Source organism: Scyliorhinus canicula, chromosome 16 (assembly GCF_902713615.1).
Source record: "Scyliorhinus canicula chromosome 16, sScyCan1.1, whole genome shotgun sequence".
NCBI lineage: Eukaryota > Metazoa > Chordata > Chondrichthyes > Carcharhiniformes > Scyliorhinidae > Scyliorhinus > Scyliorhinus canicula.
This window is the reverse complement of record NC_052161.1, coordinates 131,645,340-131,781,335: the sequence shown is the minus strand read 5'-3', so window position 1 is coordinate 131,781,335 and position 135,996 is coordinate 131,645,340. Positions and strand designations below refer to the sequence as shown.

At 47.1% G+C, this 135,996-nt stretch overlaps 1 protein-coding gene across 4 annotated transcripts; it reads left to right on the top strand.

Annotated features, from left to right (window-relative positions):
- Positions 1-14,805: 14,805 nt before the first annotated feature.
- Positions 14,806-119,224, top strand: LOC119979698 (probable G-protein coupled receptor 153). 4 transcript variants are annotated; one of them, XM_038822249.1, is made up of 7 exons: positions 14,806-15,283; positions 65,813-65,856; positions 67,353-67,891; positions 81,058-81,487; positions 99,561-99,750; positions 102,271-102,455; positions 117,617-119,224. In XM_038822249.1, the coding sequence occupies exons 3-7, from the start codon at positions 67,506-67,508 to the stop codon at positions 118,385-118,387; spliced, it is 1,962 nt and encodes a 653-aa protein (XP_038678177.1). In that variant the 5' UTR covers positions 14,806-15,283; positions 65,813-65,856; positions 67,353-67,505; the 3' UTR covers positions 118,388-119,224. The 4 variants fall into 4 exon arrangements, with proteins under 4 accessions (XP_038678177.1, XP_038678174.1, XP_038678173.1 ...); XM_038822246.1 differs by having other exon boundaries at positions 14,806-15,068; positions 117,617-118,387; XM_038822245.1 differs by having other exon boundaries at positions 14,806-15,257; positions 117,617-118,387.
- The last annotated feature ends 16,772 nt before the right edge of the window (positions 119,225-135,996 follow it).

Sequence of the window (135,996 nt, the reverse complement as noted above, 5' to 3'; positions counted from 1 at the left end):
CCAAAGCCAGCACCCGCGACAGCACTGCCCAGCCCGATCCGCGACCTGCAGCAGCTGCGGGCGAAAAGGACACTATGCCAGAGTGCGTCTGGCGAAGAAAGCCCCAGCCTCTAACCCTCCCACGGCTCAAAGCACTCGTTCCCCTGAATTCACAGGCCCGCAGGCCCCGAAATGCTGCAGCCTGTATGCCGACTCCGCCCCACCCGACATGTGCGACTCATGGGGGCGGCCATCTTGGCAATCCTCCTCCATGCGGCCGGCCATGTGCGACTCATGGGGGCGGCCATCTTGGCAATCCTCCTCCATGCGGCCGGCCATGTGCGACTCATGGGGGCGGCCATCTTGGGATCCATCCCCTTCAAACTCTGAAACTCACCTCGACGACTACGAACTCAGAGGGCAGTCATCACGGGGCCACTCCAGCACAGCTGATCGAGCCGCCGACTACCCGCAACTCAGCGCAGTCACCCTGGATCAATCCCGCCCCAAGCACCTACGAAGTTCGATGGCGGAGGTCCAGATCAACGGGTACAGCACGCCATGCCTCTTTGACTCCGGGAGCACTGAGAGCTTTATACATCCAGAGCTGGTAAGACGCTGTTCGCTTTCTATTTTTCCGGTGAGCCAAACTATCGCCCTCCCTTCGGGCTCCCACTCAGTCCAAATCCAAGGACGCACCGTTGCTACGCTCACAATTCGAGGCGCTAGTTATTCAAAATTTAAACTTGATGTCCTGCCCGACCTCTGCGCGCCACTCTTATTAGACCTGGATTTCCAGTGCAACCTCAAGAGCCTCACCCTCAGCTTCGGCGGGCCCCTGCCCCCACTCACTATCTGCAGCCTAACCACGCTGCGCATCTCCCCCCCTCCGCTCTTCGCCAATCTCACTCCAGATTGCAAGCCAGTAGCTACTCGCAGCAGGCGATACCGCCTACAGGATAGGGTCTTTATCCGATCGGAGGTCCGACGGCTGCTCAGTGAGGGGATCATAGAGGCCAGTAATAGTCCCTGGAGAGCTCAGGTGGTGGTCGTCAAGACCGGGGAAAAATTTTGCATGATCGTCGACTATAGCTAGACCATAAATCGCTTTACGCTCCTAGACGCGTATCCCCTCCCCAGAATTGCAGACATGGTTAATCAGATCGCCCAATATCGGCTATTTTCCACAGTGGATCTGAAGTCTGCATACCACCAGCTCCCAATCCGCCCGGAGGACCGCCACTACATGGCATTCGAGTCCGATGGCCGCCTCTTCCATTTCCTCCGGGTCCCTTTCGGCGTCACTAACGGGATTTCGGTGTTCCAACGAGCAATGGACCGAATGGTAGACCAGTACGGGCTGCGGGCCACGTTTCCGTATCTGGACAATGTTACCATCTGCGGCTATGACCAGCAGGACCACGACGCCAACCTCCACCATTTTCTCCTAACGGCACAGAAATTAAATCTCACTTATAACAAGGAGAAATGCGTTTTCCGCACAAACAGACTGGCCATCCTCGGCTACGTCGTGGAGAACGGAGTCCTGGGCCCAGACCTGGACCGCATGCGCCCCCTCTTAGAACTCCCCCTCCCTCATTGCCCCAAGGCCCTCATACTACGACCAGTGGGTCCCTCAATATGCGGACAAAGCCCGCCCACTCTTTAAGGCCACACGATTTCCCCTGTCAGCCGAGGCACGCCAGGCCTTCGATGTCATCAAGGAGGACATCGCCAAAGCAGCCATGCGGGCGGTGGATGAATCCACTCCCTTTCAGGTTGAGGGCGACGCCTCAGAGGTAGCTCTAGCAGCCACTTTAAATCAGGCAGGGAGGCCCATTGCATTTTTCTCCCGTACCCTATCCGCTTCAGAACTCCGACACTCCTCAGTCGAGAAGGAAGCACAAGCCATCGTGAGGCTGTTCGTCACTGGAGGCACTACCTCGCAGGTAGGAGGTTCACCCTCATCACCGACCAACGATCGGTTGCCTTTATGTTTGACAACTCGCAAAGGGACAAAATAAAAAATGATAAAATCCTTCGGTGGAGGATCGAACTCTCCACCTATAGTTATGATATTAAATATCGACCGGGGAAGCTCAACGAGCCCTCGGATGCCCTATCCTGCGGGACATGCGCCAGCGTGCAGATCAACCGTCTGAAAGCCATCCACGTGGACCTCTGCCATCCAGGGGTCACCCGGCTCGCCCACTACATCAGAGCCTGAAACCTGCCTTTCTCCAACGAGGAGGTAAAAGCGGTCACCAGGGACTGCCCGATCTGTGCAGAGTGCAAACCGCACTTCTATAGACCAGACAGGGCCCACCTGGTCAAGGCTTCTAGGCCCTTTGAACGTCTTGCGATCGATTTCAAAGGGCCACTCCCATCCACTAACAAGAACATTTATTTCCTCAACATCATCGACGAGTTTTCCCGATTCCCTTTTGCCATTCCATGCCCTGATATGATCTCCCACACAGTCATTAGGGCCCTGCATAGTGTCTTCACCCTGTTCGGTTTCCCCAGCTACGTGCACAGCGACCGGACTTCGTCCTTTATGAGCGACGAGCTGCGTCAGTACCTGCTCGACAAGGGCATCGCCTCGAGCAGGACTACCAGCTACAACCCCAGGGGCAACGGACAGGTGGAGAGGGAGAACGCGACGGTCTGGAAGACCGTCCTACTGACCCTCCGGTCTAGAAAACTCCAAGTCTCCCAATGGCAAGAAGTCCTCCCAGACGCGCTCCACGCAATCAGATCCCTCCTCTGCACAGCTACAAATCAAACCCCTCACGAGCAACTCTTCAATTTTTCTAGGGGCACTACCACGGGAGTCTCACTTCCGGCGTGGCTGAGGACACCAGGCCCGGTCCTCCTGAGGAAGCATGTCAGGGGGCACAAAACTGACCCCCTTGTTGAAAAGGTGCGCCTCCTCCATTCCAACCCCCAGTACGCATTCATGGAGTTCCCGGACGGTCGCCAGGACACAGTATCCCTTCGGGACCTGGCACCTGCTGGATCCAGCCAACCCCCTACCCCCACTGAGGAACCCCTTACCCCGTTCCCTATGCTGCCGCCCCCTCGCGCCCCCGATTCCGCAAGCTCACCCTACCGATTCCACGCGCCAGAACCAGCCCGCCCCCAGCGCCCCCAGTCTCCGGTCGAGCCAGAGGTGTATAAATTTCGGACGAGACCCGCCCCAGAGTCTGCCATCGTACCCCAGCTCTCAACGCGCACCCAGCCACCGCAAGAGGCTGCAACCCCGGTGCTCCGCAGATCGAAACGAACAATTCGTCCACCAGACAGACTAACTCTGTGAGCCACCACTCCCGCTGGACTCGATTTTTTTCACAGGGGGTGAATGTGGTGAATGTGATTCAGACCGGATTATAATCTGTATATCCATGTGCCTATATTGTAAGTGCAGTTGCACTACCTGACCATCAGGGGAGTAGCTCTGGGAATGCTCTAGAATTGTACTGGGCTTCTCCCTTGGTTCCGCCCAGGACTCCTCCCCCTGGATCTGCTGTATAAAGATCAGTGCCACATGGTCAGCTGGCCAGTTCACCGAAAGCTCAATGGCTAACCGGCTGGCTCTGTTGTGAGTATATTAAAACCGCTATTCTAATCCTACAAGCACGTGTCCGTAGAATTGTTGGTTCCAACAGACCCCTTGCCTGACTTCTGCTTTGTGATACTTTTGCCAGACATTACTCAAATGAGGAGGTCTTATTCCATCAAACAGTGCCAATTATGTCCAGGAAATTGCCCATAAACTGTGCAGAAAGGTCCAAAAACCAAGTACCCTGGCGGGAGCCTCCGGGTGTGTGAGCGCTCACCACATAACCACCATCGGAAGTCACTCCCGGACCATATGTTGATCAAATACATGTGCCTTCACTCTCACTTTCTGTCCATTCATTAATCTCCAGTAAAATTCCTTTGGATGTTGTATTTCAGAGGAAGCTTGGTAAGTGCCTCAAGGGGAATGGACTAGAGGAATATGTGGAATGAGTAAATAAGCAGAGTGGAGCATAGACACTGGTCTGACTGGCCGTTACTGTGATGTAAATTCCATGTATCTGTAATTATTTAAGAATTAAACGTTGTCAACTTAAGCAACTTAAGCAAGGCCTTTTCAAAGTGTAGCTCAATTCAGGCCCAGGCTTTCAGGCCTGCTCATCGATGACAGGCCAGCTTGTGCCTGCATTCTATGGTGCTGCTCCGGCGATGTTTAATCCAAGTCTCCAACTATGATGAAAACAGGCCAGTTGGATGAGTTTTCTGTGGAGCAGCTGTTGCCTAGGGAACCATTCCCTGAGCATCAATCATATCAAAACAATTTTAAATATTGTTTGAATAAATCAAATACGCCCAACAGTCTGCAACGACGTTCCACGTCTCAAATTGTTAATGTGAGGGAATGATGGGCTATTTTGAGTTGGCATGAATTTAACTGGAAGAATCCATGCCAGATTTGACATGTGAGGTTAATGGTCCATTTGTTCTACCGATGCAGTGGAACTCCAAGGGCCGGAAACTCCGACCCCACGCCGGGTCGGAGAATCATCGGGGGGTGCGATTCACGTGATGCCGGTCTGCCGATTCTCCGGTCACCAGAGAATCAGCGTCATTGACGCTGGCGTGGTCTGTGCAGCGCTGGTCAGGGGCTGTCGAAAGCGCCCCCCCCCCCCCCCCCCCCCACTCCCCGGTGATTCTCCCCGTGCGATGGGCTGAGTGCCCGCCGAGTTAGGCCGAGTCCCGCCGGTGCCGTTCTCGTATGGTCCTACCTGGCGCGAGCTCGGCGTTCATGTTGCGGGGGGCGGCCTGGTGGGGTGGAGGGTTTCCAATCCCAGGGTGGGGGGCCTGGCCTGCGATCAGGGCATACCAACCAGCGGGCGGGCTTATCCTGGTGGGGGCCTATGTTCCTCCGTGCTGGATCCCTGTAGCTCTCCGCCATGTTGCGTCGGGGCCGGCGCAGAGAAGGCAACCCACACGCATGCACGAACTCGCGCCGGCCTTAGCGCGCATGCACCGGTCAGCGGCGCCCGTTCTGATGCCAGTATCGGCAGCTGGAGCAGCGTGAGTCTCTCCAGTGCTCACTGGCTCCCTGTGCGGCGCAGGATTCGCTGATCCTTGGGGCTTGTTGACACTATCGTAAAACACTCCAGCGTTTACGAAGGCATCAATACTTAGCCCCAGGATCAGAGGATCATTTTCACTTGGTGATGGAAAAATCTTTAGTGCGCAGCATGGTAGCACAGTGGTTAGCACAGTTGCTTCATAGCTCCAGGGCCCCAGGTTCGATTCCCGGCTTGGGTCACTGTCTGTGCAGAGTCTGCACCTTCTCCCCGTTTCTGCGTGGGTTTCCTCCGGGTGCTCCGGTTTCCTCCCACAGTCCAAAGATGTGCAGGTTAGGTGGATTGGCCATGATAAATTGCCCTTGGTGTCCAAAAAAGGTTAGGCGGGGTTCCTGGGTTACGGGGATAGGGTGGAGGAGTGGGCTTAAGTGGGGTGCTCTTTCCAAGGTCCGGTGCAGACTTGATGGGCTGAATGGCCTTCTTCTGCACTGTAAATTCGATGATTCTATGAAGGCAAAGTGACAAGAGTGGTATTTCTGTCTGTTGGCAGAGAGGGGGGAATCTTTCAGGGGCTTCAGTCTTGTTGAACTGATAGTAAATAAAAACTGCATTATAGATTTTAATCCTACAGAATTTTAAAAATATTTAATATAATATTGACTATAACACAGCAAACATGGGTGGACCATTATTTCTGATCCAGCTGTCTTCGATGCTCCTAACAAAGCTATTTGCAGAAGCTAGGGGAACACTGAGGAGAGAGCTCGTATCATTTTCGACACGAACAAAACATTTCAAACTAAACAATATTGATGCCATCCTTGAGTAAAGGTCATTGCTTGAAAAGGATGGTTCAGGAACTCTCTTGAATAAATCGCTGATATTGGATTTCCTCAGAATGAAATGATGGATTCTGCCATTTATTCCCCGTGGAGTCTCCGGATCCCACGATGTCCCCAAGCTGTTGATCCGTGGGTGGAATGACATCAGACAATTGAAAGGATTTCCTGAGGAGCGTTTAACTGTAACAATTAGTAATTTTGTTTTATATTTTGCTCGCAATTTGAATATTTTTTTCTTGAAAAACAAAGAAAATATTCAGGTTATTGCCGATATGAGCAATTTTAAAAATCTCTTTCATACATCATCATTTATCTCTTAATTTTTCCATATCAATGTATGTATGAATTTATTGATCAATTTTCTACTTATTTGTCGATGAATCTCCTTTTCTATCTACCTAGCTACTTATTCTCAACTTATACCCCATTCTTTTAATTTAATATTTCATGGAATGTGGGCATCATTGGCAGGGCCAGCATTTGTTGCCCATCTCTAATTGCCCAGGAACAGAGTGGCTTACTCGGCCACTGCAGTTAAGAGTCAACCACCATGCTGTGGGTCTGGAGTCACGTGTAGGCCAGACCAGGCAAAGATGGCAGATTTCCTTTCCTTCGGGGGACATTAGCGAAACAGATGGGATTGTACAATTGTGATCAAATCATTTGTTTTTGTGACGTTGATTGAGGGACAAATTGACTGGGGCAGTGTTCTTCAAACTTTGTTTCCGGAGACCCATTTTTACCAACTGGCCGACCTTTGGGACCCAACCCGACCGACCTTCCCGACCCACGCCGGCTGAACTGCGCGACCTACGCCAGCTGACCTGCGCGAACCACCATTTTCTCTAACCTTGTTTGCTGCTGACAAAAATGGAGGAAATGGTTTTGGGTCCCTTTGGCCCTCGTACACGATCCTCCAATGGAACCTGTTGGATGAAGGTGAAGCCTTCCGGTGTCGGAAAGTATGGAGTCTCCATCTGTCCAAAGTTCTGCATTTTTTCCTGTAAAATTTTATCAAATAAACCCCCCCCGAACTTGTAAAAAAAAAATGAAATTCATAAAATAAATGAAAAAAAGAAAAATGAATCAAATAAATGAATAAAATGAATAAACCCCCGAATATGTCTCCTGTTGCTGTCAAGTGGAAAGTGCGGCGAGAATCAAACCTAGGAGTTACTCTTACCATAAAATGTCCATATGACATTGCCCTGACCTTTCAAAAGTCACTCCAGAAATAGACTGTGCTCTTCCTGGTTTTGCTATCTCTGGGTTAAGGTGAGAAAATGAGTCAGACAGAATTCTTACTTCTGACAACGGGTCATTGACCTAAAATGACCTGATCTTTTCTCCACAGATGCTGCCTGATTTGCTCTGTTCTTATTTTGGATTCTCGGCATCTGCATGATTGTATTTTTGCTCGAGGGGTTTATATTACCGATTGCTGTCCAGTGATCTCTGCAGGAAAGTCTACGTGTGGCCATTGACCTCAGATTACCCTCCCACAATTGAAGAGTTTACTGTCGAACCTCACAAATGAAGGAGAAACCCTTGAGATAGTGATAAACTGAGGGAAAAGATCACTGATCGCCCACCTCTTGTGAAATTCTTTTGACTCAATCTTCACCTTTCATCTATTTAAGAGTAGATTTCCAAAGTTCCTGCGTGTGGTAAAATAATTTGCACACAACACATTAGTAATCACAGTCCCATCGCCTTTGATTTTCCACCCATTGATTTACACCCTGCAAGCCAGCAGCATCATTCTGCCTGTCTGAGAGGACGATTGTGCTTCCATCCCCTCCCCATCTGACACGTCTCGAACACTGGAGCTGTAAGCCATCATCCTGCACCTTCCCTCAGTCACCTTTGCCCTTCCCTCCATCATCCTCAACTCTCCCTCCATCGCCCAGCACTGCCTTCCGTGACCCTCAAACCACCCACCATCGCATTTGACGATATGTCAACATAGAACTGGCTCTCCATCACCGCTGGAGGCCCCCCCCCCCCCCCCCCCCCCACCTCCCACCTCAGCACCATGGTCCAATCAACCATCATCTTTGCCCCTCCCTCTATCACCCTGAACTTGCCCTTGGTTACCCTGAGCTCTTCCAGTCTCACCATCGACTTGCCTTCAGTCATCCTTGATCATCCCTCTATCATGCTCTTTGGCAGAGCTTGTCCAGCTCCTTCCCTCTGTCCCTCATGATCCTTTTTTAGACGTCACATCCTGACCTTCCTCCTTTGGACAGCCGCGATCCTCACTTTGACTGTCAGCCTTCTCCAAACTCCCTGAACAACTGCCACCTGAGCTCAATACAATAGCTCCTCCTCCTCTCTCCCTGGTCCAGCAACACTCCCACAAAGGAAAAGCAGCCCATCTTCACTCCAAACCGACCAGGAGAGCTATCTTGATTGCTGTACTCTACCTTCAACAAATCATGAAACTTAAAGCATGTGTTCCTCGTCTACAACCGATTTAATCACAAAGGTACAATTTATCCTGGTGACCATGAGTGTGTATGAGATGCTAATACGTTAAAAATAGATTCCCGGGTGGCACAGTGGTTAGCACTGCTGCCTCACATTGCCTAGGATCCGGGTTCGATCCCGGCCCCATGTCACTGTCCATGTGAAGTTTGCAAATTCTCCCTGTGAATGTGTGGGTCTCACTCCCACAGCCGAAAGAAGTGCAGAGTAGGTGGATTGGCCACGCTAAATTGCCCCTTAATTGTAAAAGAAATATAGGTTCTTGTTTCTTGCTGTCATGAATCACAATCCACCTTTACTCCTCCTCCAATTTACTTTGCAACTTCCATCCCATTGCTGGGAAGCTGACATTTCATCTCCTGCATATTTAAGTAATCCCTCCCTCCTCATTGTCCATTCCCAGAGGTTTCATTAATTCCAAATCATATCCTGAGAATTGCGTTCAGTTCTGTTCACTGAGGCATTTGGGAAACATTGGAACCATGGAGATGATGCAGAGAAGGGTCAAAAGCTTGGTTCTTGCCATGAAAAATTAGAAGGCAACTGATGAACCTGAATTTACGGGTCATGAAAGGAGTTGACTGAGAGAGGGCCTTTCAGAATTATAAAATATACTCAACAGCATTGATATTTAAGATCGGGAGTACTACTTCAACATAAGTAAAGACACCAGGGGGTAAAAGTTCCATATTAGTCCAGCTGCAGATCAATGGAAAATCTGCCAAAGTTACAGTGGGAGCATAAGATTACACCTGCACAGCTTCCAGATGTGAAAAAGGGGGCGGAATCCAAACTGTTCAAAGGGTAATTTAGGAAAGATATCAGAGTGAATTGTTGGAATTTTGTGGGAAGGGTTTTGGAGGCAAACATCTTAGATTGGATCTGTCAGGAGACAGACGTGAATGTTTTTATGTATTCACATGTGATTTTCAAAACGTCATTCTTGGAGTATGGCATCTCTATTGCCCATCCATAGTTGTCCCTTTGAAGGGCTGATGGGCCTTACTCTTGACATACTGTAGCGCATTTGGTGAATGGGCTTCCAAAGTGCTGTTAGGTAAGTATTTCCAGGATTTTGACCCAGCAATGATGACAAAATGGCAATGATTCCAAATCAGGATAGTCCATGACTTGGAGGGAAACAAGCAGGTGGGGGGGTGTTCATTTGATGTCCTTACCCTTCAAGATTGTGGATGGCGTGGGATTGGGAAGTGCTTTATGAAGAAGAAAAAATGAGCTGAGAGGGACTAAGCTCCCCCATCTATGCATATCTTGTGGTCTCATATTCTCTCCAGGCTATAGGACAGAACCTGCCAATTACAGTACTAAACACCTAGGGGTTGGAAGACAATCTGCGTAACATCAGGCATATAAATAAAGCTAATATGAGGTTCCAGGTTTGATCAGACTAGACAGTTTTAAAGAATCAAGTTAATGCAATCCCAATGGGACTTTCATTTAATTATGATATGAACAATAGCAGTATTAATCATTGGCTAAATTTAATTACATTACATTAATAAGTTAGTATTCTATTGATTTTCGTGAATGATAAATTTACCGTAGAGGTCATACCTAACCAAGCACCATGTGCTCCAGATACTCTAGGAACATAATAACATAATAGGAGCAGGAGTCAGCCCATCAGCCCATTGAGTTTGCTCTGTCATTCTGTCCGACTATGGCTGATCTTCCACCTCAATTCCACCATCCACCACTATGTCCATACCTCTTAGTTCCTTTCGTGTGCAGAAATGTATCGATCTATCACTAGGGACAAAGTATCAGGGCAATCCCCCTCCACCTGACTGCCTGCACCCTATGGTCTCAAAAGAATTGGTTGCAGAGATAGTGGGTGCATTTGTTTTCGTCTTCCAAAATTCCCTAGATTCTGGAATGTTTCCAGCGGATTGGAAAACCAAAACTAGACCCTTATTCAAGAAAGGAGGGAGACAGGAGACAGGAAACGGTAGGCCAGTTAGCCTGGCATCTGCCATTGGAAAAATGCTGGACAAAGATTTAAAATAATTGGAATAACATTTAGAGGAAGGTGAAAATTACTTTTTGATGCAGCAAGTTATTATGATGTGGAACGAATGCAATGAGTGGTGGTAACAGATTCAGTATTAGCATTCAAAAAAGGATTGGACATATACCTAAAAAGGAAAAATGTGCATACAGGGTGATAGGGATAGGAACTAATTGGTAGGTCTATCAGAAAGCTAGCACAAACACGATGGGCTGCATGGCCTCATTCTGTGCTTCATGATTGAATGATAACTTTACCATGATGTATTTACAAGTATCTGTACACTCATGCACACACATATGTAAGACCATAAGACAGAGGAGCAGAATTAGGCCATTTGGCCCATTGAGTCTGCTCCGCCATTCAATCATGGCTGATATGTTCCTCATCCCCATTCTCCTGCCTTCTCCCCATTACCCCTGATCCCCTTATGAATCAAGAACCTATCCAGCTCTGTCTCGAAGACACTCAGTGACCATATGTATGTGTGATATTAGCTGATTTGTGGTAGCAATGTTCAGAAAGGATACGCTGTTCGCTACTAATTGGAAGTTGGACGCGAGGCACAAGGTCCACTTTCAGCCACTTTCCTTAGTTTTGTTCTCCGTCACATCAATTCTGATATGCTACCATTTTACACTGAGTCAGTCGCGGTGACGATGGTGACTGATGATGTGCTACACTTACAGGAAGGATTGGTGCTCAAAACTGGAGATCATAAATACCGAGACAGTAATCAATAAGTCAGGAGAAACGTCTTTACCCGAAGAGTGTGCATGGAACTCGCTACCATAAGGAACTATTCTGGCAAGCAGCCCAGAGCTACATCATTGTCTAGCTCACTTCAAAGCTGTCCATTCCCACTCACTCACAAGCACCCTGAATTTTTGTGAAACTACTGCTGAAAGAACAGAAGAAGGAATTCCGAGTAAAAAAACACATTTTAAAGTTTAAAGAAAATGAATTCTGGAAATCTAAAATACTGAAGCTACAACATGTGAGGATGGCAAATTCGCATTTGGCAGATTTTGTTTCTATTTTGGAAACTTTTCTTTCTGCTATATTCTCACTGAAATACAGGAAAACGAGGCTGGTGTTTCTACCTAACACCTTATCACAATGTCACAATGTCAAAATATCTCAAGGTGCTTTGTCAAAAATGATTTATTTTTGAAGAGAATTGTTTCCCAGAAGGAAATCCTCAGAGGTGTATTGGTATGTGTAAGATGTCCCGAGCAGTGTACTTGTGTACAAAAGAGGTCCTGGGAATCTGTTGGTATATCCAAGAGCTCCCCACGAATGTGTTAATGTGTACAGAAGCTGCACAGGATCATGATAGTATATGCAGTCCCTGGGAGTATTTTATTGTTCACAGAGAGTCCCTGGGACTTTGCAAGAGATCTGGGGATTACAGCTGTTCCCCACACAGGACATTTTGAAATCCCTGTTTTCTAACTCCCTCTGCATTTTCTAGGAGACAGCAAAGAGTCTATTCATTGTTCATGTTTTTCTCCAAATATACATGCCCTTTGAACTAACAACATCAGTTCTCTTCAAAAATAGATCTGCAAGCCTTTGTTTTACAAAAGGGCCCATATGGTAAAATGAATTTTATAGAAAGACTGGGTGGCAGATTAGATGCTGATTTTTCACCGCAGAAACATGTGTTTAAATCCATACAAATCCATATTGTCTGTTGCTTTCTGACTGTGAGATTTCTCTGTGTAATGAGTTTGCGTTTTCTTAATTCAGCTCTTTAGTTGACAATCTTGCTCAGACCCTTGTTTATAATAAGGAGCTGAGTCGCGGGGCAGATATTTGTGGAGGTGGGGTGAAGGGGAGAGGGTCTTTCTCAGCACGTTGAGTGGGCAGGCTGGTAAACACCCTAGAAAGTTAATCGGCCATGTTATTTTGGTAAATTGGAACATTAATCTGCAAAATAAAAGGTGGAACTCTGGAATGAAGGAGAGTAAATGTTCTGATGAAGGATGCAAACCTGAAATGCTATGATCTATCTTTTCTCTTTGCAGATGCTGACCGACGGTCTATGACTCCAGCTTTTCCATCTCCACTCTGCAGCTGACTGTGCCATCCCTCGGCATGGGGGTGCTTGCTCTTGGCACTGGATATCACAATATGCTCTACTTTCCAGCAATGACATCTTTTCTCCCCTCAGAAGTACGTTTTTTGTAAAAATTACATGTTTTCCAACAGTTTGCAGGCAACATGGCCCTTTGGAATACATGAGTGTGCATAATATCAGACACAGACTGCCCTTTTAAACAGTGTGGATGGTGCAGCGATGTCTCCCTGAGGAGGTATGATTCTAGCTAATTACTATAATGTAGGTTATCAGGGTTAGGAGCAGTTTCATTGTCTATTTTTGCTGACCCTGTATAATGGCTCGAAAGGGTAAATTCTCAAGTGCGTAAATTACAGATAATCCGCCCCTTTTCACCTACTGCTGGGAAGTCACATAATGCCTTTGAACATCCAATATCTATTACAGACCATAATATGATACATGGTCCATTTAGCAAGTACCTGTCAGCCAACAAGACGCAATAACTCATCTGAAATGAGTCAGCAATGGAATGCGACCAGAACCTTGAGCTAAAATAGAAATTGTCTAACTAAACTCAAAAGGACGCTTTCTGCTAAAAGAAGAAGCTAAATACCAGTGACAAAATATTTCTTCTGTTATTGTACTCAACTTTCCATTTGACATGGATTTTGTGGATGTTCCAAAGCGTTTTACAGCCAATGAAGTATTTTTAAAGTGTGGTCACTGTTGGAATGTAGGAAATACGACAGTCAATTGACACATGGAAAGATTCCATGAACAGCAATGTAACAGGGACCAGATTTTCTGCTTTCGTAATGTCGATTGAAAGCGACATTTTGGTCAGGGCAGCAGAGACAACTGCCCAGCTCTTCTTCAAAATTGTGCAGGGATTTGTTCAAATCCATTTAAGGGAATAAATAAACCCTTGGTTTGACATTTTATCTGAAAGACAAAGGGTGGATTTATCGGCCTTGCCGTGCCACACTTGGTGTCACAGCGAGGTCATCGAATCTCGCGAGAGGCCTCTCGCGATCTGGATCTCGCCCTCACTAGACTCGTCACCGTCAGTGCAGGAAAGGATGTAAGTGCAGCCACGATGGGGCATTCCCAGCGAGGCCAAAAGAAGCGGCAAAGAGCCGTTGAATAGCTGGGTGTTCTTGGCACTGCAGCTGCTGTGAAACTAGACATGTTCGAAAGTGGACTCTGATTATTTTTTTCCCCGTTAAAAAATCGCGCCAACACTTCTGAGTGCACAACACTTTCTCAATGCGGCACTGGTGTGACAGCCAGGTTGTGTGATCGCCGTTGGAATGGGACTTCAATCGATGGCTTTCTGACTGCGAGGCAGGATTGCTACCCTCTGAGGCACAGCTGATATCATGAGGCAAAGATGAATCTGCATTTCAGTAGTCTGGGCAGGATAGGGTCTTAGAGGCAAGAGATTTAGATTCATTCAGGGGAAAGTAAGGTGGTATGATTGGGAGGATAATAAAAACAGCAAGTGTTGGAAAAACTCAACAGATCTGGCATCATCTATGGAGAGAGAAACAGAGTGAACAGTTTGAGTCCAATATAAGTCTACTTTGGAACTGGAGAGTGATTGAAATGGGCTTGACACTGTTGAAATAAGAGAGTCAGGCGGAGGAAAAGATCAGGGATAGGAGGATCGGGGTCATGGTTGCTGATTTCCAGTTGTTTGCCATTTCAGTTCACCATCTTACTCTCATGTTCACATTGCTGTTCCTGGCCCGCGACAATGCTCCAGTGAAGCCCAACACAAGGCAGGGGAACAGCGCCACATCTTTTAATTAAGCATTTTACAGCCTTCTGGACTCAACATTGAACTCTCTCCCCCATTTTGAACTTATTTTCTCTCCTACCTGCCAGTCTGTATCTTGTTTTCATGTTTTTTTTGAGACACCAGTGAGCTTAATTCTGCTATTAACGCCTACTCTGGATCAATACTTTGTTTCTTGGCTGCAGTTGTTGATCTGTGCGCAGTTGGATTTTTAGTTAAAATAAAAAGATAGGTGCTTGATGGGCAGACATGATGGGCCGAATGGCCTCTTTTTGTGCTGTAAAACTCTGTGACTCAGGTGATACATTGCCACGGGTGGAAAGAGTGGGCAGGGGGGGGGGGGGGGGTGAAGCCTCACTCGCTGCTTCTTTGTGTCAAATGCCTCTCCCTATGTTGGAACACCCGTGAGAAATACCGGCTCTGATTGTAATCAGCTTTCTGAGGACCAATTTCCACTGTAAGGTTAGCAGGGAAATCCCTGTGTGTGTGTGTGAGAGAGCCTATCCTGAGCATGCGCTTAGTAAAGGGGGAATAACTCTATTCCAGCCCTCTATTCCAGCCTCCCGCTATATCACCAGTAAACCTTGTCCATCTCCTGGCTGCAAACGTTCACTCAGTGCAACCGAAATAGAACTTGTGCAGAGAGAGAGAGAGAGACAGAGGGGGAACCACGCTGGACCCAGGCGCTTTTATATTTGGATACATGTGGATGAAATGAATGACTTGAGAGGCCACTCGAGTGAAGCCACGGAGCTGCTCTCCCTCTCGCCTGCTGCTCAGTAACGCGGTGCGTGTTAGATTGATTTGGAAGGGGGGTTAAGAGGTAGCACGTTGTTGCTCTCTGTCAGATGGGGTGACTGCTCATATCTGTCCGCCTTGATCCCCGTGCGCCGCGCTACCGAGTTGGGGGAAATATTTGGCTCTGCGATCGGTGACCTGGAGAAGAGGCGGCGGACCGTGGGGGCAGAAGCTGGAGGTCTGTGCAAGCTGAACTCTCTGGAGGTAGATTGCTGATGTGCTGTTTTCCCTTTTACATTTAAAACGTCTTAACATTGCCCCTTGTCCCCTCTCCCTCATTTAGGAATCGCTGCTGTGCAGAACTATTTTTGCAGAAAAATTCCTATCTGAAGTTCTAGAAATTAAATATTTAAATAGGGTGGTAGTGGGGGGGGGGGGGGGGGATTGACCGCAATTTTTTTTTGCACATTTCAGATTGGCAGAAACTATTTTGAGAGCTGGCCGGCCTTTCCAAACATGCATCCAAATGCAGAGTTGATAGTGAATGGCATTAAATGAAAGGATCAGATAAATATGTCTGTAATGTCTTGAATAATAGACAATAGAGCTGGGAGAGAGAACTGGACCATGTGCAGAAATAGCAGATATTGCATATTAATGCTCACCTCTGGCAACATTTGCAATTACAAGATAGCAATATTTATTGAATGGAAAATAATTTGGAATTTATTGAACCTTCACAGTGTTTTAATATGTTTTGTTTTTCAAACTGAAGCCGGTCTTTCTCCTGTGTCCTGGTTATTTACAGTTCATTATTTTTTTGGTTGCTTTCCTTATCCATTTGGTTGGACACCCTGCAGAAATCACACGAAATTCACTCGATCTGTTACTCGCCCCCTGGGCGGGTGTCCGAGCGCGCGCGCGCGCTAAAATGGGGAGTCGCGCCCCCTCCACAGCCTGGTTTTTTTCACGAGCTGTTGGTGCTGGAGATTCGTGCCCGCGGGTGCTGAGCACGAGTACGCGCTCTGTTAATTTATGAGAATGCGCACGCACCAGCCAGACCCCGTCTACCCTTCCAGGACCCACTCCCATATAATCTTCCAGGACCCACTCCCATATACCCTTCCAAGACTCACTCCCATATACCCTTCCAGGACCCACTCCCATATCCCTTTCCAAGTCTCACTCCCATATTACCTTCCATGACCCACTCTCATATACCCTTCCATGACCCACTCTCATGTACCCTTCCATAACCCACTCCCATGTACCCTTCCATAACCCACTCCCATATACCCTTCCATAACCCACTCCCATATACCCTTCCATAACCCACTCCCATATACTCTTCCATGACCCAGTCCCATATACCCTTCCATAACCCACTCCCATATACTCTTCCATGACCCACTCCCATATACCCTTCCACGACCCACTCCCATAAACCCTTCCATGACCCACTCCCATATACCCTTCCACGACCCACTCCCATATACCCTTCCATGACCCACTCCCATATACCCTTCCACGACCCACTCCCATGTACCCTTCCACGACCCACTCTCATGTACCTTCTACGACCCACTCTCATGTACCTTCTACGACCCACTCTATTATACTCTTGCAGGACCCACTCCCACAAACCCTTCCATGACCCACTCTCATATACCCTTCCATGACCCACTCTCATGTACCCTTCCATAACCCACTCCCATGTACCCTTCCATAACCCACTCCCATATACCCTTCCATAACCCACTCCCATATACCCTTCCATAACCCACTCCCATATACTCTTCCATGACCCAGTCCCATATACCCTTCCATAACCCACTCCCATATACTCTTCCATGACCCACTCCCATATACCCTTCCACGACCCACTCCCATAAACCCTTCCATGACCCACTCCCATATACCCTTCCACGACCCACTCCCATATACCCTTCCATGACCCACTCCCATATACCCTTCCACGACCCACTCCCATGTACCCTTCCACGACCCACTCTCATGTACCTTCTACGACCCACTCTCATGTACCTTCTACGACCCACTCTATTATACTCTTGCAGGACCCACTCCCACAAACCCTTCCATGACCCACTCTCATATACCCTTCCCCGACCCACTCCCATATACCCTTCCACGACCCACTCTCATATAACCTTCCACAACCCACTCTCATATACCCTTCCACGACCCACTCCCATATACCCTTCCATGACCCACTCCCATATACCCTTACACGACCCACTCCCATATACCCTTCCATGACCCACTCCCATATACCTTTCCACGACCCAGTCCAATATCCCCTTCCATAACCCACTCCCATATACCCTTCCACGACCCTCTCTCATATATCCTTCCATAACCCACTCCCATATACCCGTTGCACGACCGACTCCCACATACCCTTCCCCGACCCACTCCCATATACCGTTCCATGATCCACTCCCATGTACCCTTCCACGACTCATTCCCGTATACCCTTCCACGACCCACTCCATTATACCCTTCCATGACCCACTCCCATATACCCTTCCACGACCCACTCCCATATCCCCTTCCACGACCCACTCCCATGTACCCTTCCATGACCCACTCTCATTTACCCTTCCATGACCCACTCCCATATACCCTTCCACGACCCACTCCCATCTACCCTTCCACGACCCACTCCCATCTACCCTTCCGTAACCCACTCCCATATACCCTTCCACGACCCACTCCCATCTACCCTTCCACGACCCACTCCCATATACCCTTCCACGACTCACTCCCATATACCCTTCCATGACCGACTCCTATATACCCTTCCACGACCCACTCCCATATACCCTTCCACGACCCTGCCAATACCCTTACATTACCCACTCCCATATACCTTTCTATGACCCCCCCCATATACCTTCCACAAACCCCCCTCCCTCCCATATACCCTTCCACAATCCACTCCCATATACCCTTCCACGACCCACTCCCATATACCCTTCCACGATCCTGCCAATACCCTTCCATGACCCACTCCCATATACCCTTCCACGACCCTGCCAATACCCTTACATTACCCACTCCCATATACCCTTCCATGACCCACTCCCACATACCCTTCCCCGACCCACTCCCATGTACCCATCCAATACCCACTCCCATATACCCGTCCACGATCCTGCCAGTACCCTTACATTACCCACTCCCATATACCTTTCTATGACCCCCCCATATACCTTCCACAAACCCCCCTCCCTCCCATATACCCTTCCACAATCCACTCCCATATACCCTTCCACGACCCACTCCCATATACCCTTCCACGATCCTGCCAATACCCTTACATGACCCACTCCCATATACCTTTCTATGCCCCCCCCCCATATACCTTCCACAACCCCCCCTCTCTCCCATATACCCTTCCACGCCAAGACCCATCCTGGGCAGGTAAGGAGCTGGGTACAGGAGTCCCTCCCTCTCCCCCTCTCCTCTCTCCCCCTTTCAGAATGGCGTGACTCGCTGACACATGGTGAATGTCCTTTCATTCTGAAATCTATAACCAGATATATTGATTGCTTAATTATAACATGTACTGCCACAACAGACGCTGAGGTTAATACCTCCCGGTGTGAATTCTCCTCATCTAATTTAGCCCTGGAGTTCTCATTTCTGCTTTCGGAGATTCACTACTCCAGTTCCAAAGTCCTTCCCCACCCCGACTCCCCATCACCCAGCTGTCACACTTTTCCAATCTCGAGTTCCACTTTACCCAGCAGGCTTCAAGTCATCCTGTAGTCACACTTCCTTGCCTGGACTAAGTCCTGCTTACTCACCATGCCAGATATCGCTGCCTGCTGCAGCAGCTCATTCCCTCCCTCAGTGCTTTGATTTTAAAATCCTTGTCTGTGGATATACATCCATCCATTGTCTCACCCTACCTTAATCTGTAACCTCCACATCCCTGCCTGCACCTGTCTCAATTAGGAGTAAGGACTCCTCTGCAGCTACCCTTCCCAAATTGCACTATAGTATGAAAGACGCATGCACAATATGCCCCTGATTTCCTGAATTCTCTCCCTATATTCTTCTGCCTTCATAATAATGATCTTTATTATTGTCACAAGTAGGCTTACATTAACACTGCAGTTAAGTTACTGTGAAAATCCCCTTGCCGCCATACTCCGGCACCTGTTCGGGTACACAGAGGGAGAATTCAGAATGTCCAAATTACTGAACAAGCACGTCTTTCGGGACTTGTGGGAGGAAACCGGAGCACCCGGAGGAAACCTACGCAGACACGGGGAGAACGTGCAGACTCTGCACAGACAGTGACCCAAGCCAGGTCCCTGGCGCTTTGAAGCAACAATGCTAACCACTGTGCTAGCATGCCACCCAGAATCACTACCTGCTTTTAAAAATTGCCCTCAAAGTCTATCTCTTCAAACATACGTTTGGCCATCTCCCATTGCATCTAATTCCTGTTTTGTGTGTAATCAGCACCCTTGTGGATCAGCTTTGGATGCTTTGCTCTATTAAAGGTATATGTATTGGGATTGGAATTACTGTTCTCCTTCCCAGTACATCTAGCACTGAAGTTAATACGGTCAAGCACATCCGACACTGAATCAACAGCTCCCAGGCTTTGTGACATTGAATTAGTGCCTTCCAGAGCATCAAGCATTAACGTTAATATCTCCCAACACGAGGCAGTGGGCTTAATACATCCCCGTGTATCAGACTGAAGTTATCATTAATTTCCATCGTACAAGGAGGAGTTAAAAGCCAGTCGCTGAAGTCAATATCTTTCTGTGTATTAGGGCCAAAGTTAATTCCTCATAATGCAGTAGGTATTGTGGTTAATGTCTTCCTGTGAATCAAGGCTGTGTGTGTTGGATCTATCATTTGGGCACAAGCTTCCTGGCAGCCAGCATGTTTGAAACTCTCATCTGGGTTGTGCAATTTTGTATTGAGATCTTTGGGCAATGGGTCAAGTATGCAATAAAGATCAGCACTCCAGGTGAGAAGAATAAAAGAGAAGGAAAGAAAAGTCGCAATGGAGTAACACCAGATTTGGGCTTTCATTTTAGAAGGAATGAAAGATTGAAGCAGGTAAAAAAAAATGAGTAGAAGATGTCACAAGTCTTTGCTGAAATACATTGAGCACTCAAGGGCGATTGGGAGATGACGTATTGGGAGGGTAGAAGGTGTGATTGGTCCAGCTCCTTTCTATACCTCGGGGATTAACATTCTGGTTGGAAGATTTCTTACTCAATCTTTTGAGGTCTGTATGAGGAAGGAGGCTTCAATGGAGTTGCGATTTGAGGCAAAAACAGAAAGAGAAGATGAAATCAATGCTCATCAAGCCTTTGCTTGACGTCAGCGCACTGATGTTGTGATGACGAAACTCCGAGTTATGATGTGTTATTGTGTGAACAGCTGTTTCCCGACATGGAACTCCCAGCGAGGAAACACCTGCGTAGTTGACTGGTAGGAGACATTTGACGGGTTGGATTAGTCACTGAGACAATGTTGGCTTTGCCTGCAGAGTATATTATGTAAAAACTGAGTGAATATTTACTGATGTAAAAGGCAGTCAGTAAACTGCTGTGGACATCCACTGAGATTTACGTGGTGGGGATACTATACAAATTGTCAAAGGTAAATCAATGAGGAATTACTAGCAAAAGCTCCAGAATGATCCATCTTCGATAAGAATCATTACAATATAGGATATAAATTATTCAGGGTAGCCCTCTCTCTACGTATTACCATTAGCTATGTAAATGGCTTGGGTGCTCCTCATTATAAAATATTTATTGCTCGTCTGCTAGTCTTGTTCCTCACACACTGTGTATTGATTTTATTGTCAACAGCTCGGCTGAGATTAGCATTTCAGAGTGTGTCCCTGGAGGCAAGTTTACAACGTCTTCAGTGCTTGACTCTGGGGACCATTGGTTATCGTTGGAAGAGTGTTTCTGGCTGAATTGCAGAGGAAAGACTGCATTGAATGGGCGGCAGTGCAGAGTTGGCTGATTGATCAGCTACTGCAGTTATTTCCCGTTTCTTCAAGGTTTCATCATGGAACGAGGGAGTTAATCAAGTGATCTTTTGTGGGTCGATAATATGTGTTATGGGAATGGAAAAAGTAAATCCAGAATTTTACTTTGCACTAAATTGCAGGAGTAGAATGACGGAGAACAGACTCAAATTAGAAAACATTTAATATGAATTGATATCATTGAGAAACTATTTTTCACACCAAGTGTAACCAACATGTTGAAATGAACCTCCAGATAAAGCAGTGGATTCATTGAAGAGACACTTGAGTGCTGTACTGGGAACATTAGGATTCTGCTGGATAGATGAACAAAGGTGTCTGAATGGCCTTCCCCATCATAATGACCTTGCGAGAAGCAGTTGTTCTGAACTGTGCTGCCATCGTTAGACACATTTTGGATGTGAGACATGAAGTTATAAGTAATATACCATTGACAATGCCTGAGTTAGAAGAGACAAAGTGAGTGCACAATTTGGATCCCTGGGAAAAGCTGTGTCACTATATCTGTGGGTACATCAGCACTGATTTAATCTTGGTAGAGGACGTTTAACTGGGCACTGCTCTTTGGGAATGCCCAACCATCATTGCACTCTTAATTGCTTAGAATAAATACCAGCCTAGATAATTCAGGCCCTCGATTCAGAGGAGATAGTGATCCTATGTAGATGGGCTGGAGATGAAAACAGTCTGTAAGAGGGAGTGCTTATAGAGTCATAGAATTTACAGTCCAGAAGGAGGCCATTCAGCCCATCGAGTCTACATTGGCCCTTGGAACGAGCACACATAGCCTTACTTTTAATTTCTGCTTAAAATAAGACCAATACAAGATCTGCAGTTAGGGATTTCTTTTTAAATAAAATGCCTCTTAAAAGAACATCCGCAATACTTGAAAAGGAATTTGGAAACATTCTGCCATTATAGTAGGATTCTGACTACTTGGAAGGTTCAAATCCTGTCTGTGCTGGATCTTTTCAGTGTGCTAAGGACTGAGAACACAAACTCACCTCCTGCTGAAATTCTCATTCATGATTTTGTTGCCTCTAGATTTGACTATTCCAACGATTCCTGGCTACCCATGACTTTACTTGCACCATGTCCCATTAAAGCAGTACCCCTGTGCTCATTGATCTAATGTGGCACATTGACACAGCGGTTAGCACTGCTGCCTCACCGTGCCAGAGGCCCTGGTTCAATTCCAGCCTTAGGTGACTGTGTGGAGTTGGCACGTTCTGCCCGTGTGTGCGTGTGTTTCCTCCGGGTGCTCCGGTTTCCTCCCACAGTCCAAAGACGTGCAGGTTAGTTGGATTGGCCATGATAATTTGCCCTTAGTGACCATAAAAGGTTAGGAGGGATTATTGGGTTACGGGGATAGGGTGGAAGTGAGGGCTTAAATGGGTCGGTGCAGACTCGATGGGCCAAATGGCCTTGTTCTGCACTGTATGTTCTATATTCTATGTTAGGTGGGTTGGCCACACTAAATTGTCCCCTAGTGTCCAAAGATGTGTAGGTTAGGGTGAGGAGTGCGGCTAGGAAGGGTCCTCTTTCAGAGGGTCGGTGTAGACACGATGGGCCAAATGGCCTCCTCCTGCACTGTAGGAATTCTACATTGTCACCCGGCAAAGCAGTATCTCATCTTCAAATCTCTGCACTACCTCCCTATCCCTACTTGTCTTCAGCCCTATTACCCTCCCAGGAGATTTAAGCTTCTACAATTCTGTGCTTTTGCGTATCTCTTATTATAATTGTCCCACCACAGGCCACTGGACCTTCAGCCTCCAGGGCCCCAAGCTCTGCAATTATCTCCGCAAAACTCTCCATCTCACTTTCCTCCTTTAAGACACTCCCTAAAACCCACTCCTTCAACAGCGCTGACGTCTTCCTTTTGTGATTGAGTCACGTTTTGTTAGTTCGCATTCCTGTGACGTGCTTTGCAATGTTTTAATGTTGAAGGCACTGAGTTTGTTATAAAAAGGGAGGCTGGCTTCATACTGGGATACTGATTCATGCTCCACAGGAAGAGCTGTCAGATTCAAAGGTGGCGTCCAGCAGAGAAGAGGAACTAAAAAGCGTCCCCTGAGGGGTGGCCTTACATCAAGGATTGTCAGCACCAGCCCTCTCAAGCACTCCCAGCTGGTCAGTTATAGAATAATAGCCCAGGAAGGGTGAAGGCCAGATGTTTCTCTTGAATGATTCCAAATCTTCAAACACAACCATTAACCAGAACTATATCTTTATTTCTCAACTATTGCCATAATTCTTCACTATGCACACACTGAGGAATAATAAGGGTAAAAAAGGAAAGATTTGCAATTATTTAGCACTTTCTGCAAACTCAGGACTTTTCAAAAGTGCTTTGCATCCGTTTAAATATCTTTTGAAGTGTAATCACTGCTGTAACATAGACAACATTGCAGCTAATTTGCACCCAACAAGGTCCCACAAACAGCACTGTGACAATGATCAGATAATCGATTTAAGGATATGTGAAGATTTCAGTGATGAACCTGTCACTGTATGAAAAGGAGTGGCCACTGCTGACGTTTCACGAACAAGTTGCATTTTGTTTTTCCTTCACTTGCTCTGTGCGTTATTCTTAGCGGAGGAGGTGGGCAGAATGACCTTTTCTCAGCCCTGCCAGCTAGTGCCAGCTGCAGTGTTAGGTGCTTCGAGGTGTACAATAATAACTATGGCTATCGAGAGACAGCAAATTTTACAGCACAGCAGCATACAATTTGGCTTTGAAAGAGCTTCATTCATTTCGCCTCATTCATTGACCTGACCCATGTAAAAGTAAAAGAAAAGTGTACTTTTCAAATATTTATTCATTTAACTTTTAAAAAACAATTTGAATGCTGCTTCCATTGTTGTTTACTATAGGGTTGATTACATAACCCAGTGCAAAAGAACTCTCTTAATCTCACACCTCATTATTTTGGTTGTTCTTTAATCGATACCCTGCAGGTATTAGCTTGTTAATCAGGGGAGAGAGTTTCTTTTGATTTACCCTATCTTAATGAATTATACCCTCAATGATTCTGAACACTTTCATCAGATCACTTCGAACTTTCTCTGTTCTAATGTAAAGCTGCTCAGATTTTTAGCTCTCTCTTTGTATTAAACCCTCTCTTCGAGGAACATCGGAACAGGAGGGGAGACCATTCAGCCCATCGTGCCTGTTCCGTCATGCAATTAGACTGTGGCTGATCCGAATCCCAACCCTATCTACTGCCTTGGTTCCACATTCGTTAATAATAATCTTTATTATTGTCACAAGTAGACTTACATTACCACTGCAATGAAGTGACTGTGAAAATCTCCCAGTCGCCACACTAAGGCGCCTATTTGGGTACACTGAGGAGAATTCAGAATGTCCAATTCACCTAACAGCACGTCTTTCAGGACTTGTGGGAGGAAACCGGATCCCCGCCCCGAGGGAACCCACCCAGATACGGGAAGAACGTGCAGACTCCGCACAGACAGTGACCCAAGCCGGGAATCAAACCAGGGTCCCTGGCCCTGTGAGGCAACAGTGCTAACCACTGTGCTACCGTGCCACTCTCAATACCCTTGCTTAACAAAAAATTATCAATCTCCGTTTTAAAGTTTTTCATTGACCGAGCCTCAGCAGCTTTTGTGGGGCGAATGTTTCCACTGAACTTTGTATGACGAAGATGTTCCATATATCACCCTTGTATGGCCTTGAAGGTTTTGCTCCTGGAAAGATCAGCAGATGAAATTATTTTTCTCTGTCCATTCCAATCGTCATGAATACATTAAATAGAATGCCCATTAATCTTCTATATTCATGGGAATAAAATCCTACCATAAAACTCTACTTTGCGCAATCACAAATTAAGCCTTTTGGCCCAAGTATCACCTGGGATAAAAAATCTTTTTTTATTTCAAGGCAAGGCCAGCATTTGTTGCCCATTCCTAATTGCCCCGGAAGACAATGAAATCTCATTTATTGCCCTTGACATCCTTTCTGCAGTGGGACACTCAATTGGCTCATTCACCTTTGCCTGGTTAATAGCTTGACCTCCATTTTTCGACATAAGCATGTGTGGAAGGAAATGAGAAACTCCGATCAGAACTCCTGCACACCATCCCTTGGAACTGTGCGTTAGAACTCTGCTCCTGTGCTTCACTACCTGATGTGGAGATGCCGGCGTTGGACTGGGGTGAGCACAGTAAGAAGTCTTACAACACCAGGTTAAAGTCCAACAGGTTTGTTTCAAACACGAGCTTTCGGAGCACAGCTCCTTCCTCAGGTGAATGGAGAGGTATGATCCAGAAACATTTATATAGACAAAGTCAGAGATGCCGGACAATGCTTGGAATGCGAGCATTTGCAGGTAATCAAATCATTACAGATCCAGAGAGAGGGATAATCACAAGTTAAAGAGGTGTGAATTGTCTCAAGCTAGAACAGTTGGTGGAATTTTGCAAGTCCAGGCCAGATGGTGGGGGGTGGATGTAATGCGACATGAATCCAAGATCCCGGTTGAGGCCGCACTCATGCGTGCGGAACTTAGCTATACGTGTTTGCTCGGCAATTCTGCGTTGTCGCGTACCCTGAAAGCCGCCTTGAAGAACGCTTACCCGGAGATCAGAGGCTGAATGCCCTTGACTGCTGAAATGTTCCCCGACTGGAAGGGAACATTCCTGCCTGGTGATTGTCGCATGGTGCCCGTTCATTTGTTGTTGCAGCGTCTGCATGATCTCGCCAATGTACCACGTTGTACATTGCGTGGTACATTGGCGAGACCATACAGTCGCTGCGACAACGAATGAACGGGCATCGTGCGACAATCACCAGGCAGAAATGTTCCCTTCCAGTCGGGGAACACTTCAGCAGTCAAAGGCATTCAGCTTCTGATCTCCGGGTGGGGGGGGGGGGGGGGGGGGGGGGGTTCGTTGGGGGGGTGTTGTGCCCACAGTGGGAAACCCAATTGGCCAGCTGTCGGGATGGAGAATTCCGCTGCCGGCAGGGGGAGCGCCGCACCAGAAAACGGGTGTTGTAGGACAGAGAATCCCGCCCTATACCTTGAAGCCCTCTATCATCCTCCAAAGCTACCGCTTTAACATGGCAAGGAGAATCCCGGGGGAACTTGCCACTGAATGTTTAACCCGATTGCGGAAACTGGCAGAGCATTGTGAATTCGGACCACCCCTGACCGAGATGTTGTGAGACAGATTGGTGTGCGGAATTAACAATATGACAACTCAAAAGATGCTACTGGCATAACCCAATCTGGATCTAAAAACCATCATTGAGATAGTCCTACCCCTGGAGAACCCTGAAAAAGGAACTACAAGGGAGATCAGACAGCAAAGTCCACCAGTTAGTTTGAGGGGCCTCATGCAAAAGTGACCATTTCCTAACTGAAGGTACCTGTGTAAATATTCCATCACCAAACCGAAGCTCAGGCCACGTCCTCGGGCAGTCAAGGACATATTATGACACAGGGGCTACCATCTCTGTCATTGGAAGGCAGACATTTGACCACCTCCAAACGGGAATCTAACAATTGAGTTTAGAAGTCACTGGGGTCAGACGAGCCACCGACATGGGAACCTTTGCGGATTAAGGGCCCGGTGACCTTACAGGCATCAATCAGCCCGACTTCCACTCATCATTGTGTAGGGGCAGGGACCAAGTCTTATGGGGGGGAGATTGGCTCCAGCAGATCAGGCTGAACTGGCTGGAGATCTGACTGGGCATGGGAGGACTGGACAAAGTCATCAGCAAATACCCTGAAGTTTTCTAGGAGGGCCTTCGAAAAATAAAAAGAGTCTGAGCCAAAATTTATGTCGACCCCGACATTACGCCTAAATATTTTAGAGCAAGACCAGTTCCATATTGGAGAAGGCCCTCAGGTCCTGGATAATCTAGGTATAATAAGACCCATGGCATTCGCAGAGTGGGCAGCGCTCGCCAGCCCCATCCTTAATCCAGATAATCGGTCTGCCTCTGCGGGGATTATAAACTGATCAGTGGAGTTCCAATTTGGATAGGTACCCCATGCTGTGAATAGAAGATCTGTGTGCAAACCTAGCAGGTGGTCGGACAATCACAAAGTTAGATATGAGCCACGTGTTTTTCAACACTAATTCGACGAACCTTCCCGCAAATACTTCACGATCAATGCTCATAAGGACCGATATGAGTATACTCGCTTGCCCTTTGGTGTCTTGTCATATTCCAACCAGTCATGGGGAACTCCAAGGGTTACCTAAACTGGTGGAGTATTTGGATGATGCTCTGATAATGGGGAATTCCAACGCGGACTTCGGAATCAGAGCACCTGGCAAACAGCGATTTTCAAAAACTGGGGTACAACTAAAAAGGGAAAAATGCATTTTCCAAATGTGCAAAGTGGGTTATTGGATGGATAAAAAAATGTTTATATTCCAGTGGAAGACAAAGTGAGGGCCATCAGGGAAGCACCAATTCCAAGAAACACAACAGAATTGAAATCCTTTCGAGGACTAATCAGTTATCATGGGAAGTCCTTGCTGTTCCCACTACACTGCGAAAGTGCCAAAAATGGTCTTGGGAGGCGCCAGAGGTGGAGGCTTCGAGAAAGTAAAACAACAGCTGCTGTCGTCCAATTTATTGGCCCATTTTGACCACAAAAATGAACTCATACTGATATGCGATGCTTCCCCTTACGGGATTGGGGCAGTACTCATACCGCTGGAAAGGTGGAACAGAAAGATCCATCGCCTATGCATCCAGGACTCTCTCGGATGCTGAACAGAGGTATTCTTAAATTCTGAAGGAGGGCTTTGCGACGGTGTTTGGTGTAAATCTGGTGTAGTTTCACCAGTACGTCTCAGACAGGCGTTTTATATTAGTGACCACTCACAAGCTTTTATTGGGACTTTTTAAGGTGGATAGGGCAATCCCTCCTATTGTCTCCGCCCAGAATGGCATTGGGTCCTGTTAGTTTCAGCTTATGAATATCTCCTAGAGCACCACCTTGGAAGACGAATAGCTCATGCTGATGCCTCGAGTCTCCTCCCCCTGCCCACAAGCCCGGCTTCCTTGCAAGAGTTGGACGAGGTCAAGCTGACCCTAATTTTTTTTACAGGCATTACTAATGTCTGCAAAGCAAATCTGGACTACAAGACTTGGACACACAAGACCTGGACACACAAGCGCCCAACATTGTCAAAATTGAAGCATATGATCCTGAAAGGTGGAGTCCAATGACAACCCTTGGATGACATGAAACCTTATCTGACCAAGAAAGACTAACTCAGTTTCGAGGACGATATCATTCTTTGGGAGTCTCCACTCCGACATCACGGACTTGGTGAAGCAGTGCTATTGATGTCAGGAGAATTACAACCTCCCTCCTTCAGCCGCCCTACACCCATGGGAGTGGCCAGGCAGGCCATGGGTGCTAGTGCATGTAGACTTTACTGGGATTTTTATGGGTACCATGTTTTTTATACTGGTGGATGCACACTTGAAATGGTTGGAGATACACTGCATTGCGCTCCAGGACCTCCCATGCTCTGATTGAGAAACTGCGACAACCAGTAAGACGTTTTGTACACGTGGCCGGACCTCCTCGTTTCCCACAATGGCACTGCCTTCACTACTGGTGAGTTCCAAAGCTTCATGCAACCAATGGCATCAGACACATTATAACAGCACCATATGACCCATTATCAAATGGGTGGGCAGAATGGGGATTGCAGACCTTTACAATTGGCAAGAAAAAGCAACTGTAGTGTCCATAGAGATCAAATTGACATGGTTTTCATTCGATTATAGGACCACTCCTCATACTAAAACAGGTACAGTCTCAGCGCAACTGTTAATGGGGCCGCGATTAGGTACAAATTAAACCAACAATTCCCAAACCTGGCAGAGAGAGTGGAGTCCCAACAAGAGAACCAGAAAATAAATTAAAGCTCTGCGAAATCCAAAAGAACATTCAAGACAGGTGACCTGGTCTCTGTGAGGAATTTCGGAGATGGCTCCTGCTGGGCCTCTGGTGTCATATTGGAGAAAATGGGACCCGTATCCTACAAAGTGAGAGTCCAGGATTAGGTCTTGAGGAAACACTTGAATCACCTCAGAAGTACAAAATTTATGATTGGCAATTGAGGTGGCCAGAGGTGCTGGGCAACAGCCCGAAGAGAACCCTGTGTCCATCTCCCAATATAACGAGGACCCTGGTTCCGAGATGGAAGCAGGTGTTCCGGCTGTAGCAGACACCGAGGAGGAATCCGCGTTGACGCTTCAGCGCTCCCTCTGGAAGCGAAGGTCTCCAATTTGATTCACACCTCCCGATCCAGTTCCACCATCACCAGACCTCAGACCGATCGCGGAGGTGGAAGAGACCTCCTAGCCGAAAGAGTACCAAGGGACAAACAAATTTGAGGGGGTACAAATGCTATGGTGGCCACGAAGGATACGGGGGTGTAAAGGTGGGGGGTGGGCGGGGTCGTCAACAGATTTCCCTGTGGGCTTTGTGGAATATGAATTCTCCTATTAGGTAGGTGGTAGTTTAGCCGTGAGCTATGATGGGAGCTTATAACAAGCTGTTTCAAGCTTATAACAAGCTGTTTCACCCTGGACTGGCATCTCTGTAGATCCCGTGCTTGGACGCATGTGTTGTAAGCTGCAGCTGCGACCTTTGCAATAAAGTAGTTTGTTTTTGGGAGACTGACCTTGGCAAAGTTATTACAACCACATAATCTGTTCTACAAGTGTTGGCGAAGGAATAAACCTTGGCCAAGACATCAAGGGGAGCTCTTCTCAGAAATAGTGCCATGGGATCTTTTACATCCATGCAGGAGGAAAGGTAGTTGTGAAAGGTGCATCTTCGGGCAGTGTAGCACTACTGTGCCAGCCCAGGTTTGGTGATAAAACAGCATTATCATGTTTAAATTCCTGAAACAGACGATTTTAAACTCAATCAGTTCTGTTTTTTGGTTTTTAATCCCTGCTGCCCACCCAGCTGCCATCCCTTCTCTCGAGATGACTTTTGTTGGGGCTAGATCTCCAAGTCATTCTTCACATGTGAGCCAAAGATTTGCCAGCTTTGATCTTTAGCTTGTATTCATTGATTTTTAGCAGAAGTTTTAAATCGCTCCATGACCTTACCTATCCCAATCTCTGTAATATCTTCCAGCCCTACAAGCTTTTGGGGTTTTGGCACAGCCCCTCCAATCCTGGCTAATCAAGGATCTCGGGGATTAGTTGCTCTGCCATTGGCAGCCGGGACCTCAGCCGCCAAGGCCCTAAGGTCAAGAACTCCCTCCCCAAACCTGTCTGCTTTTCTACTGCCCTTTCCTCCTTGAACACCTTTCTTAAAACCCAGTTCTTTAACCAAATGTTTTTCATCTGTCCTGCCTTATGTGGCTAAGTATAAAATCTTTCTTTGATAACGCCCCTATGAAGCACCCTTGGGACAATTTATTATGTTAAATACAAGTTGTCGTTGTTGTGATGGTAGTTAATGTGGTCCATTTGGCTGCTTGACTGTGAATGGTGGGAATTGGAGCTCTTATTTATCAAGTCAGGTTATTCCACAAGAAAATAGAGTTGAAGGGAATTTATTTGCTTTTGTAGGAATTGAACATTCAATAAGAACAAGCATTAATGAAATGAAATGAAAATCGCTTATTGTCACGAGTAGGCTTCAGTGAAGTTACTGTGAAAAGCCCCTAGTCGCCACATTCCGGCGCCTGTTCGGGGAGGCTGGTACGGGAATTGAACCGTGCTGCTGGCCTGCTTGGTCTGCTTTAAAAGCCAGCGATTTAGCCCAGTGTTTAGCTCAGTTAGCTGGATAGCTGGTTTGTGATGCAAAGAAAAGCCAACAGCGTGGGTTCAATTTCCGCATCATGAAGGTTATTCATGAAGGCCCAACCTTCTCAACCTTGCCCTTTGCCTGAGGTGTGGTGATCCTCAGGTTAAACCAGTCAGCTCTCCCCCTCAAAGGGGAAAGCAGCCTATGCGTGCTTACTTACTTTTACATAATATATATATTTTTTAGAAATTTAAGGTACCCAATTTTTTTTTCCAATTAAGGGGCAATTTAGCGTGGCCAATCGACCTACCCTGCACATCTTTGGGTTGAGGGGGTGAGACGCATGCAGACACGGGGAGAATGTGCAAACTCCACATGGGCAGTGGCCGGGAACCCGGGTCCTCGGTGCCGTGAGGCACCAGTGCTAACCACTGTGATACCCTACTTTATATAATATACCTAAAAATTATTCAGATACTTGAGACATTTACAATAAAACACATTATTGGAAAATTCACCACGTCACAGGTTTCAAGCTCAAGGTGGTTAGCTAGACTGCCCTCTGAATGGAATTCTGAAGTATCTATTCTCATTTTACACTCTGGCTATGTTGGAATGCACATGTTTGAGGTATTAATTCATCCAATTAGTTGGATGTCAATTTTGATAAGAACTTCCCAAACTTTCAGCTTGACTGAATAGTCATTAAAGTTTTTCAATGAAAGACTCTCTTTACAGGGAATATTTTGCTGCTTACATAAGGTCGCTCTCAAAAGATGAGTGAACTAAGGCAGTTTGTGGCCTTATCAGCTATAATCCTGCCTGGCTGGAATCTCTTTCATCAACTGAAGGTAGGGATGAGAAACAGTGCAATCATCCGAGGGATATGAGGGGGATCGAACGTGATGATTAGTTTTTACTTGACTTTTACTTGACTGGAATTTGATGATGGTGTTTGATTAGCTCCCCCAAGTATCAGATGCAGTATTCAAGTTGGGAACATACAAATTAAGAATGGGCCATTCGGCCCCTCCAGCCTGCTCCATCATTCAAGGCTTTCCTTCCAAGAGGAAAACTCCAGCAACATTTTGCTCCTAACCACCAACCAGTGGTTGAAAGTATACGTGAGGACGTTGGGTGAGGCTTGCCGAAAAAGCCCAGCTACATTCCACAGAGGCCTTCCATTAAGAAATTGGTCAAGGCTAAAGACATTTTTACCAATCTGTTTGCAAGTGAGCAAGCAGCTTCATAATAATCTCATAGAAACATTGGGATGTACAGACAAGGAGCAGAAACAACAAATAAATTACAGCGATTCATTTGGGTATACTTAAAGAAAGTGATGATTGATGTAAAATGATCACAGAAAGACATGGCCTAATTCTGATCAATAACAGCAGGATTATGCCCTGGCCATTTCTTTCATTGGGTTTAACTAAATAGCTTCACTGTTTATGCTTTCATCAGGCAAAGTGTCGAATCGTACAGGAGGTCATTCAGTCAGCGGAGCCTGTGCCAGTTGTGTAAAAGGTTTATCAATTTAGTGCTACGCTGCTGCTCTTTCCCAATTATCCTGCAGATTTTGCCTTTTTTAGTGTTTAATCAAATTTATTTTACTGCCTCCACAACCACAATTCCGGATCATAACAATTCACTCAAAAAATCTTCTCCTCTGTTGCCCCTGGCTCCTTTGCCAATTACCTTACATCTATATCCTCTGGTCACCAATCTTCCAGTCAGTGGAAATGATTTCTGCTTATTTACCCTGATCCAAACCCTTTCATAATCTGGAACAACTTCTGTTAAATCGGCCCTTAACCTTCTCTGTCACTCGCGGGCGGCCCGGGTGGCACAGTGGTTAGCACTGCTGCGTCACGCTGCCGAGGACCTGGGTTCGATCCCGGCCCCGGGTCCCTGTCCGTGTGGAGTTTGCGCATTCTCCCCGTGTCTGCGTGGGTCTCGCCCCCACAACCTAAAGATGTGCAGGGTAGGTGGATTGGCCACGCTAAATTGCCCCTTAAAATTAAAAAAATCATTCCCTGTCATTCCCTGTTGGTGGTTCTGATAGCTTGCATTGATACGTGCGCCTTTAATAAAACATCCCAGGGTGTGAGAGTTAGAGGGTACAATTTGACACTGAGCTTCGTCAAAAATTGTATGTTTTGAGGGCATTTGTCTGGAGGGGCAATTCAGGCTGGCAGTTTTCCATTTGAAAGGCAGTATTGGAGCTTTGAATGTACATGCGCATATTCAGTCGCTCCACTGAACCGTGAGCGATTGAAAGTGTCTCGTGCACCAGAGCACGGATCTCTGAACAATAAGCAACACCGGATTAAAGGAATGACCAGAGCACAATCCTGCTGATACTAATTACAGTGAATCTGTACCTCACTGTAATCATGTCACATCAATCATCGCTTTGCTTCAAGGTATCCCGATGAAATCCACTTTAATTTACTTGTTTCTATTTTCCTTGTCTTTTTGCCCCAATATTCTTCTGTGGTTAATTAATACTGCGGCCTGATTTTGTTTTTTTACAGTCAGGAAAATCTCTTCAGAAGTTGTGCATTTCTTAATGTGGAGCTTTTGAGGAGTGTAGCAGGGTTTTTTGCAACATGCCTGGAGCATCCTTTAATACAAGAGAAAATTAGCCTCCTTCTCAGTTGACTAAAAATAGATCTTCTGCCTTCTGCTTTTCATGTTCTGTTTCCATTGTCTAAGAAAGTATTCAGCTTCATGGTTTTGCAAAAAAAAAAGCACGACAGCCATGTGATGAAAATATTTCTAAGTTGTTTTGCTTTTGAAATGAACAATGCTGCTGGTGTTATCAGAGATGCTGTTCAGTATTTTAGCATTGAGGGCCTTTGTTCAATGGAGATGTTGTTATGAATGAGATAGACCGCAGTATCTGAATACTATGGTACCTATCTTACAGGCATTACTATTGATGAGCTGCTTTTCAGGATTCTGGTACAGTGGGGCCTCGCCATGTGTTGGCCTGTTGTTTATCGATGAGGTGTCCTTCAGTATTTTAACGCTGACCTCACATAGTTGTGACAAATCGAAGGAGGTGCTACTTCATAATTGTAGAAGTGCCAGGGTGTGGAGATGAATAGCGTAATATTTTCCTGCTAAGGGGAGCTGTTCCTATTTGTCCTCCGCCATTAATCCCCAAAAGCTCCTAATTGCTACAAATAGATACATTCGTAGGTCCACTTCAGTTTAATAGCTTTCTGTGAAAGAAGTGTGGAGGTTGGTAAGTGCTTTTTCTTTTCCACTTTGAGGTCGGGAGAAGGCGCTAAATTACTGGCTTTCTATTTTCTTCACACTTTTGCCACATGGGCCTGGATTTTACAGTGCGGGTGAAGTCACACGGCACTCCCGGGTGGCAGGGTAGCACAGTGGTTAGCACTGTTGTTTCACCGTGCCAGGGTCCCAGGTTCGATTCCCGGCTTGGGTCACTGTCTGTGTGGAGTCTACACGTTCTCCCCGTGTGTGCGTGGGTTTCCACACAACTTCGTTGCAGCGTTAATGTAAGCCTACTTGTGACGATGAAGATTATTATTATTAGTGATGACACAGGAGGGGTTCCTGACGCCATCACGCCACATTGCAATCATTTGGTGAGTGGAAGTGCCCGAATATTGGTAGCCCACCGACATCACTTAAAGGGTCAATTCGGGCAATTTAAGAGGCTATGCATGGTTATTTTAAGAGGCCGTCGACACAGAAGCTGAGCAGGTGTGTGGGGAATGCTCAATTTTCACTTTCTCAATCCAGGGCTGAGTATAAGGGCTGAGGAAGGAGCAAAGAGTGTGCAGTTAGGAGTAAACATTTTTTGTTATCGCCCTGCGAACAATAAAGCTCATATTTCCTGGAGGTAAGAAGGCTCTTGTCTTAAAGGAAACATCAGCTCAGTTGGCTGGACAGCTGGTTCGTGATGCAGAGCGAGGCCAAAAGCACGGGTTCAATACCCGTATTGGCTGAGGTTATTCATGAGGGCCCCGCCTTCTCAACCTTGCCCCTTGTTTGAGCTGTGGTGATTCTCAGGTTAAACCACCATCAGTCAGCTCTCCCTCAAAGGGGAAAGCAGCCTATAGTCATCTGGGACTATGACAACTTTACTGTACTAACAGGCTGCCCAGAGCATCATTAAGTCAGCATCTCAGCAATCCCGAAGGATAAAAATGGGGAATGTCGTGTCAGGTGGAGGCTCTTTCTCAGATGAGGAGGAGAGGAGGAAAAGGGGGAGGAGGCCAGCCATCCAGAGACCTCTTCAGCGCTTTGTCCACAAGACCAAGTCACACACCCTGAAGGGGTTAAAGGCCAAAATGGCTTGAAAGAGAGAAAGGACCAGCGGAGGCCCCTGCTGGACGTGTACTTAGTGTCAGTTCCAGTTATCTGGACATGACCAAGGTACAGTACAGAAGAAGGATCTGACTCATAAGGGAGACAGTGGGCGGGATTTCTCCATCCCGCCCCACCCCCGCCGGCAGCGGGATCCTCTGTCCCAGCAGCCGGCCAATGGGGTTTCCCGTTGTGGCCACCCCCACACCAACAGGAAATCCCCTGCATGAGTGCACTGCTGGCAAAGCGGAGGGTCCCTCCTGTGGAGAATCCAGCCTGGTGACTTCCATCTGTGAGATGATTGGGCCTGAGATCGCATCCGACTGAGTTGGGGGGGTGCCCAAAGCCTGTGTCGCTGAAAGATGCAAGAGGGCTTCCTGACTCATCCTTACAGAGCAGAGAAAGTCATTCACCCCCTTCCGACTCTGCACCCAGGCGGTGTGGATGACCACACAGCTGTTCACTGTAGCTGTCATCGCTGTCCAAACTGTCCTGCTGACGTATGGAGTCTTCCTTTTGCTACTACGTGGTAACAATATCTCCCAGTGACCACTTACTGCCTGCAGGTGGGTTTGCAAGTCACTCCCTTGGCTTGGTCCTCAGGACGATGTTCCTCAAATCCTGGGACACATTGGCCCTGTCTTTTGAATCTGGACACACAGAATTGGAGCAAACTCCCAAAGCACCTCACCATGACCTTCACTGCGTCCTTCCTGGTGGCCTTTTAACCCCCATCCCCAGCCACAGCTGACTTCATGGAGGTGCCTGGCCTGTTCTGGCCCCTGGCAACACTGGCCCCTCAACAAACAAGCTTCAAGCTGGCTGGCTGTTAATTGCCAGCTGGCACACGATTGTGGTGGCTCCCAATCCCTGGCAGGAGCAGAGTGAATATCCGCGATCATGCCCATGCGAGCTGGCTGAGAAATTCAGGCCATGGATGTGTGTCACTTAGAGTGAGGTGCAGAGTAGATAAAAGACTACATCAACAAAGAGAGGGATGGATGGATGCATGATCACCAGTCTAGGAACTGTTATCACTGGATAATTTTCAATGTTTATGGGGCCCATTCAAAACAAATGCTATCATCACTGGATAAAATAAAGTGTGCTTCTAGTTGCATTTTATTACTATCAAGAGGATATTGTGAATGCATTCTGAAATGAGTTTGTCTAACCGACACCCGTACATGTGGCATTTGCAATATTCTTGGTGGTACGTGGGTTCCTCATGAGTGGTGATTGGGCTTTGTTCTTCCCACTTCAATCCTGTTATTCCATCCTTTCCAGCCTCCATTAATAGGTTAGGAAGCCGAAACCGACATGGAAAATCAACTTTTCCTTGGGGCTGTGATTAACATAAGAAAAATCCAGTGCTCTTTATTCTATGGGGTTAGGTGGAGTTGAGGCCACAATCAGATCAGCTATGATCTTATTGAATGACAGGGCAGGCTCGAGGGGTTATATGGCCCACACCTGCTCGAGGGGCTGAATGGCGTACACCTGCTCCTAATTCATATATTCCAAATGTAAAGACTGTATCTGCACTTGGGGAGGTAAATCAAACACCTCCCACACATTCCTGGATGGGGGGGAAAGAGAAAGCTCATCATTGACCTCTCTCTTAACTCTGACTATCGCATTGTTTCTTGTCTCTATATCTTAGCCATGCTACTATAGACATTGCCGCTCCAATTCTTACCTTCCACTCCCCTCCCAAGGCTACAAACTGTTCAGTCGTGATTACAGCTGTCAGGAAATATTGAACAAGTTTAGGCTTTTTTCTTGGAAAAGGGAGGACTTCAAGGTGGCCTGAATTTAAAAAAAAATTATGAGCAGAAAAAGTTTCCATTTGTGGGAGAATCCAAACAAGGGCAGTGAAGACAGGATGGTTACTATTCGCTCCCCTCAGGAAAGTAGGAGAACTTTCTTTTGTCTGCGAGTGGTTTGAACAATGCGCTCACTACTGCAGGAAGTGGTTGAAGCAAATAGCTTAGATGCTTTTAAAAGGAAACAAGGCAAGTGTATGAGAGAAAGGATAGGAAGGAATCCTGAAAGGCTGAGGTAAGGAAACCGATTGTGTTTGAGGAAAAACAGAATTCCACAGGTTCATCACCCTCGGAGTGAAGATCTTTCTCCTCATCGCCGTCCGAAATGACCTACCCTGTATCCTGAAACTGACCCCTTGTTCTAGATCCCCAACCAGTGGAAACAACGTCCCTACACCCGTCTGTCCGGCCGTGTCAGACTTTTATACGTTTCAATGAGACCCCCCTCTCACTCTTCTAAACTCCAGTGAATACAGGCCCAGTCGACCCAATCCTACCACCCCAGGAATCTGTATCCTTTTAAAGTTTTTGCTATTCATTTAACCTTTAATTTCCTCTTGGTTGCGTTATCTAGGCTGACACTCCAGAACACCACCGGGGGAGTGGTGGTGATGAGGCAGTAAACCAAAGTTTGAAGTTGGGAGGTAAAAGCACCCCCCTGAAGAGGAAACGGGAGTTCTCGCCTGTGTCCAGGCCAAATATTTATCCCTCAGCGAACATCGCTGAAACATGAGCTGGTCATTATCACATTTCTATGTGTAAGTTAGCTATTCTGTTTCTCACCGTACAACATTAACCATACTCCAAAAAGGACTTAATTGACTGTAAATGCACGTCCTGAGGTTATGAAAGGTGCTGTATAAGCCTCTACAAGGTTTTTATTTAGCTCAAAGCCTATAGCATTTATAACCCAAGCTCAGATTCCCCTTATTGCTATTGGCCAATCCACAAGAATGTGCAAACCTTTAAGTGGAATTAAAAACAGAGCAAAGTTGCCCACAAGAATTAGCAGATATAGAAAACAGAAATTTACCAAATTCTGGACCCTTTGACCTTCTAAAGAAAACTAAAAGGCAGAACACCAAAACATCCAATTGAAAAAGATAATAAATAAACGGGAATTGGGATTCAAACTTGATTTCATTTGTTACATGTGCCATGATTAATTTAGAAAATCGAAATGATATATTTTTGACAAGCAGGAGATATAGCCATTGAAGAGTGCATGAAGTGTAGATCGAGATAGTTTGGTGGGGAGGATTTGGCGATGAACAGTTGGAAGTGGGTCTGGTGGCTTGAGGGGGGTTCATAATGTGGATGGTCAAGAGAAGCTCCTGGCTGTTTGTGAATTCTGCCTCTGTGAGGTTATCCACATTCAGTTGAAAAAAATGGACTGCTTGTTAAAAGCACTATGAAATAGAACATAGAACAGTACAGCACAGAACAGGCCCTTCGGCCCTCAATGTTGTGCCGAGCCATGATCACCCTACTCAAACCCACGTATCCACCCTATACCCGTAAACCAACAACCCCCCCCCCCCTTAACCTTACTTTTTATTAGGACACTACGGGCAATTTAACATGGCCAATCCACCTAACCTTCTAATGCCAAATCTAATGCCAAAAAGACAATAATGAACCCAGGAGAGTTTGCACACTTCCTCAGAATGGAAGCCAGCAACAAAAATAACAATTTTTAAAAAAGCGGTGAGTCCCCCCCCTAAAAACCTGGGATTTGGCTCCAACGGCCATCGCTCTCCTTCCTGCCTCTCTTCTCTGTCCAAGCAGCGGCCATTATCGAGCTCGAGTGGTGTGAGGGGTGCGAGAGCTGCTGTCCAAACAGATTGATCGAGGGTGGGATGTCCCTGGTGGATTTCGACAATCTGGATGTTTCTAAAATGGCACCTGGACACTAATGGATTAAAATTGCTCAAACCCATTATGATCAAGGCCCACTCTCCTCCAATTCAGCCAAGTCATTAACATTCTTGATGTGTATCAAACAATCATTTGGCTAAAACAAAAAGGATTGTGTTTTATGGTGATTTACCTATTTTAATACTTACCGGTAGTCTTGTGCAGCAGGCCTGCATTTAAACAGTGTCACAGTCATATGATCCTGAACAACAGGTGACTAGCTGGACTTGGATGATGACTGCTTTTGTGGTTCTCACGAAGTGTGAGGCAGACCACTGGGAATGCCTGCAGACTTTCCAATGTGTGCTCCCCCTGGGAAGTGCATGTTGTTAAATGTGGTTTACGTTCTTGGGTCATTAACGGGCTCAAAAACCAGACCACTTTATCCAGAGTAATAGATGGGAGTCCCAGAGCCCATTTTCTGTTGGGTATCAAATGATACGGAGAGAACGGTGAGTAACCTGGAATTGAGCTGCAGAACAACCTTGACCCCACTTGAATGGCACAATATACAGGAGGGGATTAATAGCCCTCTCCATTTTGCTTTGCTTCTGGAGAGGCAGCCAGCAGGAGGCATGTAGGAGGGAGCAGCTGATGACTCGTACTCTTTTTTTTTGAGACTGGCATCTCCTTCTAGCAGTGAATTGGCAACTGGTCAGAATGAAACATTTGAGCCTGTACCCACTCAGATACACCATCTGCTCGTATGTTAAAACTCTGTGCCAATGTCCCACCAAGTGTACAGGCAGCCATAAAGCAGAAACAGGTTATTTTAAAAATACCAACCAATGGAGTGAATATGATGCTCCTTTATGACTGAATCTTTGCTCCATCTGGTTATCTTAACTGGAGATAGTGGGTAGCTATTTGTATCTTCAATATGCATGTCGCTTAAATATTTTAACATATGCTGAAAGAATGTGTGTGTATTTAGTGCATTATCACATCTCCTGAATATTCCAAAGTGCTTTATAACCCGGTAATTCCTTTTGAAGTTGAACCATTTGGTGCTGCTTGGGCTAAATTTGCTGATGGTACAAAGGTGAATAGGAAAGCAAGTTGTGAGGACGATACAAAGAGTGCGCAAAGAGATACAGATAGAGTTAGAGAGTGTTCAGGAAATTGACAGATGGATCACACACGGGGCAGATTTCTCCCATTTTGAGACTGCCATGACAGGGAGGGAATGTGGAATGTTTCCCACTGCGGGGGCTTGCAGCAAAACACACCAAATCCTCCAGGCCTGACTTAATTAATTATGCACCCAGCTGTTTTACACCGTATTCTGTGGTGGGACAGGCCGCCATCGTGCCCGGGTGCCATATTGAATAGGCGGCCAACATCACTGACCCACTATCGAAGAAAGAAGGTGGACCTCCTGAAAATGGTGGATCTCCTGGAACATTCTGAGGTTGGAAGATAGATCCCTCCAGGACAACGAATCTGGAAGGTCCACCTTCAGATACTCCCCTGACCCACTGTCCAGGTTTCCGGGCAGCCTCCATTCTGAACTCCAGAGGCAGCTCGAGCCATTGTTCAGGTGAGTCCTGACATCTGAACGCCACGTTGTTCCAAACATGTATCACGCTGGCATTGCAGAGGATCTGACATGGGGGAGGGGTCAGGCCTTCATCTACATCCCATTGATGGGATTCAAATGAGGCTCACGCTGGCCTCTGGTGGGCACCAGTGGAAGTTCCAGCTGCAAATTCATGCCAGCATGAAACTGATTACTGGGCCCCCTACTGTATTCTTGTACCCCCCCCCCCCCCCCCCCCCCCCCCATATGCCCGCTATTGAACCCTCCAGCCGGGACTTGGGAGAATTCCACCCACAAAAATGATAGAGTGGAGAAAGAGGCCCATCATGTCTGCACTGGCTTTCTGCGCTGGCATTTCACCTAGTGCCACTACTCTGCCATCTCCCTGTAACCCTGCAGATTGCTTTGTTTCAATAATCATCTAAATCCCTCTTGAACTCTTTGATTGAACTTGCCTCCACCACAACCTCGGGCAGTGCATTCCACAGCCCAACCACTCACCGTGTGGGCATGCATTCCCTCCTGTAGCTTTTGCTTCTTTTACCAATTACCGTAAATCTGTGCCCTCTGGTGCTTGACCCTTCTGCCAATGGGAGCAGTTTCTCCAAAGTACCCTGTCCAGGCCCCTCTTGACTTTTGAATACTTATATCAAATTTCAACAGCCTTCTTTCTTCTGGGGGAGAATATCCCAGCTTTTCCAATCTATCTTCATAACTGAAGTTTCTCATCTCTGGAATCATTCTCGTAAACCTCTTCTGTCTCCAATGCATGCATGTCCTTCCTAAAATGAGGTGCCCAGAACCGTACACAGTACCCCAGTTGAGATTTAACCTGGAGTTTTGTGTACAGTTTTGCTCTCCTCAATTAAGGACGGGTATATTTGCAATGGAAGCAACTTGGAGAAGATTCAATGAGGCAATAAGAACGTTACAAATGGATATTGATAGTTTAGGTGAGTTGGCCAAAATGTGGCAAATGGAGTTTAACATGGATAAGTGTGATGTCTTGTATTTTGGTCGTAAAAATGGGAAGGCAACTTATTATCTAATTGGGGAGAGACTTCAGAGTGCTTAATTGCAGAGGGATCTGGGGATCCTTGTTCATGAATCATACGAGAAAACTAGGATGCAGGCACAGTAGATAATAAATAAAGCAAATGGGATGTTGACATTTATAGCTAAGGGAATAGAGTATAAAGGTAAGGAAGTGTTGTTGCAACTATACAACACAAAGTGTTGTGAACAGTTTTGGTCCCCTTATTTGAGGAACCATGTAGTGGCATTGGAGGCAGTTCAGAGGTTGATTCCAGAGGTGAGGGTTTTGTCGTATGAAGAGAGATTGAACCATTTAGGTCTAAACTCTAGAGTTTAGAAGAACGAGGGAAGATCAAATTTTAAAAAATATAAATTTAGAGTATCCAATTCATTTTTCCAATTAAGGGGCAGTTTAGTGTGGCCAATCGACCTACCCTGCACATCATTGGGTTATGGGGGTGAAACCCACGCAGACATGGGGAGAATGTGCAAACTCCACAAGGACAGTGACCCAGGGCCGGGATTCGAACCCGGGTCCTCAGCGCCGCAGTCAGAGTGCTAACCACTGCGCCGCATGCTGCCCCAGGGAAGATCAAATTGAGGTATACCAGATGATAAAATGTATGGAACAGTGGAGCTTGGGTCATTGAATAGATTCAAGGACGAGGTGGGGATATCTTTGATTGACAAGGCAGTTGAGGGTTATGGGGGACGGGCGGGAAAATGAAGTTAAGGCCACAATCAGATCACTGAATACTGAATCATGGGGTAAACTCAATAGGCTGAATGGCTAATCCTCCTATTTCTTGTGATCTTGTGCTTCGACAAAATAGTGACTACCTTTCACACAGCTCGCTCCTACAAGCAGAAATCAATGGCCAGATGACAGGGTTGGATATTTGTCCTGGGAGGTAACATAAAATGGGCTATAACCAATCGTCCACCCACTGTACAGTCACCTGATGTTCCATTCCATGGACTACAATGGGACGGAATATTGGGCAGTGTGCAAAACAGGTGGATCTAGTGAGAAGACAAATTTCTGCCCAAATATGTTGGAGGACCAGGAGATCATCCAACTTCCTTTTGCACAAGGAGAGGCCAAAAGTGTAGGAGAAGCGCCTTATGAAGTGACTTATGAATCGTATCCTAGGATCTTTAACACTCACAGCAGTTTCGTGTCTCTTTTGAAAGGCAGCCTTTGTAACAAGTCAATGCTCCCTCAATGCTGCTCCAAAGTGTCAACTGAGGTGATTGGCTGCAATCTATCAGGGGCTTGTGTTCCCAACTTTGTAATTCGGAGGCAATAGTGTCACCAACTCAGTCAAACTGGCCTCAAACTGGCCTGCTTAAGGTAAAAGTAGGTTTTAAACATTTGTTGTCTGTTTAATGCATGGTGCAAAAATAATTTAATGGCCGGCAATGAGTTACATTAAAATATTCACTTGTGAATTCAGAGGCGATGCTTATTGTATTTTTCTACATGTACCATAGAAGCACCACAGGATTCCTACAGTGCAAAAGGAGGCCATTTGGCCCATTGAGTCTGCACTGACCCTCCGAGAGAGCACCCTACCTAGGCCCACTCCCCCGCCCTATCCCTACAACCCCACCTAATCTGTACATCTTCGGACAGTGGGAGGAAATGGAGCACCCGGAGGAAAACCACGCAGCCACAGGGAGAAAGTCCACACAGACAGTAACCCAAGGCCTGAATCGAACCCGGGTCCCTGGCGCTATGAGGCAGCAGTGCTAAACACGGTACCACTGTTCCGGCCCATCATTTATATATCTGAAATAGTGTGTGCATGTAATTTTCCCCTTTCTTTCCTCCTCCTCTTTCTGGGTCTGATCCCCTGAAAGTGGGAAGCTCTCCAGTAAACCCAGCTCAGGGATTGGAAAGGATCACAGCCACAATCGACCCTGACCTCTCCTGACGTCCCCAGCCATCACTTCCCCGCAGGAGTCAGGACGGCGGAAGCCGGAGACCAGCAACAAATTCCTTGTCAAATGGTCTTTTTTTTTTTGAAACAACATATCAGCAAACCTACAAGGCATCAATGCAAAAGCAAAATTCTGCAGATCTTGGGAGATCTGAAATAAAACGGCAAATGCTAAAAACATTCAGCAGGTCAGGCGGCATTTGTGGAGACAGAAACAGAGTTAATGTCCTTATCTGTTCGATGACCTTTCATCGGAATGATCTGAATCTGTTTCTCTCTCCGCTGGCTGCCCTGCTGACTATTTCCAGCAACTTCTGATCTCAAAGTGTCAAGTCTGCTTTGTGCAGGAAAGTCCTCCCTAGCAGTTATCTTTCTGAAATAACTTTCAAATTAACTTTGTAAGAAGGAGCAGTGAATGAACAGCCACAGCAAAGATATTTAATCCAACTTCACAGTATTCCACTTAAAGTGATCCACGTATAGAATTACTCCTGGCTTCTTCAGTTTGCACCTGTGGCCCGTGTATAACTGCCCCATGAGAAACTGCACCTCCTTGGAGAATAATAAGAACGTTCTGTCTGGAATGTTTTCTGTCGCTACACTGATATTTTATGCAGATCTCTGAGAGTGGGAAATTGGGAGCTGGGGAGAAAAGTATTTACTATTTCCAAGTCAGAGTGGTGTGTGTCACGAAGGTGGTGACGTTGCCTCTTGCCTTTTTAGGTGGGAGAAGTCGTACGTTTAGGAGGTGTTAGCATATCTTCCAAATTTTAGTTGCAAATTATGTCTGATGGTTTTCAGTGTCAGGTTCTGTCCAAATAACCTTCTGGGAAGCACCTTGTTTTACAATGCTAAAGACGCTATATAAATGCAAGTTGTTGTTGTTGTTGAGGGGGCCCACATTTGAAATGTCAACAGAGCTCTTTACAGTTGCTGAAACACTCGCTATGTGTTCTTCTCGTGTTTTCTAATTCAACTTTGGGTTTCCAGCATTTGCAATTTTCTTTGCGCACTTGCTGGAGTTTGAGTTTCTATTCCCCCAACGCGTTTACTCGTGTTTGAACCCGGTTGAGACTTTATGTAAGCAGATGGAGTCCCTTATGACTGAAAACTTACAACTTCATTCTCTGCCTCGGTATAAGTTTGTGCACTGCCACTTTTACACTTGGTCTTGAAATGTAATAAATTACCTAATAAAGAATATATGCAACAACTGGTTATGGCCAACAAAATACAACCATAACCAGGCAAATGCTTGCAGGCTAAACTATCATATTAGATTTATTTGCAATTGATATAACATACAGAAGCAGAAATGATAGAAAACATCACAAAACCTCACTGTATCAACTAGATCAGTTCACAAGGACTTAACAGTCGATTTTCAGTTGGGCGCATCCAACAATCTATTGGCAACCAAAGGATTTGTTGAATAGAATACGGACAGTGGTTAGCACTGCTGCCACACAGCGCCAGGGACCCAGGCTCGATAGCGGCCTTGGGTGACCGCCTGCGTGGAGTTTGCACGTTCTCCTCGACTCTGCGTGGGTTTCCTCTGGGTGCTCCAGCCTCCTTTCTTGGTCACGAGCTTTGCAGGTTAGGTGGATTGGCCATACTACATTGCCCCTTAGTATCCAAAGATATGCAGGTTAGGTGGGGTTATGGGGTAGGGTGCTCTTTGGAGGGTCGGAGCAGACTGGATGGGCTGAATAGCCTGCTTCTGCACCGTAGGGATTCTAATGGGTCTATGTAGAGCCACAATGACGTGCCTCCATTTTGCTCATGGAGATTCTGGCTCTGATTTCCGAACTAAAATCTTGCAGCCAGGAATGTGTTTTGAGCTGTGAGCCTTCTTTCGTGTGAAGCCATTCCTATCGAAGTAAACAGAGCTGTTTGCCGTCTTTGCACTTTGGTAGGTGAGATGGTACTGCTTTGAAACTATAGCATCCTTTGAATAGGACCCCAGACTGAGTTTCACACTTGATCAAAAAATCGCAATTCCATCTGTCAAACCGCATACATTAGCATTTTAACCGAGCTGTTCCAACAACCAAATTTAAGTAACAAATTCCCACTGAGTCTGGGGCTGAAATCTACCATGAAAAGGAGAGGGTAAGGGCGGTATAGTGGCGCAGTGGTTAGCACTGGTGCTAATGGTGCTGAGGACCCGGGTTTGATTCTGGCCCCGGGTCACTGTCCGTGAGGAGTTTGCACATTCTCCCCGTGTCTGCATGCGTTTCACCCCCACAACCCAAAGATGTGCAGATTAGGTGGATTGGACACACTAAATTGTTCCTTAATTGGAAAAAAATATTTTGGTACTCTAAATTTTTTTTAAATTAATTAAAAAATAAATAGAAAAGGAGAGGATAGGACAGATAGAGGAAAGAATTGGCCGAGGCAGACAGACAGGAAAGCACAGACCAAAGCAGGCAGACAGACAGACACAGGAAAGGACACACCAAGATAGACGGACGGACACAGGAATGGAAAGACCGAGACAGGAGACAGCCACAGGAAAGGACGGGCCGAGACAGACGGACACAGGAAAGGACGGACCGAGACAGGAGACAGCCACAGGAAAGGACAGGCCGAGACAGACGGACACAGGAAAGGACGGGCCGAGACAGACGGACACAGGAAAGGACAGGCCGAGACAGACTGACAGGCCGAGACAGACAGACACAGGAAAGGACGGGCCGAGACAGGAGACAGCCACAGGAAAGGACGGGCCGAGACAGGCGGACACAGGAAAGGACAGACCGAGACAGGAGACAGCCACAGGAAAGGACAGACCGAGACAGACAGGCACAGGAAAGGGCGACCGAGACAGACTGACAGGCCGAGACAGACAGACACAGGAAAGGACAGACCGAGACAGACAGGCACAGGAAAGGGCGACCGAGACAGACTGACAGGCCGAGACAGACAGACACAGGAAAGGACAGGCCGAGACAGACGGACACAGGAAAGGACAGGCCGAGACAGACTGACAGGCCGAGACAGTCGGACAAGGAAAGGACGGGCCGAGACAGACAGACACAGGAAAGGACGACCGAAACAGACTGACGGGCCGAGACAGACGGACACAGGAAAGGACAGGCCGAGACAGACTGACAGGCGAGACAGTCGGACAAGGAAAGGACAGGCCGAGACAGACAGACACAGGAAAGGACGGGCCGAGACAGACGGACACAGGAAAGGACAGGCCGAGACAGACTGACAGGCGAGACAGTCGGACAAGGAAAGGACAGGCCGAGACAGACAGACACAGGAAAGGACGACCTAGACAGACTGATTGGCCGAGACAGACAGACACAGGAAAGGACGGGCCGAGACAGACGGAAGCAGGAAAGGACAACCGAGACAGACTGACAGGCCGAGACAGACAGACACAGGAAAGGACGACCGAGACAGACTGACAGGCCGAGACAGACAGACACAGGAAACGACGACCGAGACAGACAGACACAGGAAAGGACGACCGAGACAGACAGACGGACACAGGAAAGGACAGACCGAGACAGACTGACGGGCCGAGACAGACAGACAGACACAGGAAACGACGATCGAGACAGACGGACACAGGAAAGGACGACCGAGACAGACAGACGGACACAGGAAAGGACGGGTCGAGACAGGCAGACACAGGAAAGGACGACCGAGACAGACAGACGGACACAGGAAAGGACGACCGAGAGAGACTGACAGGCCGAGACAGACGGACACAGGAAAGGACGGGCTGAGACAGACGGACACAGGAAAGGACGACCGAGACAGACTGACAGGCCGAGACAGACGGACACAGGAAAGGACAGGCCGAGACAGACGGACACAGGAAAGGACGACCGAGACAGACAGACGGACACAGGAAAGGACGGGTCGAGACAGGCAGACACAGGAAAGGACGACCGAGACATTCAGACGGACACAGGAAAGGACGACCGAGACAGACTGACAGGCCGAGACAGATGGACACAGGAAAGGACAGGCCGAGACAGACGGACACAGGAAAGGACAGGCCGAGACAGACGGACGGACACAGGAAAGGACAGGCCGAGACAGACAGACGGACACAGGAAAGGACAGACCGAGACAGACGGACACAGGAAAGGACGGGCCGAGACAGACGGACACAGGAAAGGACAGGCCGAGACAGACGGACACAGGAAAGGACGACCGAGACAGACAGATGGACACAGGAAAGGACGGGTCGAGACAGGCAGACACAGGAAAGGACGGGCCGAGACAGACGGACACAGGAAAGGACAGGCCGAGACAGACGGACACAGGAAAGGACGACCGAGACAGACAGACGGACACAGGAAAGGACGGGTCGAGACAGGCAGACACAGGAAAGGACGACCGAGACATTCAGACGGACACAGGAAAGGACGACCGAGACAGACTGACAGGCCGAGACAGATGGACACAGGAAAGGACAGGCCGAGACAGACGGACACAGGAAAGGACAGGCCGAGACAGACGGACGGACACAGGAAAGGACAGGCCGAGACAGACAGACGGACACAGGAAAGGACAGGCCGAGACAGACAGACGGACACAGGAAAGGACAGACCGAGACAGACGGACACAGGAAAGGACAGGCCGAGACAGGCGGACGTAGGAAAGGACAGACCGAGACAGACAGACACAGGAAGGACAGACGGATGACACAGGAAAGGACAGACTAAGGCAGACAGACGGACAAGGAAAGGACAGATCGAGACAGACGGATGACACAGGAAAGGACAGACCGAGGCAGACAGACGGACACAGGAAAGGACAGACCGAGACAGACAGACACAGGAAAGGACAGACTAAGGCAGACAGACGGACAAGGAAAGGACAGACCGAGACAGACAGACACAGGAAAGGACAGACCGAGACAGGCAGACACAGGAAAGGACAGACTAAGGCAGACAGACGGACAAGGAAAGGACAGACCGAGACAGACAGACACAGGAAAGGACAGACCGAGACAGGCAGACACAGGAAAGGACAGACCGAGACAGGCAGACACAGGAAAGGACGGGCCGAGACAGACGGACACAGGAAAGGACAGACCGAGACAGGCAGACACAGGAAAGGACAGACCGAGACAGACAGACACAGGAAAGGACAGACCGAGACAGGCAGACACAGGAAAGGACAGACCGAGACAGGCAGACACAGGAAAGGACAGACCGAGACAGGCAGACACAGGAAAGGACGGGCCGAGACAGACGGACACAGGAAAGGACAGACCGAGACAGGCAGACACAGGAAAGGACAGACCGAGACAGGCAGACACAGGAAAGGACGGGCCAAGACAGACGGACACAGGAAAGGACGACCGAGACAGACGGACACAGGAAAGGACAGACCGAGACAGGCAGACACAGGAAAGGACAGACCGAGACAGGCAGACACAGGAAAGGACAGACCGAGACAGGCAGACACAGGAAAGGACAGACCGAGGCAGACGGACACAGGAAAGGACAGGCCGAGACAGACGGACACAGGAATGGACAGGCCGACATGTGGACGGACAAGGAAAGGACAGACCGAGACACACAAACACAGGAAGGACAGACGGATGACACAGGAAAGGACAGACCGAGGCAGACAGGCAGACACAGGAAAGGGCAGACAGGCAGACACAGGAAAGGACAGACCGAGGCAGACAGACACAGGAAAGGACAGACCGAGACAGACTGACAGGCCGAGACAGACGGACACAGGAAAGGACAGATGGAGACAGGCGGTCACAGGAAAGGACAGACCGAGACAGACAGACACAGGAAAGGACAGGTCGAGACAGACGGACACAGGAAAGGTCAGACCGAGACAGACTGACAGGCCGAGAGAGACGGACACAGGAAAGGACAGACCGAGGCAGACAGACGGATAAGGAAAGGACAGTCCGAGACAGACGGACAGACCGCGATACACAGACACAGGAAAAGACAGACCGAGACAGATGGACAAGGAAAGGACAGAACAAGGCTGACAGACGACACAGGAAAGGACAGATGGACACAGGAAAGGACAGACTGAGACCGACGGACACAGGAAACGACAGACCGAGACAGGCGGATGGACAAGGAAAGGACAGACCGAGACAGACCGAGACAGGTGGATGGACAAGGAAAGGACAGACCGAGACAGACGGACACAGGAAACGACAGACCGAGACAGGCGGATGGACAAGGAAAGGACCGACCGAGACAGACGGACGTAGGAAAGGACAGACCGAGACAGACGGACGTAGGAAAGGACAGACCGAGACAGACGGACAGACCGAGACAGGTGGATGGACAAGGAAAGGACAGACCGAGACAGACGGACAAGGAAAGGACAGACCGAGACAGACGGATGACACAGGAAAGGACAGACCGAGACAGACGGACAAGGAAAGGACAGTCCGAGACAGACGGATGACACAGGAAAGGACAGACTGAGACAGACGGACAGACCGCGATACACAGACATAGGAAAGGACAGACCGAGACATATGGACAAGGAAAGGACAGAACGAGGCTGATGGACGACACTGGAAAGGACAGACGGACACAGGAAAGGACAGATTGAGACAGACAGACAGACGCTGGAAAGGACAGACCAAGGCAGGCGGACACAGGAAAGGACAGACCGAGACAGACAGACGGACACAGGAAAGGACAGACCGAGACAGACGGACACAGGAAAGGACGGGTCGAGACAGACGGACACAGGAAAGGACAGATTGAGACAGACAGACAGACGCTGGAAAGGACAGACCAAGGCAGGCGGACACAGGAAAGGACAGACCGAGACAGACAGACAGACGCTGGAAAGGACAGATCGAGACAGGCGGACACAGGAATTGACAGATCGAGACAGACGGACACAGGAAAGGACGACCGAGACAGTCAGACAGACGCTGGAAAGGACAGATCGAGACAGGCGGACACAGGAAAGGACAGATCGAGACAGACAGACGGACACAGGAAAGGACTGACCAAGACAGGCGGACACAGGAAAGGACAGATCGAGACAGACAGGCGGACACAGGAAAGGACAGATCGAGACAGGCGGACACAGGAAAGGACAGACCGAGACAGGCGGATACAGGAAGGACAGACCGAGACAGGCGGATACAGGAAAGGACGGGCCGAGACAGACGGACACAGGAAAGGACAGATCGAGACAGACGGACACAGGAAAGGACGGGCCGAGACAGACGGACACAGGAAAGGACAGATCGAGACAGACGGACACAGGAAAGGACGACTGAGACAGACAGACGGACACAGGAAAGGTCGGGCCGAGACAGACAGACGGACACAGGAAAGGACGGGCCGAGACAGACGGACACAGGAAAGGACAGATCGAGACAGACAGACAGACACAGGAAGGACAGACCGAAGCAGGCGGACACAGGAAAGGACAGATCGAGACAGACAGACGGACACAGGAAAGGACAGATCGAGACAGACAGACGGACACAGGAAAGGACAGATCGAGACAGACAGGCGGACACAGGAAGGACAGATCGAGACAGACAGGCGGACACAGGAAGGACAGATCGAGACAGATGGACACAAGAAAGGACAGACCGAAGCAGACGGACACAGGAAAGGACAGATCGAGACAGACAGACGGACACAGGAAAGGACAGATCGAGACAGACAGACGGACACAGGAAAGGACAGACCAAGGCAGGCGGACACAGGAAAGGACAGATCGAGACAGACAGACGGACACAGGAAAGGACAGACCAAGGCAGGCGGACACAGGAAAGGACAGATCGAGACAGACAGACGGACACAGGAAAGGACGGGTCGAGACAGACAGATGGACACAGGAAGGACAGATCGAGACAGGCGGACACAGGAAAGGACAGACCGAGACAGGCGGACACAGGAAAGGACAGACCGAGACAGGCGGACACAGGAAAGGACAGATCGAGACAGGCAGACGGACACAGGAAAGGACAGATCGAGACAGACAGACGGACACAGGAAAGGACAGATCGAGACAGACAGACGGACACAGGAAAGGACAGATCGAGACAGGCGGACACAGGAAAGGACGGGCCGAGACAGACGGACACAGGAAAGGACAGATCGAGACAGACAGACGGACACAGGAAAGGACAGATCGAGACAGGCGGACACAGGAAAGGACGGGCCGAGACAGACGGACACAGGAAAGGACAGATCGAGACAGACGGACACAGGAAAGGACGACTGAGACAGACAGACGGACACAGGAAAGGTCGGGCCGAGACAGACAGACGGACACAGGAAAGGACGGGCCGAGACAGACGGACACAGGAAAGGACAGATCGAGACAGACAGACAGACACAGGAAGGACAGACCGAAGCAGGCGGACACAGGAAAGGACAGATCGAGACAGACAGACGGACACAGGAAAGGACAGATCGAGACAGACAGGCGGACACAGGAAGGACAGATCGAGACAGATGGACACAAGAAAGGACAGACCGAGACAGGCGGACACAGGAAAGGACAGACCGAGACAGGCGGACACAGGAAAGGACAGATCGAGACAGACAGACGGACACAGGAAAGGACAGATCGAGACAGACAGACGGACACAGGAAAGGACAGACCAAGGCAGGCGGACACAGGAAAGGACAGATCGAGACAGACAGACGGACACAGGAAAGGACAGACCAAGACAGGCGGACACAGGAAAGGACAGATCGAGACAGACAGATGGACACAGGAAGGACAGATCGAGACAGGCGGACACAGGAAAGGACAGACCGAGACAGGCGGACACAGGAAAGGACAGACCGAGACAGGCGGACACAGGAAAGGACAGATCGAGACAGGCGGATACAGGAAGGACAGATCGAGACAGGCGGATACAGGAAGGACAGATCGAGACAGGCGGATACAGGAAAGGACAGAACGAGACAAACAGACAGATGCTGGAAAGGACAGATCGAGACAGACGGACACAGGAAAGGACGGGCCGAGACAGACAGACAGACGCTGGAAAGGACAGATCGAGACAGGCGGACACAGGAAGGACAGATCGAGACAGGCGGACACAGGAAAGGACAGAACGAGACAAACAGACAGATGCTGGAAAGGACAGATCGAGACAGACGGACACAGGAAAGGACTGGCCGAGACAGACAGACAGACGCTGGAAAGGACAGATCGAGACAGGCGGACACAGGAAGGACAGATCGAGACAGGCGGACACAGGAAAGGACAGACCGAGACAGACAGACACAGGAAAGGACAGACCGAGACAGGCAGACAGACGCTGGAAAGGACAGATCGAGACAGGCGGACACAGGAAAGGACAGACAGAGACAGGCGGACACAGGAAAGGACAGACCGAGACAGGCAGACAGACGCTGGAAAGGACAGATCGAGACAGGCGGACACAGGAAAGGACAGACAGAGACAGGCGGACACAGGAAAGGACAGACCGAGACAGACAGACAGACACAGGAAAGGACAGACCGAGACAGGCAGACAGACGCTGGAAAGGACAGATCGAGACAGGCAGACAGACGCTGGAAAGGACAGATCAAGACAGGCGGACACAGGAAAGGACAGACAGAGACAGGCGGACACAGGAAAGGACAGACCGAGACAGACAGACGGACACAGGAAAGGACAGATCGAGACAGGCGGACACAGGAAGGACAGATCGAGACAGGCGGACACAGGAAGGACAGATCGAGACAGACAGACACAGGAAAGGACAGACCGAAGCAGGCGGATACAGGAAGGACAGACCGAGACAGGCGGACACAGGAAAGGACAGACCGAGACAGACAGACAGACGCTGGAAAGGACAGACCGGGACAGGCGGGCACAGGAAAGGACAGACCGAGACAGACAGACAGACGCTGGAAAGGACAGACCGAGACAGGCGGACACAGGAAAGGACAGACCGAAGCAGGCGGACACAGGAAGGACAGATCGAGACAGGCGGACACAGGAAGGACAGATCGAGACAGGCGGACACAGGAAAGGACAGACCGAAGCAGGCGGACACAGGAAGGACAGATCGAGACAGGCGGACACAGGAAGGACAGACCGAAGCAGGCGGACACAGGAAGGACAGATCGAGACAGGCGGACACAGGAAGGACAGAGCGAGACAGGCGGACACAGGAAGGACAGATCGAGACAGGCGGACACAGGAAAGGACAGACCGAGACAGGCGGACGGACGCTGGAAAGGACAAACCAATTCAGACGGACGGACAGAGGCTTGTTGCACCTCTTGATTTTCTTTCTCAATGACATTTTCACTGCAGTTCAGAATAAATATCACCATCACTGGGCCTCCATTCGGAAGATGATATACTGAGAATTCCTGCTGGGCAGATGGATAGGTACAGGGGGTCATTCTGTCTGCCACATAGAAAGTCTGATGTGAAGGATCAGTGTTGGTGAGATCGTGTCAGCCTCTGGATTTCCCACTGCTCCGTTCTCCTTTATCCTGAGTAATCCGGACACTTGGAAGGTACCAGTGTCCCAAGTCAAAGGAGCAGCGAAAGTACGTCCCCAGGATCCCGCAAAACCCGAGACGATTACAGGCTGCTGCGTTGGAATAGGCCCCTTTTTATCAAGGATGCTACTTTTCAGAGATTTGAAGCCCGTCTGTGGCTTGAGCACCCACCAGTGATCATTTAGTTGACTCTTTGTCAATGTGCTGGTGTAAGTTCAGTTGCAACAGAATCGTATGACCATGGTATTGTGGCATGTCTAGTTGTAATGGGGTGGAGAATGGAGCGCCATCTCTGGAGGAAATAAGAACAGCAGGCCGCCTGATATTGTTTTAAGGTGCTGTAGTGTCATCCTGTGGAGCCAGTAAGAATAGCAAGCATTGTTGTTACAGTGTTACAAACTGAAAGATAATGGGCGGGATTTTCACATCATGCCCTTGCTGGGTGCGATCCAGATTAGGCTCATTTATTCCCCAGCTCCTGGGAGTCACCAGCAACACTGACGAGACCTCATCTGGGTGCTAATTAGAACTGGTCTCTACAAGCGGAGACCAGGTGTGATGGCCACTCCGGGGTTCTTGGAGGCCATTTGAGCCCCCACTTTGGAGTGGTTGAGGATTAGACAGGCCAGTATCCTGGCACTCCCCCAGGCACTCTGGCAGCGCCAGGAGGCAGTGCCAGGGTACCTGGTTGGTACTGCCATGGGTCAGGGTCTGAGTGGAGCCATGCCCATGAAAAGGGGGGTGGGTGGGTGAAGGGGGTGTGTGAAGGATGGGGTGTGTGTGAAGGGGGTAATGAAGGGTGGAGGGAGAGGGGGGTATGAAGGGGCTTCGTAAAGGTTTGGGGGTTTAGGAGGGTTTCCTGAAAGAGGGGGTGGGTCCTCAGCGACCACAATCTGGGATATGCTCACTTGGGGGTGGAAATGGGAAATGCCCATGTCTGCAGGGGTGTGGCATTGTCTGTGGGTGGGTGATGTGGGGATTCTCAAGCTCACTTCGAGATCGGGGCACCCTTTCAAAATGGTGCCCTGAGCTCTGAGTAGCCGGTCTCGCCAGTGGGTTCAGCTCTGCCCTGATGAAAACATTTCTAAGTGTGGCTAGACCAGGGAGAAACTATCCGAGGCCCCAAAAGAATGACAAAGTGTGGGTGAATCCAGGTCTGGATCCTGCCAAAACACCCTGCCAAACTTGCCCAAAATGACACTTCGGCATTTTTTGGGTGAATCATGCCCATAGAATCATAGAATCCCTACAGTGCAGAAGGAGGCCATTCAGCCCATCGAGTCATCACTGAACTCTGAAAGGGTACCCTACCTGGTCCCACTCCCCCATCCTATCCCTATGAATACTAAGGGGCAACTGATCATGGCCGACCCACCTAACCGGCACGTCTTTGGGCTGTGGAAGGAAACCAGAGCACCCGGAGGAAAGCCACGCAGATGCGTGGGGCAGCACGGTGGCATGGTGGTTAGCATAAATGCTTCACAGCTCCAGGGTCCCAGGTTCGGTTCCCGGCTGGGTCACTGTCTGTGCGGAGTCTGCACGTCCTCCCCGTGTGTGCGTGGGTTTCCTCCGGGTGCTCCGGTTTCCTCCCACAGTCCAAAGATGTGCGGGTTAGGTGGATTGGCCATGCTAAATTGCCCGTAGTGTCCTAAAAAGTAAGGTTAAGGGGAGGGGGGTTGTTGGGTTACGGGTATAGGGTGGATACGTGGGTTTGAGTAGGGTGATCATTGCTCGGCACAACATCGAGGGCCGAAGGGCCTGTTCTGTGCTGTACTGTTCTATGTCCTATGTTCTATGATGCGGGGAGAATGTGCAGACAGTGACCCAAGGCCGGAATTGAACCCGGGTCCCTGGCACTGTGAGCCAGCAGAGCTAACCGCTGTGCCGCCGTGCCGCATTCACTATTGTAATGTAACAAACATGGTGGTAGCCAATTTGTGTAACACAAACTCCCACAGCTGTGACAATGACCAGAAATCCTGTTGGTTGAGAAACAGATATTGGCCAGGATAAGGTATCTATGTAAGCACAGAAATGTCATTGTTCATCATCCGGAGAGTAGGAAATGAGGATCGAGGGACTAGAAAACTGGAGAGGAGTCGAGGCTTGGGAATGAGAGTCCAGGAGAGGGCGGCATCAATGCAGGCCCCAGAATTTGCTGAAGATGGGGACCCAGGTCAGGAGCAATGTACACTCCGCAGAATGAACTCCGTTACTCCCCAACACAGCAACTAACATGTCGGGGGAATCCTGCACTTTCAACCCAAAAAAGAGAGTTCAATTTCTTTTCTTATTTCTGAGGATGTGCATGTGAAAACCAATCCACTTGTATTAAATAAACGCTTATCTGATGAATTACTGTTTGAGGACCTATTTGACACAGGATAGTACTGTGTTCTGTTTCATTGATTTCTAACTAACAACGTTAACATTACTAGAATTAGGATAATGTAATTAATCCAAAGTATTTTGTTCGATGAGGTTAGCGCTTGTTCTTAGTTATTTGTACTGACTGAATGAATCTCCCCATCATGTGCCGTGCTCTATGACATGAATGTCCTCGGGCTTAACTGATTCAAGTAATGGGTGACTCACAAACAGTTCACTGAAATCCGTAATCCCAACCAATGTCTTTGCTCGAGGCCTTGAGGAATGCTGCAACACATGGCATCAGAGACTGGTGGAACAGTGTGACTTCTCGACAAAGTGAGTCTCTGATCTTGGTCGTGCTGATGAGGGCAGTTACTGGATTTTGAAAAGGCAGACAATTGCCCGCAGGAATGAATTAAACTAAAAAGCCAATATCCCTACTCAATCAATGTACTTTAATGGACGGCTTGTCACTTGCAGGAATGCCTCCGCCTCTGAGTATTATTCTGTTTCTATCCTCTAGCAAACAAAAGCAAAGGAAGAGGCAAATTCCTGCTCTGTCACCACCCCCTCCCCCCCACCCCATGTATATTGATGCCAACTCTAATTTGATGTATTCCAAAGGTTTCATCACAGGACCTCTCAGGCTTCTGCTATTGGTTACTCTGAAGCCCATCAGGCCAGCAAACTGCTTTCCAATTGGATAGTGAACAGACTCTCTGTCACCCGATTGGATGATTTGTGTTTGTCAATGGTCCAGCTTTAATAATTCCAGCAGTTATACGGTGAATGAACAAGACCGATTTAAAGAAAATTCATGACTGCCTGGATAATGTCGCTCACAGCAAGGGCAGGTGATTAACCTTTAAATTGCTGGAGACCGGAGGGGGACCCTGGAGAGTTGGCAACCCAGTCTGCGTAAGGAAATCAAAAAGTGCACCAAATGTTCTGAGGGGGCTGCAAGTATAGAGGAGATCGTCCCTGAAATGAAAGTGAAAATGAAAATCGCTTATTGTCACAAGTAGGCTTCAAATGAATTTACTGTGAAAAGCCCCTAGTCGCCACATTCCGGCGCCTGTTCGGGGAGGCTGGTACGGTAATTGAACCGTGCTGCTGGCCTGCCTGGGTCTGCTTTCAAATCTAGCGATTTAGCCCTGTGCTAAACCAGCCCCCATTATAAGTACCACTGTGTTGGAGATAGACACGATGCAAAATTAATCAATTTGAACCTTTTCAGGATTTTGAGCCTTTTGCTTCTTGGAGGCTGGTGGTGGTTTTTGCTCTATTTCATGTGTGGAGCAAGAAAAAAGCTACGCTTCCATAAGCTCCTTAGCGTATGAAGAGGAACGATTGCAAAGCACCTCATGTGAGATGAAATACTTTGACGCACAGTGATTATTGTTAGCAAAGCCATTTGGCACACAGCAAGGACCCAGAAGGAGTCAGTGGGGTGAGGTTTTGGTTGAGGGAGGAATGTTGGCTAAGACTTTGGGAGGTCTTTGGATAATGCTCTGGGATCTTTAATATCTATGTGTGGTAAATATCCCATCAAAAGGATGGCATCCTCAGCCACTCTGGGGTTTCACCTAAGATTATGGGAGTGATTCCTTTATTCCTCAACCCTAGTTGGGTGTCAGGTACAAGATGGAAGTACAATATCTTAACTTTAGTTCATCGGCCTGTTGAGTACACCCACCTGCCAAGGGCTCAGGGCTTGGGGAAGCATTTGAAGCCATGACTTTTGGAATGTCACCATTTGAACCATTTGGGGATAAATGAGAGCGACTTAGACACTGAATTCGGGAGACCTTTCTACTAAGAGCTTGGTCTCCCTAGTGAACTGTTATATAGGCTGCTTACTGGACCTTAATTGTCTCCTGCCAAGAAGGTGTGAAAGAAAATATATATATCATGCTGGCTGCTTTATATATTTTTTAATATAATGGACACATGCTTTACACTGACAGCAGTGACTATGACTCTCAAAAAAGGAATTTCTAGCCTTCAGAAAACCGCATCAACCTCGTTATCCCTGAAGATACACAAATGCCCCCTGTGACTGCAGAAATTAAATTCCAAGGAAATGCACAAAGCCCCCTTTACATTTCTGAGGCTAAACTCTGGCCAATGGCAGCGATCCAACTGCGAGGATAAAGGAGCCTGAAACCTTTGGGAAAGTTATTAATGGATTTAACATTAACCCTCTCAAGGATCCAGACCCGGAGTAAACATCCTTTGTCCAGACCAAAGGGAAGAAGTGGGAGTTACGTCACATGACACACACACACACACACACCCCACCCCTGGCAATCTGCTAGAACCTGTAATAATGCCTTGTGAAGCTAAAAGAGTTGGATCTCCATCAGCAAAACAACAGAAAAAACAGAGCTCTGTCCAGGTTTAAATTGCCTGGCCCTCATCTACACCGTTTCTACTGGATCATCTGAACTTCCGTACCAGTGCCTACTACAAGACAGATTCATCTCTATGTGGACGGTTGTGGACGTCAGCACTACTGGAAAAGGGGATTACCCGGCATCACCTTTCAGCCCGCTCATCTCTCTGAAGGAGCACCCCATTGGACATCTGGGGCGGGATTCTCCGACCCCCCGCCGAGTCGGAGAATCGGCGGAGGCCGGCGTCAATCCCGCCCCCGCTGTGTCCCAAATTCTCCGCCACCAGAGATTTGGCGGGGGCGGGAATCGCGCCGCGCCAGTCGGTGGGCCCACCCCCGGCGATTCTCTGGCCCGCGATGGGCCGAAGTCCCGCTGCTGTCAAGCCTCTCCCGCTGGCGGGAATCAAAACACCTACCTGACCGGCGGGACTGGTGGCGGGACGGGCGGGCTCCGGGGTCCGGGGGGGGGGGGGGGGGCGATCTGACCCCGGGGGGTGCCCCCACGGTGGCCTGGCCCGCGATCGGGGCCCACCGATCGGCGGGCGGGCCTGTACCATGGCGGCACTCTTTTCCTTCCGCCTTCGCCATAGTCTTCACCATGGCGGATGCGGAAGTGATCCCCCTCCCCTGCGCATGTGCGGGGATGACGTCAGCAGGTGCTGACGCTCCGGCGCATGCACGGACTTACGCTGGCTGGCGAAGTCCTTTCGGCCCGATCTGGCATGGCGCCAAAGGCCGTCCACGCCCGGCGGCGGAGCGCCAACCACTCCGGCGCGGGCCTAGCCCCTCAATGTGTGGGCTTGGCCCCGTCTCCGCATCTTTGGGGCAGCCCGACGCTGGAGTGGTTCACGCCACTCCATCATGCCGGGACCCCCCGCCCCGCCGGGTAGGGTAGAATCCCGCCCCTGATTCTGGAAACGTGAAACAATAATTCTTATTTTGTCTGTGATCTCTGCCCTGTATCTCTCTCTTTCCCTTAGCCTTCTTTGAGCGTATGAATACAAAAAGGAGAGGGGAAAGTTGCAAACGTGCTTCCCGCATTTTGATTCTGTGTAAAATAAACTAACCCTCGAGTTTGCTGTGAGGTTCTTAATGGAGGATTGGCTCACTCCAAATCGGAAGGGTTGGGCAAAATACACCACCACGTATAAAGGGAGGAGATCAAAAGTCAAAGTTTCTGATTATGGATGTGGGGGGAGAAATCAGAGCTGTTTTAAGTTAACCCCCCTCCTGACTGTGGCAATCAGCTCTGTGAAATATAACCAGCACCATTTAAAGTTCTTCATCATAACAACTAACATTTATCGAATCAGTTGATTAAATCCCAGTGGTTTCGAAACGACTAGAATTCAGCCAAGCTGTTGAATAAAGCCAATTACTGCAGAATGTTTCTCAGAGCTTTCTACAACAACATGAAACCTAGGGTGGGATTCTCTGTAGCCCGATGCCGAAATCGTGATCGGCGATCGGCCGGAGAAAGGATTCTGACGCCGAAATCGGGGCCGGCGCTGGTTTGACGCCATTCCGCCCCCTCCAAAATGGCGTCATCGTGACGCTCGCCGTGCACCGTTCCGATGGGACCAGTTCCCAATGGCACAGGACAAGTGTGGTCAGATTGTGCCCAGCGCTGCCACACTCAGCCGAGATCCCGTGCCGCTTGCCGGGTGGGGGCATCCGTTAGGGCTGGGGGGACTGGTGGGGGGTGGCTAGATGGTGAGCTGTGGGGTTGCAGGTGGCGGGTTAGATTTTGCATATGGCCAACGCCATGTTTTATGGCGCGAGCAGTGCAGGTCATCAGCCGTGCGCATGCACGGTCCGGGAACCAACCAATCTCCGGTCGTTTTCGGCGCAAACTGCGGGACTTTAACTCACCGCCAGTGCTAGCCCCTCACCGATACCCAAATCAGTGAGGAGTTGGCACCGAATTTCCTGCTGTGAAAATCCACACGTACTATGCTGGCATCAGCGCTTGGTCTCCAGAACAGGGAATCCAGCTCATGGTGAATTAATTCACGTATCCACAGTGCACTGACTGAAAAGTTGATGGAAGCAGATTAAATAGGAACTTTCAAAAAGGCTTTGGACATATTCTTTGCAAAGGATAAAGTTGCAGGACTATAGGGGAATGAGCCTGGGACTGGCACTAATTGAATAGTTCTTTCAAGATGTGGACTGCACTTGGTGCAGGGTAGCGAGAGACAGACCTCCAACACTTGATAAGATGCAACACGATTTTATTTAACGTCTTAGCTATTATACATGTTCAACTGTGGGTTGACACTATGCTGACTTGACTGGAGACTTAGTGCTAGCCTGACCAGACTTTCTAGCTACCGCATGGTGTTTGCACTGGCTAGCTCACGGGCTCTGACTCTGTCAGAGGCTGGGTCCAGAGAGAGCGGGAAACCTGGTGCCCTCTGGCTTTGTAGTGGTAGTGTCCTGTCTGGTGATTGGCTGCTGTGTTCTGTGTGCTTACTGGTCATCCTGTGTGTCAATCACTGCCTGTCTGCACTCCATTATGTACATAGATGTATATTATGACAATAGCCTCTTTCTTTGACGTCTGATTCTTTGATTTAAGCATCCCTGCTAACCAAGCAGATAATTCTTAACAAAGTAGGGGCAGCATGGTGGCGCAGTGGTTAGCACTGCTGCCTCATGGCGCTGAGGTCCCAGGTTCGATCCCGGCTCTGGGTCACTGTCCGTGAGGAGGTTGCACATTCTCCCGTGTGTTTGCGTGGGTTTCACCCCCCACAACACAAAGATGTGTAGGATAGGTGGATTGAACACGCTATATTGCCCCTTAATTGGAAAAAATGAATTGGGTACTTTAAATTTATAAGAAAAAAAAACAAAGTCATGTGGTGAAAGGCTCATGATAGCAGTGTGTCATACTCCGGGGGAGGTGAGGAATTCTGATCAATATGTACGGAATGCATCTTCTATTCATGTGGGAAGCCTAACTCTTGCCACTCCCAATGTAAACCCCACCCCCTCCCACTTCCATCTTGATGAGACCAGTTTTAGTGCGAATATTTGTCCTCGCACCCATCCTGATTGTGTTAACCTCATCCTGCTCTGGAATGTATCGTGGCTTCAGGTCAAAGAAGGCCAGGGAAACCTCCTGCTGATCACCGCATACCCACCCCCATTTTGGAACACTGAAGATAGGATGAGTGCAGAATGTATTTTGGGGGGGATTTCAATGTGAGCCAAGTGAAATGAAATGAAACGAAAATCGCTTATTGTCACAAGTAGGCTTCAAATGAAGTTACTGTGAAAAGCCCCTAGTCGCCACATTCCGGCACCTGTTCGGGGAGGCTGGTACAGGAATTGAACCGTGCTGCCGGCCTGCCTTGGTCTGCTTTCAAAGCCAGCGATTTAGCCCAGTGTGCTAAACCAGCCCAGTAATTCCACCGGTGACCAAGTTGCCAGGTGTCAACCTGGTGAAGCTACAACGCATGCTGCTTGGCATGCAAGTAGTGCATACAGCAAATAGTAGACAGAAGCAAGCGATCCCACATCCAATGGATCAGATCTAAACTCTGCAGTCCTGCAACATCCAGCCGTGAATGGTGGTGGACAATTAAACAAATAACTGGAGAAGGAGGCTCAACAAATATCCCGATCCTCTCGATGAGGGGGCCCAGCACATTACTGCAAAAGATAAAGCTGAGGCATTTGCTTCAATCGTCAGCCAGAAGTGTCGAGTGGATGATCCACCTTGGTTGGTGTTCCCCAGCATTACACATGGCAGTCTTCAACCAATTTGATTTATTCCACATGATATCAAGAAATGGCTGAAGGCACTGGATAGTGCAAAGCCTATGGGCGCTAAGAATATTCCGGCAATAGTACTGAAGACTTGTGCTCCAGAACCTGCCACACGTTTAGCCAATCTGTTCCACTACAGCTACAACAGGGGCATCATGGAAAATTGCCCAAGTGTGTCCCGTACAAAAAAGCAGGCCAAATACAACCCAACCAATTACCACCCCATCTCTGTCATCAGTAAAGTGATAGAAGGAGTCATTAACAAAGCTATCAAGCAGCACTTGCTCAGCAATAACCTGCTCACTGACGCTGAGTTTGAGTTCCGCCAGGGTCACTCAGCTCCTGACCTCATTACAGCCTTGGTTCAAACATGGACAAAGAGCTGAACTCCAGAGGTGAGGTAAAAGTGTCTGCCTTGGACATCAAGGCCGCATTTGATTCAGTATGGCATCAAGAAGCCCGAGCAAAACTGGAGTCAATGGGAATCAGGGGAGATACTCTCTGCTGGTTGGAGGTGGGGTCATTGGAGGTCAAATATCTCAGTTGTAGGACATCACAGCAGGAGTTCCTCAGGGTGTGTCCTCGGCCCAACCATCTTCAACTGCTTCATCAATTACCTCCCTTCTATCAGAAGCGGGGATGTTCGCTGATGACTGCACAGTGTTCAGCACTGTTCACGACTTCTCAGATACTAAAGCAGTCCATATCCAAATACAGCAAGACCTGGGCTACATCCAACCTTGGGCTGACAAGTGGAAAGTAGCCAGTGCTTGCGCCAGACAAGTGCCCAGGAAATTGACCATCTTCAACAAGAGAGGATGTAACCATCACCTCTTGACATTCAATGGCAGTACCATTGCTGAATCTCCCATAATCAACGCCTTGAGGCCTACCATTGATGAGAAACTGAATTGGATTAATCAGATAAATACTGTGGCTACCAGGGCAGGTCAGAGGCTAGGAATCCTGTGGTGAGTAACTTAACTCCTGACTTCTCAAAGTCCGTCCACGATCTACAAGGCTCAAATCAGGAGTGTAATGGGAAAATTTATCTGGATGAGTACAGCTCCAACAACACTCCAGAAGCTTGACACCATCAAGTGCAAAGCAGCCCGTTTGATTGGCACCTCATCCACCAAACATTTACTCCTTCTATTATCAACAGACAGTAGCAGCAGTGCGTACCATCTAGAAAATGCACTGCAGGAACTCATCAAGATTCCTTAGACAACATCTTTCAAACCGATGCCTGCTACCATGTAAAAAGACAAGGGCAGCAGATACATGGGAACACCACCACCTGGAAGATCCCCTGCATGTCACACACCATCCTGACTTTGAAAATGATCACCGTTCCTTCACTGTTGCTGGTTCAAAACCCTGGAACTCCCTCCCTATCAGCACTGTGGGTGTACTTGCACCACATAGACTACAGTGGTTCAAGAAGACAGCTCACCACCACCTTCACAAGGGCAATTAGGGATGGGCAATAAATGCCAGGAGACAGGCCATGGTTCAATGCAGTATGTGGACAGGTATGATGCGGGTAACACCTAACATACCTTGGAATGATTTCTTAATGAAATTAATACCTGTCTGCTAAACATCAAAAGCTGCAGGTTACAGGTGAATTCAGTGGCCCTAAAGTTCTAGAGGCCCTTTCTATCCATTTGAGGCTAGTAGTGGACAACAAGGCAATTCAAAAGAGGAAGCTCCACCTGGTCCCCATCCTCCACTACGATGGAACCCAGTATCTTACGTGCAGAAGATAAGTGTTTGCAAACATAGAACAGTACAGCACAGAACAGGCCCTTCGGCCCTCGATGTTGTGCCGAGCAATGATCACCCTACCCAAACCCACATATCCACCCTATACCCGTAACCCAACAACCCCCCCCCCCCCTTAAACCTTACTTTTTAGGACACTATGGGCAATTTAGCATGGCCAATCCACCTAACCCGCACATCTTTGGACTGTGGGAGGAAACCAGAGCACCCGGAGGAAACCCACGCACACACGGGGAGGACGTGCAGACTCCGCACAGACAGTGACCCAGCCGGGAATCGAACCTGGGACCCTGGAGCTGTAAAGCATTTATGCTAACCACCATGCTACCGTGCTGCCCCCTTTGTAGCCAAAAGTGTCAATCCACTTCCTGCTGCGATCCTCACTATCATTGATATCAGTGTCCAGTCAAGTTGAGCATCATCAAGCTACACCTATTCATCAATATTCTGCTCTCACCAATGTTCGGATGAGGTTCTGCCAGAATGGTTTGGTTCCAGAGTGACTTGGCTTCATATAATAATCTTTATTGTCACAAGTAGGCTTCCATTAACATTGCAATGAAGTTACCATGAAAAGCCCCTCGTCTCCACACTCCGCACCTGTTTGTGTAGACAGAGGGAGAATTTAGAATGTCCAATTCACCTAACAAGCACGTCTTTCGGGACTTGTGGGAGGAAACCGGAGCACCCGGAGGAAACCCACGCAGACACGGGGAGAACATGTAGACTCCGTGCATACAGTGACCCAAGCCGGGAATCGAACCCAGGACCCTGGCGCTGTGAAGCAACAGTGCTAACCACTGTGCTACCGTGCCACCCATTGCCTTCGTTGGCTTCAATGGCTGTGAAGTGTTTTGGAAGCACCTGAGGTTGTGAAGGGTGCTACATTAATGCAAGTCTTTCTTTCCTCGAGAGCTAATGGATTAAAAGTCAAGGTGAGGAGAGGGTTGAATGGGCTGTTCAGCTTGTTGGGCCAAATGGCCTTTCCCTTCAGCTTCCGTATCGGAGAAATATTATGCTTGTCACTGTGGGGATGAGAAAGACAACAGAAAATGCGGCAAGGGTGGGGAATTTAGGCACTCGTCGGAGAAGGAGGTTAAGACTGGATTCTTTTTAATGCTTTGTTTTGCATCACCCCAAACGCGTTGCGTGACCATGGAAACACTCTCTGCAGGGATCAGCCAGCATTAATGTTTTATCTTTTCCACAAACTGTTCCTGGAGATTGAACAACCCCTCCTCTGTTTTTAAACAGCATTTCCCAACCATTTCCCAACGTGACGGGTCTGTCTGGATATGAGAGGTAACTGTGTATAAAACTGACAAGAGGCTAATTTCTGCTTGTGAGACCTGCGATGCTAAATAAACATGCAGCGTGAGTCTCGAATTCGGATATTAATGCTGTATGTCTTCCTTCTTCAGCTACCGTTTTATTTTAAGAATTTGCTGGCAGCTCAGCCTTTGGCTATGCTGCTGAATCGAGCTTTCTGCTGCAGGAGACTGACATTTGAGTTTTTTTCCCTGACATAATTTACACCAAGAAATGTCCTTTTTTTTTCCAGTTGGTGTGCTTGAAGTGGATCAAAACGCTTAGTCTCCGATGCAGGTAGGAGCTGTGCTGAATTCTTTTAGCAGTTTATTTTCAGTTTCTTTCCTGTTTTCGCTTTACTCCAGCAGGAGAAGGGCTCTGGGATTCATTGTCGGGGTTGAGCAGTCATTCTCGGCAGTCACCCCAGTGCCTTGCTCCAGGGTGGGACTGAATTCCAGTTTGTGATTCCGACGAAGGTTCAGGAATCTGGAGTAGGTTGCGGAGAGGAGTACCCCCTTTGTGAATAGGGAGAATTGCCTACTGCTTATCACCGTCACTGACTCTGGCAAGGTTTCTGGGGTTGGTGGGGGGGGGGGGAAGGAAATGAAATGAAATGAAAATCGCTTATTGTCACGAGTAGACTTCAATGAAGTTACTGTGAAAAGCCCCTAGTCGCCACATTCCGGCGCCTGTTCGGGGAGGCTGTTACGGGAATCGAACCGTGCTGCTGGCCTGCTTGGTCTGCTTTCAAAGCCGGCGATTTAGCCCAGTGTGCTAAACAGCCCCAGCAGGTGGTGAGGGTGTTTGGGTGTCGATACATGGCATCTGGCAAGAGGCAAATGGCACTTGCAAGCACCGAAGGTAGGGGAGGTCAGGGTTGCAGAGTTGGGGAATGTGTGTGGGAGGGGGCGGTCGGGGAATGTGCCTGACCAAATGACATGGGTATCTCTGATGTAGCGAGTTCCTGTTTCAGCCCCTATCTCATTCTACATCAATAACTCTGCTGGTGGAGGCCCTGCCCTTACAGGCCAACCCAGAAGTTGGAAAGATAGACCAGCAATAAGTGTGATGCAAGTGTTGACCCAAAATCCAGTCTGTCCAAGACTGTCTGGTGAAGTCCCCCTCGAGCACGGACAAGAAGGTCTAGGATTGTCAGGGAAGAGTTGAAGAAGAGCACAGGGTTCAATCAGCATCTGACCCGAATTCTTCATCCAATTCACACCACAAACAAATAGATTCATTCATCTGATTGTGACATTTTGCTGTCTGCAAACCATTTGCAAATTTATCAACAGAACAACAATTATCTTCAAAGTAATCAATTGACGTAAGCCTATGACAACATTTCTGATAACATGCTATGTAATTACCAGTCTGTCCTCCTTAATTGGATATGATCCTCTGGGTTAGAGGACATATCTGCACACTCATTCCAACGTGGCCAGACTTCTGTGTTTGGAAATCTGCCGAATATCAGCATTCGATTTGGCATATTGCAGTCACACACGTACATGGTGCGTGGACAGGCCCACACACGAGCCCATGCAGACACACACACAGGCACATGGGCATACATACATACTGGTGCACACACATGCACGCATGTAGGAAGATATGAGGGACAAGACTGGGACCATCAGGTTTGTACATTTAGTGCAATATCAGATGGCATCTTTTGCACATTAGGTCTTTGAGAGAAGCTCAGAGGAACAGAACTGGGGCCATTCAGCCCCTCGAGCCTGTTCTGCTATTCCATGTTTGTGTAAGTTTTAATACTTGTCTTTAATATGCAGGTGATGATGATCTATCGGGTCTGTGCAATATTCCTACGTGTGGGATGAAGGCGCCGACGCTCCATTGACTATCTTCTCACTGGAACAGATTCAATCCTAGGATGCCGTTGCTCGCTCACACACTTGCACACAATCTGCTACAGGTCCCATGCAATGGGAACTCCACGATCCGCCATGAGTGAGATCGCAGACGAGCAGAGCTTGTACAGCAACGCGTTGGCTTGGCTGATTTGCTCGGGAGTGTCGCTGCTGGCCAACACCTGGGGAATCCTGAGCGTCAGCGCCAAGCAGAAGAAATGGAAACCACTGGAATTCCTCATCTGCACATTGGCCGGGACACACATTCTTAACGTGGGTATTCCCATCACGATGTACTCAGTCATCCAACTCAGGAGGCAACATTCGGACTATGAATGGAACGAGGGGCTGTGCAAAGTGTTTGTTTCCACGTTCTATACGCTGACCCTGGTGACTTGCTTCTCTGTGACCTCCCTGTCCTATCACCGCATGTGGATGGTGAGGTGGCCAGTCAATTACAGGTAAGCGGGTGGCTCTGCAATCTGTGATGTGGCCAATGGGCTTCCTCATGGCTTCAGCTTCTCCATACGTCGCCCTGACTTCACCCACATACCTGTTTCTATGTTCCTAGACTATGCACACATGTACATTTCCTCCCGCTCACGGGGACATCTGAAACCCATTGAGTCTGAAGTTCTCATTCTGGTGTTTAAATGCACCTCTCTCCAATATTGGTGTATCTGATGTGCCAGCCATCTTTACAATCTGGATGTCGAAATGAAATACTGCATGCTACGCTCACATGTCACCAACTACTTGATGCTGATGCTCCAGTATCGGGCCATAGCAAAGAGGTCAGCCATGGTCTAAACGAATGATGGAACAGGGTGAAGGGGCTGAATCATGTACTCCTGTTACGATATTCCAATAATGATAAGACCTATGTGCATTTGGAGGGGTTTTAGAGAGATGGTTCACCCGATTCATTACATTTCAGATACAATAGAAGAACTAAGGCCCTAACTGTGGTCACCTTTTATAATTAGAGATGGTAATGAAGGGTTACTTCCTGTGGGTATCAATGCATTACTTGCAGGGAAATCTGGGCATGCAACTAGCTGTTTCTGCATCACTTCTCAAGGGAAGCACGGTAGCGCAAGTGGATAGCACTGTGGCTTCACAGCACCAGGGTCCCAGATTCAATTCGCCGCTGGGTCACTGTGCGGAGTCTGCACGTTCTCCCCGTGTCTGCGTGGGTTTCCTCCGGGTGCTACGGTTTCCTCCCACAGTGCAAAATACGTGTAGGTTAAGTGGATTGGCCATGCTAAATTGCCCTTAGTGTCCAAAAAGGATAGGAGGGGTTATTGGGTGACGGGGATAGGGTGGAAGTGAGGGCTTAAGTGGGTCGGTGCAGACTCGATGGGCCGAATGGCCTCCTTCTGCACTGTATGTTCTATGTTCTATACACACCTTCCATGTAGAATAGACAGAAGGCATACACCTTGAAGATAATTGCATTTGTGATGCTCAAAATTGCTCTAATAAAGGGAAAAAAAAGTTGAGTTTCATAAACCCAAGCTCTTCCTAACATATCCCAAATGCAATTGACTTTCCATTTTGTTATGTTAAATTTAGAGTACCCTATTTTGTTTTTCCAATTAGGGGGCAATTTAGTGTGGCCAATCCACCTATCCTGCACACCTTTGGGTTGTGGGGGGTGAGGTCCAGGCAGACATGGGGAGAATGTGCAAATTCCACAGACAGTGACCCAGGGCCAGGATCGAACCTGGAACCACAGTGCCGTGAGGCAGCAGTGCTAACCACTGTGCCACCGTACCGCCCCTCAATCGATATTCCAAATCATGATACTGCCATAGTTTTCCCATGGCTTAGCTGAGATTGATTTCCGACTGAACAAGAACAAAAGTCTGAATCCTGAAGGATGACAGACTTGGAGAAGGGATCTCGATATTGGGGGGATCGATTTCCCTGTTCCTGCCTGTTTTACTTAAAGGAGGAGTTACCGCACTTCAAAGAGTAAATCACCTAAGTAAAATACTGAGATACTTGTACAAGTTTTTTGAAGAGATAATTTAGAGGATTGATGAGGGCAATGTTGTTGATGTGTTGTACATGGAGGTCCAAAAAGCATTTGATACTTTTGAGCAAAGTTATAGCTCAAAGAATGAAAGGGAATGTAGGAACTGTGTTATTGTGGGTTTGTCACAAGATTCCGTAGTTTCTTACTCTGGAATACGTCTTACTGGAGGCTCTAGTCTTCTGTTCAAAATATCTTTATTTACATCACTAACTAGTTACAAGGTTACCAAACATCAAAACAGGTCCCCTTTAAGGTGCTTCTCATTCATCTTCTCAACGAGTGACATTGCTATGATACAGTTCCTTATGCACATGCTGAGTAGCAATTATTAGAGTTAATCCTTTACTCTTCATTTCCCCCCCAGCTCCTTTATCCCCATATTACTATATACACATCCTTCTCCTCCCATGTCTCTGCTTTTAAAGGGACAGTTCCTTTGTGGTTTCACCAATGTTCCTGAATGAGAGTAAAGTTCCTTCTGAGCTGGTTGGGAACGCATTTGCTTCAAGATTAGTTCCTGGAGGTTTTCAATCCTCATTTCCCTCCTATGTGATTCTGTTGATGTGATGTTCTTCTGAGGATCTGGGTATGAAGCCCATCCTGCCGATGGTTTGCTGTTCATATAAATCAGGGCAATTCTGTTCCTTTGAATGATGCCTAGCTGCAACTGGAATAGATACAATCGTAGTTGATGTAGCTACTATATTACAGTACCATCTTGCAGCTGCTCTCTAATCCATGACACCTTTGCCCTTTCGAGACCAGGAAGGGCGTGAGCCCCAAGTGTTTGGTAAAAGTACAGGCTTGACTTGCTGTGTATGTTCCTTCCCTTTTTCTAATCTGACCACGGTCTTTCACCGTGACATTGGATATCAACGCGTGAGGAAGGAAAGGAAATTGGGTTCTAAGCCTGTAGCCCACCAGGAGCTCGCATGGATCAAATCCATTCTGCAAGGGATAATCTGCTCAATGTCATCATTCTTCTTCAGTAAGTCTTTCACAGTTTGTACTCCTCGCTCAGCCTCTCCGTTAGACTGAGGGTACTTCAGTAAACCCGCGCTGTGGACAAATCCAAATGATGCTTTGAAGGATTGGAAACATTCATTGGTAAATTATGGTCTATTGTCAGAGACAACAACATCCAGAATGGCACGTCTGGAGAACATCCTCTTTAAGGAGGTAATAACGGCTTCAGAGGTGAAACCATGTTGCTTTTGTATCTCTACCCAGCGAGAATAATTTAAGAGAAATACTATCCCTTTGAATTCAAAGAGGCCCATTCCAAAGCATTCCTGAGGCCTGAAGTGGGAAGGAGGGCAGAAGTGGCTCTGTTCCTGTCTGTGAATGGCACAAGGTGACCTTGTTGGAGACCGTGTCGTCAGTACGTAGTGCATGAAATATCTGGCCTCCATACGGACTGTTGCGCTTTGGCTCGACAAAGGACTTCCAGGCAGAGAAATTGTGGTACCACCAATCATACACCATCTACAACACTAATGTGGTGATGTTGCTCAAAGTATTGCCTCAAGACGGAGTTGCTTGGAATGTACTATGGCTGTCCGTCCAGAAGGAACGTGCACTCTTCATCTTGCTTTTGAGCCTCACAAAGTTCTTACAACTTCTGCTCTGTTGCTGAATAGTTAAGGTCGTGAACGTTTCAGCTCCCTTGGCGAAGGATTTTTTTTCTCTTCTTTGTTGACTTCACCAACTTTAATGAGCAGGTTCAGACATATACAGACTTTTCTGCTCAACAAAGAGCATTCTTGATTCTGAATAATGTATAATGTTTCAGAAATGTTCCTATCTTTGTTCTTTAGCGTTGCATTAAGCTGACCTTTAACATTTAGCTCAATTCCTCCTGGACCTTGGAGTTGAATAGAGGAAGGTTGGTATTTTGGTCTGCCATGAAACTCTATCAGATACAATTGAGGCTGCCACTCCTGTGTCCAATTTAAATTCAGTAGGATGTCCATTGGCATTGTTAGCACCCCAATATTGTCTTTCATTTTCCTTTTATTTTCTCTGGATGAAGGTGATTTCCTAGTTTTCAGCATCTTGAATTTTTTGAATAGATTTCTCTCTGACAAACACAGGATCAGCCACCACATTAAAATGGACCATCGTGCCACACCCACTATTTGGGTGGGTCGTTCTTCACATCTGCACACCTTCTTCCCGAAGAAGCGGGGACATCGGGAAATGGCAATTAGTGCCTTTTCAAGGTGCTTCTTGTTTGCTGGCACGCCATACTTTCAGTTTTACAACCCACAAACTGAACAATTTCATTGGGGTGTTCCTGGGGATTTCCCTCTATTCTGTTCTATTTCCCAGCCTGCCTGGCCAGTTCTGTGGCTTTACTTAAAGCTAAATCTACTGGAGATTGTAAAACGTCACCTTCAACACCTATGACTATTCTACCTCTGATCAAGTCATCTCTTAAAGTTCCATCCTCTCAATTGTCTCAATCCTTTGATGAATGAGTCAATCCTTTCACCCTGTTTCTGACTGCATTGGTTAAATTTTACTTACTCTATCATAATATTTCTGTGGAGACTGAGGTATGATTCAAAGGTTTCGATTGCATCCTTGTGAGGGATTGTCTGTTTGTGACCCCCCTTTCTGACCAGTACGCCATCAGTGATGCTCCATATAAGAAAGTGCTAACATGGTGGTCTTTGTTGTTTTTTCTCTCAAGACCTGAAGCATTGTAGTACTGGGTGAAACACCTTTGCTAATTCTGTTAATTCTCTGGGGCCCTCTATGTTTTGAAACGATTGTGGGAGATGTAGGGTATTAGCGATTTATCACCCTGGGTCAAGGTTCCCTATTTCCGTGCTGCATGTCTTGCAAATCACCGGGTTTGTCCCCGTGTTTTTCCTTCCGTTGTGGTTGCTGGGTTGGCCAGTCCTTCACCTGCTCTGGAATTCTGGGTTTCTCTTTAAGCTTCTCCCGCCTTTTTCCCCTGTTCCTCTGTGTGTGTAGTCACTGCTGCCACCATCTGTTATTGCAGGTAGATCTCAGGATTCCTTAATTTCTCACCCGAGAAGTGATCTTCTGGACACGGTAGTTTTGTATTCAAAATGCCATTATTTAAAATAAAGTCGCATTAATAATAATCTTTATTGTCACAAGTAGGCTGACATTAACACTGCAATGAAGTGACTGTGTAAAGTCCCAGGTTGCCACATTCCGGCGCCTGTTCGGGTTCACAGGAGTCGGTGTTGGGACCCTTGCTCTTCCTGATGTACATTAATGACCTAGACCTTGGTGTAAAGATTTGTGGATGATATGAAACTTGGAAACATTGTGAGCTGTGAGGAGGATAGGAGAACTTCAAAAGGACATGGACTAGTTGGTGTAATGGGCTGAAAAAATTGGCAGATGAAATTCCAATCGGGAAAAGTGAAGTGATTAATTTGGGAGGAGCAACATGAAGAGACAACATAAAATAAAGGATACAAACCTGATTGGCGTTCAGGCACAGAGGGGTCACAATGTACATGTGCATAAACCATTGTAGGTGGCAGGATATGTTGACAGAGCAGTTAATAAAGCATACAGTATCCTGGGCTTTATACAGAATGCTGTATGGATGTAAATATTGTAACATTATAGGAATCCCCGCACCGAAGAAAGAGTTTTGACTCCTTGCATGTTTTTAAATACTGGTGTCAAACAGGCCAATCTACATTAAATCTGTTGTTTTTTTCAAAAATTTATTTTGGCGATATTTGCCACTAGCAAGACCAGTATCCATTGCCCATCTCCAGTTTCCTTTAAGAAGGTGCTGGTGAGTTGCCTTCTTGACCCATTGCAGTCCACGCAGTGAAGGAACTCCACAGTGCCGTGTGACAGAAAAGTAGCATTTTTGCCTTCATACTTTAAGGGTTTATCTAATTCCCCCTTAAAGCCCTGGGTTATGCTTGTTAGATGGGAAGACTACATTCTGTGTAATATGTGAATCTAAGTTTGCCAACTTATTGTTTATTGACTGTTTCTCAGTGTCTATACTTTAAACTCCAATGCTGTGCATGCCTGCCCATTAGTCAATGGATTGGATTGGATTGAATTGGATTTGTTTATTGTCACGTGTACCGAGGTACAGTGAAAAGTATTTTTCTGCGAGCAGCTCAACGGGTCACTAAGTACATGGGAAGAAAAGGGAATAAAAGAAAATACATAATAGGGCAACACAAGGTATATAATGTAACTACATAAGCACCGGCATCGGATGAAGCATACAGGGGTGTAGTGTTAATGAGGTCAGTCCATAAGAGGCTCATTTAGGAGTCTGGTGACAATGGGGAAGAAGCTGTTTTTGAGTCTGTTAGTGCGTGTTCTCAGACTTCTGTATCTCCTGCCCGATGGAAGAAGTTGGAAGAGTGAGTAAGCCGGGTGGGAGGAGTCTTTGATTATGCTGCCCGCTTTCCCCAGGCAGCAGGAGGTGTAGATGGAGTCAGTGGGTGGGAGGCAAGTTTGTGTGATGGACTGGGCGGTATTCACGACTCTGAAGTTTCTTGCGGTTCTGGGCCGAGCAGTTGCCATACCAGGCTGTGATGCAGCCCGACAGGATGCTTTTTATGGTGCATCTGTAAAAGTTCATAAGAGTTAATGTGGAGATGCTGAATTTACTTAGTTTCCTAAGGAAGTATAGGCACTGTTGTGCTTTCTTGGTGGTAGTGTCAACGTGGGTGGACCAGGACAGATTTTTGGAAATGTGCACCCCTAGGAATTTGGACAGAAAAACAAGTAGCCAAATCAGAATTTCTATCTCACTCTTTTTATTTATTACGCAAAAACACCTGTAGTGACTGTCCATAGCTATCCATGGATGGTAAGTTCCCCATTTCATTCTTCATTTCTGATTTGAATCCCTAATGAAGGCTCGAGTGAGGAATCAATGTTAATTCTCCAGTGTGTTACTGAGGAAGGGTCACCATTCACAAGATCTTAACTGAAGTTGCAGTCTGTATGTAAGTGGATGTTCAGCCGGCAATGGGAAGATGTGTCCTGGAAAGGGAAGGAAAAGATCATGAATAGATTAAAGTTCTTTTGAGCCTATTCAATTTAGTTGATTCTAATGATGGAAGATGGGTACTTAACTTCACTGCGGGGAACAGCCTCCACTCTCAGCCCAGCTTTGTGCTTCATCTGTGGCAGCCTTGTGAATGCATTGTAAGTAATCTGTAATGGGTGTGGCCAAATTTTACGTCATTACTGGCAGATTGCAGGCCCAACCTGATCGTTCTATCCTCTTGTCACAGATGAGGTCCAAGTCAGGTACTGCGCAATGTTTCATTGGGTATTTATGTTGAATTAATGCAATAAATCTCCATTGAAATTAAGTTAGAATGTTTCTTTCCCTTTAATCAAGGGGCAGTCAGAGTGTGAAATCCCTCTTTCCCATCTATTGGGCTGGGGCAGAGTGTTCCAATTCCTACAGTTTCCCGCCAGGATTGTTGTGACGGACAAACCCTTACTCAATAGTTACCTCGGCAGAAACTTTAGGTGGTGGGGGGAGGGTATGAGATGGGTTTAATGCGAATGAAAGTGGTGGAGAGAGAGATCACAGAATTGTTACGGTGCAGAAAGAGGCCATTCGGCCCATTATAGAACATAGAACAGTACAGCACAGAACAGGCCCTTCGGCCCTCAATGTTGTGCCGAGCCATGATCACCCTACTCAAACCCACGTATCCACCCTATACCCATAACTCAACAACCCCCCCCCCCTTAACCTTACTTTTATTAGGACACTACGGGCAATTTAGCATGGCCAATCCACCTAACCCGCACATCTTTGGACTGTGGGAGGAAACCGGAGCACCCGGAGGAAACCCACGCACACAGGGGGAGGACGTGCAGACTCCACACAGACAGTGACCCAGCCGGGAATCGAACCTGGGACCCTGGAGCTGTGAAGCATTTATGCTAACCACCATGCTACCCTGCTGCCCCGCTGCATTTGCTCTCCAAATGAGCATTCTAACTTAGTGCCATTCCCTTGCCCTTTCCCCGTACCTCTTTACCTTGTTTCTATTCAAATAATCATCGAACGCCCTCTTGAATGCCTCAATTGAACCTGCCTCCACCACACTTCCAGGCAGTGCATTCCTGACCTGAGCCACTCGCTGTGTGAAAAAGTGTTTCTCATCACATTTGCAAATCACTTAAACCTGTGTGCTCTCATTCTCAATCCTTTTACGAGCAGGAACAATGTCTCCCTGTCTCTGTCCAGCCCCCTCATGATTTTGAACACCTCAATCAAATCGCCTCGTCGTCTTTTTCTCTCCATGGAGAACTGTCCCAACCTCTCCAATCTATCCTCATAACTGAAGTTTCTCATCCCTGGAACCATTCTTGTGAACCTCTTCCGTACCCTCTCCAATGTATTCACATCCTTCCTATAGTGTGACGCCCAGAACTGGGCACAGTATTCCAGCTGAGGTCTAACTAGTGTCTTTTATAAGTTCAACATAACCTCCTTGTTCTTGTACTCTATGGTCTTATTAATGAATCCTAGAATATTACCTCTCCACCTGTCCTGTCATCTTCAATGGTCTATGCAGATATACCGCCAGGTCTCCCTGCCCCTGAACACCCTTGATTTTACCTCTTGTTCGAAATTGTCTCGTGTTCTTCCGACTAACATGCACCATCTAACACTTCTCCACATTGAACTTCATCTGCCACCTATTTGCCCACTCTACCAACTTGCCAATGTCCTTTTTAGGTTCCACCCTGTCCTCCTCATAGTTCACAATAATTCCAATTTTTGTATTACGGGCAGCACGGTAGCATGGTGGTTAGCATAAATGCTTCACAGCTCCAGGGTCCCAGGTTCGATTCCCGGCTGGGTCACTGTCTGTGTGGAGTCTGCACGTCCTCCCCGTGTGTGCGTGGGTTTCCTCCGGGTGCTCCGGTTTCCTCCCACAGTCCAAAGATGTGCGGGTTAGGTGGATTGGCCATGCTAAATTGCCCGTAGTGTCCTAATAAGTAAGGTTAAGGGGGGGGGGGGGTTGTTGGGTTACGGGTATAGGGTGGATACGTGGGTTTGAGTAGGGTGATCATTGCTCAGCACAACATTGAGGGCCGAAGGGCCTGTTCTGTGCTGTACTGTTCTCTGTTCTATGTTCTATGTATCAACCGCAAACTTTGAAATTGTCCCCTGCACACCAAGATCCCTAATATATGTCAGGAAAAGCAATGGTCTCAATACCGACCCTTAGGGAACATCAATCTAAACCTTCCTCCAGCCGGAAAAATATCCATTGACCATGACTCCCGCTTTCCATTATTCAGCTAATTTTGTATCCAAGTTGCTGCTATCCTTTTTATTCCATGAGCCACTTTTCTCTCAAGCCTGTTGTATGGCACTGTATCAAATGTCTTTTGACAGTGATATAAAGAGGGCTTTCGATTCACAATTGGCCAGTGAGCGAAGGCATGAGTTTAAATGCCACCATGTTAGCCGGGGAAATTCAATTCAGTTTTTAAAAAATCTGCAAATCAAAAGCTAAAACCTCAACTGGTTTACTGATGTTTTTTGGGGAAGGAAACCTAGCGACTTTTGTGCGGGTTCAGTCCGACTGGTCAGCATGGTATTATGGGCCAGGGTTTCGAGAACCCCAAAGTGTATCATGGAGTTCACCTGACCCACAACTTTTACTAGATTGTGGGATGGGGAGCACACGGCCCACTATACAGGTGTGGTACAGCAGAAATGGGAAAGTATTCTTTAAAGCAAAACAATGTTTATTCTATGAACTCAAGTTAACCTTTTTAAAAATACAGTGAACATCTTAGCAACCATCAATTCAAAACAACCCCAACGAATACAACACTAAGTAATCCTTAATAACGTCCCAAACAACATCCAGAAGACAAAATAAACCCCTTTTAACAGAAGCACATTAGGTTTACATTCACTACTGAGAACATTTATAATTCTGAATTCACCAAATGATCAAGAGATAGTCTTTTCATGGCAGAGAGATCCACAGTACACCTGCTCTGTCTGGCTTCAGCTCCAACGCTGAAAACGAAACTAAAACACACCCTGCTGCAAACAGCCTAAAACAAAAGTAAAAAGCTGACAGACAGCCCAGCTCCACCCACACTCTGACATCACTAATAAACACCCATTTCTGAAAGGTACTTTCACATGTCAATCGTTGACTCTTACTTTCCTTGGGAATTTTCCACTGGGGCTGTGGAATGAATACCTGCCTTGGCAGTTCCCACATCTGAGAATGGCTTTAAAAACAAACACAATTTTATAGCCTGGAGCGGGCAGGATGGTGGGTAGATGAGAGGCCACATCGCAGATTTCCACTGGCGGGCAAATGCGTACTGATTATATTGGTGGCAGGATTGTAAACAAACTGGAAACTCACAAAACTTCAAAATCAACCACTTGTAATGACTGAGACTTAATGCAGCCTCCCTGATTAACTGAAACTGACACAAGTCTCCTCTGCCTTCAATAACCCACCTATTGAATTCTGACTCCTATGAGAGCTCTTCTAACTTAGAGAGTGAGTTCCAGGGAGCTGCATCAAATTAGATGTTCTGTGCTCAAACTTGATAATCTGACATCAAGGTGCGAGTCTGAGTTAGGAAGTGACTTAACTTCTTAGTCATAAAAATGAAAGGGACAGCATAGCCTAGGGACAGAGGGGGCAATCATTTTTTAAAAATAAATTCAGAGTAGCCAATTCTTTTTATTTCCAATTAAGGGGCAATTTAGCGTGGACAATCCATCTACCCTGCACATCGTTTTGGGTTGTGCTGGTGAGACCCACGCAGACACGGGGAGAACGTGCGAATTCCATGTGGACAGTGACCCGGGACCGGGATAAAACACGGGTCCTTGGCGCCGTGAGGCAGCATATAAAATCGATGTTTTTTTTCAGTACTTTTGATAACTATTTGTAGAAATGGTGGAGAGAGTGAAGCTGGGGGTATGGAGAATGAGATGCGGGTTGGGCATGTAAGGACAGGGGAGGTAGGAGGGAAGTCTCCAGAAATATGTCTAGTAGTAATTGGCAACCTGACTCATTCTTCACTGCAGCATTTCCCTTCTTTCCTCACCCAGTCCTTGTATTATTGCCTTCATCAGAGGGTGGCACAATGACACGTGGGGTGGCACAATGGTTAGCACCGCTGCCTCGCACCACCAGGAACCTGGGTTCGATTCCGACCGTAGGTGACGTCTCTGCGTGGGTTTCCTCCAGGTGCTCCGGTTTCCTCCCACAGTCCAAAGATGTGCAGGTTAGGCTATGCTAAATTGCCGCTTAGTGTCGAAAGGTTAGGTGGGTTAAGGGGATAGGATGGGAATTGGGCCTAGGTAGGGTGCTTTTACAGAGGGCTGTTGAAGATTCGATGGGCCGAATGGCCTCCTTCTGCATTGTATGGATTCTATGGAACACAGCATCTTCCCTATACAGAAGTTTGCTTTGATCAGCTAAGCGTCTGCTTGTTAAGGGCTGAGGTACAGCACACCCTTATTTAATATACTAAACTGGCCTGTGAATAATTGAACAGAGGGTGCGACTGAATTTAATTTGTTTGGGAGGGACTATTCAAAAATATTTAATTCAGACCCTGGGGCACAGTGAATAACTAATTCAATGTCAGGAGAACAAAGCTGGCATGAAGTTGATGTCTTTTAAAAATGAAGACTTTTATGCAGGGACCAGACCAGCACTTAGAAGACAAAAGTAGTTATTAAATAAGCTTTTGTCTATCTAAACACAGCATTAGGCCCCTTACTGAAGTTCCTTGCCTCTTCCTGTAGCTCTTTGCCCCTTCCCGCAGCTCCTCTCCTCTTTCCGTGGCTCCTCACCTCTTCCCGTGGCTCCTCACCTCTTCCTGTAGCTCCTCACCTCTTCCCGTAGCTCGTTGCCCCTTCCCGTAGGTCCTTGCCCCTTCCCATAGCTCCTCACCCCTTCCCATAGCCCCTCGCCCCTTCTTGTACCCCTCACCCCTTCCTGTAGCCCCTCGCCCCTTCCCGTAGCTCCTTGCTCCTTCCCGTAGATTCTCGCCCTTTCCCGTAGCTCCTCGTCTCTTCCTGAAGCCTCTCCACTTGGATACATCTTTCACCATCAACTCATTCCAGAACACTCACCAAATGTCACTACGGTCCCTCTACTCCTTTATTCACCTTCTTTTTCTTTGAACGCTTCAAATTCTTTCAGTCCTCTTGTATCTCCTTTCTACACCAGTGCCCAAATCCATCTGAGAGCTGGATTTTATGGGCCGCCGCACCCTGTGCTTCCACCTCTTCCCCATCCCCACCTCTGCCCAGGTACAGAATCAGGGAGAGCCCACCCACAATCCCCTGGAGCAGTGTTGATTGGTTTAAGTTGAGATCTCCACCCCTTCCTCAGGAGATGGTTCTGCCTTTGAGAGCTGCTGACCAATTGGATGGTCAGTGCTGAGTCTACAGGTCGCCCCAACATGCCGAGGAGCCCAGGAAGGTCTGGGGTCAGGGGACCGGGTTCAAGATGCATGGGGCAATGTCTCCATTTAACAATTCTCATCCTTCTATTCAACCCCTCCATAGCCTCGATCCTCATTATATCTGTAACCTCGTTCAGTCCGACCATTATTCAAAAATTCTGCCTTCCTCCAGTCCTGGCTCTCTTTTCCACAAATCAGCTCTTGGCTCCAAGCTCTGGGACTCCCTCCCTGCACCTCTCGGCCTCTTTCTCCTCTTCTCCAGCACTTATAAAAGCCCAACTCTTTGACCAAGCTTTTGGTCACCTGGCCTAATGACTCCTTCCTTTGGCTTGTTGTCAGTTTTTTGTCTGATTTATTCCGATGAAGTGCTTTGGGTCATTTTGCTACTTTGAAGGTGCCATATAAATGCGAGGTGTTGATTTTGGTCCGCAAGACTCCTGCCTTTGTTTGGCAAGCTTTGCATCATCTCCCTCCTCATAATCTATGATTCTCTTCACCCTGTCACCCACAACATTTACTTTCTAGCATTGCACTCTTTGCCTTCGCCCAACTACTCCGAGAACCATCAAATGTGACACTTACTTGTTGCTGGGATGTTGTTTTTCTTATTTCTTGCTCATCCCAATTGCTGGTGTTGTGTCTTCTCCTTGAACCGGTACAAGTCTTTCTAACCATGGTTCTCCCTCGGTGACCTCTGCAGATGTGGGATTGCAGATAGCATTCTGACGTGTTCTACCTGTTTAGCTGGGGGAGTAATTACTTTTGTTCGGGGTTTAAATGAGTGAAGGAGGCCGGTGATAAATTGGATGTGATTTGTGGGTTGTGGGGCCTTTTCCCATTCCTTGTTGTGTCCTAGTTCCATTTGTAAATGAGCTTCACCTTACCCACAGTTATTAATCATGGATAACAACATTTGAAGGTCATTTTCCATATGTAGGTTTACGAGGGTGGGACTATTGCTGTGGGCTGTAAATTGTATGCCATATATATGTAGTGCCCAGACAAAATGTCAGTGTTATTAAGTATTATTCAGTAACAATATCTAAACAGTACATTGTAAGTGGTGGTAAATCTGCATTTAGAACCAGGCAGGTGTGTAACTGTTTTTATTAACTGTTCCAGGTTGAGTAACACGAAGAAGCAAGCTGTGCACACAGTGATGGGGATCTGGATGGTATCCTTTATCCTATCAACGTTGCCTGCAGTAGGTTGGCATGACACCACAGAACGTTTCTACGCCAAGGACTGTCGTTTCATTGTCACGGAGATAGGCCTTGGTTTCGGGGTCTGTTTCCTGTTATTGATTAGTGGGAGTGTAGTGATGGGTGTGGTATGCATTGGCATTGCTCTCTTTCAAACTTTCACCATTCAAGCTGGAAACAATGCCAACAAGAACAAATTCAACGTACCCACAATAGTGGTGGAAGATGCACAGGGTAACAGAAGATCATCCATTGATGGTTCTGAGCCATTAAAAACCTCTCTCCAGATAACTTACTTAATCAGTGGAATAGTTTTTATCTACGACTTTTTGACCGGATTTCCTGTTTTGGTAAGTCACTGAATTTTTTTGCTATTAATACAAGAGATTTACAAGCTGGGAGTAGATTGCGTTTTCATAGAATCATAGAATTCATGCAGAAGGAGGCCATTCAGCCCATCGAATCTGTACTGACCCGAAGAGAGCACCCCACCCAGGCCCACTCCCCCGCCCCATCCCCGTAACCCACCTAACCTTTGGACACTAAGAGGCAATTGATCATGGCCAATCCACCTAATCTGCACATCCTCCTGTGGGAGGAACCCGGAGCACCCGGAGGAAACCCATGCAAACACAGGAAGAAACTGCAAACTCCACACAGATCATCACCTGAGGCCAGAATCGAACACGGGACCCTGGTGTTGTGAGGCAGCAGTGCTAACCACTGTGTGCAGTAAAATTGTGAACAAAATAATAAAGTGTGGGCTTCAGGTTTCCCATTAGCAGACAGAGAAAACCTTCCCCAGTTGCTACCCAGGAACCGTGGTGAAATTAAAACAATTCAATGGGGGCAAAAAGACAGTGAAGAAGAATTGTTCCATAAGGTAAATCTCCAGGATCAATGCTACAAATCCTTTCGAAGATGGATGTCAGTAACTTCACACTTTTCCATCTCATTTGTGTTCCTTTCTGATTTCAATCATTTATTTGTTCAGAATTATAGATGTGCACAAACGGAAAACATTTCCGTCTATATTACTGAGCTACAAGGAAAGAATTTGGGGAATGAGCTGAATCACTCTTTCAGAGTGCTGGCATGGTTATGCCAGGTCAAATGGCCTTCTCTGCTGCAGGCATTGTACATGTCTATGACGTAGCCCCTTATTAGATCAAACAAAGTACTCAACATAACGTCATACTTCAAAGTGAACGGCTGTGGGCAAACACGGTGGCCAATTTTCACACTTGAAGTTGTCGATAAAGTGAGGGACAGATTCTTCTGTGTTTGTGACATTGGGGTAGAGAATAGTGACCTGAACATCGGGGGATGCTCTTTCACCTCTTTGGAAGAATGCCAGGCGATCAATAACATTCACAGAAACCATGTGAACAAGCAAATAGGGTGTCAGTTGTACTTTTCACTTGGTGGGTGTCAGCTCTGACAATGCAGCTCTCCCTCAGTACTGCAGTATCCATTATGTGCTCAAATTCTGGGAGTGGGCGTTAACCCCTTGACCTTCTGTCCGGAACAAGAGTGCAACCAATTAATTCAAGATTCAATAATTTGATAAGAATTGGCAGGGGATTAAGTGCTTTATTTTTGTCTATCTACAGCCAAGATTATTCAAGCTTTCTCATAAATATCAGCAAGAGTGTATGGTTATTCTGTTAGATCAGATGCAGTGTAGAATATGTGAATGACGTTTTCTTTCTGAAATGAACATTTATGGCTATGCATTCAATTTAAAAATGCTTGATGTCCTTAGTTGTTCATTCATGGTCCTGGTGTGGAAAGTAGTTAATTTTATTGTGAAGCTATTTTCTGGCATTTATGAACAACATGAATTTATAAAATGGCTCTCATGAAATTTGTCAGCCATAATTTCACCACTTCCTGTTTGTAGGTTGTCGGCAGGGTTTTATTTTCTCGGGGCTGCCAAACCCTGGAATTGCTCAGGCGTGCTTTGCTGTGGGCGGCACGGTGGCGCAGTTGTTAGCACTGCTGCCTCACAGAGGCGAGGACCCGGGTTTGATCCCGGCCCCGGGTCACTGTCCGTGTGGAGTCTGCACATTCCCCCCTTGTTTGCGCGTGTTTCACCCCCACAACCCAAAGATGTCCAGGATTGGTCACGCTAAACTGTCCTTTAATTGGAAAAAAAAAGAATTGGGTACTTTAAATTTATGCTAAAAAGAAAGGTATGCCTTGCTGGGCTTGACCAGTGGGGTTGCTGAGAGACAGTGTGGTATTGGAGAGCTGAGGACTGCCCTGGCCTTCGATCGTTGAGATCTGGCATGGAAGGAAAAGCTGAATGTTTTATAAATGCCAGACATGGCTCAGGGGCGGAAGGTTCAAGTTCCAATCCAGAGACTCGAGCACGTAGGCCGACACATCAGTGTGGAACTGAGGGAATGCACGCTGTGGGTGACGCAATCTTTCAGACGAGATGTTAAAGCGAGGCTCTGTCTAACCTGTCAATTAGATGCAAATGACCCTTCTGCATTATTCAATATCGGCAAAACAGATTATCTGATCATTATCGCATTGCTGTTTGAGTGATATTGCTGTGCACAAATGGATGGTTGTGATTCACTACATTGCAACACTCACTGTGCTTGCAATGTATTTAATTCGCGGCAAACAGCTTTCGGACGTTCTGCTGTTATGAAAGAAGCTACGTGAATGTGAATTCCTTGATGTTGCAAGTTGACATCAGTGAAACTTGCTCAGGTTAATTTCCATTCATACTTTATGGGAAGCTGGAGATAATCTCAGTTTAGAATAGTTTCAATGTTGAACATGTAAATGTTTCAATGGGTGAAACCGTCAACGAAAACATCACAAGCCTCGATTCAGTTAACAAGCATTCAGCAAGCTTTTTTATTTGGTCTTTGATTTTGTACAATGGAAATCTTCAGCAAAGATAACGGTCATGTTTGACTTGGTTTGCATTTTGACTAACTAATTTCACGGTTGTGCCGATCCCTGTACAGCTTTATATTTTGTTCTGCCTCAAGTATTTATTAATATTTTCTTCAAATGGAGTCTGTGCCCTGTGGCACATTGTTCCAACAACCTTTTCTGCAAATAAAAGACTGATTATAATTAAGATTTAAGAATGAACTATATGGGTTAATGTAAGGGAATTTATAAATATTTGCAAGAATTAAGCAGCAGTTAACGAGCTCCTGTCTAATTTTACTGACTATACCGACACGTTTTTCATGTAAGAGCATTTGCAGTTCAGTCGCAGATGAGCATGGTGTCCATTACACACCCACTTTGCTAGTATGTGCTGCACAGCTAGACTGACGCTCCCCTTGGTGAAGTTGCTTAGAGTCAAGGCACTGATTCATAGAGTCATAGATGTTTACAACATGGAATGAGGCCCTTCGGCCCAGCTTGACGGTGCCGCCCAGTTTCTATCACTAAACTAATCCCATTTGTCTGCATTTGGCCCATATCCCTCTATACCCACCCTGCCTTGTAACTGTCTAACTGCTTTTTAAAAGACAAAATTGTACCCGCTTCTACCACTGCCACTGGTAACCGGTTCCAGATGCTCACTACCCTCTGTGTGAAGGAATTTCCCCTCTGGTCTCTTTTGTATCTCTCCCCTCTCACTTTAAACCTGTGCCCTCTAGTTCTAGAATCCTCTTCCTTTGGGAAAAGATGTCGACTATACCTTACCTATGCTCGTCATTATTTTATAGACCTCCATAAGATCACCCATAAGCCTCCTATGCTCCAGGGAAATAAGTCCCAGCCTATCCGGCCTCTCCTTATAACTCAGACCATCAAGTCCTGGTAGCATCCTCGTAAGTCTCTTCTGTACTCTTTCTAGTTTAACAATATCTTTGTGATGAATGTAGGAATTTCAGGTGTTTTGTATTATAGGCATTTGGTGCAGCAAGGTTTAAAAGCCTGGGTTAGTGTATGTGTGTGTGTATGAATGCTGCACTCATGTTTAAAAAGAAATCTTAGTTTGAAAGGCAAGTATATTTTTGGAGCCAAGGGTGCAAAACCATCGTAAAAGGCTTGGGCTAATGCAGTTTTTTGTTTGGATTAAGGGGATTCCCTGTGAAGTGAATTCGCTCCACGCAGCAACAACATCATCTTACCAAGTTGAAATCTAAGGCATCAGGCATTTTGCAGAAAGCAGTTTCGTTCTGAGCTGAATGAAGCTGTTTCCACATGTGAAGCAGTTTCCTCTCACTGCAATTCAGTTAAAATAGTCTTTAAAGCAGTGCAGACTTGTCTGAGAACAAGGGGAGCTGAAACAAGATGAGAAGCACCTTCTGAAGAAATGCAGCCAGAGTTCCTGTATGGTTCTGACAGGAGTCATATCTTGGCCGAGATTATCCGCCGGCATGATTCCCCGTTATGCTGGCGCCTGGGGGTTTCCCGACGGCGTGAGGTTGCCCCACAATGGGAAACACCATTGACCGGCCAGCGTAACGGAGAATCCTGCCGGCCGGTTGTGGCAGAAATGTGGCCGGGGGTGCGGAGAATCCCAACCCTTATCTTCAGAGCAGTGTCAAAAGATCTTTCTTTCCCAAAGTACATCTCTGTAACGCAAGTATACTTGAGCGCCAATGCTATTGAATAGTGGATTGAGAGCTGAGATTTTTTTTTGTCTTGTTTGAATGGGAATAAAGATAGCAATTAAAGGTATTGTATTCACAGTATTGAGCAGTTTTGTTTCAGAGTAATTGTAAGTTATTTTCTGATGTGATGTTTAAGATATTCCAACACTGTGTTGGTAATAAAGTTTGTTTTAATACACCAAATCCCTATTTCTTCATGCAATAACTCCTGGAGCAAGGTATCGCTTCCTCACAGTCTTACAAAATTAAAATAAAATATTGGGTTGTCTGTCCAGTAACCGAGCCATTGTTAGGGTCTGTTCTGGGATGGTAATAGGCAGCCATTTGACAACACCTTTATTCAGGCTTATAGGTATTGTAAGGCAGTGATTTCTGTAAGTACAGGCAATGCCTCAATCATCTGCAAATAATTATTGGTCTTCAGATGTGATGAGAGGTCACTGACCTGAATAGGTAACCCTGTTCTTCTCCACAGATGCTACCTGAGGCCAGCTGAGTATCCCCAGCATTTTCTGTTTTTATTTCAGATTTCCAGCATCTTCAGTATTTTGCTTTCACAGAGAATTATGGAACCCCTACAGTGCAGAAGGAGGCCATTCGGCCCATCAACTTGGCACCGATACTCCGAAAGAGCACCCTGCCTTGGCCCACTCGCCTGCCCTATCCCAGTAACCTTTCAGTGATCTTTCATTCGGACCTTTTGGACACGAAGGGGCAGTTTAGCATGGCCAATCCACCGAACCTACACATCTTTGGACTGTGGGAGGAAACGGGAGCACCCGGAGGAAACGCACGCAGACAAGAGGAGATTGTGCAAACTCCACACAGTCACCCAAGGCTGGCATCGAACCTGGGTCCCTGGCACTGTGAGACAGCAGTGCTAACCACTGTGCCGCAGTAGCCCAATGGCTTCTAATGGTGGAGTTGAATGTCACTCTGGTTCCCACAATTAATGCAACTCCCATTTTCCCCCATCGCATTACAATTTTTATCCCTTTTGAGAGTTTATCCAATTCACCTTTTGAAATTCCTGTTGAATCTGCTTCCATCGCCCTAGCAGGCAACACCTTCCAGATCGCTACAACGCATTTCACCCTGCTGGTTCTTTTGTCAATTACATTAAATCTGTGTGCTCTCTCTACTGACCCTGCAGACCCCTAATTACTCTCTCAAAGCCACATTTCTCACAGGCTCTGGTTACTCATGCAGCTATCTATATTCCTGGGGCCAGTTTTGTGTCAGTGTTGTGTTAATTGTGCTTTACAGCATTATTTCTTTATTGTAAATCCAGCTTTCTACCCAATACTCTCCTCTTATCCTTAAGATTCCATAATTAGGATCCATTATTTATTACCATGTTCTCTCCGACTTGTATATTCAATATTCGTTGTTTGCAATGACTATTTCAACCATGCTAGTGAACAGTACAGGGCATTGTGACATTCTTCTGACATTTAAAATGGCTTTCCAAGCGAAGCAAAAATAATTGCAAACATCAAGAATTTTGTATTGTGAGGAAATATTGGAAAAGAGATGACTTTGAGGGCTACCAAATTGGAATTTTCAAGATTTGAACAAGGACTTGCACATTTCACCCAGGAAAATCCATGTTTCAAATACCTTACAAGTGAGGAAGATGGGAAGCCAGGCAGAGCTTTACCATCCAGTGGTTGAGAGACCTTTAACGTTTTACAGACAGGCAATTCATGCCTTTCAGACTCAACTACAACTCTGGCTGGCCTCCCATATTCTACCATCATTAAACATCAGGAGCGGTATTCTGTGATCCTGAGGCTAAGTGTTGACGCCATTGGAAACGCCAGCACAGCACTGGAGCGACCCACACCACTCCAGCAGGTGATCCTGTCATGAACTGGGTGCTGCGGGATCCGTGCATGCGTAGTGCCTCCCTTCAACGTGCCGCCCCAACGCAACATGGCGCAGAGCTACAGTGGCCGGCGTGGAAGAAAGGAGGCCCCCCAGCCAGAGAGGTTGGCCTGCCGATCCCAGCCCCGACGCCGGGATGCGATTCTTCGCTCTGCGGAGAATCGGCACCATTGGCGCCGGCGTGATTGGCATGGCACCGGTCAAGCGGCCCCCCGCCGATTCTCGGCCCGGGATGGGCCGAGCGACCGTCGTAAAAAAACCTAGTCCCACTGGCGCCGTTCACACCTGCTCTCAGCTTGGCGCTGAAGGGTCCGGGGGCGGACTGTGTGGGGAGGGTGTGTCCAACCCCAGGGGGGGCGTCCGATGTAGCCTGGCCCGCAATTGGGGCCCACTGATTGGCGGGCCGGCCTCTCTGGCTGGGGGCATCCTTTCTTCCACACTGGCCCCTGTAGCCCTGCGCCATGTTGCATTGGGGCCGGCGCGTTGAAGGGACCCACTGCGCATGCGCGCATTGCCGCTGGTGCCACTGCGCATGCGCACACTGCGCCAGTGCACCTGCACATGCGCGGACCCCGCAGCACCCAGTTCACACCAGGATCAGCAGCTGGAGCGGCCTGTAGGGGCAGAATTGCTGATTCTGAGGCCGTGTTGACGCCGTCGAGAAATGCGACGGCGTTTCCGACGGCGTTAACACTTTGCCACAGGATCACAGAATCCCGCCCAGTGTCATCCAAAACTCTGCTGCCCATGTTGTAATTCATTCCAAGTCCTGTTCGCCTATCAACCCCGTACTCTGTCACCTACATTGGCTCCTAGTCAAGCAATCCTGATTTGAAAATGCCCCTCCTTGTTTTTAAATCCCTCCGTGGCCCTGTCTTTCCTGATGTCTCTCATCTCCTTCAGCCCTACAGCTGCCGAAACATTTGTGCTCTTGTATTTCTGGCTTCTTGAGCATCTTCAATTTTAATCCACGCTGTCGGTTGCCTCGGTCCCAGGCCCTGGAACTCCCTCTTGAAACCTCTGTGCCCCCTCCTTCACTCCACGCCTTAAAACTACCTCTTACCAAACTTTTCTTCATCTGACCCCGTATCTCCTTACATGGTTTGGTGCCATACTTTGTTTTATAATGTTCCTGTGAAGTCTTTGGGGTGTTTTATTTTGTTAATAAAGCTTTATAAATAAACATTAGCTCCATGTCGGAAGAGAGAAGGGAATAAAGGGTGAGAAGGTGAGAAGGCGGTTAGAATATAAAGAATTGGTAAGCAGTGAAGGGAGAGGTAGTTAGCTCAGTTGACTAGGCAGCTAGCATGTAGATCAGATGCGTGCCACAGTAAAGGGTTTGATCCTCATTCCAGTGAGGCAGACTCTGGGCTTGCCTCCTCGTCCTACCCATTGTAAAACAAAATCATGCCATTTTATCGTGGTTTGGCAAATAATTGTCAAGACATTCCTTTGGGCAGAAAACTCGGGTGAAGAAGATGATTGGACTGAACAAGGATATCCTTTTTTATAGATCAGCCCCCCTCTCTGAGTGGATCAGTTAAATATTTTAGGGGCTAATGGCCCTCAGCTTTTTACTGCTTTCTGGTCCCCACTGGCTTCTAATTATGATGGATCATCGGGTCAGTTCTGTGTTACTTTCTTTTCTGTCCTTGTCTATTTTTAGTTTTCTGACTTTTCAATGTTGCTTGAAGAGTTGAAAAGAGTATATCTGTCTGAACTGGTGTCCCATTGAAGTCATTCAGCAAATAACAATACTGCTCAATATTTCCTGTACCACATGGGTATGACATTTCGAAAACCTAACTTTCTTTTAATCAAGAATTTTACTCTGATGACTAAGTGTGATAAAAGAGTGATATTTATTCTTTAGCTTCTGCTTAAAAAATATGATGAATGTAAAACCTATGATCTAGAGATAATTTGTGTGAAATGTCGGTTAAATATTGGGGTAATACCGATAAAATAGCAGCCCAATTTATATGACATTAATGGAAAATTAAGCATATTTATTCCATAACTGGGTTCAGTCCAGGAAGGAGAAAATTCATCCAGGGTGCATTCCTGATTGCAATCAAGTAACCATACCAGGGTAGGATGTGGCCGTTGGCAAGGAATAGGATAGAAATCAGCTAAAGTCACCTCTATAGTTGCGTAGAACTTTCAACATTTAGCATTCAGTCCCATTCCTGAAGAAAGACCACTATAGAGAGGTAGCCGAGGCCACTAACTAATTGGGGCAGCACGGTAGCATTGTGGATAGCACAATCGCTTCACAGCACCAGGGTCCCAGGTTCGATTCCGGCTTGGGTCACTGTCTGTGCGGACTCTGCACATCCTCCCCGTGTGTGCGTGGGTTTCCTCCGGGTGCTCCGGTTTCCTCCCACAGTCCAAAGATGTACAGGTTAGGTGGATTGGCCATGCTAAATTGCCCATAGTGTCCAAAATTGCCCTTAGTGTTGGGTGGGGTTATGGGGATAGGGTGGGGGTGTTGACCTTGGGTAGGGTGCTCTTTCCAAGAGCCGGTGCAGACTCGATGGGCTGAATGGCCTCCTTCTGCACTGTAAATTCTATGTTTCTATGATCTCCAACAGGAGAGGATCTAACCATTGTCCCTTGACAGTCAGTGGCAATTCTATTTCTGTGTCACCCACTGTCAACATCCTGGGGGTTACCATTAACCACAAACTGAACCGGACTAGCCATATAAATACTGTGGCTACAAGAGCAGGTCAAATGCTCGGAATCCTGCGGCCAGTAACTCCCCAAAGCCTCTCCACCATTTACAAGGTACAAATCAGAGTATGATGAAATACTCTCCACTTGCCTGGATGAGTGCGATTCAACACCATCCAGGACAAAGCCACCCTGTGGATTGCTACCATTTCCAAAAACATTCAAACCCTTTATCACTGACAAATAGTAGCAGCCATGTGTACCATCCACAAGATGCATTGCAGTAACTCATCAAGGTTATTACGCAGCACTTGCTAGACCCATGATCGCTACCATCTAGAAGGACAAGAGCAGCAGATACCTGGGAACCCCACCACCTGGACGTTCTCCTCCCAGTCACTCACCATCCTGACTTGGAAATATATCGGCCGTTCCTTCATTGTCGCTGGGGCAAACTCCTGAAATTCAATCTCAAAGTGGGTGCACCTACATCTCAGGGACTGCAGTGGTCGAAGAAGACAACTCACTACCACCTTCTGAAGTGGCAATTCGGGATGGGCAACTAATGCTGGCCTAGTCAGTGACGCCCACATCCTGGAAATTAATTTTTTAAAATCTCAGCGAGAGTCGGTGCCGGTAGGAAAGAATGGCAGAAGAGTGGAAGAAAGCTATGTTTTTTTTTCCTCCTGCATCTTAAATCTCCTCCATTGCCCATTATTTCCCATCAGGGAGGAATGGTGAATAGGCTGTTCCCAGGTTACTGCCAGTCCTACTCTTGTTGCTTCCTTGGTTCCCTCATTCTCTGTTTCCCTCCAAATCCCTTCCCCATTCCCCCTCCATCACTGAGTGCTGAGAACCTGCAGAACTCCATTCAGATGCCCCTTGTGACCTGGAAGGATACATTGATGGTCATTGAGACTGCAAAACCCTCCTGCCCTTTGTGAGACAGACTACTAGTCATCATAGAATTTACAGTGCAGAAGGAGGCCATTCGACCCATCGAGTCTGCACCAGCCCTCGGAAAGAGCACCCTACCTAAGCCCATAGCTTCACCCTATCCTCACACCTCCACCCTATCCCCGTGACCCCACCTAACCATTTTTGGACACTAAGGGCAGTTTAGCATGGCCAATCCACCTAACCTGCACACCTTTGGACTGTGGGAGGAAACCGGAGCACCCGGGGGAAACCCACGCAAATACGGGGAGAACGTGCAGACTCCATACAGACAGTGACCCAAGCCCGGAATCGAACCTGGACCCTGGGGCTGTGAAGCAACTGTGCTAACCACTGTGCTAACCGCTGTGCTACCCCTGGGCGTGCACAGAGGCTGTTTTCTGGGAGCAGTTGATTACCTGTCAACAGTTGTGCAGCCTGAACATCGCTGCATCTGATTAGCACGCTGTCGAGAATGCCCTATGTGCTTATCAAGTGTTCTGATACATTACGTAAAGACCAAGTTTGTTCCGTTCAAGTTTATGAAAAGTTTTGAGATGAATAAATGGAGAGGAACTGAGTCCTTACTGACAAAAGACTCAGCCATGAAACACAGATACAAGACAAGAGAAGCAGAGGGGAAATGAGAATTTTTTAATGAAAGGGTCATGGAAGTGGATTCAGTCGTTAGATATCAACTTGAAAAGGGGAAAAAAAACTGCTAGTTATGAGGAAAGGGCAGGGGAGTGCAATTAATTGAATGTCTCTTTCAAAGGAGCTGGTGCATGCTCCATTAGCTGAATGGTCTCTTTTTATGTTGTACATTCTGCGATTGCCAGTGCCTGAGATAATATTCCTCCCTCGTCCAAAACCATTGAATCAAAGCAGATTGATTGATCATTTGTCTTAATGTGGTTTGCATGGTCATACTGTGTGCCAAGTGGCTGCCTTGTTTGTCTAAGTAACAACAAACTCCGAAGCAATTGATTGTTTGTGAATCTCCGTGAATTGTTTCTGAGATGTGATGAAGATGAGCCTTTCTTTTATACTGCAGCAGACAGATATTACTCTTTATATTCTATCTGAAAAGGACTTGCTGAGAAAAGGTCACATAGCGGTGCTCTGCCAACTTGTTTACCCTTCTGTTCTTCATTTTAACTTGGATCCCTACAGTGCAGAAGAAGGCCATTCAGCCCATCTTGTCTGCATCAAACCTCTGAAAGAGCACCCTACCCTTGCTTCCTCCCCACCCTATCCCCGTAATCCCACCTAACCTGCACATCTTTGGACTGTGGGAAGAAACCGGAGCATGCGGAGGAAATCCATGGGGAGAACATGCAAACTCCACACAGACAGTGAACCAAGGCTGGAATGGAACCCAGGTCCCTGGCGCTGTGAGGCAGCAGTGCTAACCACTGTGCCATCGTGCCGTCCCATTTCACCCTGATTCTGTCTCACTTGCTATCTTGGGTCTTCTTATTCTCTCCTACATTTTTGGCTGAATCTGTCCTTAAAGGAATGCAGACATGGAAAATGGACAACTTTCCATTTTGAGCAGGGACACACTGCACAAGGTGCTTCCAAGTCCAACGTAGCAGAGTGAGGTACCAAGTAAGTTTTTGGTACTCCACCAAACATCGGGCTGGATTCTCCGATTTTCAGGCTATGTCCGGAGGCTGGGTGCGGTTTTAAGACAAAAAAGTTGGTCCTGCCCCTGCACCGCTCCTCCGACCGGTGAGGGACTAGCAGCTGCGTCACCTAAAATGCACGTCCTTCCAGATGTAAACGCCTGGAGAATTGGCGGGTCCGTGACCACACATGCGTGCGGCGACGACCTGCAGCGGTCGCGCCGTACAACATAGCGGCGACTGCACGTGGACCCGACCTGTCAGAGACACCCCCTCACCACCTCAGGCCACTTCCACCAATCCCCCCAGCCCTCGCCGAAGCCCCCCCCCTCCCCTTCCCCAGGCCAGTAGCACGGCTCCCACCCGACTGTGGCAGCGCTGGACACAGTCCGCAGCCGCCACTTCGGGTTCGCGAAAACTGAGAGCACACACGCCCCACGCGGTTTGGAACTCGGCCCATCAGGGGCGGAGCAACAGGGAAGGGCCTTCGGGTAATGGCCTGAGGCCATCCCAATAGCGTGCGGTGTACTCCTCGTAAACAGGGATTATCCGCCCAATCGCCCGACTCCTGACGGCTTGAGCATACATGTCGAGTCTAGGGCAGCGGCCTTCCGGAGGGGTCCAATTCGACTCTTTCCTCTTCGGTTGCCGCACCGCAGTTCTCTCGGTCTGCTGTTCCGGTTCATTGTCGGTCTCCTTGGGTTCGCTGTCGGCCTCTTGGGGTCAGTGGAAGAATTCCCGGAGCCTCATTCGCCTGATGAATTCCTCCGTGTCTGCCGCAAGACTGATGGGGTCCATTTTGGTGGTGGTGCAGAAATTGAGCCCTCTGCGGAGGACTTCGATTTTGTCTGGTTGAAGGGTGTAGTCCGACAAGTTGACAATAGATTTCCCTGTATTGTTTTCTACTGTGTTACCGGGGGAGGCTTGGTTGCTGCTGGTGGTGATGCCGAGTTTCTCAAGCTTCCTGTTCTTGGTGTGCATGTAGGTGACATAGTATCGTTGTCTCACCTGTTTGGCGGTGTTCCGCAGCTGGTCTACATTCATCTGAGGAAGGAGCTGCTCTCCGAAAGCTAGTGTTTGAAACAACCATGTTGGACTTTAACCTGGTGTTGTAAGACTTCTTACTGTACTCTGCAACATTGATGTCACACCTTGAGGGCAAATTGAAAACAATGGTGGTGTAACTCTTGGAAGCCTAATTCTCAGAGGCGGCAGTCCATTCAGTATCTTTTTATTATCAGCAATGCTTCTAGGTTTGAACACTTTTTTAATAGATCATTAAGGCCAGCATGCCAAATTGGGGGATCTGCAATTTTGAACGTCTAAAAATTGCTCCAAAATAGACGCACACAGCAAGGAGAATAGGAGATCAGAAACATTTAAACATAAAAGGATAAAAACAGCAGAGCTTGCCTATTAGAAAAAGAGCAATGAGAAAATAGGAGGAATAAAGGGATGAGCATAAGTTAAGCATTTGAACCTAGTTATTTTAATTGATAATTACATTTTTGATGATTGCAAAAATATGAGCTGCAAGGTATTAATGTCAAGGCAGCCACATTGTTTATATTGGCTGCTATTCTTTCTCCCTCTCAGCTGTCTCCTGGTCCCACATTGTTCTCAAAACTAACTTATTTTGAAATGAAAAAATGAAAATCGCTTATTGTCACGAGTAGGCTTCAATGAAGTTAGTGTGAAAAGCCCCTAGTCGCCACATTCTGGCACCTGTTCGGGAAGGCGTATTCAGACCAGGCATTCAGTCAGTTTTGCAAAATTTCTCCCTTGTTTTCTGCCGGAAATATCTCGGGGTCTTGCCCAATGTGAAAGATGGTTTATAAATAACATTTGTTGTGGAAAATAAAATAAAATGTCTGCCCAGGGAGAGTGGAGTTTCTTTGCTGGTTCCCTACCCTCTGGATCTTTGACCTTTAATTCCTCAATTTGAAAGAAGATTTTAGTAATTCCTGTATGATGATTGTCAATGTCATAAAAATTCATGTCCAACCTGTTAAACATGTTAGAATTGGCCCCACACCAGCCACTCTTAGATCTCACACTGAACTATATAAGACGATATTGGGTGACCAAATGGTCAAAGAGGTAGGTTTTAAGACATCTCTCAAAGGGGGAAAGCAAGCTCGAGTCGGAGAGTTGCAGGGAGGGAATTCTCGGGCTTGCGGGCCTGGCAACTGAGGATATGACTAATTAATGGTAGTTCAATTGGATATGGTTAAGAGGCTCTAACTGGAGTGTGCAGATATCTTGGAGGCCTGTGGAACTGGAAGAGCTGACAGGGATAGGGAGGGGCAAGGCTATTCAGATATTTAAAAACAAGGATAAGAATTTTAAAATCAAGATGTTGTTTGACCAGAAGCTAACGTAGATCAGTGAGCACAGGGGTGATAGGCGAACTTGCTGCGAGTTTAGACATGAGCAGCAGAGATTTGGATGACCTCAAGTTTATGAAGGACCTATTTCCACCTCCCTAACGTCACCCAACTCCACCCCTGCCTCATCATCTGCTGAAACCCTCACCCCATGCCTTTGTTACCTCCAGCCTTGATTATTCCAACACACTCTTGCTTGGTTTCCCATGTTCTACCCTGTTTAAACGTAAAGTGATCCAAAATGCTGCTACCTGCATACCCCAACTCGCTCAGGTCCCTGTCACACATCAGCCCTGTGCTCATTCACCTAGATTGGCTCTCAATTAGTCAACAACTTGGTTTTGTGATCGAACAGCATTGTCGCACCTGACTCGGAGATGTAATGAGATCTCGCGAAATTTTGTGATCTGGATTTCGCCCTCATTGGGTGAATATATTTAAATGATCATTTAAATATGTCTGAGTTCAATTATCCCGCAGCCTGGGATCGAATGCCTGGGCCTGGGAGACCTCGCCGTGGCACTGGACCAGGTGTAACGGCACATGGGGATCACCCAGGCCATCAGAGGTCCCCGAGTGGTCGGGCTCTGGGCAGGGTAGTATCCTGGCACTCTTGCTGCCACCCGGGCACCTTAATGTTGGGCATTGGCACCATGGTGGTGCCACTTTGGCACCATGGCAGTGCCAGGCTGGCAGTGCCAAGGTGCCCTGGTGCGAGGTTGCCCACACGAGGGATTGGGCCTGGCGTGCCTTGCCCTTCTGAGCTGGGGTGAAGGAATACTCGAGGATCCCCTAAGAGGTAAGTTGGGGAGGGTCCGGTCCGGAGGCCGTGTTGGGGCAGCCGAAGGGATCGAGAGATCAGGGCAGCATTTAAAAATGGTGCCCCGATCTCTTCCTGCACTGCGATCTAACCAATGCAGGCGAGCACTCGGCACATTGTGACTGCACTATGTTTTGGCTAATGGGTGTATTGCAGCAACATGCAAACCCTATCACCAAACAGACAAGAGCAGTAAGATCTTGGGAATTCCTCCAAGCGATAACTGTTGTGGCATGGATGTATACCATTGTTCCATCATTATTGCTGGGATATAAGTTTGGAATTCCCTGTCGTAGGATTTACAGTGCAGACGGAGGCCATTCGGCCCATCACATCTGCATCAGCCCTTGGAAAGTGAATCCTACTTAAGCCCACATTTCAACCCTATCCCCGTAACCCAGTCACCCCACATAACCGTTTTGGACACTAAGGACAATTTAGCATGGCCAATCCACCTAACCTGCACATCTTTGGACTGTGGGAGGAAACCGGAGCACCCGGAGGAAACCCACGCACACACGGGGAGAACGTTCAGACTCCGCACAGACAGTGACCTAAGCCGGGATTCGAACCTGGGACCCTGGAGCTGTGAAGCAACGGTGGAGCTGTGAAGCAACGGTGCTAACCAATGTGCTACCATGTCGCGCCTGGGATCACCACCAGATGGACTGCAGTGGTTTAAAAAGAAAATCAAGTGATAGGTATTAGCAATAGACCATTTGGCCCCTTGAGCTTGTTCTGCAATTCAATAAAACCGAGCCTGATTTAATTTTCACTGCAATGCCACCGAGGTACAGAGAAAAGAATTGTTCTGTGTACAGTCCAGACAGATCGTCCCATACATGAAAAAACATAGGGCAGACATAAATACACACTGTAAATGCATAGACATCGGGTGAAGCATACAGGAGTGTAGTACTGCTCAGTAGAGAGGGTGTGTGAAGAGATCAGTTCAATCCATAAATTAGAAAACCCTTCTTTATAAACTGCGTCCCCCAATTCTAGATTCTCCCACACCCTGAGAACCAACAAAAGGAACTTCAGAAGCTTTCAGATAGAAATCGCAGTATCGCCATGACATCCCACCTTCCTCCCACTCACATTGTGCCTCCGGGCAAGATTGTCTTCTGTCTTTTCTTGCGGCTGTATCATCCTGCCAACAAGTGGCAGCGTGAGATATGCTACAACTCCAGACAGACTGAGCGTTCTATTTATTCAGCATGCCACCCAGTATGTAAACAGCCTCAGAGAAGGCCAGATAAAATAATTAAGTTCAGCTACCTTGCGTTTTTAGGAAGGGCAGTCTCTCAACTAAATATTATTGGCATGGAATTGAGCTGGGGTCAGTGACTACACGAGTGTCGCCTTGTATTTCTGAAACCGTGCTTTGTTGTTCTGTGACTCACTGACAGGCTTTGCTACCTAATCCAATATTATCCTCATTGGTTACACTGCATGCACCAGTAAGGTCCCAGATCATGAAGGGATTAGTCACTTGTTGCTATGAAGGGCATGGCACTGGGAGCTGTGATCTCGGCATGACTTTTATTCTTGGATTGATTCTCAAATCCATCAGTCTTGCAAGTAATAATTTTAAGTAGCTCTTCCCTTAGAACAGCTATTATGCAAGTTTGATATGAAGGCCTTTGTAAATAAACAGAATCCATTAGTGTAATAGGAATCAATTCCTTCTTCAGGCCAATAAAACTGTGCTGACAGCTCCCTTAATAAATCCTGCCTTATAAAATGGGGGTAACCTGAGTGGACGCTACAGTTGTCTTCGAGGCTCGTTGACTAGGATTGAACAGGTTGTGGCGTTTCCCAGTCGAATAGGCTGGTAAAATTCATTGCCAACTTCCATAAATGAAGGATGGCTACTTGACCAACGAATTTAGACGGTCGTTCAGCATCTGTGCTGAGGGGTTACGTGCTTAGAAGATAAGGGGAGGAGAGAAAATTGTTAGTTTGAATGATACAATGCGCATGGCTCCAAATTCCGCGCCCTGGATTTCGATTCCTGTTCATTACTGGGTTGCCAACATCAATTGTTCTGGACACAGGAAGGAGCAAAGAGGGATTCAAATGCCTTTCTCACTAGAAGAGAAAGAAAAACTTAAGCTATCCCAGATCATGGAGGGTCATTCATGGCTTGCCTAATGAACTCTGCTATTGGCCATTTACAAAACCATATTGGCAGAAGCTAAAGGTCACAAGATCCTGGGATCAGTGCAGATGACCAATATTCCCTGTAAATTGCATGGTGCAGCAGCCTGAAAGTATCCATGTTGCCCCTTTAAGTTATTGTGTGTGCACAGCTACCCAAAATTATTTGAAAGGGCCATGCACTTCAATAAATCACCCACACACTCACAATGTTCCATCCACCCATCATGCCAAGTAAAATGTTTACAACGTTCCCCACCGGCATCAAACAGAGTCTTGACTGACTCCACTATTTTTGTTTTTGTTACGCCATCCAGAAACCCATTGCAAAACCAGCTTGATTTTTCGATTCTACCCTAAATTTGTGCCTCACCAGTTTGAACCTGTTCTTCTATCTTAGATTATCTGCAAATAATATTCTGGAATTACAGAATTTAGAGAAAAGGTGAGAAAGTCAAAGGCCTTAAAGATAGAACTCCTTGTTCAAAGGGTGTTAGAAACAAAACTGATCACAGCCTCTTTATTCAAGCCACGGTTCATTCAATGTTTAATAAATTGTGGAGAGACATTGCTGGAGGAATTATTTCAGCACCATGACCATTTTTGCTACAATATGCTTGTTTTTCCGTGGATGTTACAATCTTGTACTGCTCTCATAGGGGAGCCCCTCATTATCTCAGTCAATAAGGTCCATAAGGGAGAGTTTTTTTGTACTAATTTAGATTAAGGAGCACCCAAGTGCTAGAGAAGATAAACTCCGAGATGTGTATTAATAAATGTGATTTAGCTTAAAGGGAATCTGGTTAGGAAGCTAGGTGTCATCAGAATTGCAAATCACACCTGTTTCTACCAAATCATCTTTATATTCAATATAAAGTTTGTGGTTTGTGCTGTAGCCCCCAGTGGGTTAATTGTGAAATTGAGTCATACAGATCGGAATCCCCAGTCAGTACTGAGTTAGCGACAATTGGCTGCAATCTCCGAGATATGAGAATTCAGCCAGATCTCCATTGTTTCCAGTTCTTACTCGATGTGGATGTTAGAGTGAGGACTCGCCTCCTGTTGACGCCCACAGGGTAGATTCATCCTTGCTCATGATTGGCCATCTTGCGTGAAGTAGCAGAATGTGTGGTCAGCATCTGTGCACGTGCACCCCAACAGTGCCTTCAGTAAAGGAGGAGTGACAATGGGGAGAAAATCAGAGGGAAGGAAAGAACAAATGATGTATGAGTGAAGATGTCAGTGTTTGTCATGGATTTTGTATTTTAGATTGTTCCTCAGCTCTTCAGATTTCAAGTAAACTTCTCCTTTCTGTTTTCCAGGTGGTGAGTTTTGCAAGCCTCAAGTATGACACCTCTTATACGTGGATGGTGTTGTGTTTCCTATGGTGTTCCATAGTGCAGTCCATTCTCCTGCCATTGTTCCTTTGGGCTTGTGATCGCTACAGGGCTGATGTAAAAAGTGTCTGGGAGAAATGTGTAGCTATCATGTCCAACGATGAACTAGATGAAGGTAATCTTCCTTAGTTATTGAATTATGTTCCTGGTTAGCATCAATTAATGTCTTGAATTGATCTTGGTGTTGAGTTTTAAAATGCCATACCATATCATAGAATCCCTATAGTGCAGAAGGAGGCCATTCAGCCCATCGAGTTTGCGCTGACCCACCGAAGGAGCACCTTAACCAGGCCCACGCCGCCACTCTATCCCCACAACCCCACCTAGCCTTTTTGGATACTAAGGGGCAATTGATCATCCACCTAACCTGCACATCTTTGGACTGTGGGAGGAAACCGGAGCATCTGGAAGAAACCCACACAAACATAGGGAGAACAAACAAACTCCACGCAGTCACCCAAAGTCGGAATTGAACTCGGATCCCTGGCATTGTGAGGCAGCGGTGCTAACCACTGTGCCACCATGCCGCCCATTTAGTATCATGTTCAGCCATTTATTGTAGATTTTGTCCATTTAAAGTCTTTGACCCAGGTTCATCTGAGGAGCTGGTGTGATGTACACGCAACCCATGCAACACCACTGTGTGCACCCAATTTGCATGGTACTATTGTGTACACGCAACCTGTGCGGTGCTATTGTTTAGTACGTGGTCCTGTGTGTACAACTCTGTCTCGTGTACGATGCAGTACCTCCAAGTGGTGGCACATGGTCCTAACTCTGGTGTTTCTGTACAAAGGACATGGTGCAGCTGCCTACAAGACTGCATAAAATGGGAGGGGGGTGGGGGGGAATGATGTAGTATTTTGTAAGGTCTCAGCATTTTGTTATATTGCCCTCTCTGCTGCCACCTCTGGTAGGGAGGTGTAAGTAAAGCTAGTTAAAGAATAGCTGCCAGCAGCTAAGTATGTGTTAGTCATACTCTGTGCAAGACACAACAAAAACTTGCATTTTTATGGCACCTTTCGTGACCACTTTAGGAACTTTCAAGCGGTTATTGCATTGGCACATGGAGCACATGATGCCCCAAAAGTGCCTTTGAACCAATTGAATACTTTTGAAATGTAACTCTTTAATGTAGAAACCATGACGCTAAATTGTCCTACAGCAAGGTCCCACAACATTAATGTGGCAATGACCACAGATAATGGGCTGGATTCTCCGATTTGGAGACGATGGGTGGGATTCTCCGCCCCGCCGCGCCGGATTTCTGCCCCGATCGGCCGGCGGGATTCTCTGTTACGCCGGCCGGTCAATGGGGTTTCCCGTTGTGGTGCAGCCCCACGCTGTCGGGAAACTCCCGGGCGCCAGCGTAACGGAGAATCACCCCGGCGGAGAATCCCGGCCCATGTCCCCACACCGGCGTGAGAACGGTAGGAAAACTGGCGCAAAATGGCCACTGATTCCCCGTTTTGCTGGGGGCTAGCAGCAGCCGGCTCTAGCTGCCGATTAGTCCCGGAGATATTTTGGGTCCGTGGCACGCGGCGGTGGCCTGTAGCGGCCGCGCCGTGCTTCATGGCAGATGCCACTCGCGGACCCTGCCCGCAAAACAGTCCCCCCCCTTCGGCCGGCTCCGCGCCCCGAACCGCCCCACCACAGTGCTCCCAGCCCCGAATAATATCCCCCCCTACCCGCGGATCAGCCTTTCCCCGGCTGTGGTGGCGCTGGACTGTGTCTGCAGCGTCACGCTGAGTTCCCAGCGGGTGAGACCACACGTGACCTACGCCGTCGGGAACTCAGCCGGTCGCAGGTGGAGCATTGGCGGGCGGGACTCAGGCAATGGCCTGAGGTCATGGATACGCCACTTTGGAAGGGGCGGACATCGCGGAAGTGACACCGCTCCCAATTCATTCGGGAATTTGGATTCTCCGGCCCGTCACTGAATGCAATTTGTGCGTCAGCGACCGGAGAATCCAGCTATATTTTTGTGATGTTGATTGAGGGATAAATATTGGCCAGGACACTGGATATAACTTCCACTATCTGCCTGCCCAAAGAGTGTCATGTGATCTTGTCCAAGATAGCTGATAGGCCCTGATTTAACTTCTTGCCTGAAAAACTGCACCTCTGACAGTGCAGCACTTGCTCAGGACTGCACTGGAGTGTCTGTCAACTTTGATATTTGTGCTCATATCTTTGGAGTGGGTCTTGAACCACAATCTTAAGTGGATGATGCACTCTGGGCAGTGGTCCTGTGCACATGACCCGATCCATAGAATGTCCCTACTTTGTGTATAGTTCAGGATGCACAAAATCCTTAAAATAATCCATAACTTCCTTGCTGAACATTGCCCCAGTTGTGCAGCACCTCTATCAATTGTACAGTCTAGTCCATAGTGTGTTAGTGTTTAAAGATCTCTTTGTGAATTTAATTGCTACTGCAGCCGATTTTCCACCGTGTGCAATGCATATTACTTTTCCTTGTAGTGTAAAGCGCAACATTTATTTTGCAATTGCTTTTTAATTTAATTTCAAGCTTCATTAAAGTTGCGTTCCAGAAGAAGACTTGTTGAACATTGAGCTTTACACACATTTGAATCAGAAGTAACTTGTCAAATGATTTTTTTTGTTGTTGCAGAAAACAGCCAGGATGGAGCGATTCACCCTGAATCATTCTACGAGAGGCCCTATGATTATAACTGCACCACTGAAATCCTAACAGTGGATCGCATTGCCAAGTATGATTTTTCAGCACTGGAAAGGGGAGTACCACAGGTGTACCCAATGAGGGAGCTACAAGAGGATAAGATGCAGTATTTGCAGGTATCTGTCTAAACAAGGATTGCAAACCTCCTGTTTATATTATTCAGGCTTTGAATATTCACTACAAGCCAATAATCAAAGTAAAGCGTTTGCCTTCAGCTCTCCTCATTCTGCTTGCTGGCTACATGCGCCTCTTTAAGATCATAGAAATTAGCATTTTGATCCCAGTTGTCCTGTAAGTTCCTCTTATTACCCCAAAAGCATTCACCACCACCTCCAAACTGCCCCCCCCCCCTCCCCCGGCCCATCAGCCCCAAAGTTTTCCTCCTTCTTTCCTGGAGATGCTGACATATGTTGGACGTAGTTCAATGACCAATTATAATAATGATCTTTATTGTTGTCACAAGTAGCCTTACATTAACACTGCAATGAAATTACTGTGAAAATTCCCTAGTCACCACACTCCGGCGCCTGTTCGGGTACACTGAGGGAGAATTCAGAATGTTCAATTCACTTAACAGCACGTCTTTCGGGACTTGTGGGAGGAAACCGGAGCGCCCGGAGGAAACCCACACAAATACGGGGAGAACGTGCAGACTCCGCACAGACAGTGACCCAAGCTGGGAATCAAATCTGGGACCCTGGCTATCTGAAGCAACAGTGCTAAGCACTGTGTTACCGTGTCGTTCTCCATTCTTCACATGCGAGCGTAGACGTTCGGCCTCAGCAGGTTCATGTTCGTGACATTCAGAGAAGCTAGAAGTGTTGGTCAAGTCTGACCCTGTCCACCCACACGCATCCTCCAGTAGATGTCACTGGACGATCAGCTGGTGTCGGAATCTTGATTTATTGTTCTCTCCATCAAATATCAATTTGCCGTCCCAGTTCTGGACTCAATTAGCACAGACCAGAGAGTGAAGCTATGATGTTAAAGGCCCTGCATAGCCCACTTTCACACTGGACAGCAGCAGAAGTATTAATATCTCATTGGGGGAAATCATTTTCCTTTACAGCCTTTAAATTTGCCTCTGTGTCACTGAAATGATAATCTTTATTATTGTCACAAGTAGGCTTACATTAACACTGCAATGAAGTTACTGTGAAAATCCCCTAGTCGCCACATTCCGGTGCCTGTTCTGCCTTCACAACAAACTAGCGTTGTAAATTAATTATATGTTGGTCAAAGATTTACTTCATTCTTCAGGACTTTTTAAAACTATTTTACAATGATATAATTATGCTCAAATATAGAATCCTGCTGACAAATATAATAAAATTACTTAAGTGGGAAAGTCTTCACAGTCCCGCAACTTGAAAGTTGAAGGCATGCGGGAGAAGGATATATTGATTTGTTTTCACAGATTTTTCAGGCAACGATATCTCATCTAATTGGGATTAGCAAAGGGGGCAACTGTAGAGGGACATTCAAAGAAGGCTCATGGGTTCCTGTCTCAGACAGACTTAAAGGGATAGGCATTGATTTTTCCCACTTGCACCTCTTTGTTGTAATTTTGAAGTTTAATTTTGAGTTGAAGAACAAAGACCGTCACTGTTGGAGGTGAGTAATCCGTCTTTGAGCAATTCCATTAAGTGTTGGGAATTAACAGTTTGCAGCCTGAGCAAGAGTTCATTTCCATGACTAAGATTCTAGGTCAGAGGGAGGAGATTTTGATCTCCACTTCTGGTGATGTTGAGGTAATGCAGTTTTCCAGACGTGGGGTTTGAGCATTGAGGTGTATAAACAAATGTCAGTTCTAGTAATTATTGATACTCAAAGTGAGAATTCAAATGAAAATTACTGTTGTTATTCAGAGCTTCTATTATTGACATTTTTGAATGTCTATCCATGTCTATCAATAAATTAATTGAATTTCGGAAGGCCGTATTCAGATCCATCATTTTGAAAACTTTCAAAATGCTGGCTATGAATTCAACCTCCTCGAATAGGTTTTACTTATACTTTAACATTTAAATTTGTATGCACGTAGCCTTTGAAGTTCAGTTCTTCGATAAGAATAAACAACTTTTACCTCTCGAATCTAATCAAATGCAAAGCAAATTGAAGATGCAAGCTTCTTCTCTGATGGCTTAAAAGTTAAATCAATCCGGGCCTCCACCTGCAGCTTCGCTGATCAACTTCCTTCACATGGAACCTGAGCTGCCTTTTATGTTGCTGCTTTACTTGCTGACACCCTTCATCATAAGTTATTGGCAGACACAGCCTCCCATCTCCTCTTACGTCTAATGGAACTTCCCCATCTCCTCCAGCACTTTCTTCCTTCACTCCAAGCATTCCTTTTCCCCCCTCTTACTTCCCAATCAAATCCAATTCCCACAGAGATTTAAACACTGCCCTCTACCCATCAACCTTTTCTCCCTCATAACCTTTCCCCACGCCACGATAATTGCTCCTTTAACCCTCCTTCATCAGCTCCACAAACACTCTTGCGTGTTCTGCCTCTTGTCTACATCTTCATTCTGTTGAAATTGCGATTTGTTGCACAGTCCATTTTTGTAACCAATTTTTCCTCAATCTCAAAACTGTGGATCTGTATTTCCCCTTTTCCCACAATCTATAGACTTTTAAAATCCAACTTTCATCGCAACCGATTCTTAATTTATCTTGCCTTGCCTTCTGTTCTTTCAGCTTTTATCTGAGGACCTGTAGTTGACCATTCACAGGGCCTTCTCAGCATAAAAAAAGGTTTCGTTCATAAATATCAAAATAAACAGTGCAGAAATAGAACAGTGGCACCCATTAGGGTGCGATCGTCTGAGATGTAATCCTAAATCCATGAAACGTGATGGGCCTGACTCCTAAGGGCGATTATTTCAAGCAAAATTATCGGTTCACTCATCATTTTTTCTTTGCCCACGGCACAGCCCAAGTCTGCAGGGTCAACGTCACCCTAAAAAAATGGGGCTATTAGCTAAAATATTTTGGGATTGTTTTTTAGTTGAGCTGGCTTCTCCAATTGTATTTAGATGCAGAAAAGATTAAAAATATGCTTTTATACTGTTTTTACAGATGTTAAGACAAACAGGAATTTCAAAACTGCCAGCAAAATGAATTCCCCAGTGGGCCATATGAGATACTCCCACTTGTTCCTGGACTTGTCGTTTGGCACATTATCACGGAGCTATGCTAAATCCGTCGGGTGCTCCCTGACTCAGTTGCCACCTAGGATTGTCTGTTTTTATGGAAAGTTGGAATTGCAGCAAAGGCTTTGGACAAGATTGGCCTCATTTTTTCTCCTTTAAATGTCCTTAGCTGCCTTATGTCATTAATGGATTGCCACGTGATGAGAAGCAGCCCTGTACCATGTAATGGACTGTCGCATGCCCAGGAGGGCTGCTTGGGTACAATTCCAGGCAGCTGACTTTGTTGTAGGTTCTTTCATACCCAGGAGTGGTGCTGTAGATGCATTTGCTTTCCTCCTTTGCTACTGAAAAGCTGAGAGCCATAGGGTAGGATTCCATCAAGGTTGAAAAGAAGAGGAAAGAAGTCAAGATAAATTGGGAAGTAGTGATTAGGTGATGCTAAGGTTGGGTTTTAAAGGCCTGAAGATTATCAGGAAGGGAAGACTGAAAGAGGTAAGGAGCTCCACTGCTTTAACCTGCTGAGCATCTAGCTTCCCATCTGGGCCCCCGTATTGTAAATGGTTCCCGTTTCCTCGGGTACTAGCCTCCTCCCCTTTCAGATCCGTCATCAGCACCCCTTTCCTCAACCCCCCCCCCCCACCTCCTCCACCATCCCCCCTCCCTCCCCCCCCCCCCCCCACCGCCTTTGACCCCTCTTTCCACGCAAAAAGCTAGCCCCATCTCCGACTTGAAATAACCGCCCATCGATTCACACGGACTGTCAAAAGGAGGACCACTGCCAAAGCAGCTCACACTACATCAGTCAACAAATAAGCCGAGTGCACTTGGTTGAATCAAGAAGATCTGGAAAATTACACTAATTTGCTTTTCTGAGCCTCTATTGCCTCAACTTGTGTGTTAATGAAGAGATAGAATATATTACAGTATTTCTTCTTGATTTCTCTCGAGTGGTTTTGTTCAAAAGATAATCTGTGCTTTAAAGTCAAGTATTTTATCACAAGTGTCCAGCACACATACAAAGATTATTTACAAGAATCACTAGCTTCTATGTCATATCATTTGTTATGCATAGTTATTATATATCCTCGATGAAAATGAACATTCTGCAGGAAAGGAAGCTATGTTGATTCTGACAGCACTCTCTCGGCTGGTTTACTTCAACTTTACTCTGCTGTATATTATAATTATTGTTTGCATATCTCTTTCATGTCAATAGCATTATGCCCAGTGATTCTGTTGTGCTGATTTTGTTTTGAGTACTGGATCACATTGTTCTTGCAGACACTGCAATAAACAGGCATGTTTCACAGGGAAGGTACTGACTTGCCACTACTTTGAACCTGATCTGAACTTCCGACCACACATTTTCTCCATCACAAAGACAGACTGCCCCCACTGTGCTAACATCAGCCATCTCCAACTTTGCATCTGTTGATTGGTTACAGGAAAGTGTGCCCGTAAATGTCCCCGGTGGCCTTCCTGCCCCTTTCCAACTGCCTCCGGTCCGTTCACAACTTTATGGGGATTGAGCTGGGAGCATCCCGCCTGCCCTCTCCCCAGTGAAGCCTTTAACTGGCCAATTTAGGGACTGCTCGAGTCTGGCCTCTATGAGACTGGTGGGAGCAGTGCAGGGGCGGGAGCGGCAAGACAGGCGGGTCTCCCTTCTTGTGCCTCATGTAGGCAGGTGGGGTTGCCTCCCTTGGGGGAGGGGGGGGGGACCCTTTCCAGATCGGGCGCCCCCTCTCAAGGACGCTCCCTCCCACCTGGCCTCTCCAAGACCCCTCTGTCCTCCACTACCAGTCCTCACCTCTCCTCCCCTCCCCGCAATAAGGCCCTCACCCACCCCCAGCACTTATTCGACTCTGGGACTGTTTCTTGTTCCAATCTGGGGACTGCTCGTAGTTCCAATCCTAGCCGCTGCTGCCGCTACTGGGGCTACACCTGATAGGCTGGCAGCTCTCTGCAATGAGACGTCCAAGTGAGGGCAGAAGTCTGGTCTCCAGCCAAATAAAGTTGTATAAATGGCTGCGGGGCGGCCGTGAGCCATGCTGATGTTTTCCCTCCCAACTCCAAGTGGCAGGGTAGGGAACCTTGCCTTCGGAAAAATCCTCCCCTCGCGTTCAAGCATTTATCGCTGCCAGACTTGACTATTCCTTTTTTTAAATAATTTTTATTGAAATTTTTGAAAAATGTATAACAACAAATGAATAATAATAACAATAATAAACACCCCCCCGGACCCGTAACAACGCATATAACGAGCCCCCCCCCCCAAACCCGATGAACAACAAAACAAATTTAAAATAAATTAAATTAACATAAACAATACCCCCCTGAACCCCTCCCCCTGGGTTGCTGCTGCTGCTGACCTAGTTTCCTATCGTTGAGCCAGAAAGTCGAGGAAAGGCTGCCACCGCCTAAAGAACCCTTGTACCGACCCCCTCAGGGCGAATTTGACCTTCTCCAGCTTAATGAATCCCGCCATGTCATTGATCCAGGTCTCCACGCTTGGGGGTCTCACATCTTTCCATTGCAACAAGATCCTCCGCCGGGCTACTAGGGACACAAAGGCCAAAACACCAGCCTCTTTCGTCTCCTGCACTCCCTGCTCCACCCCAACCCCAAATATCGCGAGTCCCCAGCCTGGCTTGACCCTGGACCCTACCACCCTCGACACCGTCCTCGCCACCCCCTGCCAGAATTCCCCCAGTGCCGGGCATGCCCAAAACATATGGGCATGGTTCGCTGGGCTCCCCGAACACCTAATGCACCTGTCCTCACCCCCAAAAACCCTGCTCATCCTCGTCCCGGACATATGAGCCCTGTGCAGTACCTTGAACTGGATGAGGCTAAGCCTCGCACATGGAAGAGGAGGAGTTCACCCTCTCCAGGGCGTTCGCCCATGTCCCCTCCTCAATCTGCTCCCCCAGCTCCACTTCCCACTTAGCCTTCAGCTCCTCTACCGACGCCTCCTCCACCTCCTGCATCACCTGGTAGATGTCAGACACCTTCCCATCCCCGACCCACACCCCCGAAAGCACCCTATCCCTTACCCCCGCAGGGACAGCAAAGGGAACCCCTCCACCTGCCGCCTAGCAAACGCCTTGACCTGAAGGTACCTGAACATATTCCTCGGGGGGAGCTCAAACTTCTCCTCCAGCTCACCCAGGCTCGCAAACCTCCCGTCAATGAACAGGTCTCCCAACTTCCTTATGCCCGCCCTGTGCCACCCCAGGAACCCACCATCAATGTTCCCTGGGACAAACCGGTGGTTCCCCCGCAGCGGGGCCTCCACCGAGCCCCCCACTTCCCCCCCTGTGTCGCCTCCACTGCCCCCAAATCTTGAGGGTAGCCGCCACCACCGGGCTCGTAGTGTACCTCGTTGGAGGGAGCGGCAGCGGCACCGTTACCAGTGTCTTCAGGCTCGTGCCTCCACAGGACGCCATCTCCATCCGCTTCCATGCTTCCCCCTCCCCATCCATTACCCACTTGCGTACCATCGAGACATTAGCCACCCAATATTACCCAGAGAGGTTGGGCAGCGCCAGCTCCCCTCTATCCCTGCCCCGCTCCAAGAAGACCCTCCTCACCCTCGGAGTCCCGTGCGCCCAAACAAATCCCGTGATGCTGCTGTTCACCCTCCTAAAAAAGGTCCTCGGAATAAGAATGGGGAGGCACTGGAACAAAAGCAAAAACCTCGGGAGCACCGTCATTTTAACGGACTGTACTCTACCCGCCAACGACAGCGGCAGCATGTCCCACCTTTTAAACTCCTCCTCCATCTACTCCACCAACCTAGTAAAATTAAGCTTATGCAAAGTCCCCCAACTCCTAGCCACCTGAACCCCCAGGTACCTAAAACTCCTCACTGCCCTTTTTAGCGGGAGCCTACCAATCCCCTCCTCCTGATCACCCGGGTGTACAACAAACAGCTCGCTCTTGCCCAAGTTCAACTTGTAGCCCGAGAAACTCCCAAACTCAGCAAGAATCTCCATCACCTCCGGCATTCCCCCCAACCGGGTCTGCTACATACAGCAACAAGTCATCTGCAGAAAGTGACACTCGGTGCTCCTCCCCACCCCGAACCAGACCCCTCCACCTCCCCGACTCCCTTAGCGCCATGGCCAGAGGCTCAATTGCCAACGCAAAAAGCAAGGGGGACAGGGGGCACCCCTGCTGCGTCCCACGGTAGAGCCTGAAGTACTCGGACCTCCTCCCATTTGTCGCTACACTCGCCATCGGGGCCTCGTACAGCAACCTCACCCATTTAATAAACCCCTCCCCAAACCCGAACCTCTCTAACACCTCCCACATGTACCCCCACTCAACCCTATCAAAGGCCTTCTCCGCATCTAATGCCACCACTATCTCCACCTCCCCTTCCACAGCCGGCATCATTATCACATTTAGCAGCCTTCGCACGTTAGTGTTCAGCTGCCTCCCCTTCACAAAACCCGTCTGATCTTCCTGTATCACCCCCGGCACACAGTCCTCTATTCTAGTGGCCAAGATCTTCGCCAGCAACTTAGTGTCCACGTTCAACAGTGAAATTGGCCTATATGATCCACACTGCAGGGGGTCCTTATCTCGCTTCAGGATCAGGGAAATCAGCGCCCGTGACATCGTCGGGGGCAAAACTCCCCCCTCCCATGCCTCGTTAAAGGTCCAAACCAGCAGGGGGCCCAACAGATCCGCATAGTTTTTATAAAATTCAAACGGGAACCCATCCGGTCCCAGCACCTTCCCCGACTGCATGTGGCCAATCCCTCTAACCAGCTCCTCCACCTCGATCGGCGCCCCCAGTCACTCCACCTGCTCCTCCTGCACCCTTGGAAAACGCAGCCTGTTCAAAAAGCTCTCCATTCCCCCCCCCCCCCCCCCCCCCCCCCCCCCCCCCCCCCCCCCCCCCCCCCCCCCCCCCCCCCCCCCAACCACCGGCGGCTCCGACCGGTACAGTTCCCTGTAGAAGTCCCTGAAGAAGACTTGACTATTCCAATGTTCTTCTGGCCGATCTCTATCTTCCATACTCCAAAAATCTTCACTAATCCAAACCTCTGCTGTCTGTATCCTATCCCGCACGGCCCAGTCGAAACAACTTCCTCTTCCCGCTGAAAATGAGAAAATCTATAGTTTACATCGTAATTCCTGCTGAACTCCAGATATAACAAGAATTTATAAAACAGCATAAATAGGCCATAAACTGCTCCGGAATTAGTTGAAAAAATACCCCCTGTGAATATTTTGCTTGCTCTCAATAAGATACCATAAGTCTATTAAGGCTGTAGCTCGTGGAATATATTTGGGGTTTTTTTGCAGTCTAATGTAATTTTCTTATGGGAAATTCCTTCCATGCCAAATCATGTCACCATTCATCCCTTACGCCCTTCATATGTTCCCTGCTAGCTCCATAGCAACTGACCCAATCTCCATCATGAATAAAGCTCATGAGCCTTATGGGAATTTTAACTAATATATTACTCGCTCCTACATATTTTATAGTGAAAACAAACTTGTGGTGAATTTGTTATAAAAAACAACTTCTATCTATACCTCACCTTAAAGATAACTAATCCTTTAATGGATTGTCAATTGAACTTTGAACTCAAACACCCTTTTGAGATAATTGGAGCTTCTGAAACTCCGCCATTATAGCATACTGATAGCCCTTTGGGAAATGTCAGAAAAGAGCTCTACTGAACCTGGATGACCAGGTGCCTCATTGTTTTCCTAACTTCCACCAAATGGCCTGTCAATCAAAGTAGTCCAGCAGAGGTCTTTCTAAGTCACTGACAGCTCCGGCCTATTTCTTTTTTTTAAGTTTAAGGAGCAGGACATTTTAATAATAATTTTAGATCACGATAGTTACACAGATCTTATCCATCCTTTAAGAGGGTTTATATCTTACCCCATCAATTCCTGAACCTGTATTTGGGTTTAGGCCCTCGCAATAAACAAAATGAAGTCTGTTTGAACTCGGCACCCTTTCCCCTACCTGCGGAAATTGAATTCGTAAGTGGGGGCAGGACTGGATCCTGCAGACCATTTTGTACAGGTCTACTCTGTGAAACTCCAGCCCTGAATATCCAGATTTCTTATACAGAGAATTCTAATCTTCTGATTAAAAAAATCTCTATTCATCTCAGCCCTAAAGTTGTTGATCACTTAGCCTGAAACTAGGCCCCTGGCTCAAGACTGTCCAGCCCAAGGGGATCGTCCTCTTGCCATCTTTTAAGAGCACCAAGTATTTTGTACATTTCCAAATAGATTATCCTTCATTGTTCTGAACTCCAGAGTACATCAGCTCATTCTACTCAATCTCACCTCTCAGGATAACCTTCTGATCCCAGGAATCATCGAATGCACCTCAACCACTGTCCCGTACGCCGTGTATCACCATCATCACTACAAACTGTAACCTCATGGGCCAGCATGTGCCTCACTCTGCCATTACGATCAAGCCTGGGGATCAACCCTGGCTCAATGAGGGGTGTAAGAAAGCATGCCAGAAGCTGCACCAGGCTTAGCTGAAATTGAGATGCCAACCGAATGAAGCTACAATGCAGTGCATGAGAAGTAGCGGAAAAGGCAAATTACAGTAGAGTGATTCTGTAGCCAGCACGTCAGGTCAAAGCCACGCAGTCCTGCAACGTCCAGCTGTGAATGGTGTTGAAAAATTGAACCATCAGTGAGAGGACAGAGCTCCCTAAATATCTCCATCCTCAATGCTGGTGGAGCCCAGCACGTCAGTGCAAAAGAAAAGGCTGACTCATTTGCAATCCGTTTCAGACAGAGATGCTGAGGAAATGATCCACCTCAGCTTCAATCTGAGGACCTACCTTCACAAATGCCAGTTTTTAGTCTATTTAGTTCACACCACATGATATTATGGAATGCCTGAGTACATTGGACACAGCAAAGGCTGTGGGCCCTGGTAACACCCCAGCTGAAGGCCTGTGTTTGAGAATTAACCATGCCTTTGTGGTTCCAGTATAGCTACAACACTGGCATCTATCAGACAATGTGGAAAATTACCCAGGGTTATCCCAGCCACAAAATCAGTCTAGCCAATTTCCACCCCATCAGTCTATTCTCATCCTCAGGAAAGTAATGATAACTGTTGTCAACAGTGTTACGAAGCGACACTTACTCACCTGCTCATGGATGCTCAGTTTGGCTTCCACCAGGATCACTCACCTCCTGACCTCATTACAGCTTTGGTCCAAACATGGACAAAAGAGCTGAGCCCCAGAGTGAGATGCGACTGACTGCCCTTGACATCAAGGCTGCATTTGGCCAAGTGTGATGCCAAGGAGACCTCGTAAAATTGAAGTCACTGGAAATCGGGGAGACTCTCCACTGGTTGCAGTCATACCAGCACAAAGGAATATTGTAGTGGTGATTGGACGCTAATCTCAGCCCGGAACATCACTGCAAGGGTTCCTCAGGTCAATGTCCTTGGCTCAGTCATCTTCAGTTGCCTCATCAATGACCTTGTCTCCATCATAAATTCAGAAGTGGGGATGTTTGCTGATGATAATAATAATAATCGCTTAGTGTCACAAGTAGGCTTCGATGAAGTTACTGTGAAAAGCCCCTGGCATTCGGACAGTGTTCAGCACTCTATTGAGACTCCTTAGATAGTGAAGCAATCCATGCCCACTTGCAGCAAGATTTGGAAAGCATTCATACTTGGCACGTAACATTTGTGCCACAAATGCCAGGCAAGGAACTGTTCCAACAAAAACTTTTCCGACCACCTCCACTAGACATTCAATGGCATTACCAGCATTGAATTCTTCACCATTAACATGCTGGGAGTCACCATGAACTGGACCAGCTGCATAAATACTGTAGCTACAACAGTAGGTCAGAAGCTGGCTATTTTGTGGCAAATAACACACCTCCTGACTTCCATAAGCCTGCCCACCATCTACAAGGCACTGGTCAGGAGTGTGATTGACTGTTCACCACTTGTCTGGAAGAGCGCAGATTTCTTTAAATTCAGGGGATGTGAGCATTGTTGGTTCGACCAGCATTTATTTCCCATCCCTAATTACCCTTGAGAAGGTGGTGAGCTGCCTCCTTGAACTGCTGCAGTCCATATGACGTAGTATACCCACACTGCTGTTAGGGAGGGAGTTCTAGGATTTTGACCCAGTGACAGTGAAGGAACGGTGATGTATTTCCAAGTCAGGCTGGTGAGTGACTTGAAGGGGGACTTACAGGTTCCCATGTATCTGCAGCTCTTGTCCTTCTAGGTGCAGAGATGGTGGGATTAGAAGGTGCTGTCTGAGGAGCCTTGCTGAGTTGCTGCACTGCATCTTGTAGATGGTACACACGGCTGCTACCGGCCATCGGTGGTGGAGGTAATGAATGTTTGTGGAAGGGGTGACAATCAAGCATACTGCTTTGTCCTGGATGGTGTCAACCTTTTTTAGTGTTGTTAGAGCTGCACTCATCCAGGCAAATGGAGAGTATTCCATCACACTCCTGACTTGGGCCTTCTAGAAGGTGGGCAGGATTAGGGGAGTCAGGAGGTGAGTTACTCACTGCAGGATTCCTTGCCTCTGACCTGCTCTTACAGCCACAGTTCAGTTCCTGGTCAGTGGTAACCCCGGGACGTTAATAACTCCAACAACACACAAGAAGCTTGACCAGCACTCCATCCAATACCTTAAACATTCATTCCCTCCACAGTGACAGGAGTGTGTACCAGCTACAAGGCGCACTGCAGTAACTGGACAAGGCTCCTTAACCAGCACCATCCAAACCCACAACATATACCACAAAGAAGGAGATACAAGGGAACATCACCATCTGAAAGGTCCTCTCCAAGCCACACACCATCGTGGTTTGGGTGCTTAACCATTGCTGGGTCATAATCCTCGAACTCCCATCCTAACTGTGCCGACTGTAGCTAGACCACCAGGATTGTAGCAGTTCAATAACACAGCTCACCGCCAACTTCTCAAGGACAATAACATTGGATTTGCCATCAATAACCACATCCTGTGAATGAATAAATTGAAAAAACCCACTTCTGTCCATCCTTAGGAATGGCGATAAAAACTGTACTATCCTCCATGTGTGCTCTCACGGGGGCCTTACATAATTGCTGCAACATGATTAGCCTTTCTAATTACTTGTCCCTGCAGTTATGCCCAAATGTCCATTCTTCACATCTTAGCTTTGACAGTGGGTATTGACTATTTGAGCAAGGGGTGGGCATTACATTGAGATTATAATTGTGGAGTCTTGAGAAATACACCAATGAATGGAGATGATTGGTGAGTGACTAGGAATAAGACTCCTGACAAATGTTCCCTTACTTGATGGTGTTTTGGCCAACAGTATTGCTCCGACTGAGATCAGCAAACTTAGTACAGATCAGGGTTCAAAACCAGAACCTTTCTGGTCTGCATAGCTCAGTTCAACAGTGAGTCTTCTGAAAGCGTATCAGCTCAACAACAGCACCTTGCATTTATATAGTTCCTTTCACATAGTAAAACATCATGAGACACTTAACAGGACGGTATCAAAGAAAATTTGACACCGCTCCACAAGAGCAGACATTAGGACAGGCAATCAATAGCTTGCTCAAATAGGTAGGTTTTAAGGTGCATTGTAAGAAAGTGGTGGAGAAATTTAGGAGGGAATTCCAGCCTGAAGGCTTGTCCAACAACGGTGGAGGGATGAAAATTAGGGATGCGGAAGAGGCTAGAAAGACAGAGAGTTGTAGGGATGGAGGTGGTTTCGGAAATAGAGATGGGTGAGGTCATTGAAAGATTTGAACACAAAGGCTGTTCCATGCGTATTCCCTGCACATCTTGATCCCCTGGCTTCCGTGGTTTCCTCTGACCTTTATGAGCTCCTGCCTTCATATTTTCAAGGATGTTTTCAAAGTACTTGTTTTCGCCCAGCAGAGAGAACTCAGGATTGTGCGGCTTGAGGAGATTAGAGAGGTAGTGAGGCACAAGGCCATGGAGGAATTTGAGAAAAAGGATGAGAATTTCAAAATTAAACATTGCTTTTGCAGAAGCCAATGTAGAGCATGAGGGTGACGAGCGAACAGTGTTGGATGCAAGTTGGATGTGGGCAGCAGACCCTCCTGGATCGACTCCATTTTGTGTCAGCAGTTGCCTCTGGGTTAGAAGGTTGTGGTTTCAAGTCCCGCGCCTGGTACTTGAGCTGAAAATCCAGATTGTCACCCCAGTGCAGTGCTGAGGGAACACTGCGGTGTCAAAAGGTGCCATCTTTTGGAAGAGAAGTTGAATCAAGGTGCTGTCTGTCTCTCCACTGGATGTAATAGATCCCAGGGCACTATCTTTAAGATAATAATATAATAATCGCTTATTATCACAAGTAGGCTTTAATGAAGTTACTGTGAAAAGCCCAAGAGCTTGGGAGTTATTCCCGATTTCCAGTAATTATTCTTCAATCAAGATCACAAAAGTCTTAAATTTGTCATTGTCAAATTGCAGTTTGTGGGTTCTTTCTGTGTACAAACTGGCGATTGTGTTTCCCACAGTACAACAATTAACTACACTTCAAAAGTAATTCATTGGCAGTAAAGCTTTTTAGGATGTCCTGAGGTGGTGAACAATGCTATATAAACGTAAATCCTCCTCTCTGACGTTCAACAGACTAGTTGAAGAAATTTCATTTATAGGGTTGCTTATCACATCCTGAGAATGCCCTAAATGCTCGATAACAATTATTTATTTTTGAAATGCAATCATCGTTGACATGCAGTCTCTGTTTTTCTCCAACTCTGGTCTGTCACATATCCCCCCACTCCCATTGCCCCTGAGGTCTAAACCTGGAAAGGGTGCGGAGGAGATTTACCAGGATGTTGCCTGGGCTGGACAGTTTCAGTTATGAAGAAGATTGGATAGACTTGGATTATTTTCCTTGAAGCAGAGGAGACTGAGGGGTGACATGACTGAGATTTATAAAATTATGAGGGGCATAGATAGACAGGAAGAAACAATCCCCTTGGTGGAGGGGATTAAAGGCCAGGGGGCACAGATATAAGGTAAGGGGCAGAAGATTTAGAGGGGATGTGTGGAAAAATCTTTTTTAACCTAAGGGAGGTGGGAGTTTGGAACTCGCTGCCTGAAAGGACAGTGGAGGCAGAGACCCTCAACATTTCAGAAGCATTTAGATCCCAAGGCACACATGGCTATGGGCCAAGTGCTGGAAAATGGGATTAGAATAGTAAGGTGGTTGTTTTTTACCGGTGCAGATTCGATGGGCCGAAGGGCCTTTTCTGTTCTGTCGGACTCTATGACTCTTACACTCTGGAATTCCTTCTCTTAAACTTGATCACACACCTCTCTTTCTTGACGCTTACCTGTTTTAGTGACCGTTGATCATATCTGGCTCAGAATCAAACGTACCTGCTTGTGCTACTGTGTAGTCTATTTTCTGCCTTTGGTATGTTGATTTGTGCTCAGTTTATTCTCACACTATGTCATAATACAATGTCATGGCAGCTGCAAGTAGCATAATGGGTTTGTAGGCTGATAGGATCTAATATTGCAAAATACAATAGGCATCCAGGAGCAGGAGAAATTATCTCATTGTTGTTGATATTCATAGTGTCTTCTTATAATAGCATGACACATACTTTCTAAGGAACTTTCTTAGATACATTGCTTGTCAGAAAAAAGGCAAGGGAACGACAATATCATTTCATTGTTGGTATCTTTGTCACCTAACATCATGTGCTGTATTGATTTTGCCTAATGCTGCATTTTAAACTATACAAAGATAGCCCAGCCTCTTTTGGCATCACTGTAATATAAATGCGATGGTCCCTTAACCTTCCATGTCATCTGAACCTAACTACTTGCAGATGGATAGGGTGAAGGTTATATGGATGAGTTGCACTGTCATGTGGCTGCCCAGGAAATTATGGGAGAGGGCGGCAAATCTAATTTTGCCGAGCAGATGAATTGCTGCCTTTTGGGTGTGGGAGGCGAACAGAGTTAGGACTAACTGCTGTCTTGGCTGTATATTAGACGGGAGAAAGTGGTCACGCTTACCAAGGCCGGTAATTGAAATGGAAGAGGACGTTAAGATTACTTCAGACTGTTTATTTTTTTCATGTCTCTTAGGTTCCTCCAACCAGACGCTACTCCCATGATGAGTCAGATATGTGGGCAACAAACCCAATCCCTTCATATCTTCACAGATGGGAGTCTTCAGAGGACATTACAGAAGTACTGCACTACAGCTTCCCCAGGCACGAGCGGAGGAGGAGCAGCCTGATCTCCCAACACGGTGAATGTGCTGCTTTCCATAAAAGGAGGAAGTCTATGGAGAGCGTCATATCTCTGAAACAGCAGCCCAGAGAGGGTTATTTTGTTGATGATGTAAACTGTTTCAGCCGCGATGAAATAATAAACTTCATTGATGAAACTCCGCTCCCTAGCCCAATGAAGACCCCTCTGAGATCATCTTCCATATCCCTAATCCCAGAAAAATATGAACAATATTCAGTTGCGTTTTCCCATTTTCCGTTAACCAATTTTGAGAAGGAGCCTCATGTTCTCCGTCGGTTATCGGAGGGCAAGGAATGCATCTTCACAGGGGTCTCTAGGCCCAAGGAGTACTTGGTGAATACTTTTCCCAGTGGCCCTCCCAAGGCTCAAAAGAACGCAGAGGCCCACATTCGGCCTCACGACAACCTGGCCGCATGTGCCAACCCCGGTGTTAAGGAGGCGGCATCCAGAAACTGCCGGACAGATCTCTGCGTCTCTTGGGACAATCAGGAAAAGCTGACCAAAGTGGGAAGCAAAGGAAGCACAAACAGTTTTTTAAGCTCGCCTTCCGCTTCTTCGGGTTACGTGACTTTTCATTCCGATTCCATTGGATCTGCATCCTAGGAGCGAGTCTGGAGTTCCCCCCCCCCCCCCCCCCCCCCCCCCCGCCCCAACCCCGCCGAAAAAAAAAAAAAATGGGTGTTTCTACTTTTGTTTTGTACCACGGGAATTTTGTAATTCACCCACGAGGAATTGAGTCAAGCACCAAAGAATTGGTCAAGTATTTTCATGTCCCTTAGCAACAGAGAAACAATTCTCCTTGTGGAGGATAGAAAGGGAAATTGTCTGGAAAGATATGACGTTAAGTCATGTCTGAATTTCAATAAGGCTGACCATTGCTTTCTATTTTCTTAAATTTTTTAAATAAATAATTTTTAAGCGGCAACGCCAATAGCAGGATCTCCTGTGGGACCCCAGTGTGTTGGTGCCGTTTAGGTTGGGGGTTGGGTGGGGTGAGAAGATAAAGTGGCTCCAAGTTTTGATTATCTTTTTTAAAACATCCAAGCTGTAAAATGATTTCTCCACCGGGGGTAATACCAGGTCATGTTTGTCTCCTGATGCACTTTGGCAATTTGGTGTGTTCTGTTGGTATTTTGTTACAGCTGATGATTTTTTAAACAAGTATAAGACAATAAAATTGTCTGGGGAATGCGGGGATAAGGGGACAGAAGGTCACTTTTGCCATTGTTTTTCCTGTGTATTTTGCATTTGTAAAATTGGTGTCATATATTGGCAACATTACTGTTGCCTTGCAAAAATGGGCATTCGTTTCTCCTGGTCCCCATAAAGTTGTCCTGAAATTTAATAGTGACAAATGTTTTCTTAACAGTATTTGCAATGGCCGTTGTCCTTGGACAGAACCAGGGCCTGTGTTGTTTATATTAAAGACCTACTTCAATACCTGATCTCGACCTGCATTGATTAGAAGGATGACTTATATCGTTCATGGCAATTATTTGCTGCACAATTTGAGGCCCATAAGTACACACAGCAGCTTGGATTTTGAGGTCAACTTGGACGTTACACCACCCGCTGCTGACCTCAAAGAAAGCTGCCGCACAAATCTAGCGACCTCTACGGCGTGGACTTTGGCTTTCCCAACATTACTGTAATTTGATTCTGGCACTAACTATGACAGGTCTCTCATATTTAGCAATAGAGTTGCCATTAAGCAAGCTAAGTAGTCAATCACACGAAGAATTCTCACAGCCTAGGAAGTAACATGAACCAATTATCCTCCATTTTTTAATTATTGTACAAAGAAAGAAAAGGACTGAGAGATTCACATAGGATTAAGGTAGAAGCTGAAATATAATTTGAACATTTATTACAAGCTATTATGTTAAAAACCTATGCAATTTTTATGATAATGGAGAACTTGGTCATTCCACGAGTGCTGAATTAATTTTTCAGAGCCAGAGAGGTTGTTCAGCAGTAATTAGAACTTGGTAGTCTGCTCAAGCTTGAGTTACACCTCATTCAACAAGAAGCAGTATTTTTGAGGGGTTTTAGTGTGAGGGTAGGGTGCAAAAAGTAAAACTTGGAATGGATTCCCCTGGTCCTCATGTGTTTCTCAGAGCGCACCTTTCGCTGGTGGCCAGATTCTTCCTGCCGCTTTCCAATGGAATTTCCCATTGAAGCCGCCCCCTGCCACCAGGAAACCCACTGGATAGGGTGCGCTGCTGGCAGGAAAAGAGAATTCCGACTTCCGGAGAATTCTGGCCAGAGTGTTTGGAATGCTAGATTTTGTGCATGAACCTGTGCAATCTTTCATCTCCGGCATTTTACGTGGTTTTCAAACCAAGCTTGGAGTCACCTATCCTCTAGGTCCTCAGTTGCCCCCTTAGCTCCCCTATTCTCATCAAAGTGGGCAGCACGGTAACACAGTGGTTAGCACAGTTATTTCACAGCTCCAGGGTCCCAGGTTCGATTCTGGCTTGTGTCACTGTCTGTGCAGAGTCTACACGTTCTCCCCGTGTCTGCGTGGTTAGGTGGATTGGCCATGCTAAATTGCCCTCAGTGTCCAAAATTGCCCTTAGTGTCCAAAAAGGTTAAATGGGGTTACTGGATTATGGGGATAGAGTGGAGATGTGGGCTTGGGTAGGGTGCTGTTTCCAAGGGCCAGTGCAGACTCGATGGGCCGAATGGCCTCCTTCTGCACTGTAAATTCTATGAAAAGAAAACCCGGTGTTCTCCTGCACAATGCTCCTCCATCCTTTTCCAACATAAATATGCCCCAGTCAATTCCTGATTCATTTGGCACCATTCATCCCATAAAAGCCCAGGTTGATATGAAGGTCGGAATTCTCCAGCTGTTGCATTCCCGCCCGCGGGTTTCCCGGTGGGGTGGGGGGGATTCAATTGGAAATCCCATTAAGCGGAGTAGTGAATCCCGCTGCCATTGAAAGTGCGCCACCGAGAAACACACGGAATCGGAGAATGCAGCCCAAAATGTCCTCTTATTACTGATGGGACTTTAAACTGAGGCCCTGTCTGCTCTCGCAGGCAGAGGTAAAAGATTTCACGGTACTATTTTGAAGAAGAGCGGGGTAGTTCCCCCTAAAGCCCTGGCCCATATTTATCCTTCACCCAATATCACTATTGCAGAATGATCTGCCCATTATAACATTGCTGTCTGTTGGATCCTACTGTGCGCCATGTTGCCATATTTTCTACATTAAAATAATACTACAGTTCAAGGCAACTTCGTTGGCCGGACACCGCAAGGGACATTCTGAGGTTGGGAAAGAAGGTTTGTGACAACACAAGGAATTGAAGGTCATGCCAATAGGATCAGAGGGCAGGGGGAGGCTTAAGTGGAGCCTAGGCATCAGTTGATAAGCGATTACTACCTGAAATGTTAACTCTGTTTCTCTTTCCACAGATGCTGCCTGAGTGTGTTTTAATTTGTGTTTTAATTTCAGATTTCCAGCATCCAGGGTATTTTGCTTTTGGTTTTTTTTAAAGGCATTTTATTACAAACTTGTATCAAAGTAGGTTACAGCAAATAAACACCCCGAGGAACATACTTCCCAACAATCAGCTGTACAGTTTGTACAGATTTTTCTCCTTTTTCACGCCCCCTCCCCTCCCCATCACCCACCCCCTCCATCCCCCCCCCCCCCCCAACCCCCCTGCGACAAACAGCTCCTCAAACACGGTCACAAACATCCCCCACCTTTCCTCAAACTCCCCTGCTGAGCCCCTTAACTCATACTTTATCTTCTCTAATCGCAGGAAATCGTACAGGTCACCCAACCATGCTGCTACCCCCGGTGGCGATGCCGACCGCCACTCCAGCAAATTTCGCCGCCATGCCATCAGAGAGGCGAGGGCCATGACATTGGCTTTCCTCCTCTCCATGAGCTCTGGCTTCTCTGAGACCCCAAATATCGCCACCAAAGGGTCCGGGGCCACTCTCTCCTCCACTATCCTGGCTAAGACCGCGAACACTCCCACCCAGAATCTTCCCAATTTTTCACAACCCCAAAACATGTGCGCGTGATTTGCTGGCCCCTGCCCACACCTCTCACACTCATCTGCTACCCCCTGAAAGAACCCACTCATTCTCGCCCGAGGCATATGCACCCTGTGCACCACCTTAAACTGTATCAGGCTCATCCTTGCACAAGAGGAGGTCCCGTTTACCCTTCGCAGTGCCTCACTCCGTACTCCCCAATTGATCTCCATTCCCAACTCCGCTTCCCATTTCTCCTTGATCTTCACCACCCGCTCACCTCCCTGCTCCCCCAGCCACTTATATATATGCCCAGTTCTTCACTCCACCTCCTGTATACACTATCCATCCTCCCCGGCTCAAACCCATGATTCTCACACAGTGGCGTTAGCACCAACATCCCTTCCACCCTAAAATGCCTCCTCAGCTAATTCCATATCTTTACCCTGGACTGCACCACTGTGCTCCCTGAATTCCTACTCAGAGCCATTGGCAATGCTGCCGTCACCATAGCCCTCCTCCATCCTAACCCACTCTACTCCTTCTCTGTTCCACCACCGCCGCACCTTGTCTACATTCGCCGCCCAATAATAATGAAGCAAGTTCGGCAACGCCAACCCCCCCCCTGCTGCCTCTGCCTCTGTAGCAGGGTCCTCCCCACCCACGGCACCTTCCCCGCCCATACAAAGTCCAAGATGATTGTAGGTATTTTGCTTTTATATCGGCATAGAGCTGCTGGGCCTTTCAATTCTTTGTAAATCTATGAATACGCGTTTGAAAGGAAATAAAATTAAAGATTTCGGGAACGAGCAGGAAATTTGTTCAGACATGGAGCTCCAGTCGATGAGCCAGAACCAGCCAGACACGATGGGTCAAACGGCCTCCCGAGCACATAGGAAAAGTTCACTCAAAAAAAGAGCCACGAGAGTAAAATAAATTGTCACCCCGTGTTCTGGCGTTGTCTCAGCTCTTTTGTGTTGCTAAAACAGTGAATCATCTGTTATCACACATCCACTTCACTCATCCTCTGTTATATCACATGCTCTGTACATCACCCACACTGAACACATTTACCACCGCTACCATCTGCTGTCTCTCTGTCTGTGTCCAGGCATTCTTAATGGGGTTATATTGGTGGGGTGTTGCTTTGTAATGCATGAACTGAAACACTGCTATGTATTTTTGTATATCTTTCGTTGTGGCTTTTTCCAAACTGGAATTTAAATTGCAAAATAGTGCAATCCTTAATGATTCAGCATATTTCTGCAGTGTTCGGCTAAACTGATGTCAGGAAAGTTCCAGATTCGATCTTTGCTGAATTTATTCAGTTCATGCACGGATCTGATGGTAATCCGATATTTGGCTACAGTTGGCCCTTTGTCTTATTGGGATGCAGGAGGTGGGGGTGACAAACCTTGGGTCTTAGCGTTGATCACTCCTGAAACGTGATGTGAAATATTTTGGGATGTTTCTGAGGCACTGAGAAAAAACAGCCTGGTCTTCTGCAAAGTAGCACCGTGGCACCTTCTACATGCAGCTGACAGACCTTCACTTTATCGTCTCACCTGATGAGCAGCACTCCCAACAGTGCGGCACTCCCTCAGTAATGCACTGACGTATCAACCTGGATTTTGTGCTTGTGGAGTACATTTTAATGTTCAGAGCAGGGTCCAAAATTCTCCCACTGTTGAGATTCATTTTTCCTGCCATCAGCCCATAGGTTTCCCAGCAGCGTGGGGTGACGTCAATGGGAAGTCCCACTGACAAGCTACGGGAGTAGAGAATCCCGCCGCCGGCGAACGGCGCTCCACAGGGAAATACGTGGCTCGGGGACCGGAGAATGCAGCAGGGTCTGGAGCCCTCATGTTCAAGGGGTGGGTTTTTCAGTAGTTCTTTGACTGAGCCATGGCAATAACACCCTGCTGCCAGGTTTCCCAACCAATTAGAGCAGGCGTTCGTGATGACAACCTGTTGAGACCATCAACGTTTAAAGGGACTTTCTCATGGTCAGAATGGAACCATTGTGAACATGTTAAGAGAGAGAGCAACTGGGAAAAACAGCGTCTTGATTAATAAGGGGATCAGGGGTTATGGGAAAAGGCAGGAGAATGGGGATGAGAAAATATCAGCCATGATTGAATGGCGGAGCAGACTCAATGGGCCGAGTGGCCTAATTCTGCTCCTATATCTTATGGTCTTATGGACAAGGAAAGGTTGCCACACGGAACATCGCACTGCGGCTGCAAGGATTCACACAAGCAACCTGCTCCCAGTGGTTGGGAGGAAATAGGCAGCCTCTGAGACCAGGAGTTCATAGAGTCAAAGCATTATCGGGTCATTTGTAACACAGAAGGATATCATACAACGTGTAAGATCCTGAGGGGTCTTCACGGGGTGGAATTTGCTTCTTGGGGAGAGTTTAGAACTCGGGGGTCACTGTTTAAAATTAAAAGGTCACCCATTGAAAACGGAGATGAGGTGAATTATTTTCTCTCAGAGGACAGTGGGGGTTTGGAACTCTCTTCCCCAGAAGACAGTGGAAGCAGAATATTGTTGAATATTTTTAAGGCAGAGCTGGATAGATTCTTGGTAAGCAAGGGGGTGAAAGGTTATTGGGGATAGGCGAAGTGCATATTTGAGGCAGCTATCAGAGCAGCCATGATCCTATTAAATGAGGGAGCAAGCTCGAGGGGCTGAATGGTCTACTCCTGCTCCTTGTTCATTTGTTCATTTTGCCTATACTGGCTCTCTCTGTTGTTGGTACTACATTTCTTGTTCCACATTATTAGAGATGCAGAAGCAGTTGCCAAGCTGCCGGGAAGGCCGACAATTGGGAAGTTCAGATCAAAGTCTAGAATGGAACTTGAACTAACAACCTGCTGACTCCGAAGTGACAGAGAGCCTCAGGGTAACAGCTAGGAGTTAGGTGAGATCAGGCTAGTTACAAGGTGATTTATTGGATAGATTCCCTGCCCACTGACTGGGTTGTAAACATCCTGCCTGCACTTCTTTTTTAAAAATAAATTTAGAGTACCCAATTATTCTTTCCAATTAAGGGGCGATTTAGCGTGGCCAATCCACCTATCCTTCACATCTTTGGGTTGTGGGGGTGAAACCGACGCAGACACGGGGAGAATGTGCAAACTCCTCACAGACAGTGACCCAGGGCTGAGATTCGAACCCGGGTCCTCAGCGCCGTAGGCAGCAATGCTAACCACTGTGCCACCTGCCTGCACTTCTGCCTGTGATTCGATAAGGTAACCGCCATCACCTGTAGGATGTCTGAAAACTGCCAAAATGCAATAATAATATTGCTTTTGCAATGATAGTTGAAAGTAATCTATAACACTGCAAACACAGAATCAAATAAGGAATCATCAAAGTACAAATTATCCAATACATACTCTCAAGGTAATCAAAAAGCTGGCATTGCAACTTAGTAAGGTTCCGAGACTAGAATATCACCAAAAGTTACAAATTCCTTTTTCACTGACTCTTTCGCTGTAATGGAAGCCTTGCCTAAGGCTGCAGCATCATTCCATGGTGATGTTAACCTCTGGAAACTTCACTGAGTAACCATTTGTGTTGAATGTGAACCTGGTGAATTTAGGCCCTAATTAGCATATTAAAGAGGCCTAATGTCTGTTTAACGCATCCAACTGGGATGACGTGGAAATGGATCCCATAAATCCAACAGTGCGTTAGTCTAAACATAATGGATGCAGATCTTCCCCCCTGTTAAATTAACATGTTTTGTCCCTGTTTTTCACCCAAGAAAACAGGCGCAGCACATACCAATTTCTAATCCTCAATCTGCTTATGGAAACTCAAACCACTTCAGACCAATAACAATATTGGGAAAATGGTCCAATTATAACCATTGTCAATGCCGTTCTAAAATGTGGTAAATATCACTCGCAGATAAAGTAAATTATCAGAAGCCAATGCACAATTTCAGAATGATAGAGAGAACTGTCTGGAATGGTGTGCTGGAAACTGACACTACCATGAATCTGTAATGTTCAGACTGAGAAACAGCAGGTAAGCAAGGGACACAGCTAGGAAGAAGAGCGATGCAGCCACACTGTCAGAAAATCAATAACATTAGCAGAACAAGAAATCGAGTGGACACAAAGGGAAGCGAGTAAGCACCGGTATGAGATAGGGGGTCGGAGGAGATGAGAAATGGTATTCCCTTGCATGAGCAGAAAGGGGTTTAACAAGAGGAGGGTCAGTGAGTGAGGACCCAGCTGGTTAATCTCACAACTCTAACATAGGGCGGGATTCTCCGTCTGTTCACGGCAGCTGGATTCTCCGGACCTGCTGAGGGCCAAATTGTCCGTCCTCGCTAGCAGCAGTAGTGGGGCGGACTTGCAACGGAGAATCCCGGCCATAATCTCATTACATAAATATGTTTGGGGTTGAAAAGGAAACTATGTTTAGGCCATCTGTTAGCAATTCATAGTGGAGGACGCTGGTGGTGACGCCTCACAGCGCCAGGGACCCGGGTTTGATTCCAACCTAGGGTGACTGAGGTCTACACGTTCTCCCCTTGTCTGTGTGGACTTCCTCCGGGTGCTCCTGTTTCCTCCCAAGTCCAAAGATGTGCAGGTTAGGTGGATTGGGCATGCTAAATTGCCCTTAGGGTAGGGCTGCAGGAATAGGTCAGGGGATTGGGCCTAAGTAGGGTGGTATTTTGAAGGGTCGGTGCAGAATCAATGAGCTGAATGGCCTCCTTCTGTACTGTAAGGATTCTATGATTCTATTATGTAGTGGCCTATTGCCTGATTAGGAGTAGATTCAAAACAGCATTATAGCATATTATAATATAGTGAAACAGCTAATTATCACAACTGACCTCATGCAAGAAGGGTATAGGAAAATGTCACATTGTCATAAATGGATAAATTCCATTCATGGGACTGATCAGGGATAGTATGTTACCCCTGAGACTGGGGAAGAGTGTGATGTTCCAAAGGTAGGAAGATTTGGGGTGGGATTCTCTGTCCCGCTGCTCCAGTTTTCTGGTGTGGTGCGCCCCACTGGCAGCAAGATCCTCCATTCGGCAGCTGGCCAATTGGGGACTGGATTCCCTGCTCCGCCGTGCCACATTTCTATTTCACCCCGCCGGCGGGATGTTCCGTTACGCCAGCCGGTCAATGGGGTTTCCCATTGTGGGGCAGCCCCACGCCATTGGGAAACCCCTGGGCTGCCAGCAAAATGGAGCCTCCCGCCGGCAGAGAATCCAGCCCCGGGTTTCCCATTGTGAGCACGCCCATGCAGTCAGGGCATCCGCGGGCGTGACTGCGCTGCTGGCGAAACGGGAGATCCCGCCAACGGAGAATCCAGCGCTTGGTATGTTAGTTATGTGACGTGAGAGACAACTGGAATAAGTCTGATTACAAACATTCAATTAGCTGAGTGTCTGCAAGGACCAATGCACATAACTGTCTGCAAGAGCAGATCTTTGTAGGGTGATCAGTCGGATACATCTATCCTGAATGGGATTACACTTGTTTGCCTCACGACATCTGGTCAAGTAAAAAATAGTGCGAGGACAGCCCATTGCAAACATTAACATGTGTGGTTTGACAGTCTGTGCAATAGGCAATTTTCATTCAGTGGAAATGTATGGAGGAAGCAGTGAACATCGCCACCGTGCCACATATAATCTTTCTCCAGTGAAAACAGCAGACTGATAATATTGGCTGTGTGCCCACAATATCCCAATGTGCACAATGGGGGTGATTCTCTGCACTCACAGAATCCTCCCCATGCCTATTCCTTACCAGGTGTGATATCAACTGCTTTCTGTCTGTGACCATAAAATATCCCATAATATCACAGCTTTAGTTGCTCAGCTGTAGACCTAACACCATGTCTGAACTATGTGGGTACGTTATAGGGCTTCTAGATCTCCCAGCGCACACGAAAAACATGCAGCCTTTGTACCAGCCTGCTAACTCTTTGAAAGTGATATCTTATTAATCCCAGTCCCCTGCTCTTTGCACATAGCCCCCCTTTTCAAGTAGACCGAATTTCCCTTCTGAAAGGTACTATTAAATTTGTACTGAGATGAACATTGGCCATGACATCCCATCTGAATGATCGACCAAGATCTCTATTTCATTCAAAACCCCTAACACTTGGCAGTCAGCTCCAGAATTGAGATGTAAGAGGGAAATGTTAACTCTCTGTTGATTGATTGCAACATAAGTGCCATCACTGCATTCTTCCACATTTGCAAATAGGATTGACTTTTATTATATTAACATTTAATTCATGAATCAGTATTAGCTAATGGAATTGTGACAACTTTCACATTTATTATACAAAACACAGCTGATGTCCACTTCCAGGATTATATAAGGCACAACAAACGTGTATTTGCACACTGCACATTTCTTGTGCAAGAGCCCCAATCATTGCAGCTATTTCATTGCCGAGAAATGGCTTACACAAATTTTGGACCTTCCTTGGTGGGTTACCGACGCTGTGATTATTTACGTTGAGAGGGCAGAAGGTTCAGGCGTCGGAGTTGCAGGAGCAGGGAAACAAGTGACAAATAAGCCGCAATAAAGTGAGAAACAGTAACAGTGTGACCCATCAGTGAGAAACTGTAACAGTGTGACCCATCAGTGAGAAACTGTAACAGTGTAATCCATCAGTGAGAAACTGTAACAGTGTGACCCATCAGTGAGAAACTGTAACAGTGTGACCCACCAGTGAGAAACTGTAACAGTGTGACCCACCAGTGAGAAACTGTAACAGTGTAATCCATCAGTGAGAAACTGTAACAGTGTGACACATCAGTGAGAAACTGTAACAGTGTGACCCACCAGTGAGAAACTGTGACAGTGTGACCCATCAGTGAGAAACTGTAACAGTGTGACCCATCAGTGAGAAACTGTAACAGTGTGACCCATCAGTGAGAAACTGTAACAGTGTGACCCATCAGTGAGAAACTGTAACAGTGTAATCCATCAGTGAGAAACTGTGACAGTGTGACCCATCAGTGAGAAACTGTAACAGTGTGACCCATCAGTGAGAAACTGTAACAGTGTGACCCATCAGTGAGAAACTGTGACAGTGTGACCCATCAGTGAGAAACTGTAACAGTGTGACCCATCAGTGAGAAACTGTAACAGTGTGACCCATCAGTGAGAAACTGTAACAGTGTGACCCATCAGTGAGAAACTGTAACAGTGTAATCCATCAGTGAGAAACTGTAACCGTGTAATCCATCAGTGAGAAACTGTAACAGTGTGACCCATCAGTGAGAAACTGTAACAGTGTACTCCATCAGTGAGAAACTGTAACAGTGTGACCCATCAGTGAGAAACTGTAACCGTGTAATCCATCAGTGAGAAACTGTAACAGTGTGACCCATCAGTGAGAAACTGTAACAGTGTGACCCATCAGTGAGAAACTGTAACAGTGTGACCCACCAGTGAGAAACTGTAACAGTGTGACCCATCAGTGAGAAACTGTAACAGTGTAATCCATCAGTGAGAAACTGTAACAGTGTGACCCACCAGTGAGAAACTGTAACAGTGTGACTCATCAGTGAGAAACTGTAACAGTGTGACCCATCAGTGAGAAACTGTAACAGTGTGACCCATCAGTGAGAAACTGTAACAGTGTGACCCATCAGTGAGAAACTGTAACAGTGTGACCCATCAGTGAGAAACTGTAACAGTGTGACCCATCAGTGAGAAACTGTAACAGTGTAACTGGACAGTATTTACACAATGGCGTGAGACTGTAGTTACATAAAGGCCGACTGTGTAAGTACAACAGATTTCCTTCTCTGAAGGACATTAGTGAACGAGTTGAGTTTTTATGACTAATCAACAGCTCCGGATAATTTTTGGGCCGAGGTGGAGATGGTTAGCAGTTTCAAATTCCTAGGGGTGCTCATCTGCAAACATCTGTCCTGGTCCACCCACGTCGACGCTACCACCAAGGAAGCACAACACCGCCTATACTTCCTCAGGAAACTAAGGAAATTTGCATGTCCACATTAACCCTTACCAACTTTTACAGATGCACCATAGAAAGCATCCTATCTGGCTGCATCACAGCCTGGTCTGGCAACTGCTCGGCCCAGGACTGCAAACTTCAGGGAGGCGTGTACACCACCCAGTCCATCACACAAACCTGCCTCCCATCCATTGACTCCATCTACACCTCCCGCTGCCTGGGGAAAGCGGGCAGCATAATCAAAGACCATCCCACCCGGCTTACTCACTCTTCCGATTTCTTCCATCGGGCAGGAGATACAGAAGTCTGAGAACACGCACGAACAGACTAAAAAACAGCTTCTTCCCCGCTGTTACCAGACTCCTAAAAGACCCTCTTATGGATTGACCTCATTAACATTACACCCCTGTATGCGTCTTCCGATGCCGGTGCCTATGTAGTTACGTTGTATACCTTGTGTTGCCCTATTATGCATGTTCTCTTATTCCCTTTTCTTCCCTTGTACTTCATGATCTGTTGAGCTGCTCACAGAAAAATACTTTTCACTGTACCTCGGTACACGTGACAATAAACAAATCCAATCCAATCCCATTTCACTGCCATAGCTTTTTATTTCCAGATCCTTTTCTGCTAGATTCTCAAATGGTTCTAGTGGGATTTTGAACTTAGGTTTTATGGATTAGAAGTCCAGCACATAATAATAATGATAATAATAATCTTTATTGTCACAAGTAGGCTTACATTAACACTGCTATGAAGTTATTGTGAAAAGCCCCTAGTCGCCACATTCCGGTGTCTGTTCAGGTACACTGAGGGAGAATTCAGAATGTCCAAATGACCTAACAACACGTCTTTCGGAACTTGTGGGAGGAAACCAGAGGAAACCCACGCAGGCACGCGGAGAACGTGCAGACTCTACACAGATAGTGATCCAAAGCGGGAACCAAACGTGGGACCCTGGAGCTGTGAACCAACAGTGCTAACTAACCACTGTGCTACCGTGCCACCCATCCAACATTACAACAATACCGGAAATGGAGACAGAAAGATCAAGGAAAGGAAGGGAAGTGTCTGAGATTGTCCAGGTGAAAGTGATGGAGGGGTGGAAACTGGAAGCGAAGTTGATGACTTTTTCCAGGTCCGGGCGAGAGCATGACGTGGCACCAAAATAGTCATCGATGTACCGGTAAAGGAGCTGTGGCAGGGGGCCCGGATAGGCCTGGAACAAGGAATGTTCCTTTGACAAAGCGTCATCGGACTCGAAACGTTAGCTCTTTTCTCTCCCTACAGATGCTGCCAGACTTGCTGAGATTTTCCAGCATTGTCCCTTTCGTTTCAGATTCCAGCATCCGCAATAATTTGCTTTTATTACAATACCACTGTAAATACATGGTTTTCCGTAATGCAGCGGTCTCTGCAATGCCTGGGTCTCTGTAATGTCTGGGTTTTTGTAATACCTGGGTCTCTGTAATACCTGGGTCTCTGTAATGACTGGGTTTATATAATACCTGTGTTTCTGTACTGTACTGTTTCTGTACTGCCTGGGTCTCTGTACTGCCTGGGTCTCTGTAAAACCTGGCTCTCTGTAATACCTGGGTCTCTGTAATGCCTGGGTCTCTGTAATAACTGGGTTTATGTACTGTGTGGGCTTCTGTAATACCAGGCTCTCTGTAATGCCTGGGTTTCTGTAATGCCTGGGTCTCTGTAATACCAGGCTTTCTGTAATGCCTGGGTTTCTGTAATACCTGGCTCTCTGTAATGCCTGTGTTTCTGCGATACCAGGGTTTCTGTAATGCCTGGGTTTCTGTAATGCCTGCGTTTCTGTAATGCCTGCGTTTCTGTAATGCCTGGGCTTCTATAAAACCTGGGTCTTTGTAACCCTGGGCTTCTGTAATGCCTGGGTTTATATAATACCTGGGTTCCTGTAATACCTGGGTTTATATAATGCCTGGGTTTATATAATACCTGGGTTTCTGTACTGCCTGGGTTTCTGTAATGCCTGGGTTTCTGTATAGAATGGGTTTCTGTAATGCCTGGGTTTATGTAATGAATGGGTTTCTGTAATGCATGGGCTTCTATAATGCCTGGGTTTATGTAATGAATGGGTTTATGTAATGCATGGGTTTATGTAATGCATGGGTTTCTATAATGCCTGGGTTTCTGTAATGCATGGGTTTCATAATGCATGGGTTTCCATAATACAAGGGTTTCTGTAATACCTGGGTTTCTGTAATGCCTGGGTTTCTGTAATGCATCGGTGTCTATAATGCCTGAGTTTCTGTAATGCATGGGTTTCATAATGCATGGGTTTCCATAATGCAAGGGTTTCTGTAATACCTGGGCTCCTATAATACCTGGGTTTCTGTAATGCCTGGGTTTCTGTAATGAATGGGTTTCTGAAATGCATGGGCTTCTGTAATGCCTGGGTTTCTGTAATGCATGGGCTTCTGTAATGAATGGGTTTCTGTAATGCATGGGTTTCCATAATGCATGGGTTTCTGTAATGAATGGGTTTCTGTAATGCATGGGTTTCCATAATGCATGGGTTTCTGTAATGAATGGGTTTCTGTAATGCCTGGGTTTCTGTAATACCTGGGTTTCTGTAATGAATGGGTTTCTGCAATGCATGGGCTTCTGTAATGCCTGGGATTCTGTAATGCATGGGTTTCTGTATTGCATGGGTTTCTGTAATGACTGGGTTTCTGTGATGCATGGGTTTCTGTAATGCATGGGTTTCTGTAATGCATGGGTTTCATAATGCATGGGTTTCCATAATGCAAGGGTTTCTGTAACGCATGGGTTTCTGTAATGCATGGGTTTCCATAATGCCTGGGTTTCTGTAATGCCTGGGTTTCTGTAATGCATGGGTTCATGTAATGTCTGGGTTTCTGTAATGCCTGGGTTTCTGCAATGCATGGGCTTCTGTAATGCATGGGTTCATGTAATGCATGGGTTTCTGTAATGACTGGGTTTCTGTGATGCATGGGTTTCTGTAATGCATGGGTTTCTGTAATGCCTGGGTTTCTGTAATGCCTGGGTTCATGTAATGCATGGGTTTCTGTAATGACTGGGTTTCTGTGATGCATGGGTTTCTGTAATGCTTGGGTTTCTGTAATGACTGGGTTTCTGTGATACATGTGTTTCTGCAATGCATCGGTTTCTGTAATACATGGGTTTCTGTAATGCATGGTTTCTGTAATGCATGGGTTTCTATAATGCATGGTTTCTGTAATGCATGGGTTTCTGTAATGCATGGTTTCTGTAATGCATGGGTTTCTATAATGCATGGTTTCTGTAATGTATGGTTTCTGTAATGCATGGGTTTCTATAATGCATGGTTTCTATAATGCATGGGTTTCTATAATGCATGGTTTCTGTAATGCATAGTTTCTGTAATGCATGGGTTTTTGTAATGCATGGTTTCTGTAAAGCATGGGTTTCTATAATGCATGGTTTCTGTAATGCATGGTTTCTGTAATGCATGGGTTTCTGTAATGCATGGGTTTCTGTAATGCATCGGTTTGCAAATAGGCAACTCATAAATCATCAAGAAGCATTCCAGATTTCAGTGTTTGTTGACAAATTCATACACTAGAGCCAATTTTAACTAAGTTTGCCTGGTCGAAGTAAGATGATATGGAGTCAAAATTACTTTGTACCTCTTCTTGTCTCATTCTTCATTCTGCTGTATCCACTGGTTCCTCCACTGTATGGTCTAAACTCTCCCCTAAAACAGAAGGGACCCTCAATACTAGGTGTAAGTTTGGGTCCCATGCCAAATTTGGAACACCAAGGAACTTTGGAGGGACAAGGGGCTGGATGTGCACAGTGCACAGTCCACCCAATTGAACTGGCTGGTAACGAGGAAGAATTTACAAAAACCTCAATAAGCAACTATTATTCTGAGGTCAGGAAGAGCAGGAGCCCTTCCCCAGATTCAACAAGCATGAAGTGGATTGCTGACACCCCTCCCTCCACTATCACATCGCCACCAAATCTCAGCTACAGCCATTTGGTGCAGCCACGAGGAGCCTCTGAATTGTGGAAGGTAATACAATCCAACCCTCGAAGAACTGGACTTCTCAATGGTGGGTTTTCTATCTGCTCATCCCGTGTCGAGAGTTAAAATCTATCTTAGCGTTACTTCTGTTGTTGTGCACTTCTAAGACATGTTTTATGTGATGGGGTAGCACAGCTCTCTGATGGTAGGTGATCAAAATTTAGTATCGGACCACTGGTAGTATTTCCGCAATTGCAGATGGTCTCTGCAATGCCTGGGTCTCTGCAATGCCTGGGTCACTGTAATGCCTGAGTTTCTGTAATACCTGGGTCTCTGTAATGCCTGGGTTTCTGTAATGCCTGGGTTTCTGTAATGCCTGGGTTTCTGTAATACCTGAGTCTCTGTAAAACCTGGGTCTCTGTAATGCCTGGGTTTTTGTACTGCGTGGACTTCTGTAATACCTGGCTCTCTGTAATGCCTAGGTCTCTGTAATGCCTGTGTTTCTGTAATGCCTGGGTTTCTGTAATGCCTGGGCTTCTGTAATACCTGGGTCTCTGTAATGCCTGGGTCACTGTAATGCCTGGGTTTCTGTAATACCTGGGTCTCTGTAATGCCTGGGCTTCTGTAATACCTGGGTCTCTGTAATACCTGGGTCTCTGTAATGCCTGGGTTTTTGTACTGCGTGGGCTTCTGTAATACCTGGCTCTCTGTAATACCTGGCTCTCTGTAATACCTGGGTCTCTGTAATGCCTGGGTCTCTGTAATGCCTGCGTTTCTGTAATGCCTGGGTTTCTGTAATGCCTGGGCTTCTGTAATACCTGGGTCTCTGTAATGCCTGCGTTTCTGTAATGCCTGGGTTTCTGTAATGCCTGGGCTTCTGTAATACCTGGGTCTCTGTAATGCCTGGGTCACTGTAATGCCTGGGTTTCTGTAATGCCTGGGTCTCTGTAATGCCTGGGTCTCTGTAATGCCTGGGCTTCTGTAATACCTGGGTCTCTGTAATGCCTGGGCTTCTGTAATGCCTGGGTCTCTGTAATGCCTGGGCTTCTGTAATACCTGGGTCTCTGTAATGCCTGGGCTTCTGTAATACCTGGGTCTCTGTAATGCCTGGGCTTCTGTAATACCTGGGTCTCTGTAATGCCTGGGTCTCTGTAATACCTGGGTCTCTGTAATGCCTGGGCTTCTATAATGCCTGGGTCTCTGTAATGCCTGGGTCTCTGTAATACCTGGGTCTCTGTAATGCCTGGGCTTCTATAATGCCTGGGTCTCTGTAATGCCTGCATTTCTATAATGCCTGGGTTTCTATATTGCCTGGGTCTCTATAATGCCTGGGTTTCTGTAATGAATGGGTTTCTGTAATGCATGGGTTTCTGTAATGCATGGGTTTCTATAATGAATGGATTTCTGTAATGCCTGCGTTTCTGTAATGCCTGGGCTTCTATAATGCATGGGTTTTTGTATTCTTGGGCTTCTGTAATGCCTGGGCTTCTGTAATGCCTGGGTTCATGTAATGCATGGGTTTCTGTGATGCTGGGTTTCTGTAATGCATGGGCTTCTGTAATGCCTCGGTTTCTGTAATACCTACACAGAAAGCCAATGTAATCATGTACCAGTGCACATAGCTTTGCAGCCCACAGAGGGGGCTATTGGGGCAAATACTTGTGCTTCAATTTGTAATTCTAATCCTTCGATTAATAACTAGCGGTAAAGTACCTGCGACCTGCTGATTCATGGGAATGGAAGGACAGGCAGCGATCAGTCTGTCCTTGATGCTTGTCTTGCCATTGAATCAGATCATAACTGATCTGTCCACCTGCCTTTGATCCATATTCCTTTGTACTTTCGCCCAGCGAAAATTCTACTGATCTGAAAGTTTCAATTAATCCCTCAGTGTCCTTGCCTGTTTGGGGAGAGAGTTTCAGATTGCTGCGATCCTTTATGTGGAAAAAGTGCTTTTAGGTTTCCCTCCCATCAGGCCTCGCTGTATTTTTAAGATTATATCCCCCTTTGATTCTTCCCAATGGAGACAATCGATTCATTACGTCTACCTCATCGAATCCCTTCAGCATTTTTTAAACACCACAATTACTTCTTCATGATTTCTGAGTAAAATATACAGTAAATGGGCTGGAATCTTTCTTTCTTTTTGCCTCAGACATCAGTAATCACTTACACTCCGTAAGACTGTGCGCCCTGTGGAAATCCTTGCCTGACAAACAAAAAAGGTCCTTT

Coding starts and splice junctions, on each gene's coding strand:
- LOC119979698 (XM_038822249.1), top strand. CDS start 67,506: ATGGGAACTCCACGATCCGCCATGAGTGAGATCGCAGACGAGCAGAGC. Junction 99,751..102,270: donor CAACGATGAACTAGATGAAG/GTAATCTTCCTT, acceptor TTGTTGTTGCAG/AAAACAGCCAGGATGGAGCG. Junction 102,456..117,616: donor ATAAGATGCAGTATTTGCAG/GTATCTGTCTAA, acceptor CATGTCTCTTAG/GTTCCTCCAACCAGACGCTA.